Raw genomic sequence first — 142,766 nt, forward strand, 5'->3', positions numbered from 1 at the left:
CGTCTCGGCCACTCCTCGGGGCCTCCAGGGTTAGGATTGTGCTGTCACCGTGTTGCCAGGCAGCGGCTGCACAGCTGGAGACCTGCACTCACCTGTGACAGGACGGGAAGGGTGTGCACATGTGATAGCCGTGTGAGCCCCAGCGTACCATGAGAGGTGTGTGCTGGGGGCAGCGAGGTGGGCGCGAGAGGGGTGCTGCCCCAGATCCAGGCCCGGGCCTGCTCACCCAGGCTCACCCGGGGCTGGCTGCGTCCACACTGTGATCCACCCCCGGGGGTGCCTGCTTCCCTGAGGTGTGGGACGATCTGGAACAAAATGTGTTGCCCGTTTGCATCCCAGGCTCTTCCACGTTGGGGTGGAAGCCGACTCCAGAAGCTCCGTCTGTGCTAACGCATGCGCCGTTTCTGGGGAGCGTTTGGCATTGCTTCCATCGCGCTCAGGGGTGTCCACCTGCTTTGGGCCCCCCTCCGTGTGGCCGTCTCCTTCCTGCTGTTCCCCTGGGTGCCTGGAAGCCCCTGCTGGAGGACGGGCCCCAGCATCTCGGTGCCTGGTGCCTGGTACCCACCCTTGAGGGTGGTCCACGTCCTTGAGGTCATGTTGTCCAGGCTCGTGGACAGGCTGTACAAGAGCAGCTTCGTCCTCTGGTCTTACACAAAGGCGGCTGCACTTTTTCTTCTTTTAAGGCTGAGTTAGTGACACTGGTCGGCACTTGGGGCCGGTGGTTTTTCAGTGTTGGCTTCCTGCCCGTTTCCTGACACCTGGACAGCCCTGGGCAGGAGAGCGAGACTGACCAGGCCCGAGCCCGGCGCCTCCCCCCCACCCCCCAGTCCTGCGCCCTCGTCTGGACTCTCGATCTTCCTCCTTCGCTGACCAGCAGCAGATCCTCGTCCCTGGAAAGATTAACAGTGACTCTGTCGTGGTGCTGACTCGACGTCACGACAGGACAAACTGGATGCGTCGGTGGGTGGGCGGCCGCGTGGCAGTGAGAAGAGGTCGTGACGTCTGGGAGGCACCTTTGCGGTAAGTTCCTGAGACGAAAGGCACGGAGCGTTGGAGACGAGACCTGTCAGGCTGAGCTGAGCTCAGTCCAGAGGGGGTGGGCCTCCACCCAGGACGCCTGGAGGACCCAGGGGCATGGTACCCAAGCTAAACGAAGGGTGAAAATCAGAAACGGTTCATTTCATTCACTCTCCCGAATATTCGCCTGCTCCGGCGGTCCATAGCGTCTTGGGCTTGTTACCTGGGTCTCTCCCCTGGGCTCTCGGGAACGCCCTTCGGTTTTTAAGTGGGGCGGCCGTATAACTTCCTGTCCAAAATGGGACTCTTGAGATGAAAGGGAGCACTCTGATGACCAGGCGGACGTTGGATGTTTGCCGGGCCCGGCGGGAGTCTGTGGGACCTGCACTGCGTTCTCTGTGCACCCCGGGGGAGCTGTGGGCTTCGTGCGTGTAGGAAAGCGCCTGTCACCCTCCCAAGCTCCACCCGGAGGGCGTCTAACAGAGAATGGGCTTATGGTTGTCAGACGGGGTGTGGAAAGTCCTTGTATTTGGAGCCGTCTCAGCACCCCCCGGGATGGCTTCAGCCGCGGGCACTGTGTTTTCGTGGCCATGCTGAGCTTTTCCGCATGGACACCATCTTCCTCGTCAGTCGTTTGGGTGCAGGTGTCGCATACCCTGTGCAGCGTCCTCTCCCGCTCTCGCAGGTGAGGTGCGCGTGCAGCTTCCCAGCCTGGGGGTGGGGGATGGCTGGGCGGGGGGCGGGGGCGGCCTGTCCCCCCCATCCCCGGCTCAGCTCAGGTAACTCAGTTTCTCTGCCTCTGGTTTTCACATCTCGAGCACGGAAGCAGCTGTTAGGGGAGATGACCCTCACGAGGTTGCTCTGGGATTAATTAAAACCTGTCAGCGCTCCGCGCCACTAGGGCCTCGCGGCAGCATCTGTTCTTGCCCCGTCCCGCGTGTCCGCCAGGAACGCGCCCGGCAGGAGTGGGGTCAGCCAGCCTGGCCCAGAGGGAGCTCACGGGTGCACCTGTCAGTAAACGCAGGCCTCCGGCAGGTAGGAAAGGCTGGCCAGGCTGAGCGAAAGCTTTAGGCCTGTCTGCAGGGCAGCCTGGTCTGGAAACCAGGTAAAAACTAGCTTTTAGGGCCTCTCAGACCCAGTACGTCGTGGTCTCAGTGGAATTCACCCGGGTGTAGGGGAGTGGCAGTAACGTGGGTGCTGCTCTGGTTTTCAGGTGTGTTACTGGCAGCTGAGCAAATGATGGGATGCTGGCCAGCCTCCTGTGAGCCCCCAGCCCTGAAACCACCGCTTGCCTCGAATGATGGGCATTTGTGCTGTTGCTTTTCTACGTAGCTACGTTACCTCAGGGTGTGTGCATGTGAGGATGCAACCTGCCTGTGTAGGTACCATTTTGGGTCGTGCAGTTACTCGAATGCACAAAAGCCTTTCTAATCTTTACAAAGCATTGCAGACAGAATCACAAGCCACACACCCCAGCACGGACGACGCAGAGAGCCGCGAGGAGCAGGCATGTTTATTTGGTTCACTCCAGGGCTGCGGCAACCACGCAGTCGTAAAAAAGGAACGGGAAGTAAGATGTACAAAAACGTGAAATATCCCTTTAAAAAGTGACATCATCAGAAATGTATTTCCTGTGGCTCCTTCCTCCCTCTCCTGTGTCCCCACTGCCTGAAAGAAGACCCCCAAACGCAACCAAACTGTGAGATGGGACGGGGGGTGAGTATGTAACAGAAAAAAAAACTGAATTTAACGGGAACATGCTCTAATCTTTAGTTTATTTCTGGTTAAAAATATAGCAATCCAGTGCAGTGTAGTAAAGAAATCTGCTTGAAAGGTAGCAGAGAAACAGCTGAACATAAGCAAAGCAAGGCAGGGTCCACAGACGGCCATGCCCAGGACCTTCCCAGGCGTGGGTGCAGGGGCCCCGTCTGGACGTGCCCGGGCCCCACAGACACATCCATGCACGTGTCCGGGGCTGCTCCATGGCTGGGCCCACGGGGCATCCAGACAGTCCAGGACCTTATTCTTTTGTTTGGACGGTGGGACAACGCTGGCCGGAGGGGCAGACACACCAGGAACCTGGTTTTGTTGGATTGAAACAAGGTACGTTGCATATTTTGGAGATGGATATGTCATGATTTCTCAGGAATTGTCAAGCCACTGGGTTTCAAACACATTCCTGTCCTGGGACCCGACCAGCTCCAGAGTATGGATGAGGCATCTGGAAGAAATATGCATATCTGTGAGGGAAGTCGAGGCAGGCACAGGACAAGAATGTGAAAACCCGTGGGCTCGGTGACACTGAGAGGACGACATCGTGTGAGGGCCCTCAGGGCCGCGGGCATCCGACAGCCTGGACGCACATCCTGCGTCCTCAGCGCAGAAACGCCACGGGCTCTGAGCCCAGGCCCAACAGCAGGCTGTCCAAGTGAGGCCTTCCCCCACGCCTGCACTGTTCCCTGTCCCCCTGGCCCTGGTGCCAGCCCCCTGGATGCCCACAGCACAGCAGCCCTGGGGTCTGGGGTGGGGAGACAGTGGGGAAAAGAAGGACTTTGCCTTAAGGCTCAGTGTCGGGGCAGTGCAGGAGGGCCGGGTTGTGATCGTTTCGTGGGCAGAAGAGAAAGCAGGTCTCTGCTTTCCTAAGTAAGTGTGCAGCACAGATTTAAAATAGAAAAAGGCCCAGGCCACTGCCAGCTGGAGCGGGCGCCCTCTCTCATGCCTCACGCCCAGGCTTGCCACCCGCTAGCCGCCTTGCGAGCCACCGGACGCTCCAGGGGCTCTGCCTCTGGTTGCCTCCTTTTCCACGTCCCAGACGGGGTGTGATGACGGTGGTGACTGTATTTTTTGCCGTTGACTTGCCGGGATCCCTTCTCTTTCCACGTCAAGCTGGAGGGTCGGCGTGCTGGCCTCCCTCTGCCATGCCACACAGCAGAGTGTTACACAAGCAAAGAATTTTGGCTAAAATCCAAAAAACATGACCCAGAAAAAAAGGCAAACTGTGAGTAATACCCAATCACGTGGTTCTGTGAGAAGACCAGGAAGTTGTCGTTGGGTGTCCAAGCTACGAGCCTTCCCTTCTGTCGTTCTGCTTTTAACGTCCCCCATTTGTACACCAGCTGCTTTTGCTAATGCGACAATCTCCTCAGATGAAAAAGTTAATAAACAAAATGGCGACTCCGATGTTTAGCAAGATCACCATGGCCACCAGGATAGGCGCTGAGCCCTGGAACAGAAGCAGAAGAGGAGGTGAGCCCAAGGCCACACCCCCTCCTCCTGAGCGAAACTATGGCTTCCCAGATGGTCGGGGGAACGGAAGGCTCAGGCAGCGGTCAGAGGCTCCCACGAGCTTCTCAGTGTGGAGTCCTTGGGGCTCTGAGCCCTGCAGACCTGCACACCTGGGTCCCAGCATAACCACCCGAGCTCTGCACACCTGGGATGCCAGGTGCAGCCCACCCAGCGTGGCCCCAGACCTGGTGACGGGAGAGCCCTCTCAGTTCAGTGAACAACTGCCCAGGAGCTGCGCAGCCGTGAGGAGCCCCTCGCTCTCCTGGGGCACGAGCCCACCTGGCCCTTGGACCACAGCCTCTCCCCCCTGGACCCGCCGTCCTTGAGCCTCTGCGGTGACGGTGCCGAGGCCACGGTGCTGGACAAGGATGAGGGGCGCCAGCTGCCCCGGGCCTCTGCTGGAAGCCCTCTCCTGTGGAACCACTCAGCAGTGAGTACATGCCCGGCTGGAGGTGGCCACGTGCTCGCGCCGCTGCCCGAAGCAGTGTTGTTTTAAAGCACCCAAGACGTGCCTGAAGAGGTTTTAAAGCCACAACACGGTTCAGTGGGCTAAATATAGAACCCCTTCCTGCATCTCCCACCCTGCCCGTCATTCGGCTTCCTAAAATACCCACACGCGCGCACACACCACACGCGTTTCTGGAATAGAGCTGGTATCTAGGTCCCAGCAGGAGCACCTGGGTTCAGAGAGGGCAGGTGCGTCCCAGGAGCTAGCCCACTGCCCAGACGGCTGCTCACGGTGGCCTCCAGGGCCGCCTTCCAACAAAGCTTCTCGGCCCCGGGGTCTCAGAGGGCCCCGTGGGGATGCCCCGCAAGGCAGGCCCTCTGCTTTCCTCGTGTTCAGAGGGGGCTGAGCATGCTGAGCCCCACCAGCGGGTGAGGGGCCTGAGGGCCGTTTGCACAGGGCGTCAGCGCTGGCCATGGGGCTGAGAAGGCGTTTCACGGGCCATTCCTGCCGCCATTCAGTCCAGGCAGCGGGGAGTGTCTGCTTATGGGTGGGAGCCGGTGGGCCAGGGGTCAGGAGGTGTCCCCTGGGTACAAGAGCCCCAGCCCTCAGCCTGGCCCAGGATCTCCATTCCTTCCTCAACACCGCCTGCCCTCCATGGGAGGAGTACGCCACGGGCGGGTCTCACCCACGAGGCGTGGTCCTCACCCATGAGCGAGACCCAGCGCCACCACGGGGCCTGAGGAACCGGAGTCACGGCCCCACCCCACGCAGCTGATCCCACAGGCCTGGGGGACTCTGTCCCTCTCAGCCACATGGGAGCTCTGGCCTCTGTGTTTCCCTCCAGGACGCAGGACGGGGAGGTCTGGGGGTAAGGGTGGGGTCCCATGCTGCCCCGTTTCTTTTGGGGAGCTTCCAAAACCACCCAAGTGCCTTTGCTGAAAGGATGGCGCCTGGGAGTAGCCCTCACAGGGACCCGTCCAAGGCAGTGCAGCCCGCACCCGTGTGGGCTTCCTACAGAGGAGGGTCCTGAGAGCTGGAGGGTCGGGGAAGACTGAGGGGGCCAGGCTCTCAGGCCCCAGACCGCTGGCGTCCACTCACCGTGCTGGCCTTAAGCTCATCCCCGTTCTCCTCGTCCGATTCCAGTGCCACCGGTGAGGACCTCTGGGGCGGAGAGAAGGTCAAGTCCCAGCGCAGCAGCCGGGGCTCTGCCCGGTCCCCCAGCCGCAGGCTCTCCAGCCTCTGAACCGCGGGCTCCGCGCACGAGGCCGGCCTGGCGTGCTCCTTGTTCTGGTACTTGGACCGCAGTCTCTGGGCCCCGAAGCCCCGGTCCTCGGTGCCCCCCTTGCTGTAGCGTCTTTTCGGGGGGTGCACCTCCTGCGTGTGTGAGTCCCTCCTCAGCAGGGGCTTCATCTCCATCTCGTAGTTGCTCAACTTCTCCTCGTCCAGCTCCAGCAGCTTGGTGCTCCCCGGGCCGGGGTTGCCGGCCCGCTGGTGGGAAGTCCAGAACGTGGTAGGGGACCCCGTCCGCCGCTCCCGGGGCTTGGGGTTGCTGGGCTGCCTGGGGCCTGGGCCCCGGGCCCGGAAGGCTTCCGCGGGCTGGCCGCTGTGGAGGGCGCTGCTGCGGATGCCTCTGGAGCCCCCGGCCTTCTCCTCTCCCCAGCTGTTGCGGGCGCAGTCCCCTCCCCGGCCCTCCAGGAGCATCTGGATGTCCTCACCCCGCTCCTCGTCCACTGAGACCTGCCGGGAGAAGTGGGCCACCTTGTTCCTCGAGGCGGGGGCCGGTGGAGGGGTGGCTGTGGGGCTGGCGGGGAAGCTCTGCAGGGGGCTGTCGTCGGGGGTGGTGCCCTTGCGGTACAGCTCCGGGCTCTCCTGCTGTGAGGGTGTCCCGGCGGAGGTGACCTCGATGTCGTCACTGGAACGCTGACGCTTCGGCCGCTGGTACTCGAGCCCTGGATCGGGGGGAGATGGGGAGCGCAGAGGTGGGTTACTTGGATGTTCTATGTGGAGGCCCAGTCTCACCTGAGGATGGCAGGGGACCAGGACGGGGCTATGGTGGCAGGTCGCCAGGGCCCTCGCTGCCACCAGCGGGCTGTGGGGTGAAGAAAGTGGGAGGACAGTGTTCCCAAAGCCCCTGATAGACCCTCCAGCTCCCCTCTGTGGGCACTTCAAGGATGACCAGATTAGGACGGGTGGGGTGGACAGTTGTTCTGGTCTAGGCCCCCGGCTGCAGGGGTGACCCGAGGCCCGAGAGCGTGCTGGCCTGGGCTGCTTGGGGATTCTGAGGTCCCATCCCCGCGGACCCCTCCTGATAAAAGAAACATCTCATGCTAGGTGACCTTCTACAAGGCAGGACGTGGAGTGTTCATGGCTGAATTCCAATGCTTCTGTCCCCCATCTTGGGTCCTGTGGTTCTCAAGGCTGCGCCAAAGCCCAGGAATCCTACCAGCAGGGCCAAGAACTGCAGGCTCTGGGAGGACAGCTCAGGGTGTGGTCCCAGAACACATTCCACCCCAGAACCTCGAGAGGCTTCCACTCGCTCTGGGAAGCGTGAGTCTGAGAGGAGTGAGCCTGACCCAGGTGGGGCGTCGCATCGGGCTGGGAGGATCGCGGCCTCAGCGGGCCTCTCCGATCAATAACGCCCCTGCTCCAGCCTCCCTCAGGCCCGTCCCCCAAGGGGGGACGAGGGTCTCGGATCTGGCTGACTCGCAGAGGCTTCTAGCTTCCTTCCAGCCCCCCCCCAGCCCCCCCTCCCCGAGTCCCAGAGCTGTGCTGACCAGCTCGGCCAGTGCCAGTCACACGTGGCTACTGATGGATTAGGTGAGACGAGGTGAAGCTAAAGATGCAGACCCATGGCCGCAGTCCCTGCCTGGCGGGCAGCAGCCTTGTCAGAGCAGTCACACAAGGTTCTAGCATAACCCTAGAGGGAGGACTGCACACACAGTCTCGGGGGAGAAGCAGATGGGGGGATGCAGCGGGCTGATGGTGGCTGCAGGGCAGAACCATCGGATGTGCCTTGGGACCCACCCGCCGGCGGCCCTGCCCCCAGCGGCACCGGGACTCACCGTTTTCCCTGTGCTGGAAGGACGGGGAGAACTCTTTGGCAGTGATCCTGGCGATGCGCGCTTCCTCCTGGGCCTTCTGAGCTGCGGTGAGGGCCGCCTCGGCCTTGGCCCGGGAATGGGAGGTCCTGGGCAGGAGAGACAGGGAGGGCGGTGAAGGCACGGGGTGGGAGGCGGCTGCAGCAGAGGGGCCGCGACAGGATGCCCGAGACCTCACTCACTCGGCAAATGTCCCCGGGCCCCACCCAGGCCACGGTGCCCGCCAGCCGTTCTGGGCACGGAGCAGACCGCACCCAAGCGAGAGCAGGACCTACCCAGCCTGGGCGGAGTCTTCATCTGGGGTGAGCCCGGGTCCTGCCGCGAGGAGGCTCCCTCCTTCCCCTGGTCTGGCTACAGGCTAGAGACCGCAGCCCGGGACTGACTCATCTCTGAACCTCCGGGGGCGGGCAGGTGCTCCGTGTGCACACGACCAGAGATGACGGTCTGGGGGCGGCTGTGCCCCCCCCACACCCGTGGGCAGAGCGGGCCACCCTCCAGGGTGAGCACCTGGCCAGCCTCGGGCAGGACCAGCCCGCGCTCAGGAGAGGGCGCCGGGCACGAGGAGCACAGCCCGCACGGCCCACCCTGGCCCGCCCCGGCCCGCCCCTGGTGCCTGCCTAGCCTCCCCCCGTCCTGCGTGAAGGGGCCTTGTTTGTCCCAGCGCCCTGCACCTGGCCAAGCAGTTCTTCCGCCCAAACCCTGTCCCCTGGAAGCTGGCGTCACCAGCCCTGTGTGCGCCGAGGAGTCTGAGCCCTGGTCTGCAGGTGCCGAGAGAAGGCAAGTCTGTGGCTCGGGATGAGGCCTGACGCCCCTTAGCAGCTGGGGGGGCGATGGACAGAGCCAGTGACGGCACTGCCCTCGGGTGGGGCACACCCCAGGGTGGACACGGGGCCGCGAATCCAAATGAGCCGATGACGCCGCCCTGACACTTCCAGCAGCACAACCTCCCGCCCGGCGGTCAGCTGCCCCTCCCCAGCTGAGTCCGTGTGAGACCCTTCAGGGGGCAGGACTGGGTGCCTGAAGCAGGACAGCACCCAGCTTCTGGGGGTCTCACCTGCCTGCGGTTTCCATTCCTTCCTGCCTCGTGTCCTGGCTCCAGAGGCTGCTCCCCACCGGGGAAGCCGAGGCAACAACAACTGAGCCCCCGAGACGAGGACAGCCTGCCCCCGTCACGCCCTCCACGGGCTTAACCTGGAGACCCCTCACTCCTCGTGAGCCCCTGGGTTCTGTGCTAACCAGGAAGAGTTGACGAGAAGAAAACCAACGCAGGACGTACACACACATACAACATGTACGTCATCGTGTGGAACCTGAGTCCAGGACGCGGAGCAGCAAGTGGCCTGCCGCATCGCCTGGGAGCAGGACCCACAGACGGAAGAAACCTACGTAGAAAGCGCAGCGCTGAAAAAATTCTATCCTTTGCGTGGTTTCCTAGGGATAGGGAAAGACAGCTGTCACTCGTGGTGGCTGCGTCCCATGCCCCTCGGAGTGAGAGCTGGGCAGCACCGCCTTGTAGAAGATTCCTAGGGAACTCCGCGGTTATAATTCCAGCAGAAGAGGGGCAGGAACCTCAGGGGGGCAAACCAGGAATAAAAGACAAATTGTGAGCACTTAGCTTATCAGTTGTTATCACATCAGTTGATAAACCGTGGCTGCAGCCCACAGCTCCCATGCGGTGCCCCCCACCTGTGGCCAGTGCATTCTGCTGCGTCCCTAACGGCACAGACGGCCTTTCCTGTGTCCAGCCCTGAGTTGGAGGCTGGTAGAGGCGCGTACATATCTCAGGAACCGGCAGTGTCACGTCAGAAATGAGGGTGCAGGTCAGACCTGGTGACGGCCAGTGTGAGGCCACGGTCATCCAAGGCCCATCTGGGGGCCAGAACATTGGGGACAGAGAGGAAAGGACAGACGGCAGGGTGTCTGGCTGCGTGGGGGTCCCATCGGGTGAGCCTACTCCCCACCACTTCTCCCACTCCTGCCCCACCTGCTGGGCTGGGGCCCCGGTGAGCAAACCCAGCACAGACACCCCGCCTCGGAGACCCAGGGCGTCCCCTGAAATTGTACCCAAGGTGCTCTGCGTGCTTTTCTCCTTCCCCCGCAAGCAGGGGGTCCACGGCTTTCATCAGATCCCATGAGGCCCCAAAGCCTAAACACACTGGTCTGGACGTGGCCAGTCCCGGACGGGTCGACCCGTTTCCCTTCCCGCAGGGCGGCTTCCGCAGCCGAGAGGTGCTCTCTCACGGCACGGCCCCAGCTCGGCCCAGAACCAGCTCGTGGGCCCGAGCTCGCCTCTGCTGGATGACGTGGCCTCTCCAGAACGTGCCATGGGTTTGGCTTTGGTAGTAACGGTTTATTGAGATATAACTCACAGAGCATACAGCTCACCCTCTCAAGCATACAATTCAGTGGTTTTTAGTCTGTTTGCGGAGCTGTACAGCCATCACCCCCAAAGGACCCCATTACCTTTATTAATCACCCCCATTTCCCCCAAAGCCTCCCCACCAGCCCTAGGCAATCAGTAGAGCTGCCTGTGGTAGACATTTCACGCACGACTGAGTTGACGGGTGAAATGCACATCACAAGGTGCACCACCTGGGAGGTCCCGGGTCAGGGGCGTCCAGCACGTCCACAGGCCACGTAGCCACCACCTCTGTCTAGTTCTCGCACCTTCCCACCACCCCAGAAAGAGCCCCATCCCCAGGGCAGTCACTCCCTCCTGCACCCCCAGCACCAGGGGTCTGAGCAACAATCCAGCGCTGACAAAGCCCCTCCCATTGCTGCACGGAGACGGCGCCCACCCGGCTTCCCAGCCACGCGGCGGGGCCAGTCCTGGGGCTGCTCCTGGGGTCTGACCCGAGTGCCCCGCCACGCTGTGTTGCCCGATCCCGGGGACCCAGAGTCGTTGGCTGGCAAATGAGCATCATGGCTGACCAGACAGGGCGTCCCCAAAGCTGGTGACACCCACCCTGAGCCTCCAGCAGGCCCTGGGAGACCGTGTCTGGGACGGGCCCAGCCCTCGGGATGCAGTGTGCTTCCGTCACAGAGAACGGAACCCCGAGAAGTAAACGTGTCAGGGCCGTGCACCTAGTGGTGGAGGCGCCCCGAGTGAGGAGGCTGTGAGGATGGGAGGTCCGGGGAGGCTGAGGGGGACAGGGCTGTCACATCCCCAGGCATACCCGTCATCAGAGCAGTTGTCTCGTAGCCCTAAGAGCGACAGGGACAGAGTAAAGGGACAAAGTAGGTGATGAGATAGTTGATCCCACTGGGGATTGTAAGTAAAGAAAAACATATGGGGGACCCTGTGAGTTAATGATCACTCAGGAAAGCAGGTTTGCTTAACCACAAAACCAAGCAGGCCTGCTTAACCACAAAACCATGCAACAGGAGCATGAGACACGTCCCCAGACGATACAACAATGGCGCCAAGAGACCCACATCCTGCCCAGTGAGCTCGGTAAGTTAATGATTCCTAGGACACGCTCCTCTGTGTGCACTAAAAACAAAAATATAAGGAAAAGGTGACATGATACTAAAACCTGAGATGATTTACCATTTTTAGCATATGTTACCACCTTTTTGCTCATTTTCATTGTGCCGTGACAGTCCCGGCTTGACCATGTAGAGACAAGGGAACTCCCCTGCCGGACGTGGACGAGGATGGAACTGTGACGTCTACTCAAGAATGAGGAGGAAGGTGGCCTTCACCCTCCCTGCCGCCTCCCTCCCTTTTCCTTTGATTATAAAACTAGCCCACTGAGCTCCGCGTACAGCACCCTCTTGCCCGCCCGCTTGTAAGCCTCACAAGTGTCTTGTTCTAATAAATCACTTCCTATCTATCGCTTTGCCTCTCGCTGAATTCTTTCTGCCCTGAGACATAAAAAAGGCAGGAGCTGCTGAGAGCCCCCTCGGAAACGCCACCCAGCGGTTCCAAGAGCCTGCCGACGCGCGCACGGACAGTGGAGTATCTTAAGGTCAGCGGGGAGAATGGAAGCCGGGAGTGAGTACAGAGTGGGCGCTGCAGGGCCCGGGGCACCAGGAGGGCTCTGAGCTCCCCAGGGGCCAAGGCGAGCACGGAACGGCGTTGATGCCATTCAGGGCACTTGCCAGACAAAATCAAACCCTTGGCTCAGGAGAGAGGTGGCCGGGCCGGGCCCTGGGCCTGGAGGAAGTTTCTGGGCCTCAAGGTTTTGGGGGTGTGGGGGGGCTTCCCATAAAGACCCCCAGTGCAGGTCGTGGGGCCCTGCAGGGTGAGTTCAAATGCAAAAGCCTGGAACGACCCAGAGACCAGCACTGTGGGCCTGGGAGGGGCCGGCGCGGATGCATGTAGGTTGGGTGGCTTGGGGCCGACACTGCCCCCCCCCCGGGAGCGTCCCCTGGCGCCTGCTAACAGCAGGTCCCTAACCTGACACTTACTGTTCTGAAAGCGCAAGTGCCGATGGGTGTGGAGCCCAGATGGGGCTCTGGACCAAGAGGTAGGACCGACCCCCCCGCCGAGGGATGGGGTGGCAGGAACGCGACCGGCAGAGGCGGGGCCGCTGGGGGGCCGGCGGGTGGTCAGAGCCTTCAGAGTGACGGCCACGTGCAGCACACCAGACGGAGTGACGGGGACGTGAGCGAGGGGCTGTGTGTTTTGAAGGAGTGGGTTTGACGGCTCCTGGCTCAGAGGAGTGACATGCATGTTCCCTAAATAAGCGCCCACCTCGAAGAACCCAGCTTAAATCCCTTCAAAGGTCAGGCTAACAGGCATCATTCCAACGCACTTCTGCACACACGTCCCAATGGCACGCATGGAAACACACGTGTGCCGTCCTCTATGTCCCTGATGGACACGTGGCTCAGACACAACAGCCTCTCCAGGGACGGGTTCGTCCAAAAGGCCGACAGAGGCCCAGCTTTCACAGTATGTGCTTCCCCGTTTGTCCTGAACCCTTGGAAATAAAAACAGAAGTGCCTCCTGCCCAGCTGACTGCTGTGGGTGGGGCTGGTCTGCTCCTAGGGAGGCCCTGCTGGACAGTGAGAGCCGGGTCCCCGCCCTCAGATGGCTGCGTGGACGCCTGACTTGGGCCCGGGCCTCAAAGCCAGCGTGGTGGGTGTGGCCGAGCCCCAACCCCCAGATCTGGTCCCCATTTGGATGACCCTCGACAGTCGGCTCCCAGAGAGGAGGGCCCGCTGCGCCCGCCTGCTCGGGACGCCCCCTCAAACACACGTGTGCACACACGCACACACACACAGCCAGAGGGATCGAAGGGGCCACGATCTGGTTCCCGCAGCTTTGCTTAGTAAAAACACACGGACGTTAATTCCCCAACATCATACGTATATTTACACATATACGTTCACACGTATATAAAAAGAACATGCTGCAGCAACCCTAAAATAAAATTAAATCAAGGCGACTGCATTTAATAGAGAAGAAACCTCCCAAGGCATCACGAAGGCTCCCCTGAAGTGAGACTTGCAGGACTCGGCCGGCAGCCAGGTAACGGCTCCCGTGGGCACCGGTCCCTCCGGGGACACCGAGGAGGGTCGGGCCAGCGTTGTGAGCCGGCCTGCGAGCCCCCGGGCCCCCACCTCCTGACGGCAGCTCTACCCGCGTGCCCGGCAGCGCCTGCACCCCCGGCTCCCCGAGAGGAGGGCCCTGCGTTCCTGCCGACCAGGGGGCAAGGCGGGCGGGGCCCCCTCCAACGTGGGACACCATCTCCCATAGACGGCGCAGGGGACAGATAGCCAACCACAGGGCTGCATGAGACAAAGCCACAGGCGTGTCAGATGGGTGGACGGGCGGGGTGTGCGGTGACCTGCCTGTGTCCCTCCCAAACTTTGTCCATCTGGGAACCTGGCAATGTGACCTTATTTGGCAACGGGAGTGATAAAACCCTCGATGGCCTGTGGCCCCTCCAAGTGTCTGACTCGGCAGGTCCGGGGCGGGGCCTGGGAACCTGCATTCCTAGCACCCCCGGGTGAAGCTGCTGGTGGTCTGGGGGTCCCACTCTGAGAAACACTGCAGGAAAGTGGGAGCCTAGGTCTGCCCTGACCGCTCCTGCCCAGCGGCTGCTGCCCGTCTGCAGCCATAGCCCTCTGCACTCTGCCGACTCGCCGTGAACCCACTCGACATGCTCCTGCGCCCAGGTCGAGGTGTGCCTGCCCCCAGTGCCGCCCCGGGCCCTCCAGCTCTCCTCCGCCCCAGTGGGGCGTGCCGTCCCACTCGTGGCTGCCACCTTCCCCGACCCAATCCACACCTGACGTTCTCCACTCGCCCTGTTCCTTGTTTCTCCTCCAACCCGAGCCCCACTCCTCCAGCCGGGTCTGTGATACCCCATCCTGGTTTTCAGGGGACGCAGCCTCCAGGCAGCTGTCACCAGTGCTGGTCACCAAGGGGCTAAAACAGGCCTGGGGATCTCCGAAGAGAGGCCCCCTTCCCGCCCATGCACGTCCAGGTTCAATTCAGCACTTGTTGAGCGCCTACTGTGTGCGTGCTGGGACGCCCGGGGTTAGGAGTTGTCCACGTGCTGTGTCGTGACACCTGATGGCAGCCAGCAGTCTGGCTCGTTTCCACGTCTGTGACGACCCTGAGGTCTGTGTGGGGATTGCTTCTCACTGACAAGTGAGGAAACCGAGGCACAAGGTCTGGGCATCCACGTCCCTTCACTGGTTCGGCCCAATCGAGGATCCAAGTTCTCTTCCAGCTCAAAAAGGTGTCCCAAGTCCACAACAAGTGATCGATCCAGAGGGTGAGAGAGACAGGCTGTCGTGTGCATCTGCCTGGGAAGAGCCTGTACTGGGGTGAATAGCATCCCCAGCAAATCCACGTCCACCCAGAGCCTGCGAACGTGGCCTTATCTGGAAATAGGGTCTGTGCAGATGTAATTAGTTAAGATGGGGTCACGCTGGATAAGAGTGGCCCTGAATCCAATGACACACGTCCTTCCATGGGGAAGAGGCCATATGAAGGCAGAGGCAGAGATCTGGGGGGATACGCCGGGGCGCCCAGGAGCTGGAAGAGGCAGGAGGGACCCTCCCCCGGGGCCTCTGCAGGGAGCACGGCCCCGCCCACACCCGTGCCTCAGACTCTGAACCTCCAGACTGCGGCCCCCGGCTTGCGGCTGTTAGTTACAGCAGCCCCTAGTCACTACCGCAGGCAGCGAGGGGTCGTGCTTGCGCTGCGGGGACGGGGACGGGGCTCCCAGGGAGCGGGAGGTACAGGCACAGCTGGGGAGGTTTCCTGTGCTCGGGAAGCAGCGGCTTTGCACACCTGCCTGGGTGGTGCTGTAGGGCCAGGGCTGGGGCTGAGGATGGGACAGGTACACACGTTTCTCCGGCCCCGTGAACGACCGTCTTTCAGAGGTGCAGATGTGCCCTGGGCACATGCAGGGGGAAAGGCTCCAAAAGGAAGTCAGGTGTTATGGGGCCCCACCTGCCCCGCTCCTCCTCCCGATGGCCCTGCAGGGCCCCGCAGCAGCCCAGGAACCCCAGTGTGGTTCCAGCTGGGGCCGTCAGGCTGGGCGTGAAGCCCTCAGTGCCAAGGTCTCCTCGACAGGCCCAGAGGTGCTTGGGGCCCCAAGGAAGGAGGGACGAGGCCCAGTCTGCCGGACAGCCCGCGGCCCTGCCCCTGCTGCCCTAGGCCGTGACCCAGCTCCACGTCCATCTCTCGTCCCCACAGCCCCTGGACAAAGGGGACACCGGCCCCTGTCCTCCGGAGCTCATGCTGTCTTCCTGGCAGGTCATGCTGGAGATACGGTGTCTGGACCTCGTAACCACCACCTGTTCCCTCTGTTTTTATAACAGCTTAATTGAGGCTGATCCACACTGCTCTAAGACCTTGTCTTCACATGGCCATCTTCTCTGGTACAGTGGTCCCCTGACCTCTGTAAGGGCACCAGTCGTTGGACTCAGGGCCACCCTCATCCAGGACGATTGCATCTCCAGATCCTTCATTCACTTCCATCTGCAAAGACCGTCTTCCCAGGAGGGCTGCTCTCAGTTTCCGGGTGGACGTGTCGTCTAGGGGGTACCGTTGAGCCCACTGGAGGGGGCATGGAGGCTGGCACTGTTCGGGCTGAGGGGCAGCCCCGCCCCGCCCACCCCTGCTGAAGGGTCCTTTCATTCTAACTGTCGTTTGCAAGGCTGCCTCGAGGGCAGTGCCAGACCTGTTACTGTCCTGGACCCCGCACGGGGCTCGTGAAGGGCACACGTCTCCAGGGCAGACTCGAGAGCTGCAATTCCCTTGAAGAGAAGCTAAGGAATCAGAGCCAGGACTGAGGGGAAACAGGCGGGAACAGCACACAAGCCTTCCTTTCGCAGGCAGGGCTCATGCGTTAGCCCTTTGCTTTCACATCGTTAGATCCTCGCTAGGGGCTGCCTTCCAGCCGCGTCCCAACAAACGGTGCATAAATGGAAATGCGCGAGGCAACCGTGTGAGTGAGCGAGAGTACGGTCATGGTCACGGTGGCTCCCCCAAGATGACAAGGCTCAAGGCAACCCGGTCAGCCCCGAGCTCCTCACACGGGCGGGAGTGGCAGAGTGGGACCCCTGCGCTGTCTTGCCTTGAGACAGGAGAGGGTTGGGCCCCAGGTGAGCAGCTGGGCTCTGTCTCCTGTTGGCACTGCAAGATAATGGCAAGGCGGTCAGGAGGGAGGAGGCGGGCTCATGCCTAGGGTCAAGGAGACCTCCCACACTGCACATGCGCAGAGGCGTTCCTCAGGGGTCAGAGGGGAGGGGTGCCAGCCCATAACATGTCCTGCCAACCTCCCAGAAACCCTCACGCTGGAATCCGTTGCGGGTAAAAGATGGGTGCACATGTGGCAGGGCCCTTGGTCAGACCAAATATAGACACGAAGCCAGACAAAGCAAGATGATTGGCCAGAGAAAACGCGGAAAGCTGCCCCCATACGAGCAATTTGAACCGCCCCAAAAGCACGCGACTCTCTCTCCGAGCCCACCCTTGTGTATTTCTGCGTGTACTTTGCTTCTAATAAACATTCTGTTTCACAAATTTTCTGTCTCTTTGCTGACTCCTTTCTTCAAAGAAGACAAGAACTGGGGTCCCACTTGCAGCCACTAGCCCCTGGTTATCTAATGAGTAGGACTTGGTGCTCCCACCACAGTAGCCTGGGTTCAGTTCCCGGTCAGGGAACTAAGACCCCACTTCAAGCCACCGCACACTGTGGCCACCGGAGATCGGCCTCACGTGCACCCTCCCTTCAGCCCCAGGGCCCCACGAGGTGGACAAGGCCCCCATCTTGCAGACAAGACAACTTGGGGCCCAAGGGGTGGAGCGAGTTGCCCGGGGCCCTGGAGGTGGTGGCAGAGCCCAGGGCTCTTGGGGCAGGTCGGGGGGAGGACACAGACTCCCGACACCACCGAGCAGGAGCTGCATCCCAGGGCCTCGTGTGGCCCTGTCAGCTGCTCCCTGGGTTCCCCATTCAGGACCTCATGTCCCCCCCCAACCCCTACCACCCCCCTCCCCACCGCCATGTCATCTCTCCCTGTCCACACCTTCGGGCCCTGGAGGAGAGCAGAGACGAGGCAGGAAATGGGCAGCTGTAGAATCGAGGCTTTTTTTTTTTTTTTTTGCGGTACGCGGGCCTCTCACTGCTGTGGCCTCTCCCGCTGCGGAGCACAGGCTCCGGACGCGCAGGCTCAGCGGCCATGGCTCACGGGACCAGCCGCTCCGCGGCATGTGGGATCCTCCCGGACCGGGGCACGAACCCGTGTCCCCTGCATCGGCAGGCGGACTCTCAACCACTGCGCCACCAGGGAAGCCCTAGGCTTTTCCATTAGGAGAGGCGCCGACCAGAGCCCGCTGACCGATGGGGACGTTGATGACGCAGGACAGGAGGGGGCTGCGGTGAGCACCAGAGCCGGGGGGCGGTGGGGGGCGGTCAAATCGCCACATGATCCAGTTCACAGGTGAGAGAACCAAGGCCAAGGAAGTGAAGGGACTGATCCAACATCGCCCCAGGGAATGCGGGGCTTCCGGCCCCCAAGGCAGGTGGGCTCTCTTCCTGCCTGAAAAGTGTGGTGTTTTCTTTCTCAACTCTGGGAAGATCTTTAAGCATTACAGAGAATATATGTATGTTACAGGCTGATTTGTGTTCCCCCAAATACACACGTTGGAGTTCTGACCCCGGTACCCCTGAACGTGACCTATCTGGAAGTAGAGTCCCTTCACGGAGGTAATCAAGTTAAAATGAGGTCACTTGGGTGGGCCCCGATCCACTATGACCAGTGACCTCGGAAGAAGACGGACCAGGACACAGACCCACAGGGGGGCGGCCCCATGAGGACACAGCCGTCTACGTGCCGGTGAGAGTCTCTGAAACCAACCTGGCGACACCTTGATGTCAGCTGTCCAGCCTCCAGGGCTGGGAGGAAATAAATCTGTTGTCCGCGCCCCCATCCACTGCCTCAGCCGATCCACACAAGTAAGGCAGGCGACTGGCAATATCTTCCAAAACGATTAAAGTCAAAAAACAACAGTATAATACAAAACAAGTCCCTTGTTGCAACAATTTCAATGGGGTTTTCTACCGGGGCCAAGAAACTCGGGGTTGGGGGGAAGGGGTCTGTAGTGCCTGAACCCCACCTGAGTCCCTGAAAAGGGTATTTCATCTGGTCAGACCCAGTTTGAACATCAAAGACTGGAGCAGCCCAGAGAGCCGGAGAACATTCTGGATCAAACCACGACAGCCAGCCTCTCTGCCTCCTGCCAGGTCTCCCCCACCTCCTCCCTCCTTTTCTTTTCCTACTAAAACATCTTCAAAGACAGAGGAAGAAAAACTCAAAGTAAAGAAGGAAATGGTGTCCAGTGTCCCGGCGGGTCCAGTGAGGCTGACTCACAAGCACAGAAACAGACGGGGGTCAAAAGGCCGTCACAGAGGGACGTGCAGCCTCCAGGGCTCCGCACACCAGCTGGAGGTGAGCAACGCCCCGGCTGCCAGGCACGTGGGGCAGGAACTGAGGCCAGGAGGCACCTGTGCCCGACACCGAGACCCCGACCGGGAGCAGCCTCGGGATCTGCAGAAGGGTCCTGGGGCTGCCGTAACGAATGACTGCAAACTGGGGGCTTAAAAGAGAAACTTATTCGCTCCCAGCTCTGGAGGTGGGAAGTCCAACCCTCCCCCCACCCCGAAGGCCCAGGGGAGACTCTGTCCCGGGCCTGCCTCCCGGCTCCGGTGGGGCTGGCAGTCCTTGGCGTTCCTTGTGGGGCTGCAGCCAGCCTCTGCCGCCGTCTTCCTGTGGCCTCTCCCTGTGTCTCTTCATCTTTCCTCTTCTGTCTCTTATAAGGACACTCATCACTGCATTTAGGGCGCCCTGATCCAGGATGATCTCATGTCAAGAGCTTTAATTACATCTGCAAAGGCTCTTACTCCAGATAAGGGCATAGTCTGAGGTTCCGGCTGGACAGATCTTTTGGGGTCCACCATTTAACCTACTGTGGGGTATTAATGCTCCATTTCTTTGGGACCTTTGATCCCAGGCCAAATGTCACTCTCAGGAAGCAGTCCTGACCCCCTCCCACCCCCAGCAGCATTCCGGGCTTCCCAGGACTGGTGTCACTGCCCAGGAAGGTGCAATGGGGGTGAAGGGGTGAGTGTTGACATCCAGCCTGCTGCTCACTGGCTGCTTCGTCTGGGGCAGGTCATGCCTCTTTGGGCCTTAGTCTCCTCAACTGAAGAAGCTATAGTAACAAGGATCCCCTTGGGGTCTTGGTAAAGATTCCTGAGATAAGGCACAGACAGCACACAGCCCAGTTTTCCGTATTAGTGGATACTCTGTAGATGAGGTTTTTTAAAAAGCAGCTTTACTGAGGTGTAATTCACATACCATCACATCCTCCTATTTAAGGGTGCAGTGGTATTTAGTATATTTAGGTTATGGCGATGGCTGCATGACTCTCGTTTTACATTTTCATCACCTTTAAGACACCTCATATCCATTAGCGTCACTCCCTCCCTGTTCCCCGGCTCCCAGCAACTGCCAGCCTGCTGCCAGCCTGCTTTCTGTTTCGTTGCTGTTCTGATGGAAGTATTTCTCTCAGGGAGGAATTAAGGGCCAAGGGCTGGCAGGGGAGACGCAGCTGCATTTGAATCGGGTGCAGCGGGGGTGGTGCTGGGAAAGGTGGGACGGGTGACCTGGGGGCAGGCCAGCACCGCAGCCCCCTCCCTGCTCTCCGCGCTGCCCTGGCCAGCTCTGAACTTCCTGTGTCGTGCTGTTCTTTTCCGAGTTAAAAGAAACCCTTTGCCATGAAAATACATAAAAGTCTAGAAAACCACCCTCCTGGAACAAAACAGAAAACGACACAGAGGAGGGTGGAAAACTCAACCCAGACACGGAAACGCCTTCCCACAGCAGGGCTCAGTCACCACCGACACCCGCTGGGAGAGCAGGTCTGTTGGGCTCACTTGTCCACTTGCTCCTGGTGTCCTGACCTGGTGCGACCATGCGCTGGACACGTGGGGAGACCACGGACTCACAGGAGCCCATGCTCCTGCACAGGGGCAGGTCCTGCCCCGACCGGGCGGAAGTCCTGATGAGGAGGCTGGTCTGGACACGACCCGGAGCAGTGAGCACTGGCCACGCTCTGGAGGGGACGCGGGCCTCCCCGAGGCCTGAGAGGCGAGGAGGAGCTGGCCCGGCCAAGAGTCCTCGGATGAAGAGGCAGCGAGCGCCAAGGCCCAGGGCAGAGGGGGGAGCAGCGTGCAGGGGCCCTGGGGCGGCGGTGGGGACGACCCTGAAGAGGTGGGCTTAAAACCTTCCACTGTCCGGCTAGTGTGGCTTTTAAAATATATATCATATATATACATATATTATATATATATATACACGTGTGTTGTGTGTGTGTACACGTGTGTTCTTTAAAAAAAGGTTTAGGGGCTTCTCCAGTGGCGCAGTGGTTGAGAATCTGCCTGCTGATGCAGGGCACACGGGTTTGAGCCCTGTTCTGGGAAGATCCCACATGCCGCGGAGCAACTAAGCCCGTGTGCCACAACTACTGAGCCTGAGCTCTAGAGCCCGCGAGCCACAACTACTGAGCCCACGTGCCACAACTACCGAAGCCCACGCACCTAGAGCCTGTGCTCCCAACAAGAGAAGCCACCGCAATGAGAAGCCCGTGCACCGCAATGAAGAGTAGCCCCAGCTTGCCGCAACTAGAGAAAGCTCATGTGCAGCAACGAAGACCCAACGCAGTCATAAAGAAAGAGAGAGGAAGGGAGGAAGGAAGGAGAGAGATATATACCCAGCTAAATGGACCATTAAAAATAGATATGATGGGGACTTCCCTGGTGGTCCAGTGGTTCAGAATCTGCCTTCCAATGCAGGGGACATGGGTTTGAGCCCTGTTCTGGGAAGATCCCACATGCGGTGGAGCAACTAAGCCTGTGCACCACAACTACTGAGCCTGCACTCTAGAGCCCGCGAGCCACAACTACTGAGCCTGCGCTCTAGAGCCCACGTGCCACAACTACTGAGCCCACATGCCTAGAGCCCATGCTCCGTGACAAGAAGCCACCACAATGAGAAGCCCACGCACCGCAACGAAGAGCAGCCCCCGCTCGTCGCAACTAGAGAAAGCCCGTGTGCAGCAATAAAGACCCAACGCAACAAAAAATAAATCAATAAATCTATTTTTTTAAATAAAGGTTTAAATAAAAACTGTGGAGAATGAATGTAAATTCCCCTTCCAACCTTTCCCTCATCTACTCAGCACCCCACAGTAGCTACTCTTAATTCTGGTCGACACACTTCCAGCTCTTTTTCTACATACGGGAATCCCTTGCTTCTCAAAAGTTCACTTTACGCCACTTTGCTTTTACAAAAGACCTACACTCATCCCTGTTTTCCATAACTGAAAGAAGATTTTCGTGCTTACGAGAAGAAGAGACAATGGAAAACAGTGTTCAGTGTTTGTTTTGCAGCGAGTCCCAGGGACCATGGTCAGCACCTCAGCCTCAGGCCACCAGAGCTGTGAAGTGTGTCGGTATCTGTGCTGCGTCTGGACTTTTTTGGTCATCCGACAGCCAGATGTGTCCTGAGGTCATTGCTTCTTCGCCTTATGCCATTCTGGCTCACAGAAGCGCTCTGCTTTCGGAGAGCGGGGGAGGCTTGTCCTGACAGGCATGCTCATCTGATTTCTGAAGTACGAATGGGGTCATACTCTACATACTTCTTCCTGTGACTCGTTTTTGCCTTTCATATGTCCTGAACACCTCTGCGTATGACTCCCCCACTGTTTTCCATACGGCTTCGGATGCCTGCGTGAACCTGCACTGCGTGTGCGACACCAGCGCTCACACACTCACACACGCTAGGAAGTCCGGACGCGACGTCAGCTCACCCCGCTCAGCTCTTGCCTCTTGCGTTCTCTGTTGTTTTCACCTAACACTGTACCTTGGAGATTGTTCCACACCAGCAAACAGGCCTTTCTTGTTCTTTTTAATGGATTTTGTGCCAAAATACATTGAGCCTGCCCTGCTGACAGACATGTAGGCTGTTCTCCATTTTCTGCTTTTACAAATCAAGGTCCAATGACATCCCTGTGCATTTGGTATCTCACACACAAATCCATCTTCAGGACACGTTTCCAGGATTGCGGGTGCCCGTTTCCCCACATCTCCAATTCAGCGGGAATCCTTTTTTTGTTCCTTCCCAAGGTGACAGGTGAAACAGTATTATATCCGTGTAGTTTTCTCTCTCTTTCGTTAAATATCCTTGTAGTTTTGGGACTTCCCTGGTGGTGTAGTGGTTAGGAATCTGCCTGCCAATGCAGGGGACACAGGTTCAAGCCCTGGTCCGGGAAGATCCCATATGCCTCAGAGCAACGAAGCCCGTGCACCACAACTACTGAGCCCACAAGCCACAACTACTGAAGCCCGCAAGCCTAGAGCCTGCGCTCTGCAACAAGAGAAGCCACCGCGATGAGAAGCCCGCACACCGCAACGAAGAGCAGCCCCCGCTCGCCGCAACTAGAGAAAGCCCGCGCGCAGCAACGAAGAGCCAACACAGCCATAAACAAATAAATAAATACACTTATTAAGAAGACAATATTTTAAAAAAATATATATATATATCCTTGTAGCTTTAATTTGCACTTTGGGAGTGGGTTCCCTTGTTGATCTGTAGCACTGCTCATAAAGAAACTCTGAGGCTGCCACAGCCATCCCCCACCCCATTTTGCAGGTGAGAACACTGAGGCCTCTGCAGGCAGGGCCCTGCCAGGGGCACGGCTGGTGCGTTGACCACCTCCAGCCAGAAGCCCAGCCACAGTCTGAGCCGGGCGAGCCCACAGAGAAGGGCCTGTGATCGGGGGGGTGGCGTGGGCGTGGGGGGAGGCACACCCCAGTTGCCAAGGCAACCCAGAGGCTCCCGCTCATTAGAAACGCAAGTCTCTTAAAGGGTTGACTTTCCGACATCGCTCCTCCCTCCCTCCCGCCACCTCCCCCAAGGCTGTGGTCTATGTTTAGACGGAGCACCCCTCTCACCCCACCCCCCACAGCCCGAGCCCCCGCACACCAGGAATAGCAGGTGAGCTGCCGCCCCGCTAGTAGCCTACATACCCACTGAGCGAGTGGGGGACGGCCGATCCCAGCACCGCGCTTCCCAGGGGTTGTCTGCGCGCCCAGACAGGGTGGGTGTCGGGAAGGGCCGGGGCGGCGTGTAAGGCCCCTCCCCATCGAGTCCATGTTACCTAGAAGCCAGTCGGAAGTGTGTCCCTGTCCTCTGGTTTGCCTACTTAATGCCCTGCTTGAAACCTGGACTTTGAAATAACTCAGTTGTGTTCGGTTTAATAAGGCACCAGTCTGTCCACGACGTGTGGACTGGGCCCAGGACTGCCGGCCTCCTAGGCTCTCCAGGATCCTCGAGGTGGCCTGCCCTCCATCTCCCACCAAACCGCCGTGACCCGGCCGGCTCACGGCAGCCCTGTGCCCCCGGCCTGACGCACCAGGCCCCATGGAGCAGAGGGCAGTGGTGGGACGAGGGTGCCCTCACCGACGAGACCAGCCACGCTGCAGGTGGCGGGGGGGCCAGGAGAAGTCAGGGGCGGGCGGCTGCGGACCCGCTCCTTGTGGTCAAGGCCAAGGCCCTGCTCGCTGCCCCACTGCAGCTCCCTCGACACAGATGCAAAGGGTCAGGCATTTCAAGATGGTGACGCCGAGTATCAAGCCCCCTTGGGGCAGGGGACACGGGCAACCCCTCTGCCCGCAGCCCCCACTGCGCCCTCTGGTGATGACAGCGCTGCCTCCAGGCTCCGGGACCCATTCCCACCGGCCCCTGGACCTCTGACCGAGGTCACTTCTCCGGGAAGTCCTTCCTGACCCCTCCGTCTGCCCTTCCCCCTCAGCGCCCAGAACCCCGGGATTCATCCCAGTTCCTGTTCCTGCCTTAGAGCGGAAGCCCCTGAGCAGCATCTTCCTCCCAAGTACCAGGGACAGCAGCAGGGGGCAGGATGGGCCCCATAGAGGCAACTGGTGAATATGGACAAACCAGTGTGTTTATGGGGCTCTCCGGGAATGCCCGTCTCCCCCCACCCCACCCCGGCCCCTTGAGAATGGCCTGCGACCGTCCCCCGGTGCCCAGGGCGCAGAGGCTGCTCAGGAGACACTCGCCTGATGAATGAGTGGATGGGAAGGAGGATGGACTGGCGGGAGCCACAGGAGGAGTGCGGGGCGGGGCGGGGCCGGGGGACGGCGCCGTGGGTGGGGGACGGACCCTCACCCGGGGTCCACCCGCGGATCCCAGCACCTGGCTGTTCCCACAGCAGAAGCAACAGGCGCTGATTGATAGAATAAACAAAATCAGGCCAGGCTGGGCCCTGGGGGGCCTTGGAGAGCGGCAGGATGTGAGTCAGGGGCCGTGCTCCGTGCCCCCAGGCCTGCGGGGAGGGCCCTGCACTGCCGACACCCCGCGGACGTGGGCTCACTCCTGCCAGGGTCTCAGTGACGGGAGCAGTGGAGATAAAGGCCACTCAGAGGCGGTGCCACCTTCCTGGCAGATCCCCTGAGGCCGCCACCCTGCAGCTGAGTAGCCGTGGGTGCAGCAGTCACCCACCCGTGCCTGTCCAGACCCTCCTCACAGCCCTGTCCTGTCATTCCTCCTGCCCCTGCAGGGTGACAGTGAGCTCGCTCAGGGCCCCGGGCTTCTAGGAACCAGCTGCCGGCCATGGGATGGGCCTCTCTCCATCCCTGACCTGCTGCAGAAAGCCTCCACATCTCCACCCCAGAAGGGCTGAGATGGGCTAAAGGCACAATTCCCATGGCCTCCCGGACACGGGCGCTTGGGCCAGAGGACACGGGGCAGGGTTCCGCATGCAGCTGGACCCTTGCTGTGGGACGCCAGCACGTGGCTCCAGCCTCTCTGAGCCCCAGAGCCCCTAAACATAAGATCCTCATCCAGAGAGGGCGCACACACAGGCCCTCCGCAGGGCCAGGCACCAGAGCCGTGCCCTGGACTAGCTGCTCTTGCTGCTGTTCCTTTCCCTCTGCCTGACCCAGCTCGGCTCCCCCTCCACCCGGGCTGCTGGCTCTCACACCTCCTGCCTACCGGTGCCAGCAGCCCAAAGCCCTGCTCTTCCCCATCCCAGCGCCTGCTGCTAGGATGACCCACTTTACAGAAGAGGACGCCGAGGTACAGGGGAGGTTCAACAACCTGCCTCAGGTGACACACAAGCAGCTGGGCAGTGGCGGGGGGTTGGAAGAGATTCTGCCCGTCCAGCTCAGGTGCCCGCCTTCCCACTCAGATACGGCACCAGTCTGGGCACCAGCTTTAGCCTTCAGGTAACCAGTCTCTCCTTTTCTCAGCCTCTCCCGAGTCAGGTGTTGGGGAGATGAAACACCCGCTCTGGGCGTTGAGCCCCACTCTGCAGGGGGGCATCCTGGATCAGGAATCCTCTACCCACTGACCTGACCAGGTTTCCCGCAGGTGCGGAGGGGAGACCAGGGGCTTTCAGCCGACTCCACCTCTGCACCTCCTGCTTCCTGCACCCCCCGCTGCAGACGATGGCACCCCTGGGAGGGCCCAGAGCAGACCTCCCCCGACTACAGATACCCCTTGTCCCATCTGGCACGAGATGGCAGAGGCCAGCAGCGTCTCAACACTCCTGCGTCCAGCTGGAGAAGCTGGGGGAGATGTCCTTGCTAACTTCCTTCAGTTCTCCGAAGGCAGGGCTGCATGAGCTTAACCTCACGGGACCTCAGAGAGGATTAATGAGATGTTTGTAAGGTGTCTGGAGCTCCCTGGAGGCCAGATCTGGGCGGGTGCAAGGAGCCGGCTGGCGGCGAAGAGGTCCCGGTCCCAGCCGGCGTTCCCTGCGGAGGAGGGCCAGGTGGCGGCACTGGAGTCCAGCTGCTTGGTCAGTAATGTTGAGGGCACGAGGGGCTCAGCGCCAGCCACGCAAGGACCTCTGTAGAGACTGAGCATCCATCACGCCAGGGAGGGAGAGGACGGGACCCGTCCAGTCTGGAGCATCGCCCGCCTCGATCCACTCCTCTGACTGTCCCTGGACACCAGGCAGGGCCAGCCTGATGGGCCACTCTGCACGGAGTCAAGCTCCCCCGACCCTCGCACGACAGATGGGAGATGGTATCGCCTCCTCTGTGGATCCGAGTGGGATTAAGGCTCAGCCGTGCTCACCCACCATTTGAGAAGAACCGGAAAGGGTGTTCCTGAAAAGTGTGTGAGCGTGGGACCCGCCTTCAAGTGCTTGTACGAGGGACGGGCCTCAGTGGAACAGCAGGTCCAGGTCAGTTCCACACCGGAGAAGGCAACACTGCAGAAGCAAGGCCAGCTCCAAGTGCCAGGTCAGCTCCACCCGAGGCCAAGCTCTCAAGCGTTCAGGCAGCAAATGTGCTGAGGCTGGGACGGAGATCAGGAGGACTTCCCGGAGGAGGTGCAGCTGAAGGCAGAGGGGCCCGGAGCAGACGGAGGAAGGACAAGGAACCAATGTCGGAGCAAACGGGGGGCCGGCATGCTCTGCTCGCTGATGCACAGCCAAAGAAAAGAAACCCCCAAAGCAGGACGGACGGAGCCCGAAAACTCCACTTGTGGCCCAGTGCCTGTTGAGCTGGAGTACAGCACGACGCCTACAGACGGAGTCAGAGGGCTGGCCTAGGGCAGGGGGCTGCCACCTACAGCCCAACACCAAATGTGGCCGATGCCTGGAGCTGAGAGTGGGTTTTGCATTTTTAAGGATTTTATAAAAAAGAGAAGATTCTATGACAGAGACCACAGGGCTGGCAAAGCCCAAGACACTTACTGTCTTGTTCTTTACAGGAAAAGCGTGAGCACTGATCTAGGGGAACTCTGTGGGTCAAAGTCTCACCCCTTTATCCCCGAGGCCCTGAGATGGGGGTACCTTGTCCTAGGTCCCCAGCTGTCACCACCAAGGACTAGGACCCGGTTCTCCACGCAGGTGTCGGGACACTGGTGCTGCACAGGCTGCCTGGGGTCAGGGTCAACCGTTAGATCCGACTTCAAAGCCGAGGACGGAGCCGATGATGACCAACGTGCCAACTGGGGACGGGACATTCTGGAGAACAGACGAGGCGCTTTGTCTAAATGGCCTCATCAAAGGGAGGAAGGTGGACGTGGTGGGCAGGCGCCGGCTGGGCTGGTCGGGACATGTGCACAAGCTGGACTCGGGCAGGGGACAGTTTTAGAGGTCAGCAAGCTGCAGGGGCCCCGAGTCCCGGTGAGCCTCGCCCGCCCCTCCCCTCCACCCCCAGTTTCCTGCCCTGAGGCCACAGGGGAAGGCGTGGTGAAGGCTCCATGCCACGGGCTCACAGGACACCATTCCCACAGCCTGCAGGGAGAGCGGGGTCTCCACACAGACGGGCAGGTGGGAGACACCAGAGCCCCTGCCGGCCCTGGCCTGCGGGACCAGCCCCCAAGATGAGACAGGAGGTCCCAGGCAGCGCTGGCCCAGGGTCCGGGGCGGGGGTCCCTGAGCGAACACCCGGGAAGAAGGTTTCAGTCCAGCCAGTTGCAGTGAGCCCGTTACTTCCTGTCGGTCCCTCACGCGTCCACACGTCAAAGGGATGAGCTTGGGGCGACAGCTCCCAGGTTTATCTTGCAAGAAACAACCACTGCGTGCTGTTTGCAGGAGGGAGCTAGGTGAACAGAGATGGGACGGTTCCTGCTCATGAGATGCTCAGATTCTGAGCAGTGGAGGCTTGGGGACAGACATCCGAGCCGGGCAGGGGGCGAGGCCGACCCTGCCATGACCTGGGCCTCACAGAGCTATGCTGGCTACTAGGTGGGACCCTGGACAACTCACAGGGCCCCCGGGGCCTCAGTTTCCCCACGTGTGAAGCACGGCCCATGACACCCTTGTCACCAAGGCATCGTGAGGACAGCAAGGGCGGGCGGCCCTCGCTTGGGGGTTTGAGTCTGGCGTTCCCTCTCCGCCTGCCACCAGCCTCCGCCGAGGTCACTTACTCAGTGACGGCCGTCTGTCCACTAGGCGGCCCCAGAGGCGACAGAGTCTCATCCTGCTGCACCTGCAGCTCTGAACCACTGGCTCCAGTGACCTGTCTCCAGCCCTACCCGGGGCCCTCAGGAAGGACCTGCTGGTCCAATCTTGTTGTGTCTTCAGGTGGTGGCACCGAGCCAGACACCTGGGGACAGACGGTGAAGGAGACTCAGGCTTGGCTTCAGCCACTGAGCACCGCCCACCATCCTCCCATCTGTGAAGTGGGACGGTTACCGGGTAGGTGAGTCACCCACACGAGGCCCTGGGACACAGCCAGGCTCGGTGAGACCGAGGCAATTATACCCAGACGCCCGGGGCCACAGAGTGAGGATGGAGGAGGGGTTTCTGCCAGAGCCGACTGGGGGAGCCCGTAAAGATGGGAGCAGTATGCACGGCACCACTTCCCACGCTGGGTGGGCAAACGCATAACCACTACAGTGCCTGTGCACTGGACAAACGCGGGAGTCTGGACGGGGCGCGGGTGGGATGGGTGTGCCCGACGCGGGGCCGGGGGCCTCACACCCGGGAGCACCGACACGGTGGGCTTGGGGTGTCTACGTGTTTGCGTTCCCTTGTGGCTCGGTTCAGCGGGATGTCCGCATTCACCAGGGCTTCTAGCGGATGAAACTGTGAGAAAACAGGTGATTTGTCTCATGTTCAGACTGTTCCCGAATATATCAGTCATGTTAAGCAAATTCATGTTTTCATAGCAAACGCTGGGGGCAGGGCTGAATGTACAAATACTCTTCACCCACTAGCCAACCTTGACCCTGGAGACAGCTGTGCATGGCCCAACCCTCAGTGGGCTCGGCGCACCCTGGGCCAGCCCCAGGTGGACCACAGAGAGGCCACTGGGGGGTCAGCAAAGGAGGGTCTGAGGCCCCCGAGTCTCCTGCTGTACCCACCCCACAGGAGCTCAGCCCTAAAACAAACCCCCAAAGACGCCAGTGCCCAATTCCACCACCAACAGCCGTAAAATTAACTCAGGCCTGTTAGCCGACAGTCTCAGAAATCAGACACGAGCCTGGCAAAAATCAAGCAGTGGAGCAAAAATCTGACTCTTCCCCTGGTTTCTGTTTCACGGGGATGCAGAGTCCACTGCCCACAAAACCCACTGGCCCCCGGGGTCCTCGAAGGTGGACGGAGCACTTCAAGGCCAGGCACCTCCCAGTGACACGGGGTGGCCGTCTGCAACTCCTCTGGGCCAGCGGTGGGCAGGGGAAGCCCACGGCCTGTTTCAAAATGGTTTTAAACACACAAAATTCAAGACGTGATGTTACGAAGAAACGGACTGTTCTGAGGTGTAAAGTTATTTGTGTTATGTTTCTGACAGTCACATGTCCCGCCAGCTCCTTGGTGAGTACATGACAGATCAAGGCCTAAAACCACCAGAATTTAGGCATCTGAAACCCCCACACACGATGAACCATCTGAGGCTCCCCTGGCAGCAAAGTCCGGGCTCTGCCGCCTTGGGGGCCAGAAGCCTACGTTCACACATGGGGAAATGGGGAAACACTCATCTTCTCTAGAAGCCAGCGCAACGCAGATGTAACTGTCCCCATCCCATCGCACTCCGAGCCGTTGTGCTGATGGGGGGCGGGGGGATGAGACAGCATTTTTGTCAGTCCGCTCCGTGCCCGGCACTGTTCTAAGCTCTGAAAGGCAGGTACTATTATTATCCCATTTGACAGATGGGAAAACTAGGCTCAGAGAAACCACGGTGAGTTCCAGGAGATCCATCGGGTGTGTCCCAGGAGGACGTGGGATTCCCCCAAAGCTGACCTCCAGCTGGGCGGCCCCAGACCAGACGTCTCCCTCCAGCTTTATGATGACTCGCCACTGAGTGCCCAGGACGCCCCATGGGGGGGTTCCGCCGTCCGATCTTGTGGGCGAGGACGGCTCAGAGAGGTGACCTGACATGTGACCGTGGGCGTATCCAGGAAGAGGTGTCTGCAGGGGGCGTGGAGACCCTCCTGGGAGCTGGGGGTCTCCCCTCCAGGACCCAGGGAGACTGAGGGCTGCAGGGAAACAGGAGGACAAGTGCAGGGCCGAGGGGCCAGTTCTGCAGGAAGCCCAGGGGCGGGTGAGTGGACAGTCATCCAGCCACCTCCAGAGCAGAGTCCTGGGAGCGACTCCCGGGGCCCCCTTAACTACCGACCCTGAAGACCTCCATCCACCCGAGAAGGCACCCAGGTCTGCTCTGGGGAAAGGCTCAGTCCCCCGAATCAGGCTCCAGGGAGAGCCCGTCTACGAGGGAACTCGCTGGTCTAGAAAGTTCCCCCGGGAAACACTAACAACTCAGCCCCCACCTCCTGGGAGCTGAGGGCTCAGCTAGCAATGTGGCACCACCCCCTCGGTCCCTACCACTGCCTCTGGACGGGTCCTGTGGCAGCTTCACTTCACAGATGGGGAAACTGAGGCTCAGAGATGTGCGGGCGCTTGCCCCGTGTCTCAGAACAGTGAGTGCAGGACTGGGGCCTGGGCGCCCACACACCCCTGGGTCTCGGGAAGGCCTCTCCTCCACAGGGGCCACGGCACACCTGTGACCTCTCACCAGGCCAGCCTGGCTGACTCCCTATAGCGTGAAGTATGGGGGACCCTGTCCTACCCAAGACGCCAAGACTTGATCCCCACCCAAGGCCATTCACACACCAGGAGGGACGGGCAGTGGAGACTCTGAGAGGGGGCACCTCATTCGGCCTGGAGAGGGTCCAGAAGGCCCTGGAGAAGGGGCGCTGGGGCTCAGGTAAAGGACAGCAGGCAGGGGCCCTGCAGGTGGAGGCACAGAACCCGAGAGTCTGGCTGCAGGGGCCAGTGTGGCTGCAGGGTGGGGAAGGGGTTGTCAAGAGAAGAGACCTTGGAGAGCTGGATGGGGCTGCCACCTTTGGGACCAGACGGGACCCAGGGAGGAGGGGCTTGGGGAGGAGGAGGGGCTTGGGGAGGGGGAGGGGCTGGGGGAGGGAGAGGAGGAAGGGCTGGGGGAGGAGGAGGGAGAGGGGCTGGGGGAAGGAGAGGAGGGGCTAGAAGAGGGGGAGGAGGAAGGGCTGGGGGAGGAGGAGGGGCTGGGGGAGGGGGAGGAGGAGGGGCTGGGGAGGAGGGGCTGAAGAGGGGGAGGAGGAGGGGCTGGGGGAGGGGGAGGGGGAGGGGGAGGGGAGGAGGGGCTGGGGGAAGGGGAGGAGGGGTGTTGGGGGAGGGGGATGGAAGGGGGAGGGGGAGGGAAGGGGAGGGAAGGGGGAGGAGGAAGGGGAAGGGGGAGGGGAAGGGGAGCGGAGGGGGAGGGGGAGGGAAGGGGGAGGGGAGGGGGAGCGGAGGGGGAGGGGAGGAGGAGGGGGAGGGGAGGGGGAGGGAAGGGGAGGGAAGGGGGAGGAGGAAGGGGAAGGGGGAGGGGAAGGGGAGCGGAGGGGGAGGGGGAGGGAAGGGGGAGGGGAGGGGGAGCGGAGGGGGAGGGGGAAGGGGAAGGGGAAGGGGAAGGAGGGGGCCTGGGGGCTCTGCAAACCAGCGCCAGGCCCCAGACGCAGGGCGGGCTGTCTCCGGCCTGGGCTGGGGCCCCCTGACTGGCCGGGAGTCTCCGCCAGCACCAGTGCTGCCCGAGGTCGCAGACACGGTGGCACCCTGCCGGTGATCGCGCCCTTGTTCAGCCACTTCACGTAATTATTCTGCAGTCAAGCCTCCTGCCGGGAACAGCTAACAAGGGCGCATTCAGTCGGAAAGGCAGGAGCCGGGCTGAGGGGGCAGACGCTGTCGCTCCAGGCCCTCATCCAGCCCGGCTCCCAGCCGCCCGCCCGCCCCCTGCCCACCAGGCTGGGGTTCAGACTCCCTTACATAAACCGCGCCAGCAGGCCCCATGCAGAGGGCCTGAGAAGGAAGACAGTCGGGAAGGCCGGCTGCTTGTTCAGCTTTCCCAGGGCGGGAGCACAGCCCCGCACCCCACCTCCCCGCCACCACTGCCCACACGTGGGATCAGCAGCAAGTCTTCCTTCTCACTGTCCTCCCTTGCCCGTTATGCCCTGGGTCTGTGTCAGAGTCCACAGGTGGAGAGAGGGAGACATAGAGATGGAACCCTTGTCCTAATGCTCTTCCCAAAAGGCAAACACAGAAGTCTCCACCCGGATGCTGCATTTGGGGTTCAAATCCTGGCTTGGCTATTGAACGGCTATGACCCCAGGAACGGACTTGCACTTGCTCTCACTCATTCGTAAAGTATTTGCTGAGCGTCTCCAAGGTGCCAGGTTCTCGTCTGGCCCCGGAGACACCAGTCAACAAACGGGCAGCACCCTGTACCCAAAGAGTGAGGGGTCTAGGGCAGGTGGGGTGGACAAAGCCAGGTCCCACAGCCCCAAGACAGGGCAGCACAGGCCACGCCGCAGGACCCTGGCCCCCCAGGGCTCACCTAGGTCGTCAAGAATGGCCATTCTGTGGCCAGGTGTGGCAGGAACAGCTGCTGCCCTTCCAGTGACCACTGGCCCCACTCCCCTATAGCAGTGCATGGCCACCTGGAATAAGGACTACATTTCCCAGTCTCCCTTGCAGCCGGGTGGCCATGTGACTACATTCTGGCCAATGGGGTGTGAGCACAGTGCCATGTGCACCTTGGAGGGGACAGCATGGATGTTACATGTAAGAAATAAGCATCTCGTCTACAGCCATACCACCCTGAATGCACCCGATCTCGTCTGATCTCGGAAGAAATAAGCATCTTTGCACCGCTGTGAGCTTCTTTATTGTAGCAAACTATGCATAACATCTAATACGTCAACCGTCTGGAGTGTGCAGCTCAGCGGTGGTGGTGTCATCCGCAGTATCGTGCGACTGCCACCACGATCTATTTCAAACCCCTTTTCACCGCCCCACACAGAAACCCTATACCAGTAACAGGCAGTCACTGCCCACCCTGCTGCACGGCCCCTAGGAACCTCTACTTTCCTTTCTGTCTCTGAATTCGCCTCTTCTAGGTATTTCACATGAATGGAGTCAGACAGGATTTGTCCTTTTGTGTCTGGCTTCCGTCACTCGGCACCATGTCCTCGGGGTTCATCCATGTTGCAGCCTGTATTAGACCTTAAATTACTGTTATTTGGGGTCTTGTCTATCTGGCCTCCTTCCTAACACACCAGGTGCCATGGATGGAACTTTGTACCCCCTGAAATTTAAATGTGAAGCCCTACCCTCCAAATGTGACTATATTTGGAAACAGGACTTATAGGAGGTACCTAAGGATAAATGAGGTCATAAGGGTGGGGCCCCAATCCAATAGGACTGGTGTCCTTATGAGAAGGAGAAGAGAGAAAGCTCTCTGCATGCATGGAGGGCGGGCCACGTAAGGACACAGTGAGACGGTACCGCCTGCCCCAAAGAGAGAGGCTCAGAGCCAACCCCGCAGGCATCTTGACCTTGCACTCTGCAGACTCCAGAACCGGGAGAAACTGCGTCTTGTGTAAACCCTCAGTCTGTGAGATTTTGTCACGCATTCTGAGCTAAGACACCAGGCAGAGGACAAAGATGCCAGGAGTGGGGAGAGGCACACAGCACAGAAGGTGCTCGGTTTCCTCAGCTGTGAAACAGGCGCACGGGCTCCCATGCTACCCTGAGGGCCTGTGAGGACGGGACATAGAGACCCCAGGGCACCCGGCTGTGTCCCGCTCAGCTGACCAGCTCGGGGAAGCAAGTTCACGGTCAGGGCACCCTGACAGGTTAACTCGGTATTGCTGGCAACCCTGGAGAGACCCACTATCCAGGCTCCACTGTCATGGGGGAGACGCCCCGACCTTGGCGGCCCCTACGCAAGTCAACGTGCAGAGGTTGGCCAGGCGGTAGTAGAAGGGAATGTGTGGGGGGCAGTGACGGCAGCAGAGCAGCCGAGATTCCAGGGGCGCCTGGGCGAGCGTACTGTGTGCACTTGCCTCCCTCCTCACTTAACCCAGAACTGCCTCAGAGGCGGGCCGAGTAGGAGCGTGGACAGGGACAGGTGCCTGGTTCTCCATGCAGCTGTCGGGATGCTGGCTGGTGCTGTGCTGATTGGTTGACAAGTATTTTGACTATCACCCCTGGGAATAGTTATGACTGTTGAAGAGAAATGGGAAATGAAAATCAAAACAAAAATAGCAAATGATTCCTGTCCTACAGACAGAGAAACTAGCTCAGCAAGGAGAGGCAACACTGCCAAGGTGGCTGGCGGGCCTGAGGCCAGGTCTGCACCTGTGCATGATGGGTTTGTGTTGAAGCTCACGTGCCCGGCAGGGGTGATGGGCAGGGGATGTTGCGATGCGGGTCCCCACCTCCTGCCTCGTACAGAATAGTGAGACTGAAGGAGAAAGAGCAGGGCCACAACGAGGCCAGAGACACGAGGCCACAAGCCCTTTCTAGCCCCAAGGCGCCACCCCTCTGACCCCCGAGGCAAACTGGTGGCACATAGCCTTTGTCCAAGGTGGGCGACAGGAACCCGCTCGCCATGCCCTTTGGGTGCTCGGCAACAAAGAACCGCTCGCCTGCAGCGACAGTGTTTTCCTGGAGCCAAACCAGGGCAGGGATTTATCTGAAATCCTCACTGGAATGTCCCAGGTGACCAGTCCACGTGTGTGGTCACCCTTCCACAAGGAGAGGGTGGGGCAGTGACCAGGACCTGAGGAACAGTGTCTGTGGGCAGTGAGAGGACCAGAGCCTGGCAAGAGAATTCCTCTGATTCCTGAGTTAGTGTTCAGCGAGCTTGTTGTGAGTTCCCACTGCCCCGAGGATCCCAAGATGGAAATGCAATCCCTGAGGGCTTCCTGGGGGCAAGGATGTGCTGAGCATTCCACAGGCATCCTCCCGGTCCATCCCAGCTGCCCCAGGAGTGGGTCTATCATCATGCCTGACGTACAGATGGGGAAACAAGCTCAGAGGGAAGGCTCACATGAGGTCGGACTACCACGGCTGGTCCAACCCTACAGCCCCCAACGTGTATTACTCAGACGCGTTCCTCTTTATTAGAGAGATCCCCCGCTTCCCCTCCTCGCTCCTGTACCTACTGGGTACTGAGAAGGAGATGGTCATAACTTCAGGGAACTCACAATTCCAACAAATAGATAAGAACCCCTCTCAGAGTTGGGGATGGGTTCAGAAAGGTGCGTCTGAACTGGGTCTTAAGGAACGCATAGGAGGTGGCTGGGTGGAGCTAAGGCATTCCAAGCAGAAGGAACAGCGTGTGCAAAGAGTAAGGCTGCCCAGAGGGTGGTGGGGCTGCAGCGCAGGACTGCAGCGGGGTGGTGGGTCACAGGGCCAGAATACAAGGAGTGCTGCCATCCAGCTGGGGATCTGGACTGTATCCCGAGGCTTGGAAGCACTGGGACAGAGAGAGCAGGCTGCTGACGTACCCCTCTGTCCACTGCAGAGATGACCCAACACGAGGCACTAGGGACAGGCCACTGTGCCCGGTCCCAGAGGCAGGGGTCCTGTGCCCCCGTCCCGATATCCCCTCTCTGCACTGGTGGAGACCTTCCATGGAGCTGGGTCAGTCTCCACGCAGGCGACACTGGCCACCACACTTGGTCCCACAAGACTAGCCTCCTGGCTGGTCGAGCAGGACCTCTGTGGGTATCGGTGGGGGCCATCTGACAAGGAAGCCTGAGGTTACAGAGAACACCGCAGAGGCTTGGACCCGACTGCCAGATCCCTCCGCTCCCCCCGATTCCCTTTGAGAAGGGCAGGCCCCACAGACCTCACATCAAAGCCTCACTGGGGAGCTGGTGCCAGCGTCACAGCCTCGAGGTCCCGGGAGGGGACAGGTGGCCAACTCAAGGGGGCTTGTGGCTGCAGACTTGAGCCCTCCCTATGGGCTTCCTGGGTCCCTACCTGTGCCAGGAGGATAGGGGAGGACAGCAGGGCCCGTGACCCCTGCTGCAGGGACCCCATCAGCCGGCAGATCTCAGCCCCACCCCCATCTCAGGGGAGTCCCAGGGGCGGTAAGAGGCTTGTCAAAGTTAGAGGCATCGAGCCACACGGCCAAGAAACAAGCATCTAAATGTATACTCTCAGTATTTGTGTATGAATGTATACTTTCAGTCTTTTTTTCTTTGTAAAGATAGGACACTATCCACACGTGATTGTAAAGCCTCACATCAAGAACACCCTAGAAGGCAGCTTGTTCCGGGGAAGAAGTACCTCTAGCTGGTGTGTGTATCACACAGAAATGTTCAAAAAGGGTCTGTGAATTACAGAAGCGACATGACATGCCTCCTCTACGCACGCACGTGCATTGTGTGAACGGGAAAAAAGACCCTGGGCAGTGGCCCCCGTGGGCGGTGGGGTTTAGAGGCAGTGTTACGATCTGACTCTTTAGTTGCGTAAAAAGAAGAAGAAAGTGTATCGAAACATCACGAGTGGCTGAGGGAAGAGTGAGGGAAGGCTCCCCCACGCCGGCGTGGGAGGAGAGTCTTGTCTCAGAGTCTGGGGGCGCAGAACCCCGCCTCCCTCCTCCCAGCAGCTGCCTCTCTGGGCAGGCGGAAGCCAGGCAATCACCACTTCACCCACGCGCAGGGCTACAGGGCTGCAGACGGACCAGCGCCGGGCTTGCCTGGAGATGAGCCACACGGGGAGGGGCCCTCCTTGCCTGGGGCTCTGGGGTCCAGCCAGCTGCCTGGGCAGGGCCAGAACCACCCTCCCACACACACATGCTGCAGCAGGAGAAGCATCAGCTCAGCAGTCAATGTATCAGTCAGGCTGGGCTAAGTGCTGTAACAAACAGGCCCAAGGATGGGTAACAGCTCAGATGCAACCCGTGCTTATTTCTTGTTCATTTAAAGCCAAAACCAGGTGTTCCTGAAACATGACCTAGCAATGGCCACAAATGACCAGTGACCTCACCCAGAGGCAGGACAGCCTTTATGTCCTGCTATCTTCAGAGCTGCTCAGAGCACCCAGCAAATATTCTTACACAAACAAGCAAGCAGAACCAGATCACACCCCTCGGTCTAACTACTGGTTTCAGAAATCCTCGGGACGGAGGGACCTATTAAGCCCACCCCCAGAGGCGCTCAGCAAAGCCCGGACTGTGGGAAATTCTACAGGACAAACAACTTGGTTTTCTCAACAAACAAACTGCAAGGGAAAAAATGCAGCGAGGACTAACACAACATTATAAATCAACTTTACTCCAATAAAAATTACAAATTTAAAAAAGAAAAGGCAGCGAGGGAACCTGCAGCTTAAGAGACCAGGGGACATATCAGCCAATTACAACGCATGGTATTATTTCAGTCCTGATTTAAATAAATAAACTAATTAAGAATGAGGCAGCCAGTAGAATGAGAACCGCGGCTGGATTTTAATATTAGATATTGGTGTTATTTTGGGGGGGATGATATTGAGGTTATGTTTTTTTAAATTATTTTAATTTTCATAGATGAAAGGGTACGATGCCTGGAATTCTCTTGAAAAGTAACCTTGGGGGCTTCCCTGGTGGTGCAGTGGTTGAGAGTCCGCCTGCCGATGCAGGGGACGTGTGTTCATGCCCCGGTCCGGGAGGGTCCCACGTGCCGCGGAGCGGCTGGGCCCGTGAGCCATGGCCGCTGAGCCTGCGCGTCCGGAGCCTGTGCTCCACAATGGGAGAGGCCACAACAGTGAGAGGCCCGCGTACCGCAAAAAAAAAAAAAAAAAAAAAAAGTAACCTTGGGGGAGGGGTGGGCCAGAGTCCAGGTCAACACCCGCTCTGGGCCACACTGTGGTGAAGCCAAGTGATAGGGAAGGAGCCACGCGCCCGGAACGGAGGGTCATTTGCACCTGCTCTCCGGCTCCCACCTGGCTTGCGGCCACCCCACTGCAGGGGGAGCCCAGAGACGCCCCCAGCTGTGCACCCAGGAAGGAGGGGACCTGGGTGGAGGGCCGAGAGCCAGCCCTGCACAGTCAGGCTGGACGAGCAGCGGTAGGATGGGGAGGGAACGAAGCCTTGTTTTGCTTAAGTTTCCTCATTTCCTCAGGAAAATTCCTACTCAAGGCAGTTTTCCAAATGGAGAGGAAGTGATGAATGTGCCCAAGCAAAAGGGAAAGGCTGCCGGGCAGCCCCTGGGTCGCCGTGAAGGTGTGACAGCTCCCCTTACAGCCGAGGAGACGACACACAGGTCGTACGGGCAGGTACAGTGTCCTGGGCTGCTGCACACGCCGGGTGGGTCAAAACGACAGGACTTAATCTCTCACAGTCTGGAGGCCAGAATCTGAAACCCAGGGGTCACAAGGCCACCCTCCCTCCGGAGGCTCTGGGGGAGGGTCCTTCCTGCCCCTCCAGCTCCTGGGGGTCCAGGTGACACTTGGTTTGTGGCTGTGTCCCTCCATCTCTGCCTCTGTCCTCACATGGCCTCCTATAAGGACACGTGCCATTGGATTTAGGGCCCACCCTTATCCAGTGTGACCTTATCTTAAACTACACCTGCAAAGACCCTATTTCCAGACAAGCTCACATCTGAGGTTCTAGGTGGACATGGATTCTGGGGGGGCACTGTTCACCCCAGCGCAAGCCCCCCACAATAGGTGCTGTGCTACACTTTTCATATACGTGGCCTCTCACCAGTCCCCGGGGTTGGGGTGTGGCATTGGGGCCTGAGGCACAGAGCTGGGGCTCTGCTGCCTCCACCTCCCCTTCCCCCAGCCCAGGAGCCCAGGGCAGGGATGGGGGCTCAAGGGAGAGGGTGTGGGAGCCAAAGAGGCCAAGCGAGAAACACCCTCCAGCGTCCCTGATGCTCCTGCGAGGTCCCAGGAGCTGGGCAGCACCTGAGGTTCAGGGAGGGGGCAGGGTCTTGAGCAGCTTCAGTCTCGTCCCGGAGGGACCCAAGCAGGGCGGGGGTGGGGGTAGGGCCCTGCTTCTTCTAGAAGATGAGCTCACCAGGGCCTCGGGGCAGGAGGGACCTGGTCTCCCTGGTGACAACTGCAGAAGAATCAGGTCTGTCCCCAGGGGGGCCCCGCTGCTCCCCCAGGACAGCACTGCCGGCCGAGGGCTCCCGGGTCAGTGCAGAGCAGGCTGCTGGGGAAGGGGGCCCTCCCTCAGTGCCAGCCGAACCCGACCCAGAGCTCTCCCGAGCACCGCCCTGCAGAGGCCCCGCCAGAGCACAGGGCAGCTCAGCCCCATGGGGTGGGTGCCTCCAACTAACAAACACAGCCCACAGGGAAGACGACACAAATATTTATTAAAAATCCAAGCTGCTGACAGTTCTCCCAGGAAGATGCACAGATGGCTGACAAGCGCAGGGAAAGATGCTCGAAATGCAATCAGAAGCACAAGGAGATCCGCTCCACACCCAGAATCACGGCTAGAATCAGAGACGCACGGTAACAAGTGTCAGCGCGGACGCGGAGACGTGGGAACCCTCGTGCGGGGCTGACGGGAATGTGGGAGGGGCAGACCGTGCACAGCAGTGGGGCAGCTCCTCAGAGAGTTAAACCTAGAATGGCCCTACGACCCAGCAATTCCTCTCCCAGGTATCCACCCACGAGAACTGAAAACATACATCCACCCCCAAATTTGTGCACAAACGTTCACAGCAGCACTATTCATAATAGACTAAAGCAGAAACAACCCAAATGTCCATCAACTTGCGAGTGGATCGACAAAATGGGGTCCATCTGTACCATGAATGTTACTCAGCCATAGAAAGAATGAAGCTCAGACACAGACGACAACAAGGATGAGCCTTGACAACACTGCACTGAATGAAGAAGTCGGAAATGGAAGACCACCTATTCCACATATTGTAGGATTCCACTTACATGAAGTGTCCAGAATAGGCAAATGCACAGACAGATTGTAGATGTGTGGCTGCCAGGGGCGGGGGGAGAGGCTGGCACAGGGGTGCAGGTTTCTTTTGGGGCGATGGAAATGTTCTGAAAGCAGCAGGGATGCTTGTACAACTCTGAACACACTGGAAACCACTGAGTTGTGCACCTTAAAAGGGAGGTTTTTATGGTATGTGAAGAGGTCTCCGTAGAAAGAAGACTGGCTGAGGCACTGCTACTTTCCACATGGACATGAGAACGTGAACCAGTACTGCTCTCTGCTGAAGTTGGATGGTTTGTTTGCCCAGCGCCCCCCATTAGGGACCATCCCTCCCCCACTACACGTCCTGGTGGGGGATCAGGATGTCCATCCTCTGACCACTGTCTTTGAGGTGGGCACATGACCCAGCCTGGCCAATCAGGAAATCCCATCCCTCATGGGTAGTAAGTAGGCAGGTGACTCCAGCAGAGCCAATCCAAGCCATTCCAGATCATCACTATATGGACCCTGGGAGAAAAGTCTCTCTTTCCCACCGGGATCGAGAACTCTAAGGGTTATGCGAACGCAGACCTGGTGGCCTTTCCCACCACACGCGGAAAACCTGCTGGAGAATGAAATTATCACACAGAGGAAAGCAGAACCAAGAGAGGGAACCAAAGACAGAGAGAGCCCTGACATTATCTGGACTCCTGAATCCAGCTGTGTCTGAAGCCAACCCAGGAAATGGGAGCCAATACAGTCCCTTTCTTTCTTTCTTTCTTTTTTTAATACAAATTTATTTTATGTATGTATGTATGTATGTATGTATGTATGGCTGCGTTGGGTCTTTGTTGCTGCACGTGGGCTTTCTCTAGTTGTGGCCAGCGGGGGCTACTCTTTGTTGCAGTGCATGGGCTTCTCACTGCAGTGGCTTCTCTTGTGTGGAGCACGGGCTCTAGGTGCACGGGCTTCAGTAGTTGTGGCCCACGGGCTCTTCAGTACAGGCTCAGTAGTTGTGGCGCACAGGCTTAGTTGCTCCACGGCATGTGGGATCTTTCCGGATCAGGGCTTGAACCTGTGTCCACTGCATTGGCAGTCTGATTCTTCACCACTGGGCCACCAGGGAAGCCCCCTACAGTCCCCTTCTGCTTGAGCTAATTTGAGCTAAGATTCTATTGCTGGCAGCAGAGTCCTGATTAATAGAGCCAAGTCACGATTTACACAGACTTTAGGTTTGGAGAAAACCTCAAGTGGTCAAGATGACTCTTCAAAATCCCCTAAAATATATACATTTAGGGGCTCCATTATGCATAATATATAGGTCTTTTAACAATGGAAACTAAGTTAAGAGAGGTGCTTACGCATGAGACGTTCCCACTTCCAATCTTGTTCCGTTCCTCCCTCCGTTTCTCCCTCCTGACTCACTGCCGTTACGATCAAATCCGTAACTTCCATGCTCACGTGGTATGACTTCTCCGGGTACCAGACAGGCTGCGAGAAGATGACCCCCCACCTGGCGGAGCCCATTAATGGGTCTTGGGAGAGGCAAAGGGAGGCCGGGGCAGAGTCTGGGGTGGCGGCGGGGATGGGGGAAGCTGACAGCAGACAAAGCCTGAAGCTCCTGTTAGAGCAGAGGCTGGGCACTGTGCAAACAGCCTGGTCAGCAAACAGTGACCAAAGAAACCCCCTTCCATTCCGCCAAACCATCTGCAAAGTCCACATACACAAACACAAACACACACACACACACACACACACACGTCTTAGATATGCATAAGGTAGCCTCTCACGGAAGATGTTCATGGTTAGAAAAAGTTGGGAAAGCAAAAGCAGCGCCTCTGAGCTTGGGGCACGACCCACGAGCACATAAGACCCTGAGACCCAAAGACACAACTCCTGGGGGCGGGGGAGGGGCTACCCAGGAGAGCAGTAAGTTCTGCTCCAAGCCCTCTAGAGGGCAGGCCTGACGCCAGAGGCAGGAGGTGTGATTTACAGGAGTCAAGGTGAAGCAGCAGGAAGAAAGGCATTCATGACCACGGGAGCAGCGGCCGTGGTGCAGCTGTGCAGAGCGCAGACCCCCAAGTTCCCATCCACTTGGAACCTCAGAGTGTGACCTTATTTGCAATGGGGTCTTGGTAGATGTAATTAGGATAAGGTCACACTGGATGAAGGTGTCCCTAAATCCAATGACGTGTCCTTACAAGAAGGAAGGACAGACACAGAGGCAGGGATTGGAGGGATGCAGACACCAGCCAAGGACACCTGGAGCCCCCAGGAGCTGGAAGAGGCAGGAAGGAGCCCCCCACCCAGAGCCTCCAGAGGGACTGCAACCCTGCAACACCCTGACTTTGGACTTCCGGCTCCAGGACTGGGAGAGAACATTTCTGTGGTTTTAGGCCACCCAGTTTCAGGCACTTTGATACGGCAGCCCCAGGACACTCATATAAAGGACCAGGAGTGTTTCCAAAAACGACCAATGGTCCAGTGTGGCCCAGAGCCCATGGTGTGTGCAGATAAGCACAATGGAGACACTCCTTTCCTCCCTCCAGAACCACCCACTGAAGGCTGTAGCAGTCAGGGATGCCAAACAGCACTGTTTAACAACCCCGCCCCCCCCAAAGCAGGTGGCTTAAAATAATCACTTATTCTTGCTCGTGCATCAGGTCTTCCCAAGTGTCCCTCACCCCCAGGGATGGGGGCTCCCAGGGTGTGTTGTCATGGCAATGGCAGAGGTACAAGGGGGGTGAGCAGAAACACACCAAGCGTCCCAGGGCCTCAGCCTGGGATGGGCCCTCCGTCACTCCAGGCCTGTCCCACGGACCAAACAAAGCCCGTGGCCAAGCCTCCAGTGGGAAGGGACCACAGTCACACGGCCAAAGGCATGGGGAATGCGGAACAAACATGTAACCTACCACAGGCTGGACTGAACTTCCATCTGATGAAACGCCTCAGTTTAAACTCAAATTAGGGGCTTCCCTGGTGGTCCAGTGGTAAAGAATCTGCTTTCCAATGCAGGGGACGCAGGTTCGATCCCTGGCCAGGGAACTAAGACCTCACATGCCGCGGGACAACTAGAGGCCGCGTGCCGCCAGCTACAGAGCCCACGTGTTCTGGAGCCCGCACACCACAACTACAGAGCTCACACGCCCTGGAGCCCAGGTACCACAGCTAGAGAAGAGAAAACCCGCACAGCACAACTAGAGAGAAGCCCACATGCCGCAAAGAAAGACCCCGCGTGCCTCAATGAAGATCCCGCGTGCCGCAACTAAGACCTGACGCAGCCAAAAAAAAAAAAAACCCCTCCAATTAAACTCCTCAGATCTGACCAGTGTGGACATGGCAGTCCCCGCACCTAGGGAGCCCCTTCACTCAGGTGGGGAGACTGAGGCTCCACGGCTGCCCAGGAGTCAAGGGCAGGGGAGTCTTCCCTATATCCCCCACCCCCGCCTGCTCTAACAAAGGCAGCCTGGTGTCCCGTCTTTCCTGGTGATGTGTCACTCTTCACAATGACCCTGCCAGGCACACGCTCTCTTCAACCCATTTTACAGAGTTGAAAGTGAAGGCCCAGGGAGTTTATGCACCTTGCCTGGGGCCACAGCACTACTAACAGTGGAATCATTTGCCATTTCCCTCAAAGATGGGAAAGAAACTGGCTCCGGCTGTAACAGGAGGGTTTGGGTTTAGATTTAGAGGAAAAAATCCCTGCTGTCACCAAGCCTGGGGACAGCTCACCAAGACCATTTGGGAGCCCCTTTCTCCAGGGCCGTGTGAGAGACAACAGCTTCTCTTGTGAAGGGGTGAGTTCAGTGGAAGGTAGGTTCAACTGCCCCAGAACCCCGGGCCAGGGCCAGGGCATGCCACCCCAGGTGCCTTTCTGATGCCAGGTGGGAAAGCTGCCTGCAGGTGAGAGGCTCCGTGCGTTCTGTCTGACAAGTGGCACAGAGCAAGGCGGGCAACGATCCTAATCCCATCTGACAGCCCGAATCCCCAAGCCCACGCGTGCAGACCGGAGGTGACAGAGGTGTGGGCAGAAGCTGGCACCCCAAGCCGACACCTGCCAGGCCCCGGGAAGCACCTTACAGACGTGAGACACAGGCCCAAGGCCAAGGGTTCCTGGATCTCCGGGACAGAGCCCGAGTTTGGGGGCACACGTGGCCCCAGAGGCAGCAGCCTCTCACCCCCAGGGGGCCCCGGGCTGGTCTCCAATGCAGGCATTTCTCAGGACCTAGCACCCCACTCCCCAGTCTCTCCCGTTCCTTCTTTTTTGTTTTAATGTTGGGAGGGCAGAGCCGGAACAGATGGCTGTCGCCCACCAGAAGGCCTCTCCTGGCACATGGCTGGCCCTCCCCCAGAGGCAGGAAGCCTCAGAGAGCCCAAATCTGCAGGACCTGGAAGCACGGCTGCAGAGCAGGCCGCCTGGTGGGAGCGAGAAGGGGACAGGCATGCCCGCTCTAGAAGGGGGACACCGGGGATATACCCCACCCTCGGCTACAGCCAGGAGCTTATGGGTTTCCTACGGAGCTGTAGCAATTCACCACATACACAGTGGCTTAGGACACCATGCATTTATTACCTTATAGATCTGGGGGTCAAAAGTCCAAAACGAGCCTGTCTTATGGGCCTAAATCAAGGTGTCGCAGGGCTGGTTCCCTCTGGAGGCTCCAGAGGAGAATCTGTTTCCTGGCCTCTTCCAGAGTCTGGAGGCACTGGCAGCCCTTGGCCCGTGGCCACATCACCCCAACCTCCACTTCCATCCTCACAGCTCTGACTCTGCCCTTCTGCCACTCGCTACTAAGGACCCCCGTGACGATACTGGGCCCCCCACCCAGACAATCCTGCAGAATCTCTTCATCTCAAGATCCCAATGTAGGGTTTCCCTGGTGGCGCAGTGGTTGAGAGTCCGCCTGCCGATGCAGGGGACACGGGTTTGTGCCCTGGTCCGGGAGGATCCCACATGCCGCGAAGTGGCTGGGCCCGTGAGCCATGGCTGCTGAGCCTGCGCGTCCGGAGCCTGTGCTCCGCAACGGGAGAGGCCACAACAGTGAGAGGCCCGCATACCGCAAAAAAAAAAAAAAAAAGATCCCAATGTAATCATATCTGCGAAGTCCCCTTTGCCACAGACAGTCACACATCCACAGGTTCCAGGGATTATCAGGATGTAGATGCTTTGGGGGGCTGTTATCAGCCTACTGCAGGGAGAAACCCCTCGATGACACAGCAGTCACTCAAGGCCACCCCACCTCCCCCTCCTGGAGCCCTCCCATCCAGCCAAGGTAAACTGGTGCAGCCTCTTGCCAGGCAATGTGGCAGCAGCTTCTACAATCTTTAAATGCACATGTCACTCAGCCATGCCTGCTCTGTGGCATCGTGGTGAGAAAGACCCCTGGTGAGAAAGACCCCTGCCAGCAGCTCGGGGGGTGGGGCGCAGAGGACAGGGACAGTCTCTGCAGCCTTGTTTGTAAGACTGAGAGATGGGACGCATCCGAAACATTTGTTAGCAGAATAAGTTAGACCACTGTGGTGCATCCACACCATGGTATATGATGCAGCTGCTAAGGAAACATACCTGACATGGAAAGCGTCCCGGATAAAGGTGAGGGGAAAAGAAAAACAAGCTATAAAACAAGTCGAGTACCATTCTATCACTGTAACCGGGAATCATGTAGGTGTGAGACACTTACCTGTACACGTGCTGAAAAAACCGTGATTCCCTCTAAGGAGATGGACAGCCCACGGTGGGACATGGTTACTTGATACCGGTCTGCCTTGTTGCGTTAACATTTTTTACAGGGATATATGACTCTTAACGTTTTAACAAGGAATGATAGGTACATATTTTAAAACAATAATACACCACTACCCGCCCCCCACTTTCAGATCCTCCAATATTTTGTTTCCTTTAAGATGGAAAGATGCCCCAGTTAGAGAGCCCCAGGCAACCTCCGGGCAATAATCCACCCTCCCGGTCTGGGAGACCCCACAGGGGGTCTTGTGCGCTGTCCCCCTGCACCCAGGGCTCTGGGGACAGCCTGGTGAAGATCCATAACTCAGGAGCAGAGAAGCCACAGCAGAAAGCTTAAAGCAAACAGGTCGCCCTGAGGCCCAGACAGATGCCAACGCAGGGCCGGGCATAAAAAAAGCGACTGCGCACAGCAACATTACAATAAGAAAAAGAATGACATCCTTTTTCTTTCTTTTTTTTTAAAACCAAGACGAGACCTTCTTGAAGTCAGCAGAATATTTGCTAATATAAATGTTAAACTTACGGACTGTAAGTTCCCTCAGTGGCTGGAACCATGTCTTACTTATCTTTGTATTTAACGCTTCAGGTAGTTCCTGGCATTCAATACATTTATGTGGAATAATTGGAGGGAAAAAAAAAAAAGCGACTGGGGATTTGGAAGCCCTTCCCCGAGTAGGCCTCACCTGAGGTTTCATACGCCAAACCCTGCCTGTCCCAGGGTCAGGGCTGTATCTGGAGAGCACTTTGAGGAAGCCTGCCAGCACCCCGCTATTCACAGTTAGGGTCCCCAGAATCTGGCGCAGGTCTGAAGGGGCCAAGAACAGGAAAAGGGCAGTAGGCAGCGCCCGAGATGTGAGTTCTAGTCCCGCCTGGGCCACTGCCTGGTTCTGAGAGCCGGGGGCTGCCTTGCTGGCACGGGGGCCCGGCTCTCAGGCACGCTGCCCGCGGGGTCCACTCTCCCACTGTGCTGGCAGGGATGACCTCCGACCTTCAGAAGGGCTGGACTGCCTGGCGTGAGGATTCTGAGTGCAGCCGTCAATTAGCCACGTCTGCCGTGGGTGCAGGAGAGAGGAACGGCTGCCCACGTGCCAAGAACTGTCACCTTCCACACCTAAACGTCTGGTCAAGGTCCCTCCCAGCTCCACCCGCCACCATTCTGCTCACTCAGCAAAGCATCACAAGACAGGGGCGTCAGCCGACGGCCGCACGCGGGCCTGAGGCCATGACGCCGTCCACCGCGCCCCGACCGCCCAGCAGCCTCAAGGCGCAGTAGCAGGTGCCTCGGCTGCCCCCACCTCCTGCCCCCGTACCCCGGCCCGTCCAGGGCTGCCCGTCCCTCGGGGAGCAAGAGATCCTGGAGCAGCACGGCCGCCCTGCCTGCAGCTGCTCCCCACTCAGCCCCAAGCACAGAGGTCACTCCCGGGAAGCAGAGTTGGCTCCCAGCTCCAGGCTGCGGGTGTAGCGCCACAGGGCACCAGGCCAAGTGGCGGGGTGGGGGGTGGACACGAGCGTCTGTTCCACCATCCAGCCCCTGCCCCTCTGAAAGGGCACGTTCGGGCGCAAACCTGGTACCTGCAGGGTGTCCAGGTGGGGCAGCGAGTTGTCACATAATCCCCACAACGCAGAACCCTGGGGCGGGGGATTAACCTCTCCTCCCCTCTGTGGAGCCAGGGGACCCACGAGGCGCAACAGCGCGCCCAGGTCAGGACTGGCCCATGTTTGCGGGATGTCGGGCCTGGCCCCGAGACAGACTAAACCCGCAGGAACTCGCAGTTCTCTCCCGTGAACTTTGACAGCAGATGCTGCCTTGCTGGACCCCGGGGCGGTGTGCCTCGCACCCTGGAGGACCTGCGGGCACCAAGAAGCAAGAAGGGACCCTCAGCCCTCTCGGGAGCCTGGCCTGGTGGTCCCCTGCCCCGCAGTGGCCAGGGCCATGCCTCCAGGACCCAGAACCAAAGGAGGCGGCCGGGGCCCCTGACAACGCGAGGGGGTGGGGCCTAAGCAGTTATTCACTCATTCATTCAAAACGAGCTCCTGCACAGACACCATGCTGAGAAGTCACAGCTGGGGCACAGCAGGGCCTCTGATGCCATCTGCCTCGCCCAGACCGACCCACCTGGCACACCCTCCCCTCAGCCCTGGCTCCCACTTTTGACCCTGACGGGGCAGGGACCTCCTCCACCTCCCGCCTTTGCTCACAGGCATGTCTGCGCACGTCTCCTCTTCCCTGGGGCCTCCTGGGAGATACAAGAGCGGCAGGCCTGCCCGACCAGCATCCTGGGGGCTCCTCAGGAATGCAGGTTCTCAGGTCCCATCCAGATCTGCTGAGGCAGAAGCTCTGGGGGTGGGGCCCGGCCATCTGCATTTTACACACCTCCTGAGGGTGCCGAGGGCACCTGAGAATCACGTGGAGAGCTTTCAAAGGGCTCTGAAGCCCAGGTGGCATCCCCAGCAAGGAGTTCAGCATCTCTGGGGTGGGCTGCCTGTGTGTCTGCCCCCAGGTGATCCCAGCGCACACCGGGGGCAGGGATGCTGGGAACCAGGTAACAGCCCCGGCTCCCCATCTCAGGGGCGGGGCCAGGCCCTGGCCCTTAGAAGCTGCGGGTACGGTCCGCCCTGAAACGGAGGTAACGGGACCCCCTCTCAGACCCCGAGCTCCGTGCCACCCCCATTTCCCAGGAAAGCCTGCGTCCCTGTCCTCACAGCAGCCGCCCTCCAGGGAAGGTCCCAGGCATCATTTCTCACTGACTCGGCTTAGTGACCGACCCCAGCTGGGGCCCGAAGACGCAGCTCCCCGCGCCTGGCCAGAAACTGACTGTGACAGTGACCACACCCCACCCAGGGCCAGCCGCTCCACAGCCTCAGGCGGCTGCCGTGGCCACTTTCACACTCCAGTGGAGGGTGGGTCTCAGGGCTCCCAGAGCACTGACCCGCCTGCATCCACTGGCTTCACTCTCCAGGACAGCCGCCTCTGGTCCTCCTCCTCCTTTTTTTCTTCTTTCTTTTTTTTCAAATCTAAGCTCATCGAGAAAACACAGCAAGTGCAGCTCCCACCACAGCCTGGAACGGAGGCTCGTCCTCATCCCTGTCGTGGTGACAGAGGACACTGTCCCCTCCCACCTCCGAGGGGTGACCCCGGGCACCACGAAGCCGCAAGGCTGGGATCACACCACGGGTGTGCATTCACACCCATCTCCGCACGAGGCCAGGGGCAGGAGGGGAGGGGCGGCCCAGCTCAGGGGACGCCTGGGAGGGTGACAGTGGTGCACGCCAGGCCCCACACACGCTGAGGGCACTGCATGTCGCTCCATCCCATCCTTCCACAAGGAACCTGGCCCAGAGAGAGTGAGCACCTTCCCCGGGCTGCTCAGCAGTGATGGGCCCAGGCTGGACGTCTCAGTGAGCCAGCACCCAATACATGGAGCCGTTGTCAGGGAAGTTCCCAGGCCTCTGCGGCAGGCGGGCAGCCGCCACTCTCATCTCACAGGTGAGAGGTGGGAAGCCTGTCCCAGGTGGGGCTACTTAAGGAGCTGGCTCTGAGCTCCGCCCACACCACCACCTCCACGGACTCCTTCATGAAGACCAGCCCCCCGCAGTTTCTGTGGGAGGTGTCAGAAAACACCTCCCACAGATGTGTCCCATGTCCCCAGTCCCAAGAAACTCGCCTGGGTGTGGGACTTTAAAGTCAATTCCGGGGAATACTGTCCATGAAACTCTTGTGCCTCTGCCTCACAAGCACCCAAATTTCTGACGACACTGTCCCCCTGCCCTGTAAAGTGCCTTGGGTCCACTGAGGTCAATGAGGTAACCAAACACAAAGGTAACAAACAGACGGAACTACTGGAAGGAAGGAAATACGCCAAACGCCAGCTGGAGTCTCTGGGTGACGCGTGAGACCTGCCCTCAGGCTGCGGCTCCCTGCCTTTTCCATACGGAGCAAGTGTTACATTTATAATGGAAAAAGTAACTATGGAACCAAATTTGATCTTAAAATACCAGACGAGTGGTCATAAATGCCGCTCCTGTTCATGCGGGCCTGAACACTGCTGGGGGAGTAGGAAGGGGTGAACAGAGCAGTGCAGGACCCCGACATTCAAGGTAGCAATTTCATCTCCCCTTCAGCTTCTTGGAATGGGTTTCATTTCCAAGACCTCAGGTGGGGGCCGCAGATAGTCTGCCAACAAACCACAGCCACCTTTTCTGTTCTTTCAGTGTGGATCAAAGGTCACTGGAAACCAGAATCAAACGAGCTAAAGTTTTATTAGTGACAAGGCTGGGAAGGCCTGAGCCGTAACTGAGCTGGGGGTCTCCCTGGAATAACTCCAGGCCTGCCCCTGGCCGGGAATACATAATCATCCAGAAAGACTCAGCGTCTGTTCTCCTGAACACCTCCTGTCCGGGCAGCCTAAGGCAGTTAAAGCAACCCCAGATCCCCGTCCCAGGCCCCACGACTCTCAGGGCGGACCCGAGGGCCTCACCTGGACCCAGGAAAGTGGACAGCAGTGGGAAGCTCTCAATGAACTCAAGTCAGGAACTGTTTCCTTAGAACCCAGGAGCATGGCCACCTGGGGGCCTTGGCTTGCAATAGGGCAGCTTCCTTCAAGCTGTGGCTGGCGGTTCCTGCTGCCCACAGCCGAGTGGGGCAGACCCAGGCTCACACACTTACCTCTGTGCTTCCCAGGGGGACCCAGGGCCCCTTCTTCCAGCTCTGAAGCCCCCACCCCTGTACCAACACCAAAGACACCTCAACGTCCAACACGGAGCCCGCCAATGGTCAGCTCTGGACCCACCGCTTAGGGCCTGGTGGCCCCGCTGAACCCTAAATGCAGTAAGTCCTGCATCCCATTCAGAACAGCTATTGGCCTACAGCACCAAGCCTCAAGTGAGCCCCCGGGCCAGTGTCCACAGCCGGCCTGTCCAGCTGGTGCCAAATCCAGGGCCCATGGAGAATCTGGGCCTCGGGCTGGGGTGGCCGAGACAGCTGCCACCCTGCTCCCACGTCCCTGCAGCACTGGGCACTCCATGCCCACCTGGGAGTGCGGCCGTGGAGGCAGCACATGTTTCTCTCAGCCCGCAGCTGTCCTATGCATGTTACCAAGCGGAATGGCCACCATCTTTATCCATCAATGTTTTACATTAAACACCAGCATATAAAACAAGGAAAAGAGAGGAAGGGAGGTCTGCTCCCTTTAAGGGGAGGCTGTAAGACCCAGAACCCCCTCAGGTTCTTGCTCCATTTCCTTGCTCCACCTCTGGGAACCTCTGAGGAACCCCAGGGTTCCACAGGGCAGAGTTTGAGAAACACCAGCGTAGCCCTCAACCTGGGCAGCACAACCAACCAAACCAGGTCCCCGTGACGCAGAACCACCCAACGCCTCCCCATGCCAGCCCCCTGCCCTCCTACCTGGAGGCCGCGATCTCCGCCTTCTGCTTGGCGATGGTGGCCGCCCGCTCGGCCGCCTCCACGGCCCGGTCCACCTTCTCGCGGACCTTGCTGGCGCGCAGCGGGAGGAGGTTCTTGCGCTTCCCGCCCACGAGGACGTTCTGCTTGTACTTCCCCTCCTCCTTGGTGCCGTCGGGGAAGGTCAGGCAGCCGTAGCCGTGCCGCCGGTTGCCAGCCCACTCGCCCTCGTACTTGAGCCCGTCCGAGCGCTGGCTCACGCCGAAGCCCGAGCGCTTGTCACTCTTCCACTCGCCCACGTAGGTCTCGGTGGTGGTGGCATCGGTGTCGTCCTCGATGGCTGACAGCTCGGCCTCGCCCTCACCCAGGCTGATGGTTGAGTGGATGTCGCTGGCCGTGGAGCTGACGGTGCTCATGCCGGCCTCGCTGCGGAAGGAGCTCTGCTTGCTGCGCTGGCTGGCCAGGCTGCTCTTAGACTCCGACTTGCGCAGCTTCAGCCCGCTCAGCAGCGAGCGCCGGAACAGCCCCTTCTTCTTGCTCTTGAGGACCTCCGAGTCGCTGTGCACCACGAGCACGAAGCCCCCCCGGGACACGGCTGGGCTACTGGCCACGGCGGGGCAGGCGTCGGGGTGCAGCGCGGCGCCGTTGGTGTGCTCGCTGCGCAGGGAGTTGATGGAGGTCCTCAGGGGCGAGCGGATGACCGCTGCCATGCCGTAGGGGACACTCTGCCGCACGCCGTAGCCCTGACGCATGCCGCCGACCCACTGGCCCTGGTAGGTCCCTGCAGAGACACAGGAGAGGGTGAGCTTGAGTGCGGGAGGGCGACGCAGCCGCCACGGTCTGCCCTGTCTCGGGGCAACTCGGCAAGGTTTACGTCGAGGCAGACAGACCATCAGACCACGGGTGCTTTTATGATTCCTGCCACTGATACTGTTTTTAAAGACCCTTCCCTCCTGCTTCCCATGGTTGGATTTCGTTCTCTCTTTTTTTTTTTTTTTTGCGGTACGTGGGCCTCTCACTGCTGTGGCCTCTCCCGTTGTGGAACACAGGCTCTGGACGCGCAGGGTCAGCGGCCATGGCCCATGGACCCAGCCGCTCCGCGGCATGTGGAATCTTCCCGGACCAGGGCACAAACCCGTGTCCCTTGCATCAGCAGGCGGACCCTCAACCACTGCGCCACCAGGGAAGCCTCTGTTCTCTCTCTCTTAGCGGTCGGGGAGGGGGAAGGGAGGAGTAAGAGTCTGATGCAGTCAGGAGTGACCTGCAGAGCTCCCCAGGCCATGTGGGCAGAAGGCCCAATCTGGGAAGACAGGGAGGGGCGTGGAGGAGAAGAAGGAAGAAACACATCCTGGGTGAGCAGCTCCAAACAGGGCTCATGGGGCCCATGAGGGGCAGCTACAAGGACACAGATCCAGGCTACAAACTGGCTATTGACGAGGCTGCCTTGGAAGGTAGTGAGATCCCCATTGCTGGAGGCATCCAAGAAGAGTTGGGAAGACCACTCAGCAAGGACACCTTAAGGCATGAAAACTGGCAGGCCTGGTATCTCCAGAAGAATCAACATTGCACACCCATGTGCACAGCAGCATTATTCACAATAGCCAAAGACAACGTGATCCATCCAAACAATGAAACATTATTCAGCCTTCAAAAGGACGGCAGCTCGGCAACTTGCTACAATGTGGATGAACCTTGAGGACACTCTGCTAGGTGAAATAAACCAGTCACCAAAGGACACACACTATTTGATTTCACTTATATGAGATACCTAGGAGTCAAACTCAGAGACACTGAAAGTAGATGGTGGGGCTGGGGTGGGGGGAGGGGATCAGGGAATTATTGCTTAATGGATACAGAGTTTCTGTCTGCAGTGACGGGAAGGTCTTGAAAATAGACAGAGGTGATGGTTGTACGACATTATGAGTATGACTAATGCCACTGAACTGTGCACCGAAAAATGGTTCAAGTGGCTAGTTTTATGTTATCTATGTATCTTTTAAAAAATATATAAAATTTATTTATTTTATTTTATTTTTGGCTGTGTTGGGTCTTCGTTGCTGTGCGTGGCTTTCTCTAGTTGCGGCGCGCGGGCTTCTCATTGCGGTGGCTTCTCTTGTTGCGGAGCATGGGCTCTAGGCACACGGGCTTCAGTAGTTGTGGCACACGGGCTCAGTAGTTGTGGTACACGGGCTTAGTTGCTCCGCAGCATGTGGGATCCTCCCAGACCAGGGCTCGAACCCATGTCCCCTGCATTGGCAGGCGGATTCTTAACCACTGTGCCACCAGGGAAGTACAGTTATCTATGTATTTTACCATAATAAAATAAAATCAGCAGCACTGGGCCCATATTCTTGCTCTACTTACAGGCTGTGTGACTCTCATGGGAAGGGTCTAAATTTCTCCTGCCATAGGTAGTTATGCAAATTAAATGACACTCCACAGGGCGGGGCTCCCCACCCTCTTCCCTCCTCCCACCCCCCGCCCCAACCTACAGCTTTTCTTGCCTCAGGGTGCAGCTGCCCACGCTGGGGCAGAGACCCAGGGCTTGCACCTGGGGTTGTGAGAAGGAACCTAGACTAGCCTCTTGGTCCTGGACGGCCCCTCCCCTGCCTGGGGTGGGTGGCCTGCGGGAAGCTGGCCCTTTAAGGTCAGACCCGTCTGCCTGGACAGTGGTCTCCCTGTGGCCAGTGCAAGCTGGGCGTGGGCTGCTGTTGCAGGGGCCTCTCACCCCCAGCTTACTGCCACTCCCACTTGTGCTTTCTCCTGGGTTGGCGACAGGGCTGTCAGATAAAACACAGGACGCCCAGTTCAATCTGAATTTCACATGAACAAGTAATTTTTAAAGACATATTACATGGGACATACTTATACTAGAAATGATCTGACTGATGATCTGAAATTCAAGTTTAACTGGGTGTCCCATGTTTATTTGCTGAATGAATCCAGATGCCCCAGCTGGGACCTCCCAAGATGTCACCCTGGGTTTCACTGGTGCTCCCCCCCGACCAAAGCTGAGGATGCTCCTGCATGAAGAGACTCAGCCCACCTCCCTGCCAGCACCCCTGCATCCCTTCAAGGCAGGCTGGGCTTTCAGCTAAGGACGCACAGGAGCTCCACAGACAGCCTTGTGGAGGCAGTGGGTATGGGGGCACAGGGCAGAGTTAGGAGTGGAGCAGACATGGGGTCAAATCCCAGCTCCACTCCTTCTGGATCTGTGCCCTTGGGAATATCTGCTTTAACTCTCTGTGCCTCGGTTTCCTTATCTGTAAAACGGGGAAGGTGGCTGTGTTGCTTAAACGTGGTAATCCATGTAATCCGTGTAAAGTGCTAGAAGGTCGTTAATGCTCAGTTAATGGTAACTAATATTCATCATCATCATCAAAACCTTAGGGATAGGACTTCCCTGGTGGCGCAGTGGTTAAGAATCCGCGTGCCAATTCAGGGGACACGGGTTCGAGCCCTGGTCCAGGAAGATCCCACATGCCGCGGAGCAACTAAGCCCGTGTACCACACTACTGAGCCTGTGCTCTAGAGCCCGTGAGCCACAACTACTGAGCCTGCATGCCACAACTACTGAAGCCCGCACGTGTAGAGCCCGTGCTCCACAACAAGAGAAGCCACTGCAATGAGAAGCCCGTGCACCGCAACGAACAGTAGCCCCCGCTCTCGCAACTAGAGAAAGCCCGTGTGCAGCAACGAAGACCCAACACAGCCAAAAATAAATAATTTAAAAAAACCAAAAAAAAAAAAAAAAGCCCTTGGGGTGAACAGCATTTTACCTCCCAGGTGAGGAAACTGAGGCTCAGAGAGGGGCCAGAAAGCCAAAGCGGAGGGATTCAAACCCAGGGCTCGCAGTCCTCCCTGTACCCGGGCTCTGCACCCAGTGAGCTCCTGCCCACCTCGTCCCGAGGGTGCCAGGCTGGGAGCAACAGCTGGCATCCTGCGAGGTGCGGCGGACCCCACCCCTTAGAAAATGAGTGCCCACGTTCCCTCCCTCAGATAAAGGGGTGATAACGGGGAGGTGCTGGGAAGCAGGCCACCCTGCCCAATCACGGAATCCACACCACGTCCCTATAGGCTGGACAGCACCGTTCCCACCTTCCAGACGTGAACGCAGAGTCTATCACATAAACGGAGACAAAGGCAAACATCAACTTTCTCTGAGAGGTGGAGCAGGCAAAACAAGGGTCCCAGGTAGGGGCTGGAGCCTCCCTCCCACTCCGAGCTCCGGGGTCCTGCCACCCTGGCCTTCCACAAGCCTCGACACTGCGCCCCTGCAGACCTGAGTGACCAGAAGCAACCACGGCCTCCAAGTCTGTTTCCACATCAGCGAAAAGAAATGCTCGGCATATTATTCCTGAATTCCGTGACTCCAGGGGTCCCCGAACAGATTAGTGGAGGCTGGAGAGGGTCAGCAATGTGCACACAGGGTGTGCCCAGACGCGAGCGAATGGTGAGGAAAAGGAGCTAGCGACTCAGCCAGCCTTTGCTTTAAAATACATACATCACTCCATGTCCTCAACAGATAGATCCATGGAGACAGAAAGCAGGTTGGCGGCTGCCAGGGGCTGGAGGAGGGGGAACAGGAATGACTGCTAACGGGGTCGGGGTTTCCTTTTGGGGTGATGAAGATGACGGCCTGGAATTAGATAGAAGTGGTGGTTGCACAACGTTGTGAATGTGCTATATCCCACTGAACTGTTTGCTTTAAAATGGCTAGTTGTATGTTATGTGAATTTCAGGTCACTTACAAAAGACAAGATGGTTAATGATTGGTACACAAAAATGAATGGAAGCAGTGAGAAATGTATAATTTCAAATCCCAAAGCAAGATAGAAGATGGGGCTTCCCTGGTGGCGCAGTGGTTGAGAGTCCGCCTGCCGATGCAAGGGACGCGGGTTCATGCCCCGGTCCGGGAAGATCCCACATGCCACGGAGCAGCTGGACCCGTGAGCCATGGCCGCTGAGCCTGCGCGTCCGGAGCCTGTGCTCTGCAACGGGAGAGGCCACAACAGTGAGAGGCCCGCGTACCGCAAAAAAAAAAAAAAAGATAGAAGATGAGCTGGTCCAGTTCTAGGCGGTTTGAGAGTAGAGTGAGGGACACAGGGCTTTGAAACAAACTCCTGAGGCCAACGGGGCCCTGACGGGCCAGCCTGCCTGGCAGTTCTGGAGCCTCGGGAGAGTAGAGCCTGCAGTGTGTGAGCCAGAAGTCAGGAGCCCTGAGTCCAGAGCTGGGCCTTTCCACTCACCCACGACCTGGGGGCCCTCACTCCACCTCTCAGATCTCAGTTTATTCACCTGTGAGATGGGGGTGATAACTGTACCCACCCCCCAGGCACATAAAGCAGTGGGCGTGGCCTCCTGCACATGGCATGACGGGGCAGCTGAGCTGTCCTTGCTTGCAGCTTGCAGTTTTATTGTATTTGCAATTTTGCTCCCAGTCAGAACACACCTCTGATTTTAGAGCTGAAGTTAGTAAGAAAAATGGATTTTGATATTACAGAAATACGCTCCAGATCAGCTCTGTTGTGACGTGCCGGGGTAGCTGGGCCCCGCCGCTTGAGAGCAAAGGGCTGGTGAAGAGCAGGAGAAAGAACGCAGGCCCTCAGCAAGGAGACAGCTTCTCCCAAAGGGAGGCTCTGGGCCAGCCTCCACTGGGCCAGAGTCTTTTCTCCTCTCCTCTTTCTTTCTTGTTTGGGGCCACCAGACAAAAGGTTGAATTCAAGGCCCTGATTCCCCATGGTGGTTCCATTGAATCCGGCTGGTTATTTACAAAAGACTAAATCCACTGTTTTGTTTTATACCCCAAGCAGCTTGTATGTGGAAAGACAGAAGCCAGCCTTGCGCAAAGAGAAGACTACACACGGCCCCGACAGGGCACCACCCTTGCGGTGTTGTGGGGTCTGTCTGGGCCGGTGCAGCCCCCAGGACGGGGGCAACTTCCTGTCTGCACTCTGCACCCCGCCGACCCCGGGCCCCGCAGCCGTGGCTGCCCCTCTCAGGGAGACGCCCAGATGCAGACAGATGGTCAAGGGGGCACCCCTGCTTCTTTCCAGGTAAGCTTGGGAGGGCAGTGCTGCACACAGGTGACCCTCTCAGGGACTCTGCCACTTCCGCTGCCACCTCACGTGCCCATCTCCATGAAGATGAGGGACGACCCCTCTGTCCCCATCACCCGGAACCCAGAATCAGGAGATCTGAGTGGACCTTAGGGAGGCCCAACCTCCCTAAACATGGCCTGTAAGATGCCAGCTGGAGTGACCCAGGCTCGTAGGGAAGAGCAGATGAGATGTGACCACCGGCGGGTCTCAGGCTTGGGTGGTGGCAGTGTCCCTGATCGCAGGGCGAGTTAACACCCCCCGAACTCCTGACCCAGCCGGGTGGGCACGGCCAGAGCCTCTGCATTCCTGACAAGCTCCCTGGTGAGGCCAACACTGTGCTCGGGGACCCACTCTGAGGGCCACTGAGACCATCTCTCCAGGCACACTGTGGGCACTGGCGCTGTCTGGCTCAGGACACCACCGGGTCCAAGTCCGAAAGCCGACTCCACCCCACGCCCCTCGGCCAGCAGAGATCTGGGCCTCGACCCCTGCAGCCGGCATCCTGGGCAGTGTGGACAGTTGGCTCTGCAAGTCACTCGTGCCTCCCCAGGGCCCCGCACGCCTCGCACACTTTTATTTTCTTCCTCTGAAGCCCCTGCCCGCCCGCTGAAGTTATTCCAACGCGTTCACCACAGAGCCCAGGGGACCAGCCTGGGGACAACGCAGCCTCTGCCATACGTCCAGGAGAGGGCCAGGTCAGTGTGGCCAGATGCGGTGACCTCCGGAGGGCAAGCCCTGGACAGGGGAGCTCTTCCTGGGAGTGGCTTGGAGCCCCCAGCAGACGGGGGCTCAGGCCTGGAGGCGGCTGAACCACCGCTTCTCCTAGTTGGCCCTCCACGGCACTCACACGCCCAGGTGCTGATGCCACGGCCCAAGTCTTCCCGTCCAGAAACCTCCCACCCAACTGGACTGACCTGGCTTGGCCTGGGGGCACAGATGACTAGGCCCTGGTCAGACTCTGCCCCCACCCCAGCATGTTCTCCCCCTGGGTCGCTGGGACCCTGACAAGGTGATGCCACTGGACTCCCAGGAGGGAGGAGGCAAAGCTCACATGACTACTACCTGCCCGAAGATGCAGAGAAAGAAACGAGACAGGAGCCGCGCACAGGAGCAGCTGGGCCTCTTCCCTCTGAGCAAGGACAAGGTGGCTGCTCCTCAGCCCCTGGCACCCGATACACCCCTCCCTCCTTCCTTGAACCCATTTGTCACTTGATGGCTACTTCTGGGCATGTATGTACCCATATGAACTGAAAGCAGGGTCTCAAGAAGATACTTGTACACCCACGTTCACAGCAGCATTACTCAAAACAGCCAAGAGGTGGAAGCAACCCAAGTGTCCATCAAAAGATGATGGATAAACCAAATGCAGTCCATCCACACCATGGAATATTACTCAGCCTTAAAAAGGAGGAGGGGGCTTCCCTGGTGGTGCAATGGTTAAGAATCCACCTGCCAACGCAGGGGACACGGGTTTGAGCCCCAGTCCGGGAAGATCCCATGTGCCGCGGAGCAACTAAGCCCTTGCGCCACAACTACTGAGCCTGCGCTCTAGAGCCCGTGAGCCACAACTACTGAAGCCCGTGCACCACAACTGCTGAAGCCCGCGCGCCTAGAGCCTGTGCTCCGCAACAAGAGAAGCCACCGTGATGAGAAGCCCGCACGCCGCAACGAAGAGTGGCCCCCACTCGCCACAACTAGAGAGAGCCCACAGGCAGCAACGAAGACCCAATGCAGCCAAAAATAAAAATAAATAAATAAAAATTTAAAAATAAAAAAGGGAGGAGATTCTGACACAGGCTACAACCTGGATGAAACTTGAAGACCTATGCTAAGTGAGATTAAGTCAGTCATAAAATGACAGATACTGTATGATTCTACATTTGAGATTCTTAGAGTAGTTAAAAATCAGACAGAAAGCACAATGGTGGGTGCTGGAGGGCAGGGCGGTTATTGTTTAACGGGTGTGGAGAGGTACAGTCTTACAAGATGAAAGCTTTCTGGAGATGGATGGTGGCGGCACAACATTATAAATATATTGAGTATCAGTGAGCCACATACTTAAAAACAGTTAATATAATAAGTTTTTTGTTTGTTTGTTTGTTTTGCAGTACATGGGCCTCTCACTGTTGTGGCCTCTCTTGTTGCGGAGCACAGGCTCCGGATGCGCAGGCTCAGCGGCCATGGCTCATGGGCCCAGCCGCTCCGCGGCATGTGGGATCTTCCCGGACCAGGGCACGAACCCGTGTCCCCTGCACTGGCAGGCGGACTCTCAACCACTGCGCCACCAGGGAAGCCCCAATAAGTTTTATGTTACGTGTATTTTACCATATTTAAAAAAATGAGGCCATGGCGGGGGGAAGGGGGGGCTTAATCCAGTATGACTGGTGTTCCTTTAAGTGACACCAGGAGTGCACTCAGAGGGACAGCCATGTGCAGAAGCAGCAAGAGGGCGGCCGTCTGCAAGCCAAGGAGAGAGGCCTCAGAAGAGCCTGAACCCAGCCTCCAGAGCTGCTAGAGAATAAGTAGCTGCTGGTTAAGCACCCCCGTCTGTGACATTCTGTTACGGCAGCCCTAGCAAACTAACACAGGATTCTCAGCCTCTAGCCAGGCGACCTACAAACTACATAAATAAGAACTAAAAGTTAGGAAAACAAATCTAGAGAAAAGATAGAAAGCCAGGTGCCGAGAACATATCAACCGTGAATTAAAAAGAGAGACTTCTCCCCTCCTGCGTGACACAGGAAGTTTCTGCGTGAACCAGGAAACCACGCCCCAGGGGACCCAGGCAGGTGAGGAGCATGGGGGGAGGCACAGGACCAGACCCGGGACTATTAGGAGGAAGTCTTCATTCTGAACAGAGACCCTGCCCGCTTCCCCGGCCCACCCAGGTGCTGGTGGCTGGAATTCCTACACCCAGGCAGGATGGGGAGAATTTCTCTGGAGAAATGGGATCAGGCCAGCAGTGAAGCCTGCACAGAACTTTCAGTCAGCTTTCTGGTACCTTACTGCAATAAGTGAACAGCCCAGGGTCATCAGACACTTGGAGAAAGCCTCCAAGAGGAAAGAGACCAAAACATACAAATAAATGTGGAAAAAATTGGAGGGAATCATGAAAAATGCAGGGTGTGGAAGACATAGATGCCAAACATTAAATCCTCATAGAGATAAGGTACTGTATCCTCAAAATGAGAATCAAAGGCAATAAAAAAGGAAAAAAAAAAAACAGAGAAAAAGAGCTCCTGGAAGTTAAAAGTGTGATGGCTAAAATAAAAATTTTGGTAAGTGAGTTGGAAGATAAATCCAAGGAAACCTTTCAGAAACTAGAACAAAAAGAGGTGGGCAAAGTAGTGAGAAATAGTGAGGAGAAAATTAGAGTCATTCATGAGTCATCCAGAAGGCCCCAAATCTATAAATTAGGAGTTCCAGAAAGCAAGGAAGGAAAATTACCGAAGATGTAAAATGGGAAAGCATCCCAGAATTGAAGGATGTGAGCATCCAGGCTGAAGGGGCTCACAGACACCCTGCACGACGAAGGAAAGATTCTCATACAAAGTCATGAGAAACTTCAGAACCTCAGCGAGCAAAGATCCCAAATGCTTCCAGAGAAGACCGACTTCACACGAAGGACTGAGAGTCAGCAGGGCATGAGACCTCTTGACAGCAACACCGAGGCCTAGACCTCAGTGGGAAATGGCGCCCACCCAAATTCTGAACAAAAATGATTTTCAATCTAGAATTACATATACAACCAATTTATCAAGTCACTGAGTCACAAAAACTATCTTTTATGCATCCTTTCTCAGGAAGCTACTGCAGGATGTACTCCACCAAAATGAGGGAGAAAATCACAGAAGAGGAAAGACATGGTGGGGGGGTGTCCAACAAACATGAGGTGGCGAAGGGAATTTCCAGGAGCAATTTTATATATGTTTACACAAAAATACCACGGATTTGAACTGTGAGGGTCCGCTTACACATGGATTTTTTCCATAGTAAAGACTACAGTACTACATGACTCATGGTTGAATCCACAGATGTATCCACAGATACAGCAGAACTGCACATACTCAGGGCTGACTATCAATTACACATGGATTCTCAAATGCGTGGAGGGTCGGAGCCCCTAATCCCAACACCGATCAAGGGTCAACTGTATATATCTTCCAGCAAACACTGAAGGAAAATCTATAAATCTGAAAAATGTGTATATACTGTATAAATAAGAGAGAATCTGGTGGATGTTTCATGCAAAACGCAGCATTGAGAGATATTTTTCTGAGCATTTGGAAGTTGGGCAACGAATTAACCACTCTTGTGTGTGTGTGTGTGTTAGTTTCTGCTTTATAACAAAGTGAATCAGTTACACATATACATCTGTTCCCATATCCCTTCCCTCTTGCATCTCCCTAACCACTGTTTTAAAGAAAACTATGTATTTGAAAAACTAAGGCGATTACTAACTCAAGCTGCACGTGAAAAGTATCAATACATGCGTGTATACAGAATCAGCGCGTTGCTTGCCTCAATACCCCAGTCTTTTAAGAATGAGAGCTATGAATTTAACAGAATTGACCTAACAGTGCTGGAAGGGTTAAGAAAGGGAAGAGAAAGGTGGTTCTAAAAGACTGAGAATCTTCACCGACCATAGTAGGAAGTCAGTACATAACAGCTAAAAGTGATCGTAAACCAAGAGAGCAGTAAGCACAGATGCAGAGACTTGGAGTTCAGTCTCTGAAGACACAGCTGAAGGAGTTTAAAGTTGTCGTTCTGGAAGCAGTAGAGGGAGGGGGCTTTGTTCTAAACACTGTTGTTTTTAGCATTCATTGACATCTTAAACTGTGGGCACATCATCTTGATAAAAATGAAAATTGTTCAAGAGGGATGGGAAGAAAGACATTCATGAGAAAGTTCTCACAATAGTGATGTTATGCTTGCTTTTCCAGCTGGAGAAACTAAGACTCAGGATTTGTGCCTCGTGGGGGCCAGGATCCGAGCCCGGGTGTTGGGGGAAAGCCCTGCTCCTCACAGAGGTCACTGGCCTGGTAGGTGCCCAGCCCGAGTATTTAGCAGGTTGGTGGGAAAGCCAGAAAGGGGCCCCAAGTGGCAGGTCGGTGGCCTTCTTGGGGGAACAGAGGGGGCAAGCTTCCCTGAGAAGGCATCAGACATGTCAGATTGGAGGCAGGAAAGTGACCGGAGAGGCCATGAGCATCGCATGCAGATAGTGGCCATTCCCGCGCTGAGACCAGGTCACCAGCCAGGAAGCCACCCCAAGGCCGGGAGGGGTCGAGAGCAAAAGCAGACACCATGGAGACCAGCAAACACGGGCCCCACGTTCATCCTTGTGCTGCCCAGAGGGTAGGGGATTCAGGCGTGGCTGGCCTCAAACCAGGGAGCCACCCAGGTATGCCCACCTCCACGGTGCGGGCAGGGGGTCCCCCATGGCCGGAGGAGGACCAGGCTCAAGAAACAAGCTCAACCAGCACCCTAGGCCGTGCCCGCCTGGCCGACTTCACGCCAGCATTGCTCCTTCTGCTTTCCTCACCGGTTCATCTGGGGAAGGTTCAGTGGGGTTGTTTTTTTTAAGATTACACGTTCTAGCTTTAGGTTCACAGAAAAATTGAGTGCAAGTACAGACACACACGAGTGCGGTGCATTTGTTACAGTCGATAAGCCAATGCTGATACATCACCACTCCCGGTGCTGCCCGTCCTGCGATTTTGGACAAATGTAATGACCTGTACCTACCATTACTGTGTCACGCAGAAGAGTTTCACGGCCCTAAAAATCCTCTGCGCTCCACCTATTCACCCTTCCTTCCCCCAACCCCTGGCAACCAGTGTTCTTTTACTGTCTCCATAGTTTTGCTTTTTCCAGAAAGTCACAGAGTTGGACTCATACAGTATGAAGCCTTTTCAGGTTGGCTTCTTTGACTTTGTAGTATGCACTTAAGGCCTCCGCGTCTCCTGTGGACCTGAACCATACTGTGTCATCCACTCCTACTCAAGAGCATCTGTGTTGCTTAAGTTTTGGTGATTATGAATAAAGGGAAGGTCTTTCCACATCAGAAAAAAAAAAAAAAAAAAAAAAAGAGATGGACCTAACTTCCGAAGAATGAACCCTGTTAAGTTTACCTTGAGAATTTCCCCACACTGGCTGCCTTCTCAGTTGCAGGCACCCGGAAAACCTTCCAGGGCAGCCCAGTCAGAAACCACAGCCACGGTGCCCAGGGACACCATCGGCTGACATCTGCTGAGTTCTCACCATCCACGGAGGGCCAGGAGCTGTCATCACAACAGGGGGCTCAGAGAGGTAAGGTGACTTGTCCAAGGCCACACAGCAGGAAGGGGTGAAGATCTGAACCTCCCCACTCAGCTGTCCCCAGAACTGGAAGGAGCCACGGGGATGTGGGGGCCAGCCCCAATGCCCGCTGGTCCCCATTAGAGGACAGGCCCACACCTGGCACCGTCGGGTGATGCGTGCACATCAAAGATGAGTCGGAGAAGTGGCTGGTCTGTAGACCCCAAGTCAGCGTCCTCTCCCCTGGGAGCCTGGTTCCGAGCTGCACTCCCTGAGGAGACCCCCTCTGCTCGCCTGTCGCCCTGACCTCCCGGGGAGTGCAGAGGCTCCTCTCCCCCCTGCCAAGTGCTCACAGCAGGTCCAAGCCAGTCAGTTCCCACAGAGAGCCTATGAGGGAGACACTGTACCCATTTTACAGACAGAAAAAAACTGAGGCGTGATGAGGTTAAGTCACTTGCCCAAAGTCCTGACGGAAGCGGCTCAGCTAAGACCCCCACCATGTGTGCCAGATTCTCAGGCCCACGTTTGGGACTATCCCTCTCCACTGCCCACCAAAAAACAGAGGGGTCAGCATCCAAGAACGCAGCCTGCAGTTCCAACCACACCAGGTCCCGCTGGCCTGGGGGTCCTCACTCAGAATGGCAGGATGACTCATCCTGAAGGAGGGTCCCTTCAGGACGCAGCTCTGCACCCAACACTCAGGAGCTGGCCCTGGGCGTCAGGAGAACCCTGGGTTTTGCTCAGAGGAGGCCGGCTGCTGCTTCGGACCCCACTGATGTCAAGCAGTGTCTTCTCTCTGGTGTGAACAGTTTCAAGGTGCAGGCTCTGGAGACCTGGGCATCCCTGACTCCAGCTTCCAAGTTCCAGCCCCATATCCCGTCGGGCCTCAGTGAGCAGGGACCACCCTTGTTCACCCTTCATGCCCCTCCCTCTGGGCCTGAACAGGGGAGACAGGAATAGAACGCAGGGTTCCCAATCCCGCCATCCGGGGAGCACCCTTCCCGGACCCATGCTCCCTCTCTGGTCACCCAGCGGGCGCTGAGGCTCAGCTGCCCGAGGCCCACAGGGCTGGCCTCTCACAGGTCGGGGGTTCATGGACATAACTGTGAGGTGGGGCAGCGGGGGGTGTAGGGCAGGGATGGGAGGAAGGTTCGAGGGAGCCCCCTCACGGGAGAGGGTCCTTGCCCAGAGTGGCCGGAAGTCAGGCAGGTCTGAGCTCGGATCCTGGACAGGTGACCTCACTCGAGCCTCTACTTCCCTATCTGCAAAATGGGGGTCAAAGTTACTTCTCTCTCGGAGCCACAGAAGAGGAGCATAGCGTGGGATGAAGAGCCAGGAACTGGGGTCAGACCGGCACTGCACTGCCTTCAGAGCTGGCCCAAGTCACCTAACTTTGCTGGGTCTCCATGTCCCCCGCAGTGAAGAGAGACAGTGACAATATCCACCCCGTGGGATGCTCGTGGAGAGTAAGAGGATGCACACTTGCAAAGCACCTCAGGATGGTGCAGGGCACGCGGCAGGCGCTGCGTTAAGTATGTCACATCAGAAGCCGCAATGGTCTAGCCCATGACCAGGCAGGCGGAGGACCTGGGGGGCCGCAATGGACACGGGTGGCCACGGCTGCTCTGTGCTGCAGCTCTCCAGCAGCATCAGCATCACCTGGGACCTTGATGAGATGCAGATTCTCGGGCTCCCCCGGGCCCACTGAAGCAGAAACTCTGGGGGTGGGCGGACCACCGGGGCTGTAACGCCCTCCAGGTGACTCAGATGCCACTCGAGATCAAGAACCCAGGTTGTCCTGTTAGAACCACCTGCAGGACCTTGAAAACTAGTAACTGACACCCAGTCCACCCAGAGACACCGATTCAGTGGGTCAGAGGTGAGGCCTGAGCAGCAGAGGGTTTTAAAAGCTCACAGGTGATTCTTATTTCAGGACCAGCAATCGTTTTCTTTTTTATGTTACATTTTTTGAGGACCAACGATCTTGTTGCTGAAAAGCTGCCCGATGGTCAAGCTCCCAGCTTCACCCCAGGCAGCAGCCTCTGTCTCACACTCTCCGGGGAGCCCCGCCAGCTCTTCCCAGGGCAGGCGTTCTATACACACACACCAAACATGCCAGGAAGGCAGCCCAGGCCGCAGGCCGAGCATCCAGGTTAAGATGGAGGATTTGGGGGCTTCCCTGGTGGCGCAGTGGTTGAGAGTCCACCTGCCGATGCAGGGGACACGGGTTCGTGCTCCGGTCCGGGAAGATCCCACATGCCGCGGAGCGGCTCGGCCCGTGAGCCATGGCCACTGAGCCTGCGCGTCTGGAGCCTGTGCTCCGCAACAGGAGAGGCCACAACAGTGAGAGGCCCGCGTACCGCAAAAAAAAAAAAAAAAAAAAGATGGAGGATTTGGGCTCAGGTGGGTCACCGAGCCCTCTGAGATGTGACATGAGCTATGAGCCGTTATCGTAGGAAAACACTAACACCCACAACCGCATGCAGGGGGTCCACACCACCGGCCCACCTGGGCCCCAGTGAGGCCCCCCCACAGGCCTCAGTTCCTGGAGCGCAGGACCCACGGGGGCGGGGAAGGGATGGCTGAGGCCCGTGTGGGGCTCCTGCTGCAGGGGGACAGGCAGAGGGAGCAACGGGGGTGGGCAGGACACCCGCTGGACCCTGGGTTCAAGTCTAGCTCCACCACTAAGCCGTGAGGCCAGGCAAATTACTTACCTGCAGCTTCCACGCCTCTAAAATGGGGATAAAATAGCTCCTAACGTGCTGGGCTGCAGCTCCTAACCGACCGGGTACCAGCACCGGAAGCAGCTTGTGAGCTCTTTTATCCCCGAGGAGGCTGCCCAGGTGTGTGTTATAGCGCCACGGAGGCCGCCCAGGTGCGTGTTATAGCTCCACGGAGGCCGCCGAGGTGCCTGATGCATCCCCATGGAGCTCCCTCCCAGGTGCCTGATCCATCCTCAGGTCTCTGCCATCTCCTCACGGACGTCTTCCCCTCCCAGTCCACCCTCTCTGAGAAGAATGACAGCGTGCTTGGGGAGCAGCTGGTCCTGCACCGTCTCTTTTTCCGAAGCCCTGAAGCGCAGAGAGCAGGATCGCTGGTCACTCCCGCTCTGAAAACCTCCTCAGGGTCCCTCCCACCTCCCCCGAGTGCCCGTTTCCCGCGGCGTGGGGACACCCCGCTACTCCAAGTGACTGTTTATCTACCAGGTACCTTCCGAGTGCCAGGGGCTGAGGGTACAGAGAGCAAAGAACCTCCTGGACCTGAGATGTAGGGGGGCAGAGAGACACTGGGTGAACCCCACCATGAAGGAAACTAGAGTAGGGCTTGGTGGGGAGGGGCAGGAACGTGGGCAGGGCCACCTGCAGGGGGCGAAACCGAGCAGGTCCTGTGCCCTGCACAGCCGGTGTGCTTGAGAAGTTAGGAGTTTCTCCAAACATAGACTCCACCGCGTCCAGGAATAAATCCCCAGGTTGGGTGAGGGGTAGAGGGCCTGTAAGGACATCTCAACTTCCAGGAGATTCTTTAAAGAGAAGCTGAATGGAAATGTAAAATGGTGCAGACATTCTGGAAGACAGTCCAGCAGTTCCTCAATTAAACCTAGAGGGGGCTTCCCTGGTGGCGCAGTGGTTGAGAATCTGCCTGCCAATGCAGGGGACGGGGGTTCGAGCCCCGGTCTGGGAGGATCCCACATACCGCGGAGCAACTAGGCCTGTGAGCCGTGGCCGCTGAGCCTGCGCGTCTGGAGCCTGTGCTCCACAACAAGAGGCCGCGATACTGAGAGGCCCGCGCACCGCGATGAAGAGCGGCCCCCGCTTGCCGCAACTAGGGGAAGCCCTCGCACAGAAATGAAGACCCAACACAGCCAAAAATAAATAAATAAATAAAAAGCCAAGCATTTGAAGCCCTTTAAAAAAAAAAACAAAAACAAACAAACCTAGAGGTCCCGCCTGACCCAGCAATCCCACTCCTCGGTTTATACCCCAAAATGAAAAGAACGAAATGAAAACACACGTCCATACACAAACCTGTACACGAATGTTCACAGCAGTATTGCTCACCACAGCCGAAAGGGGGAAACAACCCAAAGGTCCATCAATGGATGATGGATAAACCCAATACGGCCCATCCGTAGGCTGGGATATTATTGTCTTAATGTTCACACGGCACGCAGTCAAGCTACGACATGGATGAACCTTGAAAACATTACAGGGAGTGAAAGAAGCCAGACAGTGCAGGATTCCATCTATACAAATGTCCACGATGGACAGATCCGTTACGACAGAAACCAGATTCGTGGTTGCCGGGGGCTGGGGGAGGGGGAGGGGGGTGGCGGGGCTTCTTTCTGAGGTGATGAAAATGTTCTAAAGCTGGCTGGTGACGCTGCACAGCTCTGTGAATATACTAGAAATCATGGAATTGCATGCTTTGAATGGGTGAATTGTATGGTGTGTGAACTGTACCTCAAACTATTAAAAATAGAGCCTCGGGTTAGTGGAGACCCTGCAGTCTGAGTGGGCCTGGGGGTGAGGCGGGTCCACCCTTCCTTTGCCCTGGGGGGGGTCTGGGGGTCTCTTCCCCCTCCTGACAGACATCACAGCTACCCTGACCACCCCAGTGGGGATACCTCCACTTCCTGCGAAGGCCAGAAACAATCCCCCTGATTACTGGGCTCCATGGGGAACCCATGGATGAGCACTTCCCAGAAAGACTGCTCTGCAGCCCAGGGGGCACTGCACATCTGGGGAGTGCTTCCAAGCTGTGCCCTGGACTTGCACAGGGCACCCCCCAAGTCCACCCACAGGCCCCGGTGGCCCATGGGGTGGAGAAGGCTCCCATCAGGACTCCACCCAGGACACGGAAGAGGAGACTCTGATTTCAGACATGACATTTGCTCCCAAGGGGCGGGGCCGGTGCAGGGGCCCCCCAACCTGGGGTCTGCAGACTCCGAGGGGTAGGACAGACGTGGGGATTGTGAGGGAAGAAAGTACATCCTTATATTCACCAGCCTCCACCTGCGACTGAGGCAGGCAGCAAACCATGGTGGCATTCGCCAAACCCGTGACCCTGTCACCCATGGAAACAGCACGTCCAGTGAGGGTGGCTGCAAACGCCCTGGGACAGCGTTACACCCAGGCCTGCCGGCCCCAGAGCTGAGGATGAAGCTCACGCCCACCCTGATGGATGCCAGAGCGGCCAGCCAAGGGGTGGACCGGGCCCAGGACACACCATGCCAGGGCCCCACGCTGCCCCTGCGGCCCCCACGGACACAGCTCCAAGCTGTGCTGGGCCCAGTGGGGGGGACAGCTGGCCCCACACCCCGCTGCCCTAGAGTAAGGAGGGACATCGCGGGCTCCACAGACATCTCTGGAGAGAGCGGTTCTGAGAAGGGACCCTGAGCGCAGAGGGAGGAGCCCTCCACCGCCCGGGAGGACTCAACGTTCAGGGGGCCTGGGGCGGGGCAGGCCTCTGGCCAAACCGTGTCCCCCAGTCCCACCCCGACTCCTGGTCAGCCCCGGGGCTGCAGCTGGGTTGGGCATCTCCAGGCGCGCTCTGAGAGAGGGTGGGGACCCTGACTCTCTCTGGGTGCCCCCAGCAAGCCCTCACCCGGCTCCTTCAGGCCCCAGCACCCCGTGCCTCAGGGAACCTGGCCAGACCGCACCTCCGTCGCTCCCGCCCAGGGCCCACGCTCCTTCTAGGCCCTGCACGGTCCCCGGCCACACAGGCAGGAGGGCCTGTGCCCCTGGCAGACAGGCCCCTGAGGGTGGGTTTTCTGGAAACTTCCCTCAGCCATCGCCCAGGGTCCTTGAGGCACAGCAGCCAGAACAGCGGCTCTGAGGGCAGAAGGTGGCTGGGAGAGGCGGTCCGATGGTGTGAAGACCTGAGGGGTTCCCATCCCTCCCCCCAAAGGCCCCCGGACACCTGGGCACTGGCCTGGCTCCCGGCCAGCCAGGCTATGCTGTCCTTCCGTTGGGCGTCAACAGGACCTCAGACGAGGCTGCTCTGACCACCACGGAGTGACACAGGTCACCCGGCCACCCACACAGTAACAAACCCTCAAGGAGGCCAAAGCACCCTTCACCATCTCAGCTCCATCCTCGCCCCCCTCCGGAGATGAGTCAGACCCCCATCAGAGGACTGTCCCCCTTTCCGACAGCACCCACTCCAGGGTGAACCCCCTTCCTCAGACCCTCCCCAAACGGCCCGCCCAAAGCCCACTCCCAGGGCAGGCTGGCCTCTACGCCCTGAGGGAGTTCTGGGCGTTTCCACAGGAACTCCTCCCTGCTGGCCACTGTGGGTGGGCAGGGAGGCTTGGAGGCAGGGGTCTGCCTTCCCGAGGGGGAGGGGTGCTGAGGGGACTCAGAAGCCCCCGGGCTGACCCTGCAGCCTGACTGGCTCCGGTTCAAAATCAGCCCTGACAACCCTCCCGCGGCTTGCTGGGCAGTGGGCTTGGGCCTGGGCCCCTCCTGCAGGATGACGCAGGGGGCATCTCCGAGCAGATGGAGAGCTGTCCCCAAGCTGGGGGTCCTGCTCCATGGGCAGTTGAGGCAGACCCGCATTTTCACCTCAGGACTTTGGGCCAAACAGAGTAGCTGCTCAAGTGGGATCAAGCCCTGGGCTGCCGGGGGGTTGGGCAGCACTGCTGGGCATCACCTCGAGACCCCCGTGCCCTGGGGACCCAGTTCTACTTAGCGCCCCTCAGTGTCCCGAGGCGGGGGCACAGGGCTGCCCGCTGAGGCAGGGGTTCCTGCCTGGGGCACAGCAACAGCCAGGGTGGCCCTGCTCTGGGTGGGTTTGGGCTGCTCTGGGCTAGAGGACAGCCATCCTCAGGGGCTGCTGCTGGGACTTTATGGGAAGGTGTGTGGAAGGGGCTGGGCTCTGGGCTTAGAAACCAGGGGCGGAGTGAGAAATAACACACGTGTGCCCCTGACAGCCCCCCATACCCCACCCCCAACTCTGTCTCCTCCTCCCCAGCCCTGCCTCTCCCCGTCCCTGTCTCCGTCTCTCCCTCCTCTGTCTCTGTCCCCTGTCCCCTTCCCCCCTCTCCGTCTCTCCACTAACACTCCTGTCCTCTCCTCCTCCTGCCTGGCCTCGAGCTAGCAGGACACTCTGCGCCTGTCAATTCACGGTCACTGTCAACATGGCAGCCTGCATCCAGCCCCGAGAAAACCCTGACTTCTGCTATATTTCTGCCGCATTCTCTCGGGGACCCACGATTAATTTCTTCCACATTGAGCCCTGCACCGTGGACACAGCCGCCGTCCGGGCAGCGTGGCACACCAGGGCCCAGGGAGACTCCGGCCCAGCTGTTGCCTGGGACCTCGGTCCCTGGTGGGTTACCTCCTGGCTCTTGTTTCTCCTGACAATCAGGTTGGTTCTGTGCAGACCCAAAGGGTCAGGCCGTGGCCCCCACGGCCCGGGAGGTCTAGTCCCCAGACATGGCCCCTCGTGCTCTGACCTCAGCCATGCTGGTGCCCCCGTGCTTCCGGGGCGGCCCTGTTCCCTCTGCCTCTGGATGTTTAAAAATGCTCCTGCTGGTGCGCCTCGGACACCTGCCTCACTCCTGCCATCCTCGGGTCTCTGCGGGAAAGTCGCTCCCCTAGAAGGCTTTCCCGGATGCCCCAGACACCCGCCAGCGCCCCTGTTAGCCTGGGCCCAGCTTCCTCCATCCCATCAGTGTTAAATATAAAGGATTCACTGACACGGTCCCCAGCCTGTGCAAATGCACACACCGCCCTGGGGCTCTTGGTTCCCTGCTCTCCCTGGGGCCAGCTCATTGCCCGGCACAGTCCATGCTCAATAAATACCTGTGTGGGTCCCAGCTTCCCTGCAGATACCACTGCTGTTCTCTCGCTGCTGGTAAAACAGACCCTAAATGCAGCGCATCAAAGCCACCTCGTGGGCTTCCCTGGTGGCGCAGTGGTTGAGAGTCCGCCTGCCGATGCAGGGGACACGGGTTCGTGCCCTGGTCCAGGAAGATCCCACATGCTGCGAAGCGGCTGGGCCCATGAGCCATGGCCGCTGAGCCTGCGCATCCGGAGCCTGTGCTCCGCAACGGGAGAGGCCACAACAGTGAGAGGCCCGCGTACCGCAAAAAAAAAAAAAAAAAAAAAGAGAAAGCCACCTCGTTGAGAACTGGACAGGACCACCTGGCCGCTTAGCTGGTGGGCTGAGGTCCCAACATTGACTGAGCCCCTGCTGTGTGCCTGGCACCGTGCTAGGTACTCTGGGGGCAAGAGAAAGGCACCCACGATTTATTTCAAGGAATCCACCATCCAATGGGGGGGCAGCATGCCAACGGGCACCCTGGGGGCTAGGAGTCGCGCTGCAGTTTAAGTCACCGTGGTTATCTACAATACATAAAAAAGCTTCAGAACTCAGCAGTAAGGGCTCCCCTGGTGGCGCAGTGGTTGAGAGTCCTCCTGCCGATGCAGGGGACCCGGGTTCATGCCCCGGTCCGGGAGGATCCCACATGCCGTGGAGCGGCTGGGCCCGTGAGCCATGGCCGCTGAGCCTGCGCGTCCGGAGCCTGTGCTCCGCAACGGGAGAGGCCACAACAGTGAGAGACCCGCATACCGCAAAAAAAAAAAAAAAAAAAAAGGACTCAACAGTAAGAGGACAAATAACACAATCTTGAAGTGGGCAAGGACCTGAACAGACATTTCTCCAAAAGCACACAAATGGCCAAGAAGCGCAGGAAAAGATGCTCAATATCATTGGTTATTAGGGAAACGCAAATTGAAACCAACAGTGAGATACTACTTCACACCCACCAGGATGGCTATAATCAAAAAGGCAGATAATAACAGGTGTGGAGAGGATGTGGCGAAACCGGAGCCCTCAAACCATGTTGATGGGAATGTAAATCGGTGCAGCTGCTCTGGAAGAGAGGTCGCAGCTCCTCAAAAGGTGAAACACAAGGGTCACAATATGACCTGGCAATTCCACTCGTGGGTATTTACCCAAGAGAACGGAAAACATATTTCCACACAAAACTGCGTTCACAAATGTTCACAGCAGCACCATTCACGAGAGTCAAAAGGTGGAACCACCCCAAATGTCCAGCAATGAACGGATGGATAAACAAACAGAGGTCTATCCATACAGTGGAATGTTATTCAGTCTTAAAAACGAATGAAGGGGGCTTCCCTGGTGGCGCAGTGGTTTAGAGTCCGCCTGCCGATGCAGGGGACACGGGTTCGTGCCCCGGTCCGGGAGGATCCCACATGCCGCGGAGCGGCTGGGCCCGTGAGCCATGGCCGCTGAGCCTGCGCGTCCGGAGCCTGTGCTCCACAACGGGAGGGGCCACAGCAGTGAGAGGCCAGAGTACCACACACACACACACACAAAAAAACGAATGAAGTTCTGACACATGGGACGTGGATGAACCTTGAAGACATTGAGTAAAAGAAGCCAGACACAGAAGACCACGGAGTGTAGGATCTCATCTGTTTGACGTGTCCAGAACAGACAAATCCAGAGACAGAGAGCAAATTAGGGGTTGTCAAGGGCGGTGTGGGGGGGCGGGCAATGGGGAGTGACTGTTTAATGCAAAACGAGGTTTCTCGTGGGTGACAAAAAAAAGTTCTAAAATTAGGTTGTGGTGATAGCTGCACAAACTTGCGAACTTCTAAAAGCAGTGAATCGTACACTTTAAAAGGATGGATTTTATGTAAATTATGCTCAGTAAAACAATACCATTTGTCTTCTCTCAGGGTGCAGGCTTGATACCACCTCTAGGCTGTAATAAGGAAAGGTGGGGAAAACGGGAAGCATAGAACCGGGACTATCATCCACCACCGGTGTCTGTAAATGGTTTACAACAGTAATACTAGCTTATTTATGGAGCATCTGTGCATACCAGGCGCCAGCTCAGAAATCTCTGCCTGGGCTCGCAGACAACATTCAGGACACCCCACGCAGGCTCGTAACCAAGGATCTGGGGTCTGAACTCAGCCCTGTGTGATTCTGCGGCTTCCAGAACCCAAATCTCCCACATGACTTTGGCAAGTCGCTCTATCCCCTGGCCTTGGTTTCCTTGTCTGTAAAATGGGCACAGTAACTGTGTGGGCCTGGCCTCACGGGGTGTGGGGCAATCAGATGTCCTAACGGACGAAAATGGTGGCCACGTGGCTGGGACAAGTGAGGGCTGGGTTCCCATCCCTTCTCTGCTCCTGCTGACCCACCCCCACCCCCTGGGCCTGTCTCCACCCTCCTCCCTTCCCTGCCCTCCTCCTCCTCAGCCGATTCTGAGTCCTGGGGCCCCTCCAGGGACAACCTCTCTCCTGCCTTTTGCTACCACCTCCCAGAGTCTGATGCCCCATTGAGATCCAGACTCACAACCTCCACCGCAGCCTCGCCATCCTCACCTGGCTCCACACCCACCCCTCCCCCAGGGGCCCCTCTGTCCCCGTTGCCTGGGTGCTGACCGTCCCGGACGCTGCCCGCCTGCTCTGCTCACCTCTGAACTCTCAGGGTTCTGGTTCTCCCCAGTCCACTGTCCCCACCTGGACCCAGGCCATCATCCCTTCCTCCCTGGACACCTGCACCACCTGCCAGGGGCCCCCAGCTTCCTCTCTGGCCTCCCTTTCCTTCCCCACCCGGCAGCCAGAGTGATTATCCAAACACAACCGTACAACTGCCACACGGCCCAGCAAACGTACTCCTGGGCATTTATCCCAGAGAAATGAAGACTCAGGTTCACACAAAGCCTCTACGTCAAAGTTAGCAGCGGCGGGTATTCCCAACAGCCCCACGCGAGAACTACCCCAGACGCCCCTGGACAGCGACGGGGCAGTGCTCCATCCACGCTGCGGAGCACGGTGAGCCGTAAAAGGAAGCGACTGTCGATGGGGACCAGGGCCTGGATGGGCTCCAGGGAAGCACGGCGCGCGGCAAAGGCTGCTCCCAGAAGGCAACATTTGTAGAACACTCTTGAAATGAGAAATGGAGAGCACATCAGTGGTTGCCGGAGGCTGAGGAGACACAGGGGTGAGGGGGAGTGGGTGTGGCCATAAAAGGAGGACCGGGGGTCCCCGCAGTGATGGGGTATTCTGTATCGGACTGTATCAATGTCGGCATTTGGGCCATAATACTACACTAGAGTTTTGCAAGATGTTACCCTTGGGGTGGACACGGTGGAGGACTCGGGGATGTCCCTGTATTATTCTTACAACTGGACGTGAATCTACAATTATCTGGAAACAAAACGTTTAATTACAAAAGGACCAACATCAGATCGCATTGCTGTCCCGCTTAAACCTTTCAGAGCCCTTCCCTGGCCTCTGGACAAAACCTAACATCCTTCCCGTGGCCCGGAAGCTGTGCTCAGACCCCTTCCCCTCTGCCCTCACTCTGCTGCAGCCCACGCCTCTGCCTCTGGGCCTTTGCACGTGTTGTTCTCCCCACTTGCTTGTTCTCCCACTCTCCACACGACTGCCCCTTCCCATCCTCAGCTCTCTGCTGGTGTGTCATTCATTCATCGTCCAACCATGGTCCCCCGAGCTTCCCCCTGCTGCAGGCGCTGCGGCCGTACCGGGAGCCACAGTCAGGAACCTGACAGACGGGCCTCTGCCCTCTGGAGCGTGGAGGCCACGGGAGCCAGCGCAGAGGCGTGTGTGCACACGGAGGGCCCAGAGGGGACAGCAGAGGGGCGCCACGCCTGGCAAAGCCACAGACCCCACACCGTCCTCACCAAAGTGGACTTCAACCACTGCAGCTACGTCTCTGAACTGAGCAGTAAGCAACCCAATGGCCAGGGGTGGGGCTGTGAAAAGGTTATGCACACAGGTTGGCTGCACGGCCCGCAGCCCCTTGCCTTGGCTCCTACAACCAGCCTCCAACAAAGCCTGCCCGGGTTTGTGACACCGGCCTACCAGGTAAGGTCCCGCCTGGTACTCCTGGAGGGGGTTCCCCTGGCCACCCTTGGTTCCTGAAACCCTCCCCCACTGACCTCCCCACAGTGTGGCTGCCACCCACCCCCACCTGGAGATGCCTCCTCTCCTCCCATCTGCCGTCCTCAGCCCTGATGCAGAGGCTGGCTCGCGGGGTGGGAGGGACAGGTGCTTCTCAAGGCGTGGTCCCCGGGACTGCCTGCGTCAGATGGCCCCACTGCAGGCCCCTGAGCTCTCCCCTGGGAGCCTGTCCAGGTGGCCGGGGTTAGGCGATCAGCCCAGAGACTGCAAGGTCAGCCCTGTTTCAGCATTTCCCGTCTCCACTGCCTGCCTGAGCCTCAGCTCCCCACCTGTAAAACGGGGGAGTCATGCTTCTCTCACAGGGAGACCACACGAAAGAAGCCTGCGCAGCTCCCAGCGCAAGGCCAGACACTCGCCAGGCCTGAGAGTGACAGCAGTGAGCTGGGGGGAGCGGGACGGGAGGAAGGTCAGAGCGCCAGACGTTGGCTGCACGGGCGGACCCAGGAGTCCTCCAGAGGAAGCTACGGAGCACCCTCACAGGAGAGGAGGGACAGGGAGAGGCCCACTGCCCGCCCCTGGCCTTCGCCTTGGACTCAGGCCTATAGGACTCCGCAGGCCCTCCTCCCACTTCCCACTGGCTGCGGGATCTCGGCACGTTTGGACATCTGTGGAGGACGGAAGGGTTCTTATCCGGGGTCCATGGAGAAGTCTCAGGGTGTCTTCGGCCCCGAGACGTGCCCACAAAACATCGCATGAGTACAGGGACTTGCCTGCCACCTGGGAGAGGATCACAGCTTCCAAACGCTCTCAGAGGGGTCTGGGAGACCCCACAAGTTTATGCATGGCTGGGCAAAGGCCCAGCAAAGGCTCAGGTTCAGAAGACTGTATCGTCTTTCCCTTTCCCTGCTTCACTGTTAGACCTTGGGCTCCTCTGGGCCTCAGCTTCCTCAACAGTAAGGTATGGGGTGGGGTCGGGGGTGGACGCTGAAGTGATTGCTCCATTGGGAAATGCCATCACTAGGTGCCACGGGCGGCTCTGGGCCAGCCGAGGCCCACTGCCCCTGGCTATGTGATCTCGTCAAGCCACGGAACCCTCCACGCTTCACTTTCTCATCATCCCTTAAATGGCAGCACATGCTTTACCCCAAAGCACTGATTTAAGGACTAAAAGAAGTAACATCTATGGTAAGTGCACCACAGAACAGTACTTGGGACAAAGTGGATGTTAAAAACAGTGATTATTCTTCTTCCAAAGGAATCTCCTGGCTTTAGGATTCTAGTTGACATGTATGCACCTCGGAGCATGTTCAAACTGAAGCCTGTAGGGCACTGTAGTGGGTTGAAGAGTGTCCCTCAAAAGATATGTCCATGTCCTAAACCCTGGTACCTGGGAATGTGCCTTTATTTAGAAAAAGGATCTCTGCAGATTCAATGAACTTAAAGTTCTTGAGATGAGATCACGCTGGATTTTGGCTTGGCCCGAAATCCAATGAGAGGCATCCTTACAAGAAACAAAGGGGAGGGACTTCCCTGGTGGCGCAGTGGATAAGACTCCGTGCTTCCAATGCAGGGGGCCCGGGTTTGATTCCTGGTCAGGAAACTAGATCCCACATGCATGCCACAACTAGGAGTTCGCATGCCACAACTGAGGAGCCCACGTGCCGCAACTAGGGAGCTGGAGAGCTGCAACTAAGGAGCCTGCCTGCCCCAACTAAGACCTAGTGCAACCAAATAGATATTAAAAAAAGAAACAAAGGGGAGACACAGACACAGAGGAGGAAGCCACTGCTGACAGAGCAGAAATGTAACAGCACTTACATGTGGTGCTTGGGAACGCTACAGTCTCTTTCGTTTTCATGAGCCACTTGGCCCAGAGTTTTCAAAAACTCTGTCCAGAGCAGCGACTCTCAGCCCTGCCTACTTTTATCACATACCCAAGCCAGATGCCACTGTCCGAAATCCTGGCTGGAGCAGTGCTGGGTGGAACCCAGACGACTCCCTCCCTGAAACCGTCCCAGTGATTCCGACATGTGGCTGAGGCTGCTCTGGACAAGAGGCCGTCAACCTGAGACACATGTCAGAATCACCTGGACACTCTGAAAAAGAATCTCAACACTCAGGCCACACCCAGACCACCTTGTCAGCATCTCTGGGTGGGGCCCAAGCACTAGCATTTTCCAAAGCACCCAAGATGACTCCGTGAGCAGCCAAGATCGGGACAAGTGTGCTAAAATGGAGCCGCCCGCATGAGAACCACCCGGGCATCTTGCAAGCATGTGGATTCTAACCCTGCAGGTGTGCGGGGTGCCTGAGATTCTGCATTTCTAACAGTCTCCAGGGATAACCATCCTTGGTGGTCCTACTGTGCAGCCAGGGTTAAGAGGCACAGCCCAGCACTGTGGTTCTAAAGGTGGGGTCCTCGGACCAGCAGCATCAGCATCAACTGAAACTTGTAAGAAATGTAAATTCTTGGGCGACACCTCAGACCCAGAAATTCAGCAGGGGGCTGGCAATCTGTTTTAGCACACCTCCCAGGCGACTCTCACACACGCACACCTGTGGGACGCACTGGCCTGAGTAACAGACAGTGGCAGGACAGCACCAGCAGTGGAGACTGACCCTTGATTTGTTCAGGTCTCCAAAAGCACCAGGGAGCTCTCCCTGCATCCCAGTCAACACCTCTGACACTCCTGCGAAGGTGGGAGATGGAAATGGAAAAAACTGTTATGACTCCATTGCAGAGATGAGAAAACCGAGGCCGAGAACAAGCCTCCTTCAAAGTCAGCAACTTCAGTCCCGGGGTAACGGCCACACTGCCCACCGTCATTCAGACACAGCTCAGGGGCCCCTCCAGGGACGTCTTTGCTGCTCACTCAAGGACACACACGTCTCTCCCTCCCCTTCTCAGAACTCTCACCTGTCGTACTTCCATTTGGGATGCCCAAAGTCTGGCATAAGAAACCCGTAATTATTTTACATCGTTTAGTTTTGCGTACAGGCTACGTATTCTTCTTGGTAAAAGTCATGTCCTCCTGTTTCTTGTGTTTTATTTTATTTTTTATTTTTTTGCGGTACGCGGGCCTCTCACTGTTGTGGCCTCTCCCGTTGCGGAGCACAGGCTCTGGACGCGCAGGCTCAGCGGCCATGGCTCACGGGCCCAGCTGCTCCGCAGCATGTGGGATCTTCCCTGACCGGGGCACGAACCCATGTCCCCTGCATCGGCAGGCGGACTCTCAACCACTGCGCCACCAGGGAAGCCCTTGTGTTTTATTTTTTATTTGCTTATTTTTTTCCAACAGCCTACATTTCTGCAAACTATGTACTGTATACGTAGTGCTATAGACTGCATTTCTTTTTTTTTTTTTTTTTTTTTTTTTGCGGTATGCAGGCCTCTCACTGTTGTGGCCTCTCCCATTGTGGAGCACAGGCTCCGGATGCGCAGGCTCAGCGGCCATGGCTCACGGGCCCAGCCACTCCGCGGCATGTGGGATCTTCCCGGACCGGGGCACAAACCCGTGTCCCCTGCATCGGCAGGCGGACTCTCAACCACTGTGCCACCAGGGAAGCCCCTAGACTGCATTTTGTGTCCTCCCCCCACCAAACCATACGTTGAAACCCTAACCCCCAAAGTGACGGAGTTAGGAGGTACAGGCTTTGGGAGGTGATTAGGTCACGAGGGTGGAGCCCTTATGATGGGATTAGTGCCCTTATGAAAGAGACCCCACAGAGCTCCTTTGTCCCTCCCCTCAGGTAAGGACACAGAGAAGGTGGCAGTCTGCAACCCAGAAGGTCCTCACCAAACACCAAATCTGCCAGTGCCTTGATCTGGGACTTCTCAGCCTCCAGAACTGTGAGAAATGAATGTTGTTGTTTAAAACCCCCCAACCCCTGCCCCGTCCGTGGTATTCCGTTACAGCAGCCCTAATGAACTAAGACGCAGAGTCAGGCTCAGCAAAGATTGCCAGGTGGATTCATCAAAAGTGGACCCGAGCTTTTCGGTCTTTATGGCTTGAACACTGTAGGAACTAGTAAATGCTTCTCAATGAATGAATGAATCAAGCTGAGGAAAAGGGATCATTAGAAAGTGTGCAGATGAAAGGGTACTTAATTTTTCTGCTTGTCTTTCCTAGTACTTTACAACGAAAGCTGCTCATTAGACAGTGCTCCCAACATGTCTTCTGGCCATGAATGCCTCGCAGCATTAGGACATTATCTCTCTTATGCACTATATTCAACACCATCCACCTTATGCACGTAACACACTGGCAGTCTCTATAAGCAACGACAGAGCTGGTAACAAAACAAAACCGACCAGAGAATTATAATAGCAATGCTTTAAAGAGCTTTAAAATTCCCCTTTAACTGTCTACATCCAGTTCTAAGTTCTTGCAACAACATGGATGTGTGAAATGATGACAGTGGATGAAATCACCAAACATTACTGCATTTGCACAGTTGATTCATTCCACAAGTATTTATTGAGTGACCACTGGATGCTGGCACTACTTTAGTGACTGGACATTCAACAGTGACCGGCACAGACACACAGCCCTTCCTGCATGACTCTTACACTCCACACCAGCGCAGTCCAACAGGACTTTGTGTGATGACAGAAATGTTCTGTCTCCGCACTGTCCAGTGTGGTGGTCACGAGTCACGGGTGGCACTTGAGCACTTGCAATGTGGCTTAGTGTGACGGAAGCACCGAGTCTCTAAATTTCATTTCATTGTAATTAGTTTAAATTCAAATTCAAATAGCCGCATACAGATTGGGCAGGGTTAGTGTAGATGACTAATCCGCTGATGCCCATTTAAAGAGAACAGAAGCAAAACAGTCCTTCATTGGCTGCTACAGACAAAATCGTTCCTTTTGCTGTCTTTGGTGTGCCTTTTTTTTTTGGCCACACTGCGTGGCATGTGGGATCTTAGTTCTCTGACCAGGGGTCGAACCCATGCCCCCTGCAGTGGAAGCACGATGTCTTAACCACTGGACCGCCAGGGAAGTCCCTGGTGTGCACTTATAACCCCTGTACAGCCACAGGAACTGAGCACACACAACCCAAGGCAGAAATAAACCTCAGGTTTTATTTCCATGAGTCCTACTAAACGACACCACCCCAAAGCTGCCTCCCCTAGCTGGGAACTGCTCTCTTGGTTCACCAGGAGACATCTAGAAGGCACTCAACTTTTTCAGAAAAGACTGATAGGATTGGGGTGAAAAACAAACACCCCCAGTAGTGGTGTTTCATGGAGCACAGAACCCACACACTGACAGAGCGGGAGCAGGAAAACTCCTGGTGGCCGAGTGTGGAGGGGTCAGGGCCAGGCGGTCACTGGCCGGTAGACGCGGTGTGGCTGGAAGCGATGCCCGGAGGAATTAGAGCAAGGCGGGCTCCCTGGCAGCCCAGGCAGTTGGCGGGGGCGCTCTCCAAGGTGCTGAATGGACAGCTCCTCTCCTGACTGATGGGAGAGCCGGGCCCTTCCTCCAGTCCACAGAGCCGGTTGGGCGAGGCCAGGACCCCTTGCAGTGCCACCTTCATCGACCACGTGACCTTTCACAAGCCAGGAAACTACAGATTGGGGAGTGGCTAATCCAAGAAGGGATGGACCACTGCAGGAAATTCAAACAAACATCACCCTCTCTTCCAGGGCTCACAAATCTAATATCTTGCTGACATTTAAGGACCCAAGGAATGTTTTATATAGAATTATCAGCTCATGGTTGATAGCTAGCTGTCTTTAGAGCTGTGGAGGCCTGGCAGAAGATGAGGAAGAAAAAGTCTTGAAGAAAAAGGGCACACGTTCCTGGCCCTCCCCTACTGCCACCATCACCATTTTCCCCCAGGGGCGTCCTCTCTCCATGGCATCCTCAGAAAAGATGGGCCCACGGCCCCCTTCCCTCGGGTTTGCTGCGTGAACTGTTAGCGTCAGCTAGGGCTACTCACTAGCCAGCCGGTGGATGGCTATTTTCGGAGGGTGCTGATCCTTACTTCCTCACCAGCCCAGTTAGGGTTCCTAATATAAAGCTCGTTAGATCGCTCCAGGGCTGTGCTGGATGGGGGCAGTTTTCAGCTACACTCCTTTCTCAGCTATTATTGGCAACAAAGAACTAGTTATTTGCTTTCCCCTCTCCTTTCACCTCATGGAGACTTTTCCCTCCCCAAAGGGGCTGAAAGGCTCTCTGAGGAGATGCTTTTATCTCCAACTGCCTTTTGCTTCTGAAATGAGTTCCTATTGGCGTAACACCCATGTCCATGGACTTGCTTCCTCCTAAATTGAGCATTTGGATTAAAAAAAAAACAAAACAGTTTACTTTTCACATACTCCTGGCCAAGCACCAAAAACACGACCAGTGGTCACTGACTTTGTTTGGATGAGGGTTTTTCCCCCTTGAAGGGGGCCTTAACTGCCTAAACGTGTATTTAAAGTGGAAACAAAGCCGCAAGCCTTCTGTATTGGAGCCCTGCTCTGTGGCTGGCACCCTCCCTTTACAGGGAGAGCTGCTTCTCAGGAGCTGGAGCTGGGAGGGATCTGGAGTACCTGGCAATCGAACAAAGCTGGAGGGTGCACATGGCTGTGTTTTGGAAGACAGGGTGGAAACCATCTCTGGGTGACAGGTGTACTGTGTGTGCGCGCAGGCACCGGGGAATCTGAATTTTGACTGTGGGCGTGTGTGATTCGTGTGGGCTGAGGGATCTGGGCCGGTGAACGGAATCTGTAACTGAGGGGGAGCGGCCGGGTGTGTGCAATGACTCATATCTTTCGGGCTGTGGGAGGGTTTTATTTGTGTGTGGGGGGGTAACTTTGGGTCCGAGGGATCCTGTGTGCACGGCACCTGGCAGGAAATATTTACCTGTACAGCAAAGCAGGGGTCCAGCGAGCGGAGAAGAGGGCCTGGGTGTGGTGTCTGCCCATGTGCATCTGCCTACAACTCCCTTGCTGCACCCAGAGGAGAAGAACGGGTATGGAGGAAGAGGGAGGAACAAGGAGGTAGTTCTGCACCAGGGAGTTTGGAGAGAGGTGTTCCACACAGAAGCACGGGACCTGGAATCGCTGCCCCGAGCGTGAATCCTGGTGCCGCCCTGCGTTCATCAGCCAACTCAGCTGGCTCCTCTGAATCTCAGCTTCCCAGTGTGGGAAATGGGAGGATGGAGAAAACCAAGCCCAGAGAGGAACAGGAATTGAGTGCTGTAATTATACATACACTAGCCACATGCTCGGCACGCGGTAAGTGGTGAACACGGCCATTTATTATCATTTCCATTATCATCATCATCATGTCTGGCTATTGGTTCTAATAATGCTCATTGTAAGTGACATTCATCACATATGAACTGTAATCATAAAACAGTGTTAAATAATAACGAATGCTTACTCTATTCCTGGCATTGACGTGTACACCGCCTCAATTAATCTCCACCTACTTTACAGTTATTATCAGCCCTCTGTACAGCTTCAGAAACAGAAGCTCAGAGAAGTTAAGTAACTTGCCCAAGGTCACAGAGCAGAGCAAAGGCAACACCTGGGATTCAAGCCCAGTGGATGTCAACCCCACGGCATGTGCTCTTGCCACCCTAGGCCCCCAGCCCTCACCGTCAATGTGGGGTCACCTGACAGGCAGTGAAGGCCGCTCAGCTCACTTTAGTGAGCAATGCGTGCCTTGCGCCTGGGGGAGGAGGAACCTGGAGGAGGGGGAGTTGGCAGAAGTGTCCCCAGCTGAAATGGATTCCACACCAATTCCAGCTAAATGCAGACTACATTCGCCGTTGGTGCATTATTCATGAAAATCACCACTTCCCCAAGTCAGCACTGGGAGCTGGGCTGAAGTTCGGGAGCTTTGCTGATGCCTGCCCAATTTTCCCACTCCTTGCGCAAAGGGAAAGTAGGATTGCAGTCAGGACCGTGAACTCACTAGGGCTCTACCTGCCCTCCCGAAACACGGCCCACCCCCGCCCACCAGGTGACTTGGGATCAGGCGTGGAGACCCACCGTTCTGTTCTGGCAGATTACGACACCCCATGATGGCTCTGCTCACCCCACGCACTGCTTGAGGGCAAACATTCTTAACAGCCACCTCCTTCCTAATGAGGAGAGGGGACCATGTTCCAGAAAAGTGGCCCCAGATGTCTGGGCCTGATTATTCCAGGCCAGAAAGGTCAATTCGACTTTCCATCATGCCCTGTTGCCAACCAAAAGGCAGCAGTCGGCCTGGCGCCCTGCATCTGTGTGCCTGCCTCAGCTGGCATACAGGTGGTGTGACGTGAGGAAAGAGGGCCCCACCCTGGACAGATCAGGGGTTCAAACCCTCGACTCTGCCACCAAAGGCTGGGGGCTCTATCCTGTCTCGGGGGGCTCCGGGGCCTCCCTGGCTCTGTCTGTGATGGATATGACCCTTGCCCCTCCAACGTGTGAGACTCGAGCAAGACGGTGCAGACGGAAGTGCTTTAGGGAGTGGACACGGCGTAGCCGGGTGAACGGCGGCGGGTAGACACCCAAGGATGCCCACCCAACGACAGACAGCAGCACTCCTCACAGCGACGCATCTGCGCCTACACTCACGCCCAGCCACAGAATCAGACCCTCCCCTCCCAGCCTTCGCAGCGCAATTACCACCCTTCCCTCTGAAATGGAAGTTCCGTGAGGGCACAGCTTTCTGTCTGCTGTTTTCCCAGAGCCCCGAGCACCTGCTCAGAGTAGGCACTCCGTAGATGCCTGTGGAACGGAGCATGGAATTCTGTGGGCCACTGAAGATTGCTGAGGAAGGTGGGCCGACTGGGGTGCTGGACCTCACTCTCAGACACTCTGCTGAGCTCCAGAGGGACCGGGGCTCTTCTCCTCCCAGGCTCCAGTCTCCAGGCACAGCTGGGAGCACCTCTGGAGGGACGGATCTGCCTAACGGCCAGACCAGAGCCCCTGGGTGACGACGGTCCCCGGGTTGCCTAGCTGGGAGCGCCAAGCTGCTCAGCCGCCCACCTCAGCCACCCACATCTGCGCCTGGGCCTCGCCGTGCCTGCGCGTTAGCGCGCGCGGCCTAGAACCCAGGGAGGGCCGTCTGCTCAGCCTGCCCCAGCGCCCCAGGGTCAGGGAAGCTCTCCAACCCACTCCGGGAAAACAACAACAGCACAGAAGAGGCCGCCTGGGACGGGGCGCCACGGCTTCGACAGGCAAGAGCGTTATATAAGTAACCGCCCCCCACGCCTCCTCCCCTCGGGGGAATAACGAACCCTGCCTCTCGGCTGTACAAGCCAAAATAATAATTACTCTCCAGCCCTCCGTCACTTGTGGATGTATGTGGCCGGGGAGCAGGTGTTTAACTTGGAGGCAGCGAGCAGGAGACCACACGTACGCTCGTGATTTCTGTGCCGAAGCACCCAAGTCCCCGCTGGGCCCCACTCCTTTCCCAGGCATGCATGCCTGAAACATTACCGGGGAGGCATGGAGCCACTTCTGGGGATGAGCTCCTAGGTGGGGGAGGGAGCCTCTGGAGAGCAGCAGGCTTGTTCGGGGTCTGGCTTCCAGAAACAGTAAGTGCTCCAGGCCTCTCAGATGCCCCGAGGAGTGGACACCGGACTGTCTGGGACGGGGGGAGGGGGGCACAGCCGCAAAGCTGGCCAGGGCTCCCTGCACAGAAACCATCTTACAGCCGCGGCGGCGGGTGGGCAGGCGGGCAGCACTCTGGTTTCCAGCCGGGAATGTGGTGGCATCTTAGAATGAAGGCTCAGAGCATCCCTAAACTAATGGTGAAAATGATTCAGCCACTGGAAGGCGAGCTTCCTGGGCTCGCGCGAAACAGATGGGCCTCCCTCCCTCCTCCCCTCAGCAGCCTGCTCCGGCAGTACTAGCCCGCGTCCAACCACCTAGAAGTTTATTGCCTTGTTGTGATGGTTTGGGTTCGCAGCCCCCGCCTCTAGCTCTCCCAGCCACTCTCTTTCCATTGGCTTGGGTTGATCAGGACCAAGGGAGGCCCGTCGGCACCGCAGGAAAACAAGCAGCAGAGCTGGGGCCTGACTCCAGGAGGCCGACACCCAGGGAGCTTTGCCAACAAGGGGAGGGGGCCCTCTCTCAGCCCCCCTGCGCCCTTGCTGGGTACCGGAGGAGGCCGCGGGCCCAGTCTGGCCTTTCCGGCCTGCTCTTGGACGATGCACTGACACTCTGCTCATCTCCGCGGCTCCCGGGCCTGGCACTGCTCCTGCAAAGCCCCCAACACCCTTCAGCTAGCACAGGGGCACTGTCCCCCGCCAGGCAGTGGGGCAACCTGTAGCCAAGGCCGCTGTGGTCTCCAGGGAGCCCCAGGAAATGCCCCAGGTGCCCACGGCCCTCTGGAGGGAAAAGCTGGACTTCCCCAGAGATAAACAGAAGAGGCAAGAGAAGAAGGTCCCTCCTCCGCCAGCCCCCGCGCGCCCGGCGCACCTACCTCCATCGGAGTAGGTCTCGGTGCCGTAGCCGTCCTGCAGCCCGTTGCTCCAGGTCCCTTCGTACTTGGCCCCGTTGCCCGTGCACTCCCGCACCCCGTAGCGCCCCTTAAATCCGTGCGTCCACTCGCCCTTGTACACCCACTTCCCCTTGCTCTCCAGGCCGATGCCGTGGCGCTTGCCCTGCGCCCAAGTGCCTTGGTACGTGTTGCCGCTGGGCCAGGTGTAGACGCCCAGTACCTCGAAGCCGTGGCTCCACGAGCCGGTGTATTCGCCTTGGCCCTTGGGGCCGGTGCAGACGCCATGGCCGTGCGCCTTGCCGTCCTCCCAGCCTCCACAGTAGGACCCTCCATCGTCAAAATTAAACCTACCCCCACTGGACATGCATGTAACTCGGTTTGCAAATCCCGCAAACGGTGAAAAAAAAAAAAAAAAGGCGATCAACAAACCGGAGTCTTGGTTGGCTGGCTGGCTGGCTGGCTGGTTTTGTTTTGCTTTTTTTTTTTTTTTTTTTTCCTAAAGGAAGAATGGAGAAAGCAAAAAACACAGCGAGCAGGTCCCGGTCGGCGGGCGGCCGCGGCGCCGGCTTCGGTGGAATTTAAGTCAATTGCGGGCGATTATTCATTTTCGAGCTGCGCCGCGGAGCCTGACCAGCGTCTCGCGCTCCCGCTGGAGACAGGACCGGAGGGGAGGAGGGCGGGGGAGGGGAGGGGAGGGGAGGGGGAGGGAGGGGGCAGGAGCAGGAGCGTCTGGTGCAAACGGCTCCACCTCAGCTGCAAGTGCCCCTCAGAGGCGAGCCCGCCGGGCTGGCCGCGCAGGCCGGGCGGGGACAGCGGAGCTCAGGCCTGGGGCGCAGTCCCCCACCTGCGGCTGCCGCGCTGCGGGCGCCCGAGGGCGGCGGCGGGGCCCGCGGGCGGCGGCGGCACGGGCGGCGGCGCGGGCGGCTGCACCATATTGGGGGCCGCGGGCCGGGCCGGGCGGCGGCGGCAGCAGCAATGCGGCTGGTCGGGCGGCGGCGGCGGCGGGCGGCGGCGGGCGGCGGGCGGCGGGCGGCGGGCGGCAGGCGGCAGCGGCGGCGTGCGCTCCGGGGCCGGCTCGCGCGCTCGGGCCGGCGCGGCGCGCGCCCGCAGCCCGCGCCCCGCCCGCCCCCCGCCCGCCCGCGCGCCCCCGCACCCCGCCGCCCGCGTGCCCCCGCCCAGCCCCCCGCCCCCGGCGCGCCGGCCTCCTGGAGAGGGGAGCTGCTCCGCCTGGTCTAGGGCGCGTGGCGCAGGCGGAGGCCCCAGGCGCCCCGCCCGCCCGCCTTCCCCTCTTGCTCCGGCCAGCCTGGAAATAGGGGTCCAGCCGGGGCACCCCAGCCCCCCCTTTCCCGGGACCTGTATTTAAAGGGACAGGAACTGCGTAACGGGAAGGCGCCCAGCACCCAGGGCGCTCTCTGCCCCTTCCCGGGAGCTGCGAGGTGAAGCCCTGCACAGCAGGCCCAGGGCGGGCCGGGGCGCCCCGCATGTTTCGGCTCCCCCATCCCGAGCCTCGCCCCTCGCGCCCGGTTCCCGCCTGCGACGCCTGGCCCTGACTTGACTGAAGAGGCTTTTGGCGGACCACAGGTGGTTTTCTCTACGACAAATGATCCGTCCTTTTTCCTTAGGGGGCAGTTCGGGTCCACATTTGGGGGAAGGGTGATGCTCGCCTTAGAAAACTGGTATTTGGAGATTAGCCCCGCCCCATAAATTAAGAGAAAGTCCGGCTACACGCACATACCTTGGAGTAAAGACACCCAAATTCCGTCCTTCCCCCGCGCCCTGGCCAACAGGTAGCCCCCATCCCGGGATTGGTTGTGCTTTGGGGGAGCAAAGTGGGATCGCCACTCGGGCGTTATTAGGTCTCTCTCCACACATACTCCCACCCCCCACCCCCAAGAGATGGTGTCTGATTCCTGGATCCGAGTATCCTGGGACCAATTTGAAATGCATTTCCTGGCCCATAAATCCGTAGGCAGGAGCCCGAGTTCCCAGCTCTCCCGGAAAGTGTTGGGCAAATGGAGACTGCCCAGGGTCGGGGCTCGTTGGAGTGCAGGGGGGGGACTCGGGCCAAGCAGAGTCAGGAATTGCAAGACAGGCCTTGGAGCTGAGATTTAGGACGCCAAAAGAGCTCCACTTTGAAGTCTCCACTAGCCAGGGGCCCTGCTCACACCGCCTGCCAGCACTGTTCCCACCTTTGGCCAAACCGGCTCTCACTGGAAAACTAGCCCTTCCTCCTTCTCCCAGAGTTCACGCTCAACTTCTTGTCTTGACCTGAGCACCAAAGCCCCGTCCCTAAAGGGCCACCAGCCTGCAGGGCAGTCCTCTCTTTACCACCCCCCTGCAGGGGGACAATTAGGGAGTTTTCAGTTTTGCTTTGTGACTTTGCAGTTACAGTGATTCAGTGCACCTTCTAGGTGGCGCCTCCCTGTGCTCTCTGGAAGGCTTTTCTAAACTCCTAGGGGTGGAATTCTTGTGTAGAGCACATCTTGGACTTAATGGAAGTTGCCAAATGGCTCTCCGGAACACCTGGAGCAATTTCCTTCTCACGCTGCAGTGCACTGCACTTCTGGTTCTCCACTTTCTGGCTAGGTCTGCATTTATTTTATTTTGTCTCTCTAAATGGATATAAAATAGTATCTCAGGGCTGTTCGGTGTAAATGAAAAATTAGGTATCATGAATGTGTAAGGGAAAGGGCTGCAGACTTTCCTCAAGATTCAGATTCAAATCCTGCCTCCATGGCCCAGCAGCTGTGTGGCTTTGGGCAATTCCCATCAGGTCGCTGTGAGAACTCAGCTCAGCTGAGCGCCCGGCGCCTGGTAGGTGCTCAAGAAGTGGGAAGTGGTGTTATTAGAAGCCCAGCCCCCAGCAAAGGTCACGGCTTTCTACATGGGATGCCCAGCCTTCAGCCTGCTTCCCTCAACACTGCTGACATAAAATTGCCATTTCTCTTGGACAGTCTGCACTTTCTTTCATTTTATTTCCAAGCTCTCTTTTGCTGATTCAGCAGCCTGTCCTCACACAAGCAGTGGATTGCAACTGAGATTTCGGTGGGAAATGGTGATTGGTTCCGAGCAATTACTGGTCAGCACCTTCTACCTCTGGCTAATGCATACCCTTCCCCCAGGCAATTCCAAACTCACCCCCCCATGACCCTCCCTCCCCTCAGATTAGCTGCAACAGTGACAGACTCTCTTCCCTGAAATGCAGATATTAGAGGCATTCATTTTGTGCAATTTGGAAATCATTCTCCCATAAAGTAGGGCTGACGGTATTGATTTCATTTTGGAGGAAACTGTCCAAGGCTATAAACATAGTACCACCCAGCAATCTCAAAACACAAACCAGGGAGAAAGAATAAAAAGCCAGACCACCATGAGGAATTTCATGGTTCTGTGCACCAGGCTCTGGGGTGAACAGCTCACGTTAGTGACTCCACAGGCAACTCCTCAGGTGACCTGGGCTTCCACAAAGAACAGGTTAAAGCCCACTCCGGGAAGTGCCCGGCCAAAGGGAAGATATTGATTGAGCAGGATTCCAGCCCAGGCTGTCTGCTTTGCCAGCCTCCTGGGTGTGCATTGCCATTTCCCATGCCCACTCCCTCTTCCTGGGACCTGGAAGTTTTCCGGTTTCAGCTCCAGAAAGGCTTCCTGTTTTCCCTATATAAAGAACGCCTCCCTCTCACCTCCACAGAAGCCCATGTGTTTCCTTCAGAGACCTGAGCTGCAATCTATAGTTTCCCGTTTGTCTCCTTGAATGTGCCTGTGTTTACCCTACACAGTGAGACATCTGCATCGGGAGCTCCCTTTCTTCATGTTCTCTTATAACGTGATACTGACGCTCCATCTGCTGGGAGGTGGGCCGGCTGGTGAGTATAGCAGAAGTGGCACAATGTGATTTCGAAGGTTAGGGTGTAAACGGTGACACAGCTTCTGCCTCATGCTCTTGAGATCTGGGAGCATGGGCCCATCTCACCATGCTGTCAGGAAGCCCAAGCAGCCCGTGAAGAGCTTCACCAAGAGGGAAATGGGCCCTCCAGCCCTCAACCCCAGCTGGACTCCCAGCCAACAGCCAGCCCCAGTTGACAGCTCTGTAAGCACACCATTTTGAAAGTCAGTGCACCAGCTCCTGTCCGGCCACCCCAGCAAATGACACATGGATCAGAGACCCCACCCACGGGGCTTTCCCCACCATGCCTTGTCATAATTCCAATTTTTCTTTTTCCTTTTTAAGGTGTAACTGACACACAACATTATACTAGTTTCAGATGTACAACAATGATATTTGTATATATTGCAAGATGATCACCACAGTAAGCCTAATTAACATCCATCATCATACAGAGTTACAGAAATATTTTTTTCTTGTGATGAGAACATTTAAGATTTACTCTCTTAGGGCTTCCCTGGTGGCACAGTGGTTAAGAAGCCACCTGCCAATGCAGGGGACATGGGTTCAAGCCCTGGTCCGGGAAGATCCCACATGCCATGGAGCAGCTAAGTCCGTGCACCACAACTGCTGAGCCTGCGCTCTAGAGCCTGCGAGCCACAGCTACTGAGCCCACGTGCCACAACTACTGAGCCTGAGTGCCTAGAGCCCGCGAGCCACAACTACTGAGTCCGCGTGCCACAACTACTGAAGCCTGCGCGCCTAGAGCCCGTGCTCCACAACAAGAGAAATCACCACAATGAGAAGCCCACTCACCGCAACCAAGAGTAGCCCCCACTCGCCGCAACTAGAGAAAGCCTGTGCGCAGCAACGAAGACCCAATACAGCTAAAAATAAAATAAATTTATTTAAAAAAAAAAGCTCTGCTCTCTTAGCAGCTTTGAAATCTGCAACACAGTACTGTTAACTAAAGTCACCATGCTGTGCACTACATCCTGTGACTTATTTACTTTATAAGTGGAAGTTTGTACCTTTCGACCCCCTTCACCCATTTCGCCTACCCCCCTCCCCTGCAACCTCCAGTCCAGTCTGTTCTCTGTATCTGTGGGCTTTTTTTTTTAGATTCCACAAGTAAGGGAGATGAAATTATATGTGTCTTTCTCTGTCTGACTTATTTCACTTAGCATAATGCCCTCAAGATCCATCGAGGTTGTTGCAAATGGCAGGATTTCATTCATTTTTATGGCTGAATGTTACTCCATTATTTCTATATCTGTCTCATTTTCTTTATTCACTCGTCCAGCAACGGACACTTAGGTTGTTTCCATCATAACTTCAATTTCTGAACAAAATAGATGATTATTGCTTTGTGAAGCCAGGCAGAGGTCATGTCAACTACAGCTCAGGGGCCACTGCCTGTTTTTATAAACAAAGTTTGATTGGAACACACCATGCCCATTTATTACACATGGCTACAGCTGCTTTTACACTCAATGGTAGAGTTGAATAATTTGGACAGAAACCACACGGCCATAAAGCCTAAAATATTTACCATCTTGCACTTTACAGAAAAAGTTTGCCAAGCCCTGTGTATTAGTCTGTTGAGGCTGCCGTTACAGAATAACAGAGACTGAGTGGCTTACACAACGAAACTTTATTTTCTGGAGGCTGGAAGTCCTAGATCATGGTGCCAGCATGGTCAGGTTCTAGAGAGGGCCCCTTCCTGACTTGCAGATGGCTGCCTTCTCATGGGTCCTCACATGGCAGAGAGAGAGAGAGCAAGAGAGAGAGCAAGAAGGAGAGGGGCTTCCCTGGTGGCGCAGTGGTTGAGAGTCCGCCTGCCAATGCAGGGGACACGGGTTCGTGCTTCGGTCTGGGAAGATCCCACATGCCGCGGAGCGGCTGGGCCCGTGAGCCATGGCCGCTGAGCCTGCGCATCCGGAGCCTGTGCTCCGCAACGGGAGAGGCTGCAACAGTGAGAGGCCCGGGTACCGCAAAAAAAAAAAAAAAAAAAAAAGAAGGAGAAAGAGAGAGAGCTCTCTGGTGTCTTTTCTTATAAGGACACTAATCCTAAGGGATCAGAGCCCCACCCTTATGACCTCATTTAACTTTAATTACTTCATTAGAGGCCCTGTCTACAAATACAGCCACACTGTGGGGTAGGGCTTCAATATATGAACTGGGGGGAAACAAATGTTCAGTCCATAATAGCCTGTTTTATGCCACTAAATTTGGGGGATATTTGTTACACAGCAGTAGCAACCAGAATGGACTGCATGCTTCATGCAGATAGAGCCACATCTGTGTCGCTCACTCTCATGCCCCCCAAGCTGGAACACAGTCAGTGTACAGTACATTTTTGTTGCATGAATATGCTGACCCAAGAGTTAGTGTTAAGTAGGGTGATGAGAGGGACAAATACCCTATCAGGTATTGCGGAACCTGGATTCTGGTCTCAGTTCTGACACTAACTTGTGTGACACTGGGCAAGTCTCCCAGAGCTTCCTGAGGCCGAGTGGCTTTACCCATAAAGTGGGGAGCAAGACGGTTTCCCTGGTCCCTTGGCTCTCAGGCTGTAGGACTTCCCTTAGCAGTCCCCGCCTACTCTTCCTACACTTCAGCGTGACCCTGCCCTGCTGTGCCATGGATTACTTATCAGGACTGTGGTCGTAGCAAGCATTGAGCAAACCTCTTCAGAAGGGTTTATCTTTTTAGGGTCACCCAGGCCAGCTTCCAGGGCTTGATCTCTCCACCCCAAAACTGGCCCCACTACACAAACTCATGCAAACATGGGAATTCTGCCTGGCTACAGCTCCAGGAGCAGCTGTTAAGACAGGCATCCGTGATCTCATCTGCGTAGTCCCCTTTGCTGCCGGGGTGTGAAAACCAGCTCAGCTGTTTCCTCGCTGGGAGGCCATTATGGGATGGCTCTGTGCCTCTCTCTCTTCATCTGTAAAATGGCACCAACACCTGTTCCTATTTTGTAGGGTTGGGGCAAAGAGTAAATGACTCAACCCAGGTAAGTAAGGTGTTTGTATGGTCCCCACCGCCTCATTGGTCCTCAATAACTCATAACTGTTATTATTATTATTCCTGCCCCTTTCCAGGGATAATTTTCCCAGAAATGAGGATGATCTTGTTACGGGAGCTGCCTCTGCCCCGAGGGGGTGGAGAGGTGCTGGAGGCCCCCGTGTCCTCCCCGTCCCATTCTCTCCTTCTCCCAAACCACTGTCACTCATCTTCCAGCTGTAACTCTCCGCCTGTCCCTGCTCAGGACCCAGAAAAGAGAATTGCTTGGAGGTGCCCATGAGGGTCTACACCTTGAGACTGTCCTAGACTCTTGATTCTCCCCAAACCAGAGGCAGGGAAAGATGTCAGCCCTGGATGGGAGCACAGTGAGGAGTAGACAGGATTCTTGGATGTCCTTGGCCGATTTCTCTGTTGCCAGGACCCTGAGCACCTGATTTCATCTAATTCCTGGCAGTACCCTTTGGGGTCCAGACTGTGACCATCACTTCCTCCTTAAAGATGGGGAAACTGAGGCTCAAGCAGGTAAAGTGAGTGACCCGAGGCCACATATGGCTAGCAAGTATCAGCTCCAGAAAGGCAAGGAGGGGACTTCCCTGGTGGCCCAGTGGTAAAGAATCTGCCTTCCAATTCAGGGGACCCACGTTCGATCCCTGGTCAGGGAACTAAGATCCCACATGCCGCGGGGCAACTAAGCCTGCGCGCCACAACTACTGAGCCCGTGTGCCTTGACTAGAGAGCCCGTGTGGTGCGAACTACAGAGCCCACGTGCCCTGGAGCCCGCGAGCCACAACTAGAGAGAGAAAACCCGCACGCCACAACTAGAGAGAAGCCCGCATGCTGCAACGAAGATCCTGCGTGCTGCAACTAAGATCCAACACAGCCAAAAATAATAAATAAATAAATAAATAAATAAATTATTTTTAAAGAAACGAAAGGCAAGGAGAATTCTTTGGGGCATCTCACTCCTGGGCTGCTCTGGGATGCTGGCACCCAGCCTTCAGGGCAAGCATCCCATCCCCAGGGGTTGATCTGTGTGGAGATGATAACAAAGGAATCCTTTGTTTTTGATTAATTGCTGACCAGCTCCAGGGTCAAAAGTCTGCTCAGGAGAAAAGTTGAGAACTTAATCTGAGCTTTGAAACGCTACCCTAAGACACCCTGCTGAGTGCTTCTTCTCTTCACCCTGTGGCTGCAAGGCCCACATCTTAGTCCCAGGAAATGCTGGTCCCCAGGTCACAGATAAGGCCCTGAGGCAGAGAGCAGATAAGCAATTTGCCTAAGATAGGCAAGTAAATCCTGTAGGAGGTGGTTCTCCAAGCTTGACACTCCAAGTTCAAGTGTTTCCAGACTCATTCAAACTATCCTCTCTGCCACGAGTGTCAGGAACCCTCATCCCTGACCATCCCTCGTTATGACAGCCAGTGGGTGCTTGCTGCAAGCTGGGCTCAGTGCCCTGAAACCCCCAAGCCACATCAGCCCCTAAATGGTGCCACTTTACGGATAAGGAAAGTCTCGGGCACATGAGCTAACCTGCCCGTGAGTGGCAGAGTCTAGATTCGGAGCAAGCACGCGGGCCCCCCTCCTCCCTGCTGTCCGGCAACATCCCCGCCATCCTTCTCCCTAAACTACCTTCTCCCGCTCACTGCTGGGATCACACCATCAGGAGCTGGCAGCAATAGCAGCAGCAATAGTACCCTGATGCGAGGTGGCCGCTCTGCTCTGCCCGGTACCCACCCCTCACGGTAACAAGATACATGCACCACGTGGTTCAAGATACAGGGCGTTTCCCTGAGCACCTCCCACCCATCGCCCCTCCACCCACTGCAGGGAACAGCTATTCTGAACTGTAGCACCACAAATTCGTTTTGCCTCACCTCGGAACTTCATGTTAATGGGATCACACGTGTGTGTATGGCTTCTTTCACTCAACGTTATGTCTCAGCTTCATCTGTTTTGTTACGTGCAACTGCACTTTGTTCTTTTCAGTGCTGTTACTGTTCCATTGCATGAATGTACTACAATTTATTTCTCTGCTCTCCTGTTGATACACAGGTGTGTTGTTTCCAGTTTGGGGTTTTTTTTTTTTTTTTTTTTTTTTGCGGTATGTGGGCCTCTCACTGTTGTGGCCTCTGCCGTTGCGGAGCATGTGGGATCCTCCCGGATCGGGGCACGAACCCGCGTCCCCTGCATCAGCAGGCGGACTCTCAACCACTGCGCCACCAGGGAAGCCCTGGGGTTATTTTGAATACAGCTGGTATGAGCACTCCTATGTGTCTTCTGGGGGGCACTCATTTCTCTTGGGTGTACACCTAGGCGTGAACTTACTGGGACTAGAGGAGAAGTACACAGTTGACCCTTGAACAACGAGGGGAGCAGGGGCACCCACCCTCCGTGCGGTCAAAAATTCGCATATAACTTATAATCGGCCTCTGTATCCGCAGGTTCTCTGCATCCACGGATTCAACCTACCACAGATCGTTTAGTACTGTAGTATTTACTATCGAAAAAGATCCGTCTATTTTTAAGTGGACCCACACAGTTCAAACCTGTGTTGTTCAAGTGTCAAATGCATTTAATTTTAGTCTTTAGTTTCCCAAAGTGGTTGAATCAGTTAGCATGCCCCCAGCAGAAGGTGAGAGTTCCAGTAGCTCCACAGCATCACCAACACTTGGTAATGTCAGTCTTTTTAATTTTAGCCATTCTAGTGAATGTGTAGTGGTATCTCATTATGATTTTAATGTGCATTTCTCAGAGAAACACTTTGTAAATTAATTGGGCTTATTTTTTCCTTGTATTCACTATTTAATTTTTATTTTTGATGTTTATATCTATTATTATTTATTGTTTATATCTATTTTTACAGTTTCCTTCTGAGAATATCATATGCTACTGATTTTCTGTTTAGATCGCGAATGTGAAGTTTTCTTTGAAAATAAATCTATCCATGTTTTTTCAAAGGGGGTCAGGGGAAGATATATTTAAAGAAAAATATTATGCAAACCACAGGCCATCAGGGATAAGAATGTGCAATTTAGTGGAACAGAAGAGGATCTCTCCGATCTTAAAGATGGAGGCAAAATCAGGCTCTGGACAGAAACCAGAACCTGTCCCTCTCTTTTCCTGAGCCCCACTGTCTCTCCTGCTGTTTGCCCTGCGTTTCCGCTCCCCACAGACCAGCTTTCTCTGCTGCAGTGTGCTCTTCCCATCCCCTCTCAGTCCAACACCCTGGCAGTCAATAACCTGGACTCTCTGGATCCTGACTCCCTGGAGAGATTCAGCTTAGGTCAGCTAGAGTCAGGTGTCCATTCCTGACCCAATCAGCTGCGGTCAGGGAGTGGGGTCCTGCCTCGTGACAGCAAGAAGAAGACATGATTGGCATTTCTAGTGCAAGTTAGAGGAAGCAGATTCTGAGGCAAAAACTGGGATGTGTGTTCATGAAAAAAATGCTCAACATCGCTAATTATTAGAGAAATGCAAATCAAAATGCAAATCAAATCAAAATACAAATCAAAATCATCTCACTCCTGTCAGAATGGCCATCATCAAAAAGCCTAAATATACGAGAATTCCCTGGCAGTCCAGTGGTTAGGTTAGGACAGTGGTGGCCAAGGTTCAATCCCTAGTTGGGCAACTAAGATCCCACAGGTGGCGCAGCCAAAAAAAAAAGTCTACAAATAATAAATGCTGGAGAGGGTGTGGAGAAAAGGCAACCCTCCTACACTGTTGGCAGGAATGTAAATTGGTACAGCCACTATGGAGAACAGTATGGAGGTTCCTTAAAAAACTAAAAGCAGAGTTGGCATATGATCCCATACTCCCACCCCTGGGCATATATCCAGAGAGAACTATAATTCAAAAAGATACATCTACCCCAATGTCCATTACAGCACTATCTACAATAGCCAAGACATTGAAGCAACCTAAATGTCCATCGACAGATGAATGTATAAAGAAGACGTGGTACATATATACAGTGGAATACTGCTCAGCCATAAAAAATAATGAAATAATGTCATTTGCAGCAACATGGATGGACCTTGAGATTATCATACTAAGTGAAGTCAGACAGAGAAAGACAAATATTATATGATACCACTTATATGTGGAACCAAAAAAAAAAGATACAAATGAACTTATTTACAAAACAGAACCAGACCCACAGACATAGAAAACAAGCTTTATGGGGACCTCCCTGGTGGTCCAGTGGTTAAGACTCTGCGCTCCCAATGCAGGAGGCCCAGGTTCGACCCCTGGTCAGGGAACTAGATCCCGCACACCACAAGTAAAAGATCTTGTGTGCCAAAACTAAAGATCCCGCATGCGGCAACGAAGATCCCGCATGCTGCAACTAAGACCTGGCACAGCTAAATAAATAAATATTTTTTAAAAAAGAAAACAAGCTTATGGTTGCCAAAGTGGATGGGGTGGAGAGGGATAAGTGAGGAGGTTGGGATTAACACATACATACCACTACATATAAAATAGATAACCAACAAGGACCTACTGCATAACACAGGGAACTCTACATAATATTCTGTAATAACCTATAAGGGAAAAGAATCTGAAAAAGAATATATATTTATAATCTCAATCACTTTGCTGTACACCTAAAACTAACATGACATTGTAAATGAACCATACATAAATAAAATAAAAAAATAAAATAAATTGGGATGTGTGTTCTGTCAATGGGACAGATGATTTGAAATTGAGAATGAAAGAGCTTTGAAAAATGGCAGGTATAATTTTACTTCCTTATTTACCAAGATCTAGACCTATATATGACTCCAGAGGGCGCTGTCACCGGGTCATTCAATTTCTAGATGAAGACAATTATGAAGAAGAGAGTGCCAGAGGAATAAAGAAGGAAGAGAAGGATAAGGAAGAAGTGATTTGGATGGATTAGCAAGAAGGAAAAAGAGAGGCTGTGGTGGTGTAAGTGATGATGGCGGTGATGGTGATGATGATGGTGATGGTGATGATGGTGATGACGAGGAAGATGATGGTGATGTTGGTGATGATGATGGTGATCATGATTAATTATTACATTTGTGTGCCTGGCTCTGTGCCAAGCACTTGACATTTGCTATCACATTTAATCCTACAACAACTTTATGAGGCTGGTACTATTATTATCCCCATTTTACAGATGAGGAAACCTGAGGCTCGGACAGGTCAAGTCATGTGCCCAAGGTGGAAATGAACCCAATCAGCCAACAGCAAAGAATGGGCTTGCAACTACCACACTTTTCTGTCTCGAGTGTGTAAACGTCCCCTCACAGGGGAAGACAAGCTATTATCTGTGGTCAAGCCACATATTCAGACATGTTAATGAATGGTTATACAGCGTTGTACATGAATAACCACCCGGGCCAAGGAGTTGAACGTTAACGCCACCCGAAAACCCACAGTGTGGCCCCTCCGCAATCATAACCCCTCCTCTCCTAAACAGAACCATTACTCTGAATTTATCAATATCATTTTTCCTTTATAGTTTGCCACCTGTGTATATGTATCCCTAAACCCTGTAGTTCAGTTTTGTCTGTTTGGAACTTTATGTGACTAGAATTATACTACATGCATTTTTTTTTTGCCCAACATTCCGCTGAGGGTCATTCATGTGGTTTTATGTCTTTGGGATTCATTCATTCTCTTAACTGTATAATATTCCATTGTATGAATACATCAAATGTTACTCAGCTGTTCTACTGTAACTAGACATTCAGGCTGGTTGTTTCCAGTTTAGGGCTATTAAAAACAATGACTTTTGCTTTCTGATCTATGTGTTCTGGAATGTGTGCACACATCTCTGTCCCAGGAACACTTATTCAGTCACAGGACTCACCAACAGCACCCCTCTCCAGAGATCCCAGGTTAGGCAGGTGCCTCTTCTCCGAGCTTTGTCAGCACCTGTGCTCCTCTGGCTTTAGCACATGCCACTCTGCCATGTGGTTATCTTTTAATTCATGGTCTCACCCACTCACATGGCAGGGGGAGCACTGCAAGGTGGGATCCCATCCGATTCCTCTCATCCCCCTCTGCGCCTGGCACGGTGTCTGGCACACATCAGGAATGCGATCGTTGCATTTTGAGTCAATGATGAATGAACAAACCAAGGAATGAATGAACGGTGGGTGTTCCCTAAACATTTGTTGAACCGAAGCGTGTCACGTAAGTGAACGGTGGAGCCCGGAGGTGCTGTTAGCTGGGGCTGCTTTCGATCTGTGTTTGACCTTGTTTGACACAATCTGAAGTCACGGCGGTGGCACTGGGGACACAGTCCCTGGGCAGAGGAGTGGGAGGATTAGGACGCCTCACTCACACTTCCTGCTCAGCAGGTGGGATGTCGGAGACAGAGACACATCCAGGAAAACGCTTCCCAGCCGGATCGCTTTTCTCTATTCCCTCCTTCTCTGCCTCCCAGGGCTAATGAGTGTGATTAGACCTCATTAGAACAAGGCAGCCAGTGGCTTTCTCCTGCCTTTCCCTCATCTACTGTGTATCCGGAGGGGTGAGCTGGAGGGCTGTGCGGGTGTGTGCGTGTGCGTGTGCGTGTGCGTGTGTTGGGGGTCTGGCCTGAAGAGGCTTGTGAATTCGCTGGCTCATCAAAGAGGAAGATGAAGGTTGTGGAGTCTGGGCGAGGGCCGTGGGCAGGGGCTGAGCTGCCATAGGTGGTGGGTGTATCAAGGATCAAAGCCAGTGTAGACTGGCTCAGAGGCCGGGGGAGGGGAAGTCACGATGGTGGATGGGAGCCCCGAGCAGCACAGACCAGCTTCCTTAGGTGTGAGGGCCAGGCCAGGTGAGTTCAAGCCTGTCCTATCAACCATGGGCCTTGTCAGTGCCCACTGGCCTTGGGATTACACCCAGCCCTCCGAACACAGTTTAGAAGGCCTCCCTGACCGGCGCCTGGCTCTCCCTCCCACCTCCTCCCTTCCCACTCCCTTTCCTGCTCCTAGGTCCCCCGGCACGGCACGGGCCTGGGCTGGTTCTGCCTTCACCTGTTCTGTTCGCCCGCCTGCTGCATCCTGTCCCGTCTCTGCTTAGTAACTCTTTCCAGGAAGTCTGCCTGACCCCCTACCGCTTCCAAGGCCAGGACGGGTGGCCCTGCCTGTGCTGCCGTAGCTCCTTGGACCCTCCAAGTCATGGCAGTTGGTGTACCGTGGGGTCCAGGCTTGCTCCTCGTCTGTATTCTCTGCCAGATGCAGGGACCATGGCTGCTGGGTTCCCATTCTAACCCAACTCAGCGTCCATCCACCGTAGGTGCTCAACAAGTACGTTTTGGGGGTGATGGAATGAAGAAGGTGGGCCAGTATTTGCCGAGGACCATGGAGTGAGTCAGGGCTGCCCGGGCCTGGGGACAGCCCCTCCCCTCGTCCAGCTCTGCCCCACACCGTGCCTTCCACGTGCATGTAGCCCCGCTTTCCTCCTCTTGAGCGGCCGTGTCCTGTGCCCGCTTGAGCCTGCAGTGGACACAGGGTTGCTAAGAATCCACTACCCTTTGCTCAGGCAAAAGCACTCAGATTCTCCCCGATTCTCAGCCTATGTGTTGGGCGACTTCACTCAGGTGCTGAGGACCTGATTTAGTCCCTGAATGAGGCGGTACCTGAGGGCAGACGTATGTCTGAACTTACCCACTTACTGATACAGAAGCAAACAGATCTCTTTTTGTGTACACCACTCTGAGCTGGGTTTTCTGGCATTTGCAAAAAGACCTTTTTAAAACATCTTTATTGAGATATAATTCACATACCATATAATACACTTAAAAGTGTATAACTCAGGGCTTCCCTGCTGGCGCAGTGGCCAAGGGTCCACCTGCCAATGCAGGGGACACGGGTTCGTGCCCTGGTCCGGGAGGATCCCACATGCCGCAGAGCGGCTGGGCCCGTGAGCCATGGCCGCTGAGCCTGTGTGTCCGGAGCCTGTGCTCCGCAGCGGGAGAGGCCACAACAGTGAGAGGCCCACGTACCGCAAAAAAAAAAAAAAAAAAAAAAGTGTATAATTCAATGTTTTTAGTATGAAGTTATAAACTACCACTACAACGTAACTTTACCTTTCCATCACCCCCTAAAAGAAGCCCCATATCTATTAGCAGTCACTCGTTATCCTCTCCCGCCAGCGCAGCCCCTGGCAGGCACTAATCTGCTTTCTGTCTGCATGGCTTTGCCTGTTCTGGACATTGCATAGAGAGGGAATCATACAATAGGGTCCCTTTGTGACTGGCTTCTTTCACTCAGCATAATGTCCTAAGGTTCATTCATGTTTTAGCACCAGAACCTCATGCCTCTTTATGGTTGAGTGACATTCCATTATGTAGGTGGACCACATTTGGTTTATCCATTCATCAGCTGATGGACATTTGGGTTGTTTCTATTTTTGGCAACTGTGAACAATGCTGCTGTGAACGTTTGTTTTCAAGTGTTTTGTGCACATATGTTTTCATTTCTCTTGGGTATAAACCTAGGAATGGAATTGCTAGGTCATATGGTGACTCTGTTTCACCTTTGGGGGAGATGCCAGACTGTTTTCCAGGCCACCTGCACTATTTTCCTGGTGACTAGTGATGCTGAGAATCTTTCCAGGTGCTTATTGGCCATTCGTATGTCTTCTTTTGGAGAAATATGTATTCAAATCCTTTGCCCTTTTCTAAATTTGTATTTCTATTATTGAGTTGTAGGAGTGCTTTGCATATTCTGGACACAAATCCCTTATCAGATGGATGACTTGCAAATATTTTCTTCCATTCTGTGGGTTGTCTTTTCACTTTCTTCATGGTTCTATCATTTGCAGCACACACGTTTTTAATGTTGATGAAGTCCTTTGTATCTGCTTTTTCTTTTACCGCTCATGCTTTTGGTGTCACTGCTAAAGGATCTTAACTAACACACCTGACTTCTTTGAGACAACTGGTCACTCCTCATCAATCTACCCCTGGTTATGTCCTCAGAGCATGGCAGCCTTTCCTCCCAAAGAGAGCCTCGTGCCCTAGGGATGGGGCAGGGGGCGTTTGAGCCAATGATGTCAGAGTCACCTGCCCCCCCCCAGCAACGTGGAAAGCATCTCAGATGCCCAAACAGACCAGGTTCTGAGCCACACACTCCTGTCCTCCACCGTGGCCAGAGCTGATCTGACACGGGAGGCCTTCCTGGAGGAAGGGCCAGTGAGAAGTGAAAGACACAGGGAGGGGGACAATTACAGAGCGTGAGCACAAGTCAAGCTCCACCCTTCGGGGGCCAAGACCCTGGAGCGTGCTTGAGTCTGGGGATCGCAGCCCATCACAGCCTCCACGGGACCCACGTGCCAGAGACAAGACAGGTGTGGCCCTTGCCCACGTGGCCACACAGCTGTCTGTAGAAGCTCAGCGCATTCTGCTGACAAACGGCAATTACAGTTACTGATGACATGGAGGCCAGGCTTGGCTGGTAAACAGTGTCAGTTCAGGAATCGCCGACTGAATAAAGAACTTCCAGAAGCCTGGAGTGCACTCAGGGGATGTGTGTTCTGTCCTGAATCTGCCCCTCGCTAGCTGTGTGGCCTTGGGCGAGTCACTCAGCCTCTCTGAGCCTCAGAGTCATCCCATGTCGCGTGGGAAGAAGAATCAGCCCCTCCTCCCTGCAGAGAATGAGGTCACGTGTGACTGTCAGTGTTGACCTGGCTGCAGGCGGTGACACTCCCTGTTTATGAAGATCTGTGTGTCAGGACCTGGCCTCGGTGTTACCCACTGAATCCATACAACAACCCCACGTGGGAGGCACACCCAGGAAAGGAAACAGAAGGCCAGGAGGGGGGAGGGGCTGAGCCTATTGGCCCAGTGTCTCTGTGTTTCCTGGAGAGCTGGGGAAGGAGACAGGATTCTCATAACTTCTCACCGGTCCATCCCCCCATATCTTCACCCTGCAGTAGGGCCACAGCTTTGGGAAAGGAAAGGTAGCTCCCCGTCATGACAAGGGTCAGGGCCCCCTGAACTGCAGCTTTCTTCTTTGAGGGCAGTTTTTTAAATGTACTTGGTCCATGTTACAACAATTACACTTACTGTACACACTTTGGAAAATACAGGAAAGCACACACAAGAAATGGAAGTCACCATCATCCTAACACCCAGCGGTCACACAGTTAACAACTGATTTCTTTGCTTCCAGCCTTTTTCTTCTCTGCACAGTTAACACTGATATATTTTACAAAATTAGGAAGAGGCTCTTTTGTACTTCCTTGTTTTTTTTTCACTTAGCACATGTCCTGAATATTTTCTCATTTCATTAAATTGTCTTCTACAGCCCAACCTAATGGTTGCTAGTATCTGTCTATAGCTGTCAGTAACAGCAAACATTACATGCAAATATAGTTTATATCTCTTTAGAACTTTATAATGGCTACATCGTGCTCATATGTTCTCAATGTTTTCCAAGTATTAAGTCATTTAATCCTCACAACAACTGCATGAGCCAAGTGTACTATTATGACCCCATTTTACAGAGGGGGAAGCTGAGGCACAGAGAGGTGCGGCCACTTGCTCAAGGTCACACAGCTGCTAAGGGGCAGGGCCAGGATTTGAACCCAGGCAGTCTGGCTCCAGAGTCCACGCTGCCTCTGAAGTGCCTTCATCATGGGCAGAAATGGAACGGGAACAGCAGTGGGGGGATGGAGGGTGGGGGAGAAGGGGCAAGCTTCCTCCTCTCTCAGGCTCTGGAAGACAGACAGAGAGGTGTCTCTGGGTCCAGCGTGTAACTGATGCTGGGCTGTCTGTGCCCCCGTCACGCTGTCTCCAGATGGTGGGGAAGCCACCGTGCCTGTCTGTGTGGACGTGTGCATCTGCCAGCACCCAGAACCCTGGGAACCCACTTACTGTGGAACTCCCAGAGCTGCGGTGACAGGAGGCGGGGGTCCCCTTCCGGCCCTGATTCCCGCCCCCTCCCCTTGGTCTTAAGCACCATGTTCTAGAATGACAGCTGCCCAGGCTGCCCGTGGCAATGCCAGCATGAGTCACCGCAGACAAGGGCTTCACTGGCCACTGGCAGCCTCCGCAGCAAGAGCTGGTCACAGGCCTTGGCTGGGAGGACAGGCGAGTCCCCACCCCCAGGAAGCCACACCAGTGGGGTTCTGGGATGTTTTACAGGAGCAGGAAGAAGGGAGGAAAGCATGGACATCAGCCCAGTTTGGAGGGGTGTTGTTCAAGTGTACGTGACGGTCCTACCACGGGCTGGTATCCACGCCCCCAAACCAGAGAGGAGGATGCCTGGTCATAGAGACAGACCACCTCCCACTTGGCCACCCCAGCGGGGGAGATGCTCCCTTACTTGTAAAGGACACCGTGATGGCCATGCTCACCCAGGGAGGCAGCGGGATTGCTGCCGGGCGGCCCAAACTCGGAGCGACCCTGGGCTCCTTAACTTTTGTGAGCCTCAGTCCCCTCTTCATCAGCCAGCCCCCTCCCAGGGTTACGCCCGAGGACATGAAATGAATGGCGTGCCCGCCGTGCCTGGAGCAGGACACCACGGTAAGTGCTGTGGTACCAGGTCTAATATTTCCCTGTGTGCATCTCTGATCGCTTCCTTGGGATAAATTCCAAAACGCAGACCGGCCAGGCCAAAGGGCACGTGCATTCTGCGGGCCGGTGGCTGCTGCTTCTGCTGCCTGGTGGCCCTTACAGCACTGCCCAACCTCCCATGCACAGAATGTCCTGGCTCTGATTCTGACTTGGCAGGACTGGGCGGGGCCCGAGACTCTGCATTTCTAAGGCAGGTGGTGTGATGCCCCTGGTCCAGGATACACACACCCCGCCGCTCCCTGCCCCTTGTGGTGGGGGTGCTCAGGTGCTCACGAGTTCTCTGCCAGCCCCTCTTGTAGGAAGCTGGGTGCTCGGTGGGGCAGGGCAGACCACAGCCCCAGGCAGTGTTAGTGGCGGGGCTGGAAGGCCGTCCTGGCACGCTGCCTGCGTATCCCCATGAGGCCTGAATCTCTGCCATTAGCCGCCAGTCCAGCTGGGCTGTTTATGCAGCCAATTCCAGCAAATCCAATCCACCCAGAGAAGCCGAGAGAGACCAGCTCTGTGCATCAAGGCCAGGCGGCTGGGGTCCAGCCCTGCGAGGGGAGGGCCTTTCCTGCAGCCTCCAGCCTGCAGGCTTCGGTCCCTGCGGCGGCGGCACTGCGGGCAGGCCCGGAGCGCACGGCGGGCAGAGGGAGACCCCATCTGGACGGGAGCGTCCGTGCAGCCCTCCTTGCGCTCTGCCCGTAAGATGCAGTGTGCTCCGCTGGGTTCCCGCTCCAGCCCAAGGGGCTGAAAAGCCTGGGCATTTCTTGGGCTCAGGGGTCAAACAAACAACGCTACTCCAGATAAAAGTAGGGGGGAGGGCACAAAATACGTCGGGTGTTTTTGCTTTCTGTATGAACCACATGAAAGTACAGATTTGGGGCCATTTTTGCCCTCCAAAAGGGCAATTTCATGTGGTTCAATGTTAACCTCACAGCAAACCTTTGGGGTCGTTTTTATACCCGGCCCATTCTCAGGATGCACGATGCTGACAGGTACACAATCATGTTTCACACACGTTTCCACCAACACCGACCATATTTCATGGAATCTAAGACGCCAGGCATACGGTGCTCTGGGCCCCTCCATCCCCGACAGCTGAGTTCCACTGTCAGTGCTTTGGGGACCTTTGGAGGGTCAGTGCCCCCCACCTTCTCTTTCCCGCTTCCTGGAGCCACACACCCATGAAGACGGATGGCCGAGGAGGAAGAAAGAGGCCCCACGGGCTGGCGTCTGCTTCACGCCGGGGGCAGCTGCCCTCCTTTTCTCTCCCACAAAGACCCTGAGGGTCCGTCCCAGGGAAGAGCCGTGGGGAGGGAGGGGAGAGGGAGGGAGGGGAGAGGGAGGCGGGACAGAGCTCCGAGCGGGAGAAGCCAACCTCTGTCTGATCCCGGGAAAGAAAGATGTCAGCGTGTGCGTGGATTAGGGTCTCACCTGGCCCTGACCTTCCTGAAGCAGGAGGTGAGGGCTCCCAGGTGTCAGTGCGCTGTGGCCAGGCTGGAGGGATGGGGTTGGACCCAGCCCCCCGCCAGGTGGGGGTCTCAAGTTGGGAGTGATGAACAGCACATGCTGTCACGCTGAGGCTCTCTGGGTAGAGCAGGGCGGCCTCCGAAGTTGGTCCAAAGTGGCTGGGAAAGGAGACTGGCCTGGTCTTGCTGCGGTTGGGGGCGGGGTCAGGTGGGGGGTCCTGTTCTCAGAAAGGAGTGTCCAGCAGCTCCGAAGGATGGAGCACCCACCATCTACCAGCCTGCCTGGATGCGGGGCCTAAGCCTGGAGGAGGTGGGTGGAGACTTAAAAGCTGCCAGCACCCCAACATCCAAGATGGAGTCAGACTCTACTTCACGCTGACATGACCGCTTCCTGTATCGCAACTCAGTGACACGTGCGACCTGCCCGTGGGTACGAGCGTGAACATGCGTACACATCACAGGGAGCGTGATGACCCTGTGAGTCTCCAGCACGTTAGTGTCTATGGGGGTGCATTCAACCCACCTCCCCCCAGAACATCTTCATGGCAGCTCCACTGTCAAAACACACTCAAGATTTTAAATTATGACTAGCTCAGCCTGTACCACACGCCCATGTACCACCACCCAGACCGAACAACCGTTCATCTTCTTCATATTTGCTCTGGAGAGTTTCTTAAGCGGTTCACGTCAGAGTGGAAGCTCTGCCCTATCCTCCCCCTCCCACCCAGAGGTGAGGCCCAGAGGCGACCTCTTGCAGAGTCACTGTGTGTTCTTCCCACCATCTGCCATCACGTGTGTCCCACAGAATTTCCACGAAGGTTATCACACCGTTCAAATCCTTCAGCAGTTCTTTTTCCCTCCACCAGATATAACGTTTTAGGCTCATCTCTGTTGATTCCCGCAGCTCTCGTTCATTTTAAAGGTAGGATAGCGGCTACTCCACTGTGAGAATGAACCCCAGCTGAGTTAACTACCCCACATCCTAGTGAGCATATGGGGGGTTCTTGATTTTGGCTTCTAGTCATTGTTTTCGGACAAAGAGGACAACATGCTCAGAGGCGGGAGACGGGCACAGGTCTGCAGCCTCCAAACCCACCGTGTCCTCTGCTGCCCCGGCAGAATATCACAGCCGGCTCAGAGCTCCGGTTGCGCCGCACGCCCTAGCAGGGTGAGGCCCCCCCGTCGTGGTGGGTTAAAGGTACGTCCACAGAGTCCTGGATCCTCTGCCCCTTGAGAGGTGGAGCTTAATTCTCCCGCCCTAAGCATGGGCCACACCCACCCCTAACAAATAGAACAGGCGGCAGTGGGGTGGCATCATCAGGTTATAAGAGGACTGGGGCTTCTGTCTTTGTCTGTCTGTCTCTCTCCCTCTCTCTGTGATCACTCACTCTGTGGGAAGCCAGCTGCCCTCTGCAGAGACAAGGCAAGGAATGGAGGCCTCCCGTGAACAGCCAGCGAGGCCCTGAGGGCTGCCGACGACCGCAGAGTTAGCTTCGAACTGGATCCTTGACACCCTGCACAACCACCTTGACTGCAGCCACTCAGGCAGCTCCTGGACTCCTGCCCCACAAAAACCATGAGCTAATACACATGTGCTACTTGAAGCCCCTGAGTTTGGGGGTATTTGATATGCAGCAGCAGATAACTGACACACCTATTCAGCCTCCCTCAGAGGCCAGGAGGCGGGACACAGGCAGACTTGGGAGTCCAGCTGGCTTCACCACACACACCTCACAGCACCCTGGCCTCAGAAGGAGTGTGATGGCCCAGGAGCCACCAGCGTGGAGCCATCAGCACACGGGGCTGAGCACGGTGGTAAAAGCCTCCTCCTCTTTCTCCTCCGACTCCACCATCCTCTGCCAATTCCCTCGCAGCCCTGACCGGCTGCCCCTCCAGGGATTGTAATACTACAAAATAAACTCACACCCAGCTCCCAGCTGCAGGCAACTAGCTCCCTGTTGAGTTTTCTTCCTGAGGGTACATGACTGACACAGAATCCAGCAACTTCTGCCACATGCAGTGTTCTGGAATTTCCCCCATGTCAAGAAGTTTTGGAGTCAGACGGACCTGGGTTTTCAATCCCCTACCACCACCTCTTCTCCTCCCCGAGCCCCACTCTCCTCATCTGTAAAGCAGGGTCAAAACTGTACCCATCTCCAGGACCATCTTCAGGACAGCAGAGAGAATTCAGGCAGGTGAAGGGAGCCGGTGATCAGTGGAGAGCCCTCAGCAAACAGGGCTGTGGGTTATCATTCACCTTATTAATACCAAGACAGCAGGAGCTGGTGATGTTGAGCATCTTTGCATGTACCTGTTGGACATCTGTATGTCTTCTTTGGGAAAATGTCTATTCAGATACTCTATTTTTAAATTGGAGGGACTTCCCTGGTGGTCCAGTGGCTAAGACTCTGTGCTCCCAATGCAGGGGACACGGGTTCGCTCCCTGGTCAGTGAACTAGATCCCCGCAACTAAGACTCAGTGCAGCCAAATAAATAAATAAATATTTAAAAATAAATAAATAAAATAAATTGGATTGTTTTTGTGATACAGAGTTGTATGAGTTCTTTATATATTTTGGACACCAACCCCTTATCAGATACATGATTTGCTAATATCTTCTCCCATTTGGTAGGTTGCCTTCATTCCTTTTTACAACTGAATAATACCCTACTGTGTGGACTATGTGTGTATACATGTGTTCGCACACCTAATAACAGTTACTGAGCACTCATCATGGGTCCAACGCCGTCCTAAGAGCTTTACACTTATTACCCTTTCAAACCTCACAAGAGCCCTGTAAATGGGTCCTACTATTATCCTCAATTTGCAGATGAGAGAACCTAGGCTCAGAGAGGCAAAGCGGTTTTCATAAAACCACACAGCTGGCAGATGGTGGGGCCAGGATGCCAAGCCAGACAGCCTGACTCCGCAGCCCACACTCTGAGCCTCTAAGCCTTGTATCTGAAGATGTAAACAAGCCTCTTTTCCCTTCTGAGCCACACAGCAGAGTGACGCCTCCACCCACCACCTTTCCTTTTGTTCTGGCTCCTTCTCAGCCTAGGTGTGTATCTAGAGTGCATCTGGTCTGCATGTTCACTTTACAGTCGGGATAAAAGACTCCAGGGAGAGAAGTGACTCCCCCAAGCTCACACGGCCTGAAGTGACAGGTGTGGGTCCGGACCCGCCTGGACCCTGAGGGCCCAGACGGGAGGCGAGACCCTGTGTGTCCTCCAAATTGCAGAACCGTCACCAAGAGCCTGTGCGAGCTCCTGTGTCCTTTCTCCGACAGCCACCAGGAGGGAGTGAGCGTCTGCCCGCAGCATGCTGGGCCGTGTCCACTCCCCACGGCACCTCCCGCCTGACCATTCATTCTTCCGAGGGTGATTTCCTTTTCTCCCTACTGCAAGCTCTAGTGGGAAAGAAAAAGGCTAGAGACCAAAAGGCTGGGAGCGGTGTGCTCCGCAAACAGAGGAGTGCATCACCTCCTCCCTGGCTTCTGGCCTCAGACGCTTGCTCCGGGCGGGCGGGGTCACGGGACCAGAGGAGGACGTCGCCTGTGGTGACCGCTGCCTGCGCTCCCCCCACTTGGCCGACAGACAGGCCGGCCTTGGCCAGAAATTATCTGTTCTGAAGCTGTTCCTGAACCACAAGCCCCAGGACTCTGCCTTTTTTGTGGTTAATGTTTGAATTCTCCTTGCAATGCCTTGAATTCTCCTAGCTTTTCTTTTCCCCCTTTGATTTTTAAAAAATATGTTTCATTATGGAGTATATATTTGCTGTAGAAAAATGAGAAAATATAAATAAGCATAAGAAGAGTTTAAAACATCCCAATTCCACTATATGGCGAGGAAATGAACCAACTTGACCTGGCACAAGGATGACCCTCACAGGCAAGAAGCCGGGCCCTCTCAGGTGCCCTGACTGACCTGTGAATTAGAAGCCAGGAGGGCGGCCAGCCTGGAGGAGGTGCCGGGCCTGGAAGGGAGGCTGGGCCTCTGCTGCTTGGACTCTACATGGTGTTTGCACCTGTGAAACGGCCCCAAGCTGTGTGTGTATGATGCACATGTAGGTCCAACACCATCTTTACTGAATACTTGCCCTTTCTATTCCCAAGGGATCACCACTATTAACATTTTGGGGCGTTTCCTCGCGGACATTTTCCCACGCATATACGCAATTTTTCCCATAGATTTGCTAAATCTATGTTAATTTTCTTGCTAAATTTATGTTATTTTTTGTGTCCTTTTTTATTGCTTCCCTCCAGTCCCCCTATAAGGACCCATATCATTTGAAGTCGTTTCAGATCAAGGAGGCCAATTTTATCACAACCATGTCCCCAGCACAGTGCCTGGCATGCAGTAGGTGCACCGTGGAGGGATAGGGTGGGAGGGGGGAGGAGGAAGGGGCCAGGGAGGGGAAAAGCATGGGGCAAAAACATAAAACGCATCGTGCGACCCATGTTGGGTCCTAATTATAAGAAACTGCAGTCTAACACAACATAGTAAACCAAATATACTCCAATAAAAATTAAGTGTACAGCAGAAACTAACACAACACTGTAAAGCAATTATACTCCAATAAAGATGTTAAAAGAAATTACATAAAGATATCATTGGCGCATTGGAGAAATTTGAACCCAACGTGGTTATTGATGATATTAAGGAAACACTAACCATTGTGTTAGGTGTCCTAATGGTACAACGGGCACTTTTTTTTTTTTTTAACATCTTTATCAGAGAGCATACTAACATACTTAGGTGTGGCATGATGAAATGTCTGGAATTTGTTTTGAAATTTTGGGGCAAAAAAAAAAAAAAAAAAGAGCAGCAGGTAGCTAAAACAAGATTGGCAAATTGTTGAAATTGGGAGATGGCTCCATGGGGGGGTATTACGGTATTCTCTCTACTTTTGTGTATGTTTCAAATGGTTCATAATAAAAAGTGGAAACTAATTTTTCTAAAAAAATAAAAAGCATTGGTCAATACATTTTGTAGATATACTGCATGACATGGTGCCTATAGTCAACAATTCTGTTTGGGCACATTAAAATTTGTTAAGAGGGTAGATTTCATGTTAAGTGTTTTGCCACCCAAAACCCCCAAACCAAAAAACAATGACAAAGGGACATGAGGAAACTTCTGGAGGTGATGGGTGGGTATGTCTATTACTTGATTGCAGGGATGATTTCATGGGTGTATGCAGATGTCCAAACTCATCAAATTGTGTACACTAAATATATGCAGGTTTCTGTATATCAATTATACCTTGATAAAGTTGTTTTTTAAAAAAAGAGCAAGTGGCAGAGCTAGAAAAGAAAAGCAACATGGGCACAACCACTAGGGTTAGTACACTCAGCCAAGGGCACCCAATCCAACAGACCAATGCCCCTCCTCATAGCAAACAATTTTATACCCCCATTGCTATCCTGAAATGAAACTCGTAGAATCCTGAACAATATTTTCAACTCCACATAATGCCCCAGCTGTAATATGCGGCAGCTTTTAGAAGGAGTAGACATAAACATAAAATAACAGGTTTTTCAAGGTGTCCATGCTCAGCCCAGCCTCCCTGGACCTCAGCTGACTGCACTGGCGCACAGGCTCATGTGAGCCCAACAGTGACAGATGGCACCTAACCCGGGTGTGACAGTGGGACCCACCTGCCAGTCACATGGCTTTCCAACGTGGTGGAAACCTCTTGGCAAAGTTCTGAACCTGACGCAGCGTCCCCGCCATTTGCAAAATGGCTGCATTCCTGCCAACGGTGCAAATTCGGGCAAAACCATGCTTCCCACGGGTGTGTAAAATAGAGTTTGGTCCTAAACGAGCACCGTTACAAACAGGTTTTTCACCTGCATGACTGTCCCAAAGGATGTCCTAGAACCAGGTGAGATGTCAGAAGCTGCTCCGGTGGTGTGTCTGAGATCCCCGCCCACACCCTTAAGTGCGGGTGGCACCCTATCACTGTGACAAACGACTTCCTTCCAGAAACTTCCAAGTCGGCCTCTAGGGGAGGCAGTGCCCACTCTGCTGGGCAGTCCGCCAGGACTCAGGGGAGCGGGCTTGGATTCCCTTTCCCGGGAATGATGGCGGCCTTGAAGCAGGAGTGGGCGGGGACCACAGCGGTGACCCAGACTAGGGTCCCCCATGTGGCAGGGGCAGAGAACCAGGTGGACCAGGCTTCTCAGGGCTGTCTTCCCAGGCGGGGAGGCAAGTAGGGACCCGGAGTCAGGCAATGCCAGGGCCTGGCATTGGAATGTGGAGCTCTGGAATGAGACTGCAATGAGATCTGGGCGGCCCCACCTTGGCCTGGGTGTGCTGGTCACTGTGATCGATTGGAGGCAGGGGAGGGCAGAGGGCAGAGGGCAGAGACCACGGCGAGGACTCACAGATCTCATGGGTCAGGCAGGAAAACGCCAGAAAGAGAGACCTCAGAGCGCCACTCGTCTAAGTTTTTTTTAATTAATTAATTTATTTGTTTATTTTTTTCTGCGTTGGGTCTTCGTTGCTGCACGTGGGCTTTCTCTAGTTGTGGCAAGCAAGGGCTACTCTTTGTTGCAGTGCGCGGGCTTCTCATTGCAGTGGCTTCTCCTGTTGCGGAGCACGGGCTCTAGCTACGTGGGCTTCAGTAGTTGTGGTTTGCGGGCTTCAGGAGTTGTGGCTCGCGGGCTTCAGTAGTTGTGGCGTGCGGGCTTCAGTAGTTGTGGCACGCGGGCTTCAGTAGTTGTGGCTCGTGGGTTTCAGTAGTTGTGGCACGCGGGCTTCAGTAGTTGTGGCTAGCGGGCTCTAGAGCACAGGCTCAGTAGTTGTGGTGCACGGGCCTAGTTGCTCCGCGGCATGGGGGATCTTCCCGGACCAGGGCTCGAACCCGTGTCTCCTGCATTGGCAGGTGGATTCCCAACCACTGTGCCCCCAGGGAGGCCCCCACTCGTCTAAGTCTTGAACTGAGTCATTATTGTGGGATAAGAAGGCAGTGCGGCCCCCACTCTGGGTCTCCCCCTGACAAATGACCTGGACCAGGGCTCCCCAGGCCGTCCCCCTAGCCCTGCCTCGTCTGCCTTTTTCCCACAGGGACCACTCTGCCCGCCACCGCTGCTGGTTGGCAGTGATCCTGTCCTTAGGCTTGAAGAGGCTGTGAACTCTCCCTGAGCAAGTCTCCGTTGGTGCTGAGAAGTGAATGGACATCCCGTTACCAGGAAAGGGCCTTCAGGGAAGAGGGAGGGCCAGAGGGGAGGCTGTGGGGCCCTTCCCGCGGATGCTCAGCTCACCCTGACTTTATACTTCCCCCTCCACCGCGTCCAGAGGTGGGCTGCTGCCTCGGCGACACGGCCTCTGCGGTGGCTGTGCTGCCTCTGTGGCCACCATTTCTGAATAAGACTTTAATATTTTTCATTGAGTAAATAAGCAAATGAATGAATCACTCACTCACACGTATTTGTTAAATGCCCAAAGCTAAAAGCTGAGCGAATGAGAGAGAGGAAAAGAGCCTCGTGGTCCGAGCTGTCCCTTCTCCCTCCTCGCCACTGGGAGGCCCAAGGGCCCTGCGGATGCCAGGAACGAGGCATTCCTCTGCTCCGGAATATAAACACATTCCACTCAGCCTCCAGGAAAGCACGGGAGTTCTTTATATATCGTGGATATTAACCCCTTGTGAGACATCATTGGTAAATATCTTCTCCCATTCTGTAGGCGGCCCTTGTGTTCTGCTGATGGTTCCCTTTGCTGTGCAAAAGCTTTTTAGTTTAATGGGATCCCATTTGTTTACTTTTGCTTTCGTTCCCTTGCCTGAGGAGACAGTCAAAACAATGTTGCTAAGACCAATGTCTAAGAGCGTACTGCTTACGTTTTCTTTTAGGAGTTTTATGATTTCAGGTCTTACATTTAACTCTTTAATCTATTTGAGTCTGATAACATATAAAGAAAATACAGGAAGTCCAAAATATATAAACAACTCATAGGACTCAATATCAAAGAAACAAACAATCCAATTAAAAAATGGACAGAGGATCTGAATAGACATTTTCCCAAAGAGGACATACACAACAGGCACGTGAAAAGATGCTCAACATCATTAATTACCAGGGAATACAAATCAAAACCACAATGAGGTATCACCTCACACCTGTCAGAATGGCTATTATCAAAAAGACAGCAAATAACAAGTGTTAGTGAGGATGTGGAGAAAAGGGAACCCTCGTGCACTATTGGTGGGAAGGTAAATTGGAGCAGCCACTATGGAAAACAGTACAGATATTCCTCAAAAAATTAACAATAGAACTACCATGTGATCAGCAATTCGACTTCTGGGTATTTATCCAAAGAAAATGAAAGCACTAACTGGCAAAGACATATACACTCCCTTGTTTGTTGCAGCGCTATTCACAATAGCACAGATATGGAAGCAACCTAAGTGTCTATCAATGGGTAAATGGATAAAGAAGATATGGCATATATATACAACGGAATATTACTCAGCCTTAAAAAAAAGAATGAAATCTTGACATCTGCGACAACGTTGATGCACCTGGAGGTATTATGCTAAGTGAAATATGCCAGAGAGAGAAAGACAAATACTGTATGATTTCACTTATATGTGGAATCCAAACAACAAAGCAAATGAGCAAACAAAATAAAACAGAAACAGACTCATAGACACAGAGAATAAACTAGTGGTTGCCAGAGGAGAGGAGGGTAGGGGAAGGGGTGAAATGGGTGAAGGGGATTAAAAGGCACAAAATTCCAGCTATAAAATAAATAAGTCACGGGAACGTAATATCCAGCCAAGTGTTGTAATAATGCTATAATAACTTTGTATGGTGACAGATGGTAACTGGACTCATTGTGGTGACCATTTCAAAATGTATGTAATCATTATGTTGTACACCTGAAACTAATGTAAAATTGTAAGTCAATTATACTTTTTTTTTTTTTTTTTTTTTTCTTTGCGGTACGTGGGCCTCTCACTGTTGTGGCCTCTCCCGTTGCGGAGCACAGGCTCCGGACGTGCAGGCTCAGCGGCCGTGGCTCACGGGCTCAGCCGCTCCGCGGCATGTGGGATCCTCCCGGACCGGGGCAGGAACCCGTGTCCTCTGCATCGGCAGGCGGACTCTCAACCACTGCGCCACCAGGGAAGCCCTATACTTTAATTTTAAAAGTCTACTAATAAAAATATGTTAAAAAAGTTAATCAAAGGAAACAACCCAAATGTCCATCAACTTGCAAATAGATAAACACCGTATGTCCCTACAACGCACTATTATCCAGCCACAGAAAGGAATAAAGTGCTGACACAGGCTATAACATGGATGGACCTTGAAAACATGCTGGGTGAAAACAGCCAGACACAGAAGATCACATACTGTCTGACTGCATTGATATGGACTGTCCAGAGTGGGTAAATCCTTAGAGACAGAAAGCAGATTCACGGTTGCCAAGAGCTGGGAAAGGGGAAACAGGGAGTGACTGCTGAAGGGAATAGGGTTTCTTTTGGGGGTGATGAAAATCTTCTGGAATTAGATGGTGGTGATGGTTGTAACAATGCTGACAATGTACTAAATGCCACTGAGTTGTACACTTTAAAAGAGTTCAGTGGTGAATCTTATGTCAACAAGAGTGGTGGTATCAAGAGGCTGGCCCGGTATAGACAGAGCTGGAATCTCGAATGAACATGGCCCTGTGAACTACACCTCAGTATGTATTTTGAGTACTTGCTATGGCCAAGATCTAGGATGAGCCCTCTTCCTACAAGATCTCACTGCATTTTCAAAACCGTCTAGGAAGCATCATCACCCCCATTTTACAGATGAGGAATTGGATGCCCCAAAAGGCCGGGCTTCCTGTCCGGTTGAGGGTGGCAGAATGGGGCTTGAGCGGCTCTGTCTAAGGCCACACTCGTAGGCAGGTAGGCAGCTGCCTCTCCTGGGCTGTGCGAGGACACACTTCCGGAGATCTAGGCAAAGGCGGGCCGAGGTTCCTCACTCACGGTCGGCCTGATGGGACGGGCAGGTAGGATGTTTACAGTGGAGAGAAGATGTGTGGCTGGTGGACCACCTCCCCTCCCCAAGCATCCACTCTCTGGTACGGCTGGAACTCAGAGTGGTGACACAGCCCCTAAGGCCCCAGGCTGCCCATCTGTTAAAGGGGAGCAGCAATGCCAGACCTTCAAGTATGTTGTGAGCCTACACCAGACAACGTAGGTGCCAGGCTCAGTCAGAGGACAAGGCTGTCTGCCAGGATGGCGGCTCCTCGTGGACAGCTTTGTGACCCTGACAGAGATTTCATGCCCTGGGCTTCATTTCCTTGTCCGTGAAATGGACTACTGACGCTTTGTGGGTGGTGATTCCCCCCGCACCGTGAGGATTAAACAGAACCTAATGTAGATGAAGGGAATTGTGCCCAGCCCATAGGGGGTGCTCAACAAGCCGCATCTGGGTGTGGCTCTGTAACTGAGCCAGGGACTCGACTGTCTGAAAATCACCTGGAGCTTGTCTCAGACAGCAGGTTGCTGGGCCCCTCTGACCCACTGGCTCCTCCTCTGTGGGTGGGGGAGCCCAGGGTCTGCATGTGAAGCATATCTGTTTCCAGGGGGCAGATCTGGGAACCCTGGCTCATCACGGAGGGGTGATAAAGGACCCTGTGCATGCAGACAGGGCTGTGCCTTCTCTGGACAGGCAGCGCGGGCCCAGAGCTCAGCTTCCTGGGCTGAGTAAGCCGGACGGCAGCTGGGCTCTCCACCACCAACAAAAATGGCCTGATAATGAGCTACCTCATTACCTCTCAGACTGTCATTCCCCTCAGCCACCATCTGCCACCTCACCTGTCACCTGGCAGGTCCCCATCCCAGGCTGCCTTGAGCCTGCTCCCTCCATATTGTGCCTGAATCCTGCTCCCGCGGGGGGCCGCGGCCCAGGCTGGGCACCTCCTCAAGAAGTGTTGGAGCTGTCTGTTTGTCCTAGACAAGTAACAGCAATCCCTAGGACATAATTTAAAAGGCACATGGGGTGCCAGCCCTGTCTCCATGCCTCCCTTCCTTTTTCCTACCAGAGCTGCAACTTTGCCCAGGGCATCAGGGTCTGGGCTGAAAATGCCTGTGGCCCAGCCCTCCCTGCAGGTGTGGGCCCAGCACCACCAATGGCACATGGGTGTCAGGGAGGGGCTTCTGGAAAAGCCCTTCCCACTCAGCTGGTGTCTGCCCTCCTTCCCGCCTGAAGGCAGGATGTTGGCAGTGCAGCAGCCGTCCTGTGGCCTCGAGGATAGGAGCTGGGTGAGGCCACCGTTGCCAGCGTGGAGCTACTGCTCCAGCCAGGACGCCTATGTCTGGATGCCTCAGGGCCCCAGGACGAAAGACGCTGATTCCACGGTCTGAGTCTGGTTCTGTTCCCTGCAGCCACGTGCAGATCCCAACAGGCTCGGGGATAAAATGAGACCAAAGTGAGGTCTCCTTCTCAGCCCTGTCCCAGCACCTAGCTTCCCTGGAGGCAAGCAGCTGACCAGATTCTTGAGGTCTTCCCAGGAATATGGATGCACATACAAGCACCGCGATCGCAGGTTGTTCTTTTTCCCCAAGCGGCAGCGGGGAGCACACGGCTCTGTACGTGTCCACTCTGCAGGAAAGCTCAGACTCCCCCAGGGACGGAGTGCGGCATCACAGGGGTGGTGCATGCACCCTTCACTGTGTGCTGTGACTTGGGGTGGCGTCACCACTCCCCCACTGATGGACACTAGGCTGTTTCAAACCCTTCCAGGCACATGCTCTGTCAGTGATGTCTAAAGATACTGTTTGCCCAAATGGTTAAGACGGTGATGGAGACACAGCGGTGGCCCCGTGAAAACCAGCCTGTCAAGGAGGGGCGAATTTATGTCTGCCTTCTCCATCCAGTCAATGGCCTGGCTCCGCCCCCAGACCTGGCCCCGCCCCACAGTCTCCACCCCAGGCTACATGGCACCGCTCCCAGAAAGCGTGGTCCCACCTTCCAGGAGGCCTGGCTCCACCCCTAGGAGGTCTGGTTTCATCCCAGGAGGTCTGGCCCCACCCCCAGGAGGCCTGGCTCCGCCCTTAGGAAGTCTGCCTCACCCCCAGGACACCCGGCCCCATCCCTGGCTTTTTCCTTTTTCTTAGTACCTGCGTCCCCGCTGCCTTCCTCCTACCCAGCCCCTCCTCTGGACATCACCACTGGGACCAGCCCTCACCATCTAGTTCCCGGGCTGCTGTAACTGCCTCCCGCCAGCCTCCCAGTCCCCTCCCTGCCCCTTTCTCACCCCCAGTAGATGTATTCACCCCCTGCTTAAAACCCTTCGGGGGGCTTGTTGCCTCCAGGGGCAAGGACCGCCCCCAGACTAGTCTCTTCTGCATCGAGGGCACCCTGTCAAGCCCCGCCACACCTCTGCTCTTGCAAACCACGGCTCTCCTCTCCGCGGAAAATCCTTCCTTCAACCTCAGGTCGGGCGTCCGCCCCCTGCCCGCCCAGCGAGACCTGGGCGCTCTCCTTGGCCGCGGCCGCCCCCGCCGACCTCCATCCCAGCTCTACTGGCTGCCGTGCCCTGCGCCTGCCGCACTTCGCTGTGCTTCTCCCGGCACCTCTCGCTCAATCCTCAATCCGCCTCGGGAGGTCTGGCTACAACTGCTCCTGTCTGACAGGAGAGCAAACAGGGCTGCGTGTTAGTGTCCCCTGGGCTCCACACGTGGGTTTGTCGGTTGCAAGAAGGCACAAATGAGTGGGGCAAAGAGAAACAGAAGAGGCAAGATAATCCCCAGTTTCCATAGCAACAGAAAGGATGCAGCACTATGGGGGGGCGGGGGGCAGGGAACATCCTGGGAGCAGGAAAAATCATGGAATTTCAAGACAGAAGGGACCTTCAATGTCTTCTAGCCCAGGAGTTCTCAACTGGGGGCGAGTTCCCCCTGGGGGACGTGTGGCAATGGCTGGAGGCATTTTTGGTTTGCTATTCTGGTTGGGTGGGAGGTGCTACTGGCCTCCAGTGGACAGAGACCAGGGATGCTGCAAAACATCCAGCAGTGCACAGGGCGCCCCACAGCAGGTATGCAGCCCAGAACATCAACAGTGCCAAGGCTGAGAAACCCTGATGTAGTTCAGCCTCTGTTGTGGGTTTAAATCCTCTCTCTGGCATCCTCCCACCCCCTCCAGAGCCATTTCAGTCTTTGCTTAACCCCAGTGATGGGGGGCTCGCTACCTCTAAGAGCAGCTGGTCCAAGGTGATGGGCTTTGCGTCAGAACCAGAGATGGCAGGACATCTAGGGGGAGAATTTGCACGTATGTCTCCACAGCAGAAAAGCAGCACTCAGCTCACGCTGAAGCCTTGGAGAGAAACGAGCCTCCAGTGAGCTAAGACACCACCTCCTGTCTGTCCTCAGGTTTGCCATGGAAGAGGGTCTGCCAGGAACCAGGGGTCTGGGTGGGAATTAAGGGGGTCCTGCTGGTCCTTAGCTCAGGGGGGAGGCAGGACTTGGTCATCTGCATATCCAGAAGTAAGATTAAGTTTCTGAAATATTAAAGCCTTGTTAATGATATTCATGTTGAAGTATTTAGGAAGAAATGTACATACCCTGAAATACAGAAAAGTAAGATGCATGGATGGAAGGCTGGGTGGATGGATGAGTGGATAGGTGGATGGACAGACGGGGGATGGATGGATGGATGCACAGATATGTGTGAGCGGGTACAGAACACTTCTATTAAAGTTTGATTAAATCATGTTACAGATGAGGAAACCAAGGGTTCAAAAGATTAGAGACATTACTCAAGGTCACCCAGTAAATCGTGAGGGCCAGGATTTGAACCCAGGTTAGTCTGGCCCAGAGCTGTGCTCTGTCCACCCTGGAGGACTCATCCCTTCCTCGGGAGGGCATCAAGGGCCACAGCCACCCCACGGTTTCTGTGGGAAAGGAGCCCTGGCAGCACCCTGACCAGAAGGGGGGTGGTTCCCAGGGAGTCTGTCTACAGGGATAACGAGGTGGGGGCTGGTTAAAAGCTGTAAGTTTCCCTGAGGCACCCTTGGCACTCCCCGGAGTGGGAGCTCACTTAGATGCTGAAATAGAGCAGTAAACTAAAGAGGCAATCCCTGCCTCGAAGACGGGCAATTTTCCTCCTCCTCATTGTCATCATTTTCCAGGCATGCTCTAAAGCATGTTCTTAGCCTTTTTTGTGCCATAGACCCTTTGGCATTCTGGTGAAAGCTATGGATCCATGCTCAGAATAATGTTTTAAAAGCACAAACTAGAATGCATAGGGTATAAGCAAAACAGTTATATAAGTGTAAAAGTATCATTTTAGATTGAGATCTAGTGATGTGTATTTCTTTATTAGCACATTAAATAACAAGCTCTAATATGACTGTCCCTCCTTCTGGGGATGGGACCTTGGGGGGCCACCAGCAGCTGTGGGATGGTATGTTCTGGTGCACGGGTCCAGTGTGTGAGCACTGGGGTCAGATGGACCCGGGCTTGAATCCTGATCTACTATTCACAAGCAGAACCTTGAGTAATGACATCACCCTGCCCATCCTTGGTTCTCTGATCTGTAAAGTGGGGAGAAGGTTGGAGGTGAGGATGGTGTTGCTCTGAGATGCCTGCCCTGACTCTGGCTGATAGAACCCCACCTGAGGTCTACTCCCACTGAGTCTGGGGCCTGTGTGCATCAGGGAAAGGTTGGTGAAAACAAGGATGTAATTTTTTCTTCCTGTCTAAGTTCACTGACCTCTGAAGTCCCTCCATGAGCCCCATGGGAGCCCATGGGCATTTGCCCTTGGCTGCGGCTGGCAGGGACGCTGGGCCCACCCTGTCCTCCCTGACCAGTGGGAATTTGTTAACCTCTTGAGCCCCAGTGGCAGTGAGCAAGCATGTTGAGGCTGTCAGAGGGCCATGGCCTCTGCATCTCAAGCCTGAGCCCCCCACCCACCGGCCTGGAAACCCTTGGGCCTAAAGGTTGAGATTTTGCTTTTTATTCCTCCTGGAAGGGAAACAAGACCAGCCCTGAGCCAGGGACAGGCCTGTCAGGGTCACGCAGACCTTGAGCCCGCAGCCGGGCTCCCCTCTGGGCAGTTGGAGAGGAGCAAGGCTGTTTCTGTGCCTGGCATGTCCCTGGGCCCAGCCAGCCAGGAAGGCCACTCAGGGCCAGACCCCTCAGGTCACCAGCCATCCCAGCTGTGTTCCTGAAAGTCTTGGCAGGATGGGAAGGCGCTGGCCAGCCAGGAAGCAGAGACATCACCCAGCTGTGAGTAACCAACCAGCTGCCATGGCTGGGATTTGGGGGTGGGTGGTGCAGCCTGAGGCTGCTGGCAGGTCTCCGTGGGTGGAGAGGGACTCTGCCCACACAGCAGCCCAGCCACTCCTCCCCCCGGGGCAGAGTGGAGAAGTGAGGGCATTTCACATCAGGGGCAAAGGCAGGGCAGTGGCATCCAGCAAGGACTGTGCCCTGGCCCGGGAGAAGCCCTTGCAGGAGACGGTAAGCATCATCTCGGGAGTCAGGCTCCAGGAGCCAAACCTGCTCTGCAGGAGGCCCTGGGAAGGAGTGTTGGCTGCAGTTCACAGTAGAGGCCTCTCTGGCCCATCCTACAGAACCGTCTAGACCTGACCTGACCCCTCCTGTCACCTGGAAATGGAGTCCCGCTACCTTCCTTGCCGCTGACCCTCCCTGTCCTCTTTTAAAAGCCTGTTTGGTTAATTCTGGGGTGTGGGTCTTAAAGAAAACCCGAGCGTAGAGGAAGGGCAGAGCAGGCCCTCCCACGCGGCCCTGACAGGGAGGCCCCACGGGCCTCGTCTCCCCAGGCGGGCAGCTCTGTCTGCCGGGTCGCAGGCACACGTGTGGGCAGCCTGACCTCCTCGTCACTCCACAGCATGTCAGTAAGCATCTGTCCACGGTATTTCGTAATCCTGGCAAACACCGCTTATCCTTGCAACATTTATTTATGCATTTATTGCAAAATCGCCATCTTTCTGGTTGTAAGAATAGTACATACTTGTTGCAAAATATTCAGAGACCAAAAAGTGTGATGAGGAGAGAGAAGATAAAAAGATCACCCTCAACCCCAATGCCTGGGGTTGTCACCGTTACCTCTGGATGCTCACTTGGCCAGATTGTGATTAAAAAAAAACCAAAACTCTATATATTTGTTCACTTACAAACTTAAGATCATACCTACATATGCGCTTGCTATTATATATTTTTTTCATTATATACACACATGTATTCACATATATACATATATTCATACGATGTTTTTTATTTCATTTTATAGTCTTATACCTCCACTGAGATTAGGAGAGCAAGGACACTGAAATCTACTGTATTTAGGATTTTTGAATGTACACATATACTTTTTTTGCGGGGGAGGGGCTGTGTTGGGTCTTCGTTGCTGCGCACGGGTTTTCTCTGGTTGCGGCGCGCGTTTTCTCTAGTTGCGGCGAGCTGAGGCTACTCTTTGTTGCGGTGCACGGGCTTCTCACTGTGGTGGATTCTCTTGTTGCGGAGCACAGGCTCTAGGGCACACAGGCTTCAGTAGTTGTGGCACGTGGGCTCAGTCGTTGTGGCTCGCGGGCTCTAGAGCGCAGGCTCAGTAGTTATGGTGCACGGGCTTAGTTGCTCCGCAGCATGTGGGATCTTCCTGGACCAGGGCTCAAACCGTGTCCCCTGCATTGGCAGGCACATTCTTAACCACTGCACCACCAGGGACGTCCCACATATACGTTTCTAAATGCGGTGGCCAAATTTCTAACAGGACTGCCGTTCCCCTGGCCCCTCCACATCCGGCTCTGCCTGGGCAGGGGCTGCGTTCCCTCCTGGAGGCCTGGGGGGCTAACAGCTACCCCGACCCAGACCAGGGTTGCTTCTGTTTCCCATGTGAATCTCCTTGAACCCCACCAGCACCTTTTACATGGTCTCTTCACTAAATTCCTTGAACTTGCTCAGCTGTTTCTACCCTAAAACTGCATCACACTCTGTTCTATCCACGTCAGCAGTTTATTCAACCAAGTCTCTGTTGGGTGACAGTGGTTTCCAATTTTTCACAATAATTGTGAAACTCTGGCACACTTTCCAAGTATGTCCTTGAGATGAATTCGGGGAACTGAAATTGCTGGATCATAGGACAGGCCCCTTTTAATATTTCTAATCCTCTTTTCTCATGATCCCACAATGTTTCGTCTCGGGAAAACAGCATCATTTATTTTGCCAGCTCCTATAATGGGACATGTCAGTTGTTTCCAGTATTTTCTATGGTAACTAACACCGAGAGGAACATCTTCATGCACAAGGCACCTTGTGTATCTGGGATTGTGCTCTCGCCTGCCTTGCCTGAGAATCTGAATCGGCTACAGAGAAGATGTACAGGGACCTTTGGGCCCATGTTTCATTTAAAACAGCCATACCCTTCCCTGGTGGCGCAGTGGTTGAGAGTCCGCCTGCTGATGCAGGGGACACGGGTTCGTGCCCCTGGTCCAGGAAGATCCCACATGCCGCGGAGCGGCTGGGCCCGTGAGCCATGGCCGCTGAGCCTGTGCGTCCGGAGCCTGTGCTCCGCAACGGGAGAGGCCACAACAGCGAGAGGCCTGCGTACCACAAAAAACAAACAACAACAACAAAAAAAAACAGCCATACCCACCAAGTTGAAGTTTGAGTGAGTGACCAATCTAACAAGAATCACAGCTTTATTTTGAGAGGGCTATGTGTCCACTCACATCCAGGCTGTAGCACCCCCATTAGGAGGCAGCCCATGGAGTCCCATGGAAAGACCTAACCTGAAAATAAAGCAACAAAAATCTAAGCTCAACCTTCTCTCATAACCAGGGCTTCAGCTCCCTATGCCTCCTACAAATGGAAGCAAATACTTCGGGCCGCAGGGGATACTCCAGAGGGCTGGACGGGGCAGGCCCACGATGCGGAGGGAGACCTCGGCCCCTCTGTCTCCTTTTGGCACCCTTGTCCTCAGGCCCCCAGGCCCTCTGCGCTCCCCTGCCTGCACTTGCTGTTGTGATCCTTGTGAGTGAATTTTAAGGCAGGGAGCACTGAAAAGCGAAGTCTCTGAAGCTGGATTTCCAACCTGCATTGCCAGAAAACCACACAATCCGACCTGTGCCTTGCGTCCCACCCTATTTCAGAGATCTTCCAGGTGTATTCAAGGCTTCCGAAGCTCTCATGTTCCACCCAGGAAATTCACAGCGTCTGTTCATGTGTTTCCAACACTCTTCCAGCGGAACCTCTGTTTTCCCTTAAATTCCTGAGTTTAACCCCAGAAGAGCACGGGAACGTCAGGAGTCTCTTGAGGGTGAATCTTACACGTGGACGGGCTTCCTCCTCGCTGCTCTCCGGTGAACCCTCTCTGAGTAAGGGCCCAGCCAGAGCCAAATGCTCTGACCCTCCCACCTGACCCACCCCCAGCTTCCCAACTCCAGGGCCGGTCACTGCCCAGTGGAAATCAAGGGGTTGGCCGTCTCTCGTCCTTTCCCTCGTCCATCATTTTGAGAAGTGTTTGATACTTACAGTAGCTATGGGGCATTTACTGAGCACCTGCTATGCACGTGCTTCGGTGTCTGGTTCTGTCCTTACAACAGCATGATGAGCTGTGTGTAACCAGCCCCTTTTACAGATAAAAAACTGAGCTCAGAGGTAAAGTCCCCTGCTCACACTTATAAGCAGCAGAGGTGGGATTCTTTTTTTTTTATTTATTTTATTTATTTATTTTTTTTTTTGCGGTACGCGGGCCTCTCACTGTTGTGGCCTCTCCCGTTGCAGAGCACAGGCTCCGGACGCGCAGGCTCAGTGGCCATGGCTCACGGGCCCAGCCGCTCCGCGGCATGTGGGATCTTCCCAGACCGGGGCACGAACCCGTGTCCCCTGCCTCGGCAGGCGGACTGTCAACCACTGTGCCACCAGGGAAGCCCGAGGTGGGATTCTTGACCGTGCCTCATCCTGGAGCACGGCGCAGGCATGTCCTCAGAGCACACACGGGGCACGTATACACAAAGCACTGGCCAAGAGGTCTGCCCCTGAACAGAGAGCTGTGCTGAGTCTGGGGAGGAACCACCTCCCCACGTGTGGCCACTGCTCAGCAGGTCTCAGAGAACAGGCAGCCAGGGAGCCAGCCTGCCCCAGGGCTGCTGTGAGCCAGGTGCTGGGCCAGGCCTGCCCCCTTCCTACTCCGGTGCACGCCCTCTGCACCAGCTTCCTGGGCTACCGTGACAAAGGACCACAAACCACGGGGCTTAAAACAACAGAAATCTATTCTCCCACATTCTGGGCCCAGAAGCCTGAGATCGAGGCGTGGGCAGGGCCATGCTCTCTGGAGGCTCCAGGGGAGGGTCCGTCCTGCCCCTCCCAGATCCGGGTGTTGCTGGCCATCCTTGGTGCTCCTGGCATGCGGATGCATCCCTCCAGTCTCTGCCTTGGTGTGTGTCTGTCTCTGTGTCTTTTCTTATAAGGACATTGGACATTGGATTTGGGGCTCCAAAATTTGGAGCTCCATCCTATGCCAGCATGCCCTCACCTTAACTTGAGGACATTTGCAAAGACCCTATTTCCAAGTAAGGCCACATCCATAAGTAATTGGGTTAGAACTCAAACACACCTTTGGGGGACACAATTTCATGGACACTGTGCTGGGTGTGGGATGAGGGCAATGTTTCAGGGCCAGGCACTTCCCATCAGGCATACACCTGTTCCCCTCTCAGGGATGCAAACTCCAGAGGGAGCCCCCAGCACAGAGCAAGGGCCATGAACACGTGGCACCCACAGCAACAAACCCCCTGGTGCGGAAGGAAGATCCTGGGAGTAGGAAAGCCTGCAGAGGTAGGAAGGAGAACTCAGGCCTCAGTGTCCCCAGCTTGCATACAGGGGGTTGGGAGGGCCCCACCCCCCAGCCCCGACCCTGCTGCAAACTGCCTGGTGCCGCCACCTGCTGGACGGCGGGGGTAGTGCATGGGTGGGAACATTCCAGAAAAAGCTCTTGGCCATGACGTCCTCACACCTGGGCCCCCATCACCGTCACTGGGTTCCTCCCTCGAAGGCACAACCCCTAGGGCGACCAGGGACCTCGTTCCTCGTGTGTTCCCCGCTCCTGGCCCGGTGACAGGAGGGAGGCGAAGGGAGCAGAGACCTTGGTGGTGACCCCGAAGTCACCTGACTCCTTCTCCTGCTGACGGAAGCTTCCAGGCTGCTTCTACTACAAGGGATTCCACTGCGAACATTTGTGCGTCTCTACACGTTTGTGGGCATTTCCTGCAGCCGCACTTGGAAGGTCACTGTGGGGTCTCCGGCCGGCGTGGCCTCTGCTCCTGGACACTGCACATGGGGACCTTCTCTGCAGCAAAGGACCAGCTGCCTGTGCTCTCATCCTTGGCATCACCTGGTGTGCTCGGGTTCTTTGAGTTTTGCCAACCTGCCAGCGAGGAGAGGGCCACACTGTGACTGGTGTGCATGCCCTGCTGCCTGGCCGGGGCCTGCGTTTTGCCCACCAGGCACGTCTCTCCTCTTCCACTTGCCTGTTCATTTTGACGTCAAAGTCAACAATCTTGTCTTCTACAGTTTGTGCTTTGGGGATTTTGTTAAAGAAATCCTTCCTGGGATTTCCCTGGTGGCGCAGGGAATCTGCCTGCCAATGCAGGGGACACGGGTTTGATCCCTGGTCTGGGAAGATCCCACCTGCCGCAAACTAAGTCCATTTGCCAGAACTACTAAGCCAGTGCTCTAGAGCCTGTGAGCCACAACTACTGAGCCCATGTGCCACAACTACTGAAGCCCGTGCGCCTAGAGCCCGTGCTCTGCAACAAGAGAAGTCACCACAATGAGAAGCCCGCACACTGCAACGAAGAGTAGCCCCCACTCACCGCAACTAGAGAAAGCCTGTGTGCAGCAACAAAGACCCAACACAGCCAAAAATAAAAATAAGTAAATTTATTAAAGAAAAGAAAGAAATCCTTCCTCACTTTAATGTCATAAGATACAGCTTTTTCCCGCAAAAGTTTTATGCGTTTTGCTTTTTTGCCATTATAGACCGTTCTGCTGCCAAAAGCCAACCTGCTGTCAAAGAATCATCAGAGACAGTGCCCCCCACTTGGTCCCACCTGGTGTCCTGCCCTCTCACTATCCTCTCACTGGTCCCTTCTCCTCTCTGCACTCTGGCTCTCCTCACTTCCCCCACCTGGCCCACACCCCCAACTCCAAATTCTCCTCGGTTGATGGTGCAGGACAATTCCGCTCTCCCCAGGCCCCTGCCGCCCCCTGCTCTTGCTCGCTGTTGAAGAGCCCTGACTGACGCACTCTGATACTTGCTCACCGTGTGATCTTGGCCACGGTTCTCAGCCTGCCACACACACCTGCCACAGAGTTTGACAGGAATGCCCAGCCATGAATGCCTGCTCCGCCTTCAGCCTCCACACCGGAACCATGCTGCACCCTATGCACCCTGTTCCCACCCCAGGAGCTGGCCGGTGCTTTCAGCGGAAGGGGACACCCTTGCTCTCTGGCCTCTGGCTGCCCCCGGGGGCCCTGGTGCAGTCAGCATGAAGGTTTAGAGTGAGAGCTGGGTGTTCAGTCTCTGGATCCTTTCCTGTAGGACTGCCTCGGGCCGGGGTATTCCTTGAAGGTCAAGGCGGTGGGCTCCACACACCTCCCCCTCCCGGTTCCAGCAATGCCCGCCTTCGTACTCCAAGGCCCAGCAGTGGTAGCAGCTCTGCAGCTTTACTGCATTATTCCTGCTGGCCCCCTGCCTGCCCACACCTCTGGGAATCACACCCCGTCAGTGCCCTCCTCAGGTTACCCTGATGTGAGTGTGCCGTGCATCTCCTGACGGACAGACCAAGGGCCACCCGTTCTTCTTCAGAACCCCCTGAGGCCCATCAAGCGAGATAGGAACCCCTGTAAATGTCAGGAAGGCCCTGGCAGGCAAATGCACTAGCAGGTTCCAGTGATGATCAATTTCACTGCTGAGGACTGCGTCTGGGTCAGATCATTGTTCTCGAGATGAGATGTCATAAAGATTTACGATGATGGTCGGCACACTCGAGGGCCAACCTTGCTGCCGGAAAGTCAAACCATCCCCAGGCCTCCCCTGGCTCTGCCCTGAGCTCTGATGGAAGCAGCAAGGTGGAGGGAGGGGGCGGGAAGGCGAGGTGAGGCCCAGGTTTTCCCAAGTACTTTATCAAGGTCAAGGGAGGCAGCCTCCTGCTGAAAGTTAAATTCCATCAGCGAGAGGAGACAGCTGTCAATAAGGGACAGAGGGCAGCAGCGGGAAGTGCAGGTGCTTTGAAGTCAGGCCCGCCTGTGCCCAGTGCCCATTCGCTAGCTGGGTGTCCAGGGCAGGCCCCTCGGCAATTCCAGAGTGAGGACAGCAATACCTCAGTGTAGAACCGCGGAGAGGATTACAGAAGTGAACGGGAAACATTCCACCTACAGCAAGTTCTCCGTTACCATCGGCTCTTGTAGCCGCAGTTGGGAGCATTCGTATGATTAACACGAAAAATACAACTGCTAAACACGTTCTTTAAATATAAGAAAAATGTGCATCTATTTCAGTTGAAGCTAATGACCATTGGCCTCTACTGCTTTGCCGTCCAGATGAGGACACTGAGGCCCAGAGAAGGTGAGTGGCTTGACTGAGGTCACACAGCAGTAGCAGAACCGGGTCTGGAGCCCAGGCCTCCTGAATGTGTTTTCGCAACCTCGTGCCATGGCAGACACATCCTAGGGTGGCCCCCTCCCCTCGAGTGTGGGCAGGACCCGTGACTTGCTTCCAACCATGAGAATATGGGATGTTACTCTCATGGTTACATTTCATTATACAAGACTCTGTCTTAGCAGAGGGAGTGAGATAGAAGGAAAGAGCCAGGCTACGAACTGCCATGGGGAGGGCCCAAGAGCAGCCTCCAGCTGACACCCAGGGACAAAGCGGGGCCCTCGGTCCCTTAGCCACGAGGAAATAAATCCTGCCGACAACCAGAGCGAGCTGGGAAGCTGGGCCCTCCCAGTTGAGCCTCCAAATGAGCATGCAGCCCAGCTGACACCTTGATTATAGTGCATGAGACCCTGAGCAGAGACCGGGCCCAGCTGAGCCTGGACTCCTGACCCTCAGAAACTACGAGACAGTACTGGGGGTTGTTTCCGGCTGCTAAGTTTGTGCCAATTTATTACTCAGCACAGGAAACTAACACACACATGATCCCTCTGAGTCCTCCTGAACCATGAGAAAACACCCCCTTTTCCTACGTACAGTGGGTGGCCAGACCCTTCACCCCCCTTTGCTCGCTCAAGGATGTACTGAGCACCTGGGCTCTGGGTGGGCCACGTCTGTGCCAGGTACTACGCTCTGCCCGTCTCTCTCTTGGATGGAGACCTCTGGCTTCCAACAGGCACGTGGCTGCCCACAGTCAACACTGCAACTCCTGGCAGGGGGGTGCAGCCATGTGAGCAAGTTCTGGCCAGGGACCTGCGAGGAGGGGAGGTGTGAAGCTTCTGAACCATGTCCTTGAAGACCAGGGCCCGCCTTCCCTCCTTCCCTCCCTGCCAGCTGGAACGCAGCCCATGTGAGCCCACTAGGTACGCACTGTGTACCTGACTGACTGTGTGTCTACCAGCCGGGCCACCCTTCTGGACTGGAGAGCTCGTACCCGCTATTCTGGGACACAACCTTTCCAGAAATACCCTCAGCTGAAGACAGCTGCCCTGCCTGGAGCCATACCCACTCTGGTCCAAGACACAAAGGCCCAGCCCCTCGCCTTGCTTAGGACACCCCTGAAGGGCCACCCAGCCTCAGAGCTCCCCGTGGGGTGAGGCCTGTGGAGGCTGCATCACAGTGAGGGTCTCCCTTGGCCAGGCAGCACCCCCGGGACCCTCCTCCTGCAGATCTCCACCGGGGGACCCAACCTGCACCCAGAGAAAGGCACCACAGGACAGGGGAGCCACAGGTGAGGAGTTGCCTGCACCAAGTCAGCTTGACCTTGACGTGAAAGAGACAGAGACACTTCCGGCTCTGCTATTTTGGTTTTCTTTGCTAGGGCACTACAGTCGATACCTTAATTAATATACCAGGCTGCATGGATGCACGGGCAGCCCAAAAGGATTGAGCCCCTATAATCACAGGGCGCCCTTTAAACTTCCTCCACCCAGAAGACCATGCCTTTTTAAACTTAGTCCAGATAGGGGTACCTTTCTTCTGATCTGCACAGACATCCCATGGACTGGCTCAGGTCCCACCTGCAGCGTGGGCTTGATGACGCGCTCAGGAGAAGACAATGAGGGTCCCTTCCTGCCAAAGGCGAGATCCACGCGGGATTGGGAACGCTGTACAAAAAGGTGGCCAAGGAAGAGTCGGAAATCCTTATGAGGAACTCCTTACAGAAACGCCTCTGGTCCGCGAAACACGTGGCTTCCACAGGACCACACGGCCCCTTCCTGAGATCCAGCCTCCATGTGCAGGGTGATTTACGGACCACACGAGGCAGGCCTAGGTGGGAAGTGGCAGCAAGTGATTACGAGGCTGTTAAGAGACCTCCGGTAACGCGATCTCTGCCAGCACTTACAAGGATTTTCTGCTTATCTCCCAGGCCTTGGACTTTAGTATCAAATGTCAGAATCAATTACCAAGTAATTACCAATGAACGCATTTTACGCCGACTCCATAAACAGATAAATAAGATGAGCTGAGGACCAGAGTGATTTTGGCAGCGGGGCTCGGCATACACCAAGGCTGGGCAGTGCAGCAGGCAGCCTTTTCCTGAGAATCTGCCATGAGAACGCAGGGCCACCCCACTGATGGAAACTGTGCCCACAGGTCTGATGCTCCCGCTGGGGGCCAGGCCTCCAGAACCCCTCACAAGGTCTTGTTCATGGGGGCGCTACATAAACAGATGACGACTTGGTCACTTATGGTCCCTAAACTAGCTAAGTGCCTTTGCATCTTGCTTTCCAGCTGCTGAGAAGCTGCCAGTCTGAACCACAGACAATGGAAGCAGCTTCGGTTTCAGCCGTGGGGCGGATACCGTCAGGATCCGCCAGGGATCTCTGGAGCCCTTCGTACTGTCTCCGTGTACCCAGAGTGTGGGAGTGTCCACACCTCCAGCAGCTGGCACCTGCGCTGTGTCTGGACAACTGCCTTGACTCTTGCAGGTCACCTGCCTGCATAAGCGAGATGCCTGCCATTTATATCACTCCGGCCAGCCCTTCACCAAGACGGTGGGCTTGGGCAGGAGTGTGAAAACCTGCTCCCTAGGCATCCTCGCGTGGCCTCCGTCCCTCCTGTCCAGATTCCCTCACTCCCTAATTGTCACTTCAAAACAAATCGTCATGGTAGGTTCTGCTTCTGGGCAACCTGTCCCAGGAAACAGATATGGCTTAACGATTCCTTAGTCATCCACACAAAGGAAACGGCACAGCTGTGGTTGGAAAAAGGAGGGAGCAGCAGCTACTGCTCCGGGGACACCTTTAGAATCGACTGGTAAATATACACACCACTATAGATAAAACAGATAACCAGCAAGGACCTACTGTGTAGCACAGGGAACTCTACTCAATATTTTGTAATAACCTATAAGGGAAAATAATCTGAAAGGGAATATATATATTATATCATACACATGGAATATATATATAACTGAATCACTGTGCTATACATCTGAAACTAACACAATATTGTACATCAACTATACTTCAATTTAAAAAAAGTACAGGGGCTTCCCTGGTGGCGCAGTGGTTGAGAGTCCGCCTGCTGATGCAGGGGACACGGGTTCGTGCCCCGGTCTGGGAGGATCTCACATGCCGCAGAGCGGCTGGGCCCGTGAGCCGTGGCTGCTAAGCCTGTGCTCCGGAGCCTGTGCTCCGTAGGGGGAGAGGCCACAGCAGTGAGAGGCCCGCCTACCGCAAAAAAAAAAAAAAAAAAAAAAAAAAAAGTACATGCATTTAGAGTGGAAAAAAAAAAGAACAGACTGTTAACAGTAGATGTGGTATCCTTGTTTTTTGAAGGGGGAAGGATAAGAACGTGTATTATATACATGCTTGCATCTCCATCAAGAAGGAAATACATGGGGACTTCGCTGGCGGTCCAGTGGTTAAGAATCCATCTTGCTGTGCAGGGGATGCTGGTTCGATCCCTGGTCAGGGAACTAAAATCCCAGGGGCAACTAAGCCCGTGCGCCATGACTAGAGAGAAGCTGCGTATCACAACGAGAGATCCTGTATGCCACAACTAAGACCCAAAGCGGCAAAAAATAAATAAATATTTAAAAATTTTTTAAAAAGAAGGAAATACATGAAAGTAATGAAAGCAGATACTCAGGGTGCAGGAAGTCACAAGCCCTCTGCATGTTTAGACTGCCGATTCCACCAATCCAGAAAACTAAACACAATTCCTGAGCCCCACTCTCCAGGGAGCCTGATGCAGCTGGCCTGGGGTGAGCAGTCAGGGTCTTGAGAGGCTCCTGGGCTGACCGCAGCTCAGCCAGGCTGGGGGACGTCGTCCTGGGTGGTTTCATCAAGAGGTCTGATGAAACCCAACAGGCAGCCGGCAGTTCCACACCCAGGTGGTGCTGCTTCGGGACACGAGCCAGCCTCCATGGGACGTGCGACGGAAAACCTCCTCTCATTCCAAGGTGACCCTTGATGACACCTGTGAGCCGGGCTGCGGGGTAGACGTCAACCGCCTTCTCCTGGCGCCCGCTCCTCATCCCGTTGCCACAGCAACAGCAGACACAATGGTTTCCGTGGAGTTTGGGTCTATAAATAATGTCTAGATCAGTCATTGGGGTGGGAACGGGTGGACTCAGCAGGGTGGTTCGTGGTGACCAGCAGGCCAGGCCACTGCCCACCGGAAGCGTGGCCCTCGGGGAAGGGAGGTCCGTCTTAAACCTGACTCTGTCCAGTGGTAAGGGCGGTCTCCTCCGATTCTGCAGCCATTTCTGCTTCAGAGAACGTAGCTGGGAGTGTTCCACCTCTGTGAATCTGACATGCGTGCACCCAGCTGGCTACGCTGGGCCGGGGCTGGGCGGGCAGGTGGGCTCCAAGTCCCTTGTGGGGACGCGGAGACCGAGGAGGGTGCAGAGGGGCTGTTTCTGTGCTGGCGAGGACGGTGCCTATTGCGTGTCTCGGTCTTGCTGGGTGAGCTCTGGCAGGATGGGAGGGCTGGGGTCTGAGGATCCGGATCCCAGTCTATCTGGCTCCCCTGGTGCAGGCAGCGATTCCGTCTGTGTCCTAAGGATAGCTTTCTGTGTTTTTTAATATCAGTGTTTCCAGGGGAGACTCACATTCCCAATCCAAGGGTGAAGGAGGTGATCTGTGGTGAAGTCATTTGAAAATCAAGCCGATGGACACCGTTGCTCTCTGATGAGGGTGAGTTCTCTGGTGGGAGGCCCGCAGGGCCCCTGGCACGTGGCGCGCTGCACGGTGTCGGGAGAAGGGCTGGGCATTGCTCTGACATATGGTGGGCGGGCATGGGAGTGGGGCAGCCCCTTTGGAAGGTAGGGAAATGACAGCTCTCAGCACTGACAGGGCGGGTCCCTCCGTGCAGCCATCCTGCCTCTAGGGGTTCTTTCTGACCAATGCCTGGCTTGTGTGTGCCGAGGTATATTGCATAGGCGTGCGAGCAGCCACGTCCATGTGGCTGTGTTTACTATAGCAAAGACGGGGACTGATGTCTGCCGGGAGGGTGGCTGGATACATACAGCTTGACACCCACATACCAACAACAAGCACACAGTCAGACAAAAAGAAGTGCTGGGTTGTCTGAGCCGATGCACAACAGTCTCTAGGATAAACTGATGAAAAAGAGCAAGATGCATAGATGCTCCTGCTTCTGTAAGAAATGTATGATGCGCTGCAAACATGCACGTACATGTGTGTACACATGTACATGGGATACATATACATACACATATCTACGAGTGAACGGATGTGGATAGAGACTATTTCTGAAAACGTACACAAGAACCAGATGACTTTGCTTAGCTCTGTGAAGGCGGGTCTGGCGCCCTGAAGAGGTAGGCTGGAGGGAGACTTACTCTCATTGCACACTTTTCTGTAGGGCTTGGGTTTGGTTTCATCATCTGCATACATTAATTTTTCAGTTAAAAACAGATGAGTGGACTCATGCCCTGGAGCCCACATGTCACAACTAGAGAGTAGACAGCCTGCGCACCGCAACGAAGACCCAGCGCAGCCAAAAAACCAGATAAATGGAGGAAAAGGAAGGGAGAAAGGGGAAACAAGGCAGGAGGAAGGGAGAGAGGCAGCAATGGAGGCTGGAACCTTCTCTTCTTCTAATCCTGGCGCTGCCAAGGTCAGAGGACGCAGGGACTCGGCCAGAGGCAACGGAAATGCAAACCAGATTCCAGAGTGTTTTGCTCCAACGCTGCACCCACTCCTGGGAAACCCGTGAATTTGTTTTCCCCTACCCAAAGGACGGCAGGGGTTTCAAATTCTCCGAGAAGCAGCCCTCAGGGGGTAGCTTCACTGACCCTCAGCCCAGCTGCTGTCCACCTCGTGGGCAACTGAGAAAAGGGGGGAAAATGCATGAGAAGGAGTTGAGAAATAAGTTTTTCACATTTCCAAATTAATCCAGATCTCATGCAATTGGGCCTCAAGACTCGTATCTCTAGAGGGTCGTTGTGCTAATGGTGGGGGGAGGCTGGCACTGGTGGTGAAGGTCAAAGGGCGTCCCCCCTTAAACAGAGTGGTGGCCTGGGTGTGACATAAGAGTCTCAAACAAAAAAAAAAAATGGTTTTTCGTCTCAAGGGAAGAAGATGGGAACTGCGGGCTGGGGAGTGTGGGTGTTGGTGTGGTGACTTTGACCTCCTGAATATAAGAACTCCATGTGGTCAGCTACGGTGTCAGGCTCAGCAGGTGGGGTGACCTTGGCTTGGGAGCCTGTGTTAGGAGGGATGTAAGCAGGTCTTCAGCGTTTCCCCACACCTGACTCGAGCATTTTCTCAAACACCAAGATCATGTCTGGAAAACGCAGACACTGGGCACCCCCAGGCATATATATGAAAGAAGGTCTGTTAAAAGTATGGGAAGAAACTACTATCATTTCAACTTCAATTCACCTCATCCTTTTAAAATTTCTCTTTGGTGTTTGGTGATGTGCATTAAATGGTGGCAGCAGAGTACAGATGCAGGCTTTATACATAATCATAATAATACCTAGCTGGGACTTCCCTGTTGGCCCAGTGGTAAAGCATCCGCCCTTCCAATGAAGGGGACGCAGGTTCGATCCCTGGTGAGGGAACTAACATCCCACATGCTGAGGGGCAACTAAGCCCGCAGGCCGCAACTACTGAGCCCGTGCACTTCAATGAGAGAGTCCGTGTGCTGCAAACTACAGAGCCCATGCGCTCTGGAGCCTGTGTGCCACAACTAGAGAGAGAAAACCCCTCACACCACAACTAGAGACAAGCCGGAGCACCACAATGAAAGATCCTTCATGCCTCAACTAAGACCCGACGCAGCCAAAAAAAAAAAAGAAAGAAAATAAATATTTAAAAATAAATAAATAAAAAGGAAGCAGTTAACTTGACCTTTGATTTAAAAATAATACTAATAATAGCTAGCCCTCGTGCCGCCCGTGTGCCACAGCCCTGCTCCAAACTCTTTATGGGTATTCATTCATTTACTCCTCACAGCTCTGCAAGGTACCGTTACCTCCTGCTATGGACTGAATTGTGTCCCCCCCACTAGATTCACAAGCTGATGTCCTGACCCCAAGCATGGCTGCATTTGGAACAAGGAAGTAATAAAGAGGAAATAAGGTCCTAAGGGTGGGGCCCTGGTCCCACTGGATTAGTGAGATCCCATAGGATTAGCTGGCCTCTCTCCCCTCCATGGGAGGACACAGAGAGAAGGCGGCAGTCTGCAAGCCGGAAGGAGAGTCTTCTCCAGACACCGAATCACTAGAACCTTGACCTTGGGCCTCTGGCTTCCAGAACGGTAAGACAATGTCTGTGGCTTAAACCACCGAGTCTGTGCCCGTCTGTTGAGGTCCCCGCAGGAAACTACCACCCGCCTCATGCAGGTGAGGAGGTGGAGGTGTGGGGAAGTTAAGGAGTCTGGACAAGGCAGCACGGCCAGGAGGTGGGACCAGGGCTTGAATCCAGGTGTTTGGCTGCAAAGCCCAGGCCTTTCGTTACATACGTTAGGCCACGCTCTTTTTTTTTTTTTTTTTTTTTTAACTTGTATTGGAATATGTTTGAAAAAGTCTGGAAAGTACCATATTAGAAAGAATGGGTGAGAGTCTGGCAGAGAGGACAACAGCCCCCAACGACCTCCGTGTCCTAATCCTCAGAAGCTGTATTTACCTTACTTGGCAGAAGAAACTTTGCAGATGTGATTAAGGATGCTGAGAGGAGGGGATTACCCTGGAGTATCCAATGGGCCCCATGTGCAATGCCAGTGTCCTTACAGGAGGGAGGCAGGAGGAGAGAGGAGAGGAGATGCCGGGCCCCTGGCCTTGAAGACAGAGGAGGAGCCGCGAGCCAGGGATGCAGCACCTCTAGAGGCTGGAAAAAGCAAGAGGACGGGTTTGCTTCTAGAGCCTCCAGAAGGAATGCAGCCTGCAGACCATTTTAGACTTCTGACCTCAGATGATACTTGTGCTGTTTCAAGTCACCAGGTTTGTGGTGATTTGTGACAACAGCAGTAGGAAATCATACAGAGGAAAAAACTGCAGATTTGGGGGGGTACATTGCCAAAGGAGACGATACGGCTGGGGAGCTGAGATGCAGTGGCGATGTTGAGTGACTTCTGATCTCAGTCCCAAGAGACCCTGCCGTGCCCACTCTCACCCTCTGGAGGCCGCCAAGAGGCCCAACCTGTCCACCGAGGATGAGGCCACGTAGAGCAGAGAAGAGCCACGCTAGCTGCACTCACCGTTGGCACCAACGGCGGAACAGCCCTCTGCTCCCCACCCTCCCATGCCTTCCCTCCAACCAGCTGGAACCACAGAGCTACGCCTGGGCTTGGCCCCACCCACATTCCTGAAGCAGCTCTGTCCCTGGGCAGAACCTCTTCTGGGGACCAGCGGCTCTGCGGTGGGCTCAGCTCTTGCAGATAGAACCCTGTGCCTCTCACCTGTCACGCTCCCTGTTGCTCTGTTTGTACCCTGGGCTCTTAGATTTTAACTTTCAGTGACTGGACATTACCTTGCTAAACTCTTTTTTCATTTCTAATAATTTTTTCTGTAGATTCTAGTTTTTCAATGTAGTCATATTATCTGACAGGCAATGATAGTTTTGTTTCTTCCCTTCCAACCCTGATAAATATTACTTTTCCTATTTTCCTATGCTGGTAGCTCCTCCAATACAATGTTAAACAGAAGCAAAGAGACACCCATCCTTGCCTTGTTCCTGATTTTAAAGACACTATGTTGGGCTTCCCTGGTGGTGCAGTGGTTAAGAATCCGCCTGCGAATGCAGGGGACACGGGTTCTAGCCCCAGTCCGTGAAGACCCCCACATGCCGTGAAGACCCCCACATGCTGTGGAGCAACTAAGCCCACGCGTCACAACTACTGAGCTTGTGTTCTAGAGCCCACAAGTCATAGCTACTGAGCCTGTGAGCCACAACTACTGAAGCTCGCGTGCCTAGGGCCCATGCTCCGCAACAAGAGAAGCCACCACAATGAGAAGCCCGCGCACCGCAACGAAGAGTAGCCCCTGATCGCCACAACTAGAGAAAGCCTGTGTGCAGCAATAAAGACCCAACAAAGCCAAAAATAAATAAATTAAATAAATAATTTTTTTTTAAATGTAAAAAAAAAAACTATTTTGTGCACATTAGGAATTATATGTACTGTAGCATTTTGGTAGATAGGCTTAAGATATTAAGAAAATTTAATTCTGTTCTTTTTTAAAATTTTATTTAATTTTTCACTGCTTTGGGTCTTCGTTGCTGTGCGTGGGCTTTCTCTAGTTGTGGCGAGTGGGGGCTACTCTTTGTTGCAGTGCACGGGCTTCTCATTGTGGTGGCTTCTCCTGTTGCAGAGCATGGGCTCTAGGCGTGCGGGCTTCAGTAGTTGTGGCATGTGGGCTCAGTAGTTGTGGCACACGGGCCTAGCTGCTCCTCAGCACGTGGGATCTTCCAGGACCAGGGCTCGAACCCGTGTCCCCTGCACTGGTAGGCAGATTCCTAACCACTGCACCACCAGGGAAGCCCTTCATTTTGTTCTTAATCTTTCAAGACTTCTTACAAGAAAAGGATGCTGAGTTTTAGCCCTTGCTCTTTCTGCATCCCTGTGAATGATGGAATGGTTTTTCTCCTTTGACCTGTTAATGTGATGAATGACATTTACAGATTCTCTAATGTTATATCACTCCTGTATTCTTGGCATAAATTTACATTTGTCACGATACATTATTTTTTTATATATTGAAGATTGGGTTTGCTAATATTATGTGTAAGATTTTAGGGTCTATTTTTATGGGTGGTTTTGACCTGTAACTTTCTGTTCTCACACTACTCTTGTCAGGTTTCACATCAAGATTATACGGGCCCTACAGAATGAGTCTGGAACTATTCCTTCTTTTTGTATTTCTTGGAAGAGTTTTGTGGGACTAGAATGATAGACTTTAAATATTTGGTAGAACTCTTCTGTAAAACTTACTGGGACTGGTGTTTTCTTTGTGGGAAGATTTTAAATTACTGTTCAATTTCATTATTGGTTGTAGAACTGTTCAGACTTTCTATTTCTTTTGGGGCCAGTATTAGTCAATTACATTTTTTTTCCTAAGAATTTTCCTTTTTCTCTGCCACTCCTTGAATAGGAAAAATCCTTACCTGGCTACCCCGAGGTTTCTACCTTCTAAATCTTAGGCAGATCACTCTGAATTTGCCCTCATCTCTTTGAAATTCCAGCCTTCTCCTATGTTGGCATCTGTATCAGTACTGTTTGGGCTACAGGTAGTAGAATATGTGACCAAAAATGGCTTAAATGGCAAAGTATTTTTACCAGTGCTTGTGAGCAGTCCAAAGGAAGGCAGTTCCAGGGCTGGTCCAGGGGCACAATGATGTCACTGGGGACCCAAACTCTCTCTTTCTGTTCCTCCCATCCTTAGCACATTGGCCTGCTTTTTACATGATCACTGCTGTAGTTCCAGGCATCTGTGTGTGGACATGAAAGCTCCCAGGAATAGGGACATCTCATACTTTGCATCACTTTTTAAAAAAAAATTAACTATAGTTGAGTTACAATACTGTGTTAGTTTCAGGTATACAGCTTCAGATTCTTTTCCATTATAGGTTATTACAAGATATTGAATATAGTTCTCTGTGCTATGCAGTAAATCCTTATTGTTTATCTGTTTTATATATACAGTAGTATGTATCTGTTAATACCAAACTCCTAATTTATCCCTCTCTTCTCCTTTCCCCTTTGGCAACCATAAGTTTGCTTTCTATGTCTTTGAGTCTGCTTCAGTTTTGTAAATAAGTTGATTTGTGTTTTTTTTTAGATTCCACATATAAGTGATAGCATATAATATTTGTCTTTCTCTGTCTGACTTACTTAGTATGATAATCTCTAGGTCCATCCATGTTGCTGCAAATGGCATTATTTCATTTTTTATGACTGAGTAGTATTCCTGTGTGTGTGTGTGTGTGTGTGTGTGTGTGTGTGTGTGTGTGTTTATACCACATCTTCTTTATCCATTCATTTGTTGATGGACATTTAGGTTGGTTCCAAGTCTTGGCTACTGTAAATAGTGCTGCAATGAACACTGGGGTGCATGTGTCTCTCTGAAGTAGAGTTTTCTCCGGATATATGCCCAGGAGTGGAATTGCAGGATCGTACGATAACTCTATTTTTAGTTTTTTAAGGAATGTTCATACTGTTCTCCATAGTGGCTGCACCAATTTACATTCCCACCAACAGTGTATGAGGGTTCCCTTCTCTCCACACCCTCTCCAGCATTTATTATTTGTAGACTTTTTGATGATGGCCATTTTGACCAGTGTGAGGTGATATCTCATTGCAGTTTTGTTTTTCTCTAATAATTAGCAATGTTGAGCATCTTTTCATGTGCCTGTTGGCCATCTGTATATCTTCTCTGGAGAAATGTCTATTTAGGTCTTCATTTTTGGATTAAGTTTTGCATTACTTTTTACTGGGGAGGAAAGCTTTCCCAGAAGTACACCCCACACACCCAACAGACCTTCCCCCAGGTCCTATTGGCTGTGCTGGGCTCCAGGGAAATTCTGGGGCGGTGAGGATGTGAAGTTTTCCACCTCTGTAGTGGGTGGCAGCCCTGCAGGAGTGGGCAGGGCTGGAGTGCAGAAAACCACGTCAGCTCCAGCACCTTAGGGTTTAAGCCCTGACTGTCCCATCTGACCCCTTCCTGATCTCTCTGGCCTGTTGCCACCCAGGCCAGCTTGACAGAAAGTATTAGAACCTGTGGTGTGCTTGTTAATCTTAATAGCAGGCTCTCCGGTTGTGGGAAGCCCTGATTTGAAGGTTTGATTTCCAGGGTGTAAATACTCCCATTTCGGTTGATTTCAAGCCATCAACATGACATCATTGACTACAGAGCTGGGAGGAGACACGCAAGGCAGCCAGCACGGGCCAGCTCCCAGGCAGCCCAGACCAGAACCCGCTAAATCCTGTTAATTAAGGCATCAAGGGACTTCCTTTGTGCCGCAGTGGTTAAGAATCCACCTGCCAATGCAGGGGACATGGGTTTGAGCCCTGGTCCAGGAAGATGCCACAGAGCAACTAAGCCTGTGCGCCACAACTTCTGAGCCTGCGCTCTAGAGCCCGCGAGCCACAACTACTGAGCCTACATGCCACAACTACTGAAGCCCACGTGCCTAGAGCCTGTTCTCTGCAACAAGAAAAGCTACCGCAATGAGAAGCTCGCATACCACAACAAAGACCCAATGCAGCTAAGTTAATTAATTTAAAATAAAGGCATCAAAAGGGCTGGCTGAGATGATGGAGAGAGGGTTGATGTACAAACACTATGCTGATTCCTCGTGACCATCCACTTGCATAGTGAGGAAACTGAAATTCAGAGGGGCTAAGGCACACAGTGACTTATGTGGAATCAGAATCCAAATCCAGCCTGTCTTGTTCATGTCCTTTCATTCAAAACAAGGCCCAGATGCAGAATAGATTCCATTAGCTCTCATTCTGCACCGATGATGTGTCAGGGGCTGGCTGGTGCCCTAAAAGTGGAGCATTACTCATAATGCCAAAAAGTGGGAAAAAACCAAATGTCCATGAACGGAAAAATGAACAAGTAAACTGCGGTCCATCCAAACAGTGGAATATTATTTCTCCATCAAAAGGAATGAAGTCCTGCTGCATGCTACAGTATAGATGAGCCTCGAAAACATCATGCTAAGTGAAAGAAGTTACTCACAGAGGACCACATTATATAATTCCACTTATGTGAATGTCCAGAATGGGCAAGACTACAGTGACAGGGTTGCCAGGGCCTGAAGGGAGGAGGGAATGGGGAGTGATCACTAATGGGTAGGGGCTTCTTTTTGGGGCTGATAAAAATGTTCTGGAACGAGGTAGTGATGAGGGTTGCCTAACTCTGTGGATAGCCTACAAAGCACTGAATTGTAAAACAAAACAACAACAACAACAAAAAAAAGTGGAGAATTAATTGAAAAGGGATTTTCTTTGCTCTCCTCTCCCCCAGGCTGAGGCCTTTGTATAAATGTCTCATCATCATTGAGCAGGATGTTTCAGGTCACCATGTACTGTGCTAAGTGAGCATTTTATATGCATCTTGCTTATTAAGTACTCTCAATCACCCGATAATGGGGTCATATTATTAACCCTATATTACAGATGGGAAAACTGAGGCTCAGAGAGCAATTAAGCAACTGGCCGAGAGCACACAGTCAGTTGACAGCAGAGCCAGGACTTGGATGCAGGTCCATCTGACCCCAAAGCATGTGCTCTAAACCCTCCACTGTCAAGTGAGGTCCAGGTCACTGGAGGCTTCCTTTTCCTCCCTCCAGGATGCAAGGTCAGGTGACTCTGCAGCTCGTAGGGCTGCTTAGCCTAGAAGCTTCTGTCTTCCAGTCCGCACCCTCCCTCAGCAGGTAAGACCTGGGGCTGGGAGGGCAGGCAGCCCTGTGCTAAGGCAACAGGGTCCCTGTGCTTGTGCATCAACCTCCCCACCTCAGTGCTCAGTTCTGTGGCTGAACAGCTGTGTGACACACACAAGCCCCTTGCATCTCTCAGCCTCATTCTGTTTACCTTAAAAATTGAGGGGCCCTGAAAATCTGGGGTCCTCAACAGGGGCAGTGCTGCCTCCTAGGGGGTGTTCTGAAAATGTGCAGGCATTCCACGAGTGGGACAGTCCCCCAAAATGAAGAATTCCTCTAATCCCTCCACTTTGCGATGTCCCACCAGACCTTCATGTAAAGGAAAAGTCCTCTTGTAATGTACGGGTCTAGAACCAGCTCTGTTTTCTGTTTATGTGTCTTTAGCAGAGCTGGAATATACATTGGAAGCTCTGGGAAGGCAACTATAATATCATGTGGTCAAGGGCAGATGGTCATTTCCTCTGTTCAGAGCTTGACTAAAAGCTGTTCACCATTTTGGAAAAGCCCATCACCAGCAGCCATGCCTTCACGGTGTCTGAGCCTCCATATGATGCACCTGTGTCACCGTGATTCCCTCTCTGGGCCAAGCGTCTACCACTTCACTGTGTCATCCAGGATGCTCAGACCTGAACATTTACCTTTTGAAACCCACACTGTTTTATTTTAAATGACTTTTCCTTTGTGTTGCAGTTAGGGCATTTTATATATATATATATATATATATATATATATATATATATATATATATATATTGCAATTGGTGTGTACGTAGGTTACAATTTCTACGAATTTCATTTCAGAATAAGAAAAGGAGTGTTACAAAATATTTGTTGTCTTCTTTAAAAGGTGTTAATTAGGGCTGAGAGAGATCTGGGAACCACTGAGCTACATCATTT

At 55.3% G+C, this 142,766-nt stretch overlaps 1 protein-coding gene across 1 annotated transcript; it reads right to left on the reverse strand.

Moving 5' to 3' along the window:
• Positions 1-4,048: 4,048 nt before the first annotated feature.
• On the reverse strand, positions 4,049-86,281 carry JPH3 (junctophilin 3; the record flags this gene model as incomplete). The annotated part of the gene is made up of 5 exons (XM_079723639.1): positions 4,049-4,240; positions 5,849-6,699; positions 7,813-7,937; positions 51,179-51,956; positions 85,900-86,281. The coding sequence occupies 5 exons, from the start codon at positions 86,279-86,281 to the stop codon at positions 4,160-4,162; spliced, it is 2,217 nt and encodes a 738-aa protein (XP_079579765.1). The 3' UTR covers positions 4,049-4,159.
• Between the last annotated feature and the right edge of the window lie 56,485 nt (positions 86,282-142,766).

Source organism: Hyperoodon ampullatus, assembly GCF_949752795.1.
Source record: "Hyperoodon ampullatus genome assembly, chromosome: 18".
In the NCBI taxonomy this organism is placed as follows: Eukaryota; Metazoa; Chordata; class Mammalia; order Artiodactyla; family Ziphiidae; genus Hyperoodon; species Hyperoodon ampullatus.